Source organism: Pantherophis guttatus, chromosome 7 (genome assembly GCF_059756535.1).
Source record: "Pantherophis guttatus breed Tessera chromosome 7, ASM5975653v1, whole genome shotgun sequence".
NCBI lineage: Eukaryota > Metazoa > Chordata > Lepidosauria > Squamata > Colubridae > Pantherophis > Pantherophis guttatus.
The window spans coordinates 87,314,343-87,458,521 of NC_142069.1; the positions used below are offsets into that span (position 1 = coordinate 87,314,343).

At 43.8% G+C, this 144,179-nt stretch overlaps 2 protein-coding genes across 4 annotated transcripts in view; both read right to left on the reverse strand.

Moving 5' to 3' along the window:
* Positions 1-3,219: 3,219 nt before the first annotated feature.
* Positions 3,220-90,959, reverse strand: LAMB1 (laminin subunit beta 1). The gene is made up of 33 exons (XM_087873370.1): positions 90,615-90,959; positions 84,028-84,200; positions 76,672-76,807; positions 75,020-75,093; positions 72,298-72,486; positions 70,380-70,443; positions 66,917-67,119; positions 66,197-66,317; positions 63,591-63,779; positions 62,101-62,280; positions 59,372-59,484; positions 56,591-56,670; positions 51,098-51,233; positions 49,289-49,447; positions 47,371-47,498; positions 46,222-46,342; positions 44,432-44,636; positions 42,663-42,806; positions 40,786-41,017; positions 38,780-38,943; positions 37,277-37,501; positions 34,004-34,221; positions 33,162-33,258; positions 23,073-23,442; positions 19,418-19,602; positions 17,346-17,587; positions 14,090-14,293; positions 12,414-12,558; positions 10,810-11,017; positions 8,730-8,871; positions 6,041-6,217; positions 4,747-4,906; positions 3,220-3,627 (listed from the first exon to the last, which is right to left on the reverse strand). The coding sequence occupies exons 1-33, from the start codon at positions 90,652-90,654 to the stop codon at positions 3,494-3,496; spliced, it is 5,358 nt and encodes a 1,785-aa protein (XP_087729496.1). The 5' UTR covers positions 90,655-90,959; the 3' UTR covers positions 3,220-3,493.
* A 16,600-nt stretch (positions 90,960-107,559) lies between these two features.
* LAMB4 (laminin subunit beta 4) overlaps positions 107,560-144,179 on the reverse strand; it is a 66,111-nt gene continuing 29,491 nt past the window's right edge. For 2 of the 3 annotated variants that reach the window (XM_087873374.1, XM_087873376.1), the window contains 22 exons: positions 143,424-143,574; positions 141,285-141,416; positions 139,312-139,497; positions 136,708-136,829; positions 135,643-135,763; positions 134,356-134,533; positions 132,059-132,202; positions 130,884-131,115; positions 128,753-128,910; positions 127,285-127,509; positions 126,678-126,898; positions 125,906-125,993; positions 123,777-124,152; positions 122,871-123,031; positions 120,531-120,736; positions 119,701-119,904; positions 117,152-117,296; positions 115,280-115,487; positions 112,987-113,125; positions 111,532-111,708; positions 110,445-110,598; positions 107,560-109,742 (listed from right to left, as the gene is read on the reverse strand). In XM_087873374.1, coding sequence (XP_087729500.1) covers positions 109,603-109,742; positions 110,445-110,598; positions 111,532-111,708; positions 112,987-113,125; positions 115,280-115,487; positions 117,152-117,296; positions 119,701-119,904; positions 120,531-120,736; positions 122,871-123,031; positions 123,777-124,152; positions 125,906-125,993; positions 126,678-126,898; positions 127,285-127,509; positions 128,753-128,910; positions 130,884-131,115; positions 132,059-132,202; positions 134,356-134,533; positions 135,643-135,763; positions 136,708-136,829; positions 139,312-139,497; positions 141,285-141,416; positions 143,424-143,574 — 3,868 coding nt within the window. In that variant the 3' untranslated portion in view covers positions 107,560-109,602. The remainder of the gene's footprint in view (positions 109,743-110,444; positions 110,599-111,531; positions 111,709-112,986; positions 113,126-115,279; positions 115,488-117,151; positions 117,297-119,700; positions 119,905-120,530; positions 120,737-122,870; positions 123,032-123,776; positions 124,153-125,905; positions 125,994-126,677; positions 126,899-127,284; positions 127,510-128,752; positions 128,911-130,883; positions 131,116-132,058; positions 132,203-134,355; positions 134,534-135,642; positions 135,764-136,707; positions 136,830-139,311; positions 139,498-141,284; positions 141,417-143,423; positions 143,575-144,179) is intronic. The other variant, XM_087873375.1, reaches the window with a different exon arrangement.

Genomic DNA, 144,179 nt, shown 5'->3' on the forward strand with positions numbered 1-144,179 from the left:
CAGCTGGTGTTACTTAACAGCACTTTAGTCTGCTGTGCCACCAAGGCTCTTGGGAAAAGTGTACTTTTGAGGTTTGATGGCTAATAACACCACTTTTTTTTAAAGTAGTATCATCAAAATATATATCAATGGAAAGGTAATTTAATCAAGAACGTAATGCAACAAAGTTTGTTCAATTATCTGTATTCTATGAAAGGTTATAGCCAAATAACCAGAAAAAGGAAGCACAATTTGCTTAGGTTGATAACGGGTAGCTTTCCTTCATCTGATTGTAGCCAATGAGCCTGAGTGTTTAGAGAGCCAATCAGGTGTCACCTTGTTTTGGCAATGAGCCAAACAGATCCCAGTAGGATCCCAGTTATTGATGTCATGTATTGAAGCTGAGAGGAGGACATTTGTCAATGCGTTATGCGATTGCTATCAAGTGGGTTGAGGGTTTTTTGGTGTTCTTTCATTGAGTGAGCTTGTAAAACATAATAAAATTAAAAGTAATGGGTGCAAAGAGTTGACTGGTCGCCCAAAAAGCGATGTAAAATAGTATTATTAAGTGAACAAGGCTACGGTTAGGAAGAAATTAGAAGAAAAACTGGTGGAAACTTAACCAAATGTGGCATTTCTTAAGTTTTTGAAGAGGTGTAAGTAGTGTAGTAGATTCAGTCACTACAAAACCACAGTGGTAAAAGGCAGGAAAAGGGGCACAACAGCAAGTGATGATAGAAGAATTAAGAGACTGTGCCTGCGTGATAGAAGAAAATCATCCAGGTGTATACAAGATGAAATGGCACAATGCAGTGTGAAATTGAGCGCAAGGACTGTTCGGCGCAGACTGCAGGAATATGGCCTAAAATCTAGAATTCCACGAAAAAAAGCCACTCTTATCTCTCAAACAAAGGTTGAAAAAGCATTGCATTCTTGATTAAATTATCTTTCCATTGATATGTAATTTTATGGCACTACTCACCCCCCCAAAAAAGTGGTGTTACTAGCCATCAAACCCCAAAAATACACTTTCCCCCAATTTTGGTTTCCACAATTGTGGCCACTACTGTAGTAAGATGGGTAGAGATCTTGTGTTACTCATCACTGCCCCTGCCTCGTTTTTAACAAAAGATTTAACTTTGAAATAGAAAGGCACAAGAATTAGATATTTTTGTTTGATTCTTGTATAAACAAGGAACTGTTCAAAACTCTGGGTTCATCTTGGCCATGGGGGGGGGGGGAAAGGAATCTTTTCAGTATTCGAAAAACAATAAAGATAAAATATGGACAATATACCCTTTTTTTGAATGTAAAGTATAAGCATTCTTTAGAGAACTGGAGATTAAAACATACGAAGAATGGGTATGTCTAGTCTGATGAAAAGGAGGACTAGGGAGAGACATGATAGCTGTCTTTCAATATTTGAGGGGCTCCTGCAAAGTTGAGGGTGTGTTTGTGTCAAAACTATTTTCCAAAGCACCAAAAGGCAAGACGAGAAACGATGGATGGAAACTAACCAAGGAGAGAAGCAACTTAGAACTAAGGAGAAACTTCCTAACAGTGAGGACAATTATCCAGTGGAACAGCTGGCCTCCAGAAGTTGTGGGTGCTTCATCACCGGATGTTTATAAGAAGAGACTGGACAACCATTTATCTGAAAGTATAGTCCTTATTCTTAAATATTTTGGTTTAAAACACAGAATGATAAGAGTTGGAAGGGACCTTGGAGGTCTTCTAGTCCAACCCCCATTTATCTGAAATGGTATAGAGCAAGGGTGGGCAAATGTGGCTCTTTTACAACCTGTGGACTTCAACTCCCAGAATTCCTGAAACAGCTGGCTCAGGAATTCTGGGAGTTGAAGTCCACAGGTTGTAAAAGAGCCACATTTGCCCACCCCTGGTATAGTCTCCTGCTCAAGCAGGGGGTTAGACTAGAAGACCTCCAAGGTCCCTTCCAACTCATTATTCTATGTTCTAAACCAATATATTTAAGAATGACTGTTTTAAGAATCAACAGTTTAAAATCAATCAAGGTTGGATACAGCTGATCTAAAGTTTTAGACTGGAATTTGTTCACAAACCTACTAAATTTACCTTGACACATTCCCCTTGCGATATTGTCTCCCAAAACTTGCTCCCTCTTCACTTTTCTCCTCGCTCATGTTCATCACAAATCCTGAACTTTTTCTAGCGCTGGCTGGGACTAGGCTGAAGATCGAAGTCCCTCTTGCTAATTTAATCAGTTGTAGCTTTAAAATCTTTCCCGGCAGGTTGTGTGGTTAGCAATCTCCCAGACTTAAACCCAATCTCTCTATATATATAAGCGAAATACCACTTATGCATCATCACGAAATCTCCAGAACCGTAAAGCCTACAAACTTGAAATTTGGCACGTATGTTCCTCTAGGTGCTCGCTAAGAAAGGATTTTTCAAAATGACCATCAGATCATTAGTATTTCTTATATTATTAACATGCTCTGATGCTAAGGAGTTAAATGTTCTACTCCCTCTTCCCCACCTGAAAAGAACTCTGTTCCAACTGCCAGTGTGGGCAAGGCCAGCTCGTGACTCATCTGGCCTGTGGGGGTTGGAACAGAGTTTAGCCATTTTACTCCCCACTTGACAAGGAGGGAAGGGGATAAGATAGGAGAGGCCTCTGTGGGGCAAGCCTGAGGGAGAAAAAGGGATAGGATAGGAGATGTTTCTGTGGGGCAAGGGTGAGGGAGAGAAGGGGATAGGAGAGGATCAATGCAGCCAGCTGAGGGAGAGAAGGGGATAAGATAGGAGAGGCTCTGTGGGGCCAGCTTGAGGGAGAGAAGGGGGATAGGAGAGGAGAGGCTTTGGTGGGGCAAGCCTGAGGGACAGAAGGGGATAAAATGGGGAAGGATTTTTTGAGGCAAGACTGAGGAAGAGAAGGGGATAAGATAGGGGAGGCTTCTGTGGGGCAAGGCTGAGGGAGAGAAGAGGAGAGGAGAGGCTGATTGTAACTACTCATTAATTTTCAAGCTGTGTCGATTTATCAAGCCCGATCACATACTTTCGTAGCGATCTTGAAGCAGTTAATTACCGCCACAAAGTTAAAACCGCTCCTTGTTAAAATGTGTGTTTCCCATTTCTCCTGATCGGAGAGTCTCAGCTTCCCTCTTCAGAAAGAAATGGTTTGATTGATGGCGCTGGGTGATTCTATTATCGAAAGATTGGGCATCCTCGAGTCAAAATTAAGTGGTTAAAACCCCCGTGTTTGATGCTCGGATTTTTATTAGCAGAATCAAAAGGGTTTAATTGCTCTTTCGGATAATAAAAGTAACATTGGGATGAGGCTAACTAGGGTTAAAGGAGGCATATAGTTGGTTACAAAGTAGTGTTTTATTTTACAAAAGGAGAAAAAAAACGCTGGTATCTCGTCAGATTATGACAGGTTCCGTTATCCGTTGAAGCCCTATCTTCAAAGGAAATATATTTTGTTTGGTTTTTTTCCCCCTCCCCCTTCTTTCGTTTTTCGTTTTCCTGATTTCTAGCAGGTGCTATAAATCGCAACTTTTTGACTAATGGCTTGCAAGAGGCCTCTGACGGTTTCCTCCAGTTCCATTACTTGTTTAGCTTTGTCTTCCAGGATTCTTTGATTTTTTTCGTACCTGTCTTCCAGTTCTGCAAGATGAAGAGAACAGGGAACATTTTAGCAGCGACACACGTGGGATAGTTTGAGAACCCCCCCCCCCGCTCAATTCTGGAGCTGACCGGAAGTCCTGTTTCCCCACCGTAGAGTTTCCTCCTAGCGTGGCGTCCTTTTTCCTCTGCCAACTGGAAGTCCAATTCCCCCACCATAGAGTCTCCTCCTAGCGTGGTCGTCCTTTTTCCTCTACCTGTCCTAACCAAAAGCCCTATCAATTATGGAGCCGACTGGTCACAGGGAGCCGCAGCAGAGGGATGAAAGAGCCACATGCGGCTCCAGAGCTAACGGGGTGGCTAACCCCCGATTTAGACTTATATACTGCTTCATAGTGCTTTACAACCCTCTCTAAGCGGTTTACAGAGTCAACATATTGCCCTCAACAACCTGGGTCCTCGTTTTACCGACCTCCGAAGGATGGAAGGCTGAGTCAACCTTGAGCCAGTCAGGATCGAACTTCTGGCAGAATAAGCCTGCAATACTGCATTCTAACCACTGCGCCACCATGGCTTAGATAGCAATAGCACTTAGACTTATATACTGCTAGAGAGTCAGCATCTTGTCCCTAACAATCTGGGTCCTCATTTTACTGACCTCGGAAGGATGGAAGTCTGAGTCAACCTTGAGTCGGTCGGGATCGAACTCCTGGCAGTCAGCAGAGTCAGCCTGCAATACTGCCTTCTAACTACTATGCCACCACGGCTTAGATAGCAATAGCACTTAGACTTATAATATTGCTTCATAATGCTTCACAGCACCCTCCGGGCGATTTACAGAGCATATTGTCCCCAACAATTTGAAAACTGAGTCGAACTTGAGCCCCATCAGGATCGAACTCCAGACTGTGGGCAGAGTCAGCCTGCAGTACTGCATTCTAAGCACAGTACCACCAAAGCTCTTTCAAGTATGCAAATCAAATTTTTCTCCCAGTGATTTGGCTTCGTTAGAGAGAGGGGAAAAAAATCCAGCTCCTTTTGATCATGGATGTTTTACATGGCTAAAAACACCAGAGGGCAGAAAAAGAGGACTCTCCTATAATTAAAAACAGTCTTTATTTTTAAAAAGAAAATGGCAACACCTTCCCACCCAAGGCATACCTTTGAGAAGCTGAAGTTTGCTGGTTGCTTGCTCTAACAAAATCTTCGCTTCGTTTTGCAGCTGTTCTGCTTTCTTCCTGGCGTTCGCAGACTCGCCTGTTTTCTTGGCAATTAAGTTTTCTACTGTTTTGTATTTCTCACTCACGCTGTCGTCTAGTATCTATAAGGCGAGAGAGAGAAAAAGAAAGAATAAAGAAAGGGAGAGAAAGAAAGAAGGAGAAAAAGTGAGGGGGAGAGAGGAAAGAAAGAAAGAGGAAAGAAAAAAGAAAGAAAAAGAAAGAGGAGAGAGAAAGAAAGAAAAGGAGAGAGAGGAAAGAAAGAGAAAGGAAAGAAAAAAAAAGGGAGAGAGAAAGAAAAGAAAGAAAAGGAGAGAGATAGAAAAAGAAAAAAAGAGAAAAAGAGGAAAAAAAGAGAAAAAGAGAAAGAGAAAGAAAGAGGAAAGAAAGAACAGAAAGGGAGAGAGAAAGAAAAAGAAGAATGAAAAAGGGAGAGACAGAGAAAAAGAGAAAAAAAGACAGAAAAAAGAAAAAGAAAAGAAAAAAAGAAAAAGGAAAGAGAACAGAGAAAGGGAGAGAGAGAGAAAGAAAGAAGAATGAAAAAGGGAGAGAGAGAAAAAGAAAAAGGAAAGAAAAGAAAAGAAAGAAAGAGAAAGGGAGAGAGAAAGAGAAAGAAAGAAGAAAAAAAAGGAGAGAGACAGAGAAAAAAGAGACAGAAAGAAAAAGAGACAGAAAGAAAAAGAGGAAAGAAAAGAGAAAAAGAGAGAGAGATGAAAAGTGATTATATTCCCCCAAACGACAGAAATTTTGGCCTTTTGATTAACATCCTTGCCTTTAATACAGGTATTAAAGACTTACAACAGGTCGTTTAAGGACTAACTATTCACAGTTACAACAGACTTAAAAAACGACTTACAACCTGTCCTCAAACTTGCTACTACCACCTTCTCCCTGTGGCATCATGCCACAGGGAGAAGGTGGTAGTTCTGATGCTTTTTGGCAACCAAGTTGCCTTTACAACCAGTTGCAGCATCCCATGTTCACACGAGTACACTTCATGACCCTCCTAAAAACAGTCGTCAAATTTGAGCCCGGTCGTATGGTGCCTCGTGATTGACAAGTACAACTTAAATAGCCACTGAAATTCCAAGCTCCACTGTGGTCCTAAATCGAGGACTATCTATTAGAGCTGTGATGTAGTTTGTGTTTCCCGAACGCAGAACCCCTAAACATCCAAAACGGGGTTTAGAATACAATTTTATCTTGTTACTTGTTACACAAGAGATTTCAATGCTTACTTTTTGAACGTCGGCAGTCGTTTGATTAACCACTGCAATATTTTCTTCTGCGGCTTTGATATCTTCTGCGTTGGTCGCAGCCTTCAGTCTCAGCGTTTCCACGTTCTTCTCTAATTCTGCAATGCGCAGGGTCGCATTTCCCAAACGATCTTCCACTGAGCCGGTCTCCGATGCAATCTAGCACCGAAAGGGATGAAGGGAGAGGAAAAAAAAAAAAAAATACACGAATTCCTCCTCAAAATGTTGCGTTTTCAAGATTATTGCAGTTAGTTTTCCAGAATGCAACTTCGGCCTATATTTCGATACACCCTTTTCTCCTTTGGCTTATATGTGCTACTGACAGAGGTGGGTTTCAGCAGGTTCTGACCAGTTCTGGAGAACCGGTAGCGGAAATTTTGAGTCGTTCGGAGAACCGGTAAATACCACCTCTGACGGGCCTCGCCCCCCCTCTATTCTCTGCTTCCTGAGTCCCAGTTGATCGGGAAGGAATGGAGATTTTACAGTATCCTTTCCCTGCCACACCCACAGAACCGGTAGTAAAAAATTTTGATACCCACCACTGGCCACTGAGACAGTAAGTAAACACACCAGGGACTAAAGGCTCACACACTCTATTTTAGAAGTTGAGGAGCTGAAGGTCCCTCAGAGATCAAGAGAATAGCGCAGGAAGTTTGATTCTGGTTCACCTTCAGAGTTTTGGGGTTGATCCATTCCAGATTTTTGACTAGATTTGCTCCAATATCTCAGGGGCTGCCACCAAGACGAGAGGAGTCAACCTATTCTCCAAAGCAGCGGTCACCAACTGGTGGTCCACGAGAAAATTTTGGTGGTCCGCAGAAAAATTATTTGCATTTTTTATATTGCACTAAATCAGAGGTCCTCAAATTACGGCCCCTGGGCCGGATGTGTGCAATGAACGTTTCTGTTGCTGCAGAGAGTCTCTCCCCTTCGGGGTCTTTTTGTGCGGGTTGGAGGGGGAGATAAATTCTGACTTGGGGTCTACTTCAGCCTCCTGGTGTGGGGCTTTGGGCGAAGGCTGGAGGGAAGCACCGTTGGTGGCAAAGAGAAGAGGGCCTTGTTCCAGTGGGACTGCATCATGGCCTGGAACTGGCTGACCATCTCAGCCTGCTGAGCCTCCAGGCGCCGGTACCTGGTCTTGCACCCCTGCAAGTCTTCCCTCTGCTTGGAAAGCCTATGCTCCTAGTCCTCAGTGAGGTGCTTCTGCTGAGCCTCCTTCTCGGCCAGATCCAATTTGAACTGAGCCAGCTGTTTTGCCAACTCTTTCTCATGGTGGCTCCTTAGCTCCAGCAACTGCTTCCCGTTGGGGCTCTAAGGAGCCTGGGCGGGCAGGCGAGGAGTAGCGAGTAGAGGCTGGCAAGGCGCCCCTTGACGTGAGTGACATCGAGTTGGGCACGCCCACCCAGTCACATGACCGCCTTGCCACGCCCACCCAGGTGATCATTAGGCAGATCATATTAGTGGTCCACGGGATTTAAAATTATGAATTTAGTGGTCCCTGAGGTCTGAAAGGTTGGTGACCCCCTGCTCCAAAGCACTTGAAGGCAGAACAAGAAACAATGGATGGAAACTAATCAAGGAAAGAAGCAACCTAGAATTAAGGAGAAAGGTTGAGGACAATCAACCAGTGGAATAGCTTGCCACCAGAAGTTGTGGGTGCTTCATCATTGGAGGCCTTTAAGAAGAGACTGGACATGGTCTGAAATGGCATTCTGCTTGAGCAGGGGGTTGGACTAGAAGACCTCCAAGATCCCTTCCAATTCTGTTAACTATTCTGTTATTCCTCATTCCTACCATCCAGTCAGAATCATCAACCCCCTCTTTTCTGAATTTTCCCCCACCCCCCTCAAGTTTCCACACTTTAATCTGAACTGGGATTTTCCTTGATGAACCGTAATGTTGAGATTAGCTCGTCAAAATGTTCAGCGCGCACCACAAACCGTTTTGCAAAGGGGAAACGTTAACCTCCAATATTTGAAATCCACGATGACATTTATTTATTTATTTTTGCTATAATGAGAATGCCCAACCTGTTCTACCTACAGAAATCACCTGTCTTATTTAGATCTCATAGCACGTGAAGAGTAGAGTTTGTGCACAAGACGGAAGCCGGCAAAAGGAAATACATGAACTCAGGGGTGGGCTTCAAAAATTTTAGCAAGGGGTTATCTGCCCGGTTGCTGGGTGGGCGTGGGCGTGGTGGGTGTGGCCTAGTCGGCCTCCTGCACTACAGCGGAGAGGGGGAAAGTTTTTGCCCTCCCCGGGCTCCGGAGGCTTTCCTTAAGCCTCTGGGAGGGCGAAAACGCCCTCCTCAGGCTCCAGACGCCCTCTGGAGGCCAGAAACGGGCCTGTTTCTTCCTGAACTTCCGGTAGGCCCGTTTTTCGCCTTCCCCGAGCCTCCGCATGCACCCTGCACTTACCTGCATCCAAAACAGGCCGTGTGGGGACTCCTGGGAGGGGCAGGGCAGGGTGGGCGGGGCCAGTCAGGAATGGGATTTGGGGGTTCTCCGAACTGCACAGAATCTTAGCTAGAGGTTCTCCCGAACCCCTACGAACCCCCAGCAGCCCATCCCCGCATGAACTGTGCATTTTCCCCTCCCTGGCAACTCGGGAATACCAATGACCTTAGTTCCCCGTTTCCAAATAATTTAGAAAAAAAATCTCAACTTACAGAGGCAAGCAAGCCTTGTGTTCCTTCAATATCTTTCTCTGCTAGTTTGATGGCGTCTTCAGCCGTGGTCTGGGCTCTTCCAGCTTCTTCTAGAGCCTGTCTGACCATATCCGCCGTGACTTTCACGTCCGTGGCGCTTTTACTGACCAAGGGACATCGACAACGTTAAGATTCTTTTAAAACAAGGGATCGGTTCCTATTTCGGAGAACCTGTCTCTCTGTTCCAATCTGTTCTGTGTTTTTATTTTCTAGCAATACTTCATGGTCAGCTTAGATGCTGCAAGTCGGTGAGGACATCTGCCCTTGGAATAGGTACAGATTAAAACATCCCAATCCACATTCTTACTTAGTCTTTCAAGGGGTTCCCTGCTACCCTTTAACAGCAGGAGTAAGGACAAAAATATACAGGTAGTTTGTAGAGATTCTCAGTCATCCAGGTCAGGTCATTGGACTTTCTTGTTTTTCTTTGAAGACATTTCACTTCTCATCCCAGAAGCTTCTTCAGCTGTAACCGGATGGTGGGGGAATGGAAGGATTTATATTCCTTGCAGACAGCTGGTCCTTTGCATCCTTTTAGAGAGCACCCCAATTTTCCTGGTTCCTGCAGTCTGCAATTTTTTTTCAGCTGTCTGCAAGGAGTATGAATCCTTCCATTCCCCCATCATCCAGTCAGAGCTGAAGAAGCTTCTTCGATGAGAAGCGAAACGTCTTCAAAAGAAAAAACCAGACTTTTAGCTATACAATTTGGGATGAAGATCCTCTGAATGGTGTGGGAGGAGGAATGGATTTCCAGAGGGAAAAATTGGAGACTGCAGGAACCAGGAGCACCACTCAGGTGACCCTGAGGACACAGAGAAATCTCCAAGTGGCCTCAACGACCCTCTAAAAGGATGCAAATGACCAGCTGTCTGCAAGGAGTATCAATCCTTCCATTCCCCACCATCCTGTCAGAGCTGAAGAAGCTTCCTGGATGAGAAGCGAAACGTCTTCAAAAGAAAAAACAAGGAAGTCCAGTTGCCTCCTAAAAAAAACACCTTTGGGACAAACATACAGATACTTCAGTTTGTTTAGTGTCCGTTCGAAGTTACAACGGCACTGAAAAAAAGGGATTTGTGACTCACATTTATGACGGTTGCGGTATCTCAGGGTCATGTGATCCACCTTTTGCCACCTCCTGACAAGCACATTCAATGGAGGAGCCAGATTCACTTAACAATGGTGTTAGTAACTTCGCAACTGCAGTGAGTCACTCAACAACCGTGGTAAGAGGTGTTGTAAAATAGGGGAAAACTCACTTAACTCACAGAAATGTTGGGCTCAATCACGGTCGTAAATCAAGAACTACAAAAACTCTATTTTTTGGACTATAAGACAAACCTAAATTTAGAAGAGGAAAACAACAACAAAAAGTTTTTGGCCTCTAGGTGCCCCATTTATGGCCCTTTTTTGGCCCTTTTTTCTGCCCTTTTCCAGCCTGTTTTTGGGGCTTTTTTCAGCTCATTTTTAAGGCTTTTTTCAGACAGCTTTCAAGGCTTTTTTTGGCTGGTTTTTGAGGCTTTTTCCATCCTGTTTTTGATGCTTGTTCCATCCCATTTTCGAGGCTTTTTCCGGCCTGTTTTTGAGGATTTTCCCAGCCCATTTTTGAGGATTTTTTTGGCCCGTTTTTGAGGATTTTTCCAGAAAAAACAAGCCGAACAAAGCCCTGAACAAGGCCGAAAAAAGGCCTGAAAACGGGGCATGCGGAGGCCAAAAACAGCCAGCGGATGGGTGGGGCTTCAGCCATATTTCGTTTATAAGAGGCACAGACATTTTCACCCGTTTTTGAGAGACATAAAAGTGTGTCGTAAAGTCCGTAAAATACGGTAGTTAGGTCTCTAAGAATTTCAGTCAGACATATTGGGTGAATAGATGTGTCTTTCTTCTTGGAGAAGCTCCGAAAATTGATCCATCTGTCTCCACCAGGAAGATCAACCTCTTCCAAGTTTAATTCCATCCATGAAAGAACTATTTTAGATTTCTGCCAAAAAAAAAAAAAAAAAAGTCTACTACAGAAAAAAAAAAGGTGTTTTTTTTTTCATACCTGGCTTTCTTAGCTTCATCTAACAAGGCCTTCGCCCTTGCGATATCTCCGGCGCTTTGCTGAAGGACACTTTCCACATCTGACAGACTTTCGACGCGGTCTCGGATGTTATCTGCCAAGGTTTGCAGCTGCTCAGGCGTGCTGGGCATCTCCAGGTTGAGAACTTCGTTAGCAACGGCTTCGATGCTATCCAGATCGGCCCCGTCTTCTGTTAGGACGATGAACAGAAACCGCTGAGTGACACGACGGAAGATGGAGCCTAGTCCTTAACTTTTCAGACTGAAATGTCAAATTGTTGAAGGAACCTCCTGCGCTAGAAACTTAACAGCACTGGTTTCTTGATGTTGAGATGCGAGAAAGAGTGCAGAGAAGAGCAACAAAGAAGATTAGGGGACTGGAGGCGAAAACATACGAAGAACAGTTGCTGGAATTGGGTATGTCTAGTTTGATGAAAAGGAGGACTAGGGGAGACATGACAGCAGTCTTCCAATATCTCAGGGGCTGCCACAAAGAAGAGGGAGTCAAGCTATTCTCCAAAGCACCTGAAGGCAGGACAAGAAGCAATGGATGGAAACTAATCAAGGAGAGAAGCAACCTAGAACTAAGAAGAAATTTCCTGACAGTTAGAACAATTAACCAGCGGAACAACTTGCCTCCAGAAGTTGTGAATGCTCCAACACTGGAAGTTTTTAAGAAGATGTTGGATAGCCATTTGTCTAAAGTGGTGTAGTGTTTCCTGCCTGAGCAGGGGGTTGGACTAGAAGACCTCCAAGGTCCCTTCCAACTCTGCTATTCTATTCTATTCTATTCTATTCTATTCTATTCTATTCTATTCTATTCTATTCTATTCTATTCTATTCTATTCTATTCTATTCTATTCTTACTCTACTCTACTCTACTCTACTCTACTCTACTCTACTCTACTCTACTCTACTCTTCTATTCCATTCCATTCCATTCCATTCCATTCCATTCCATTCCATTCTCCTCCCAAGAGCATGAAGCAGACTCCTCGTCCCGATAAAACTTCTTTTATTTAGGTTAAAGGGAAATTCCTCTCCAGCAAAGTCCCAGCAAACAGTCTTTCATGAGATTTCACATCTACAGATCTTCATCAGGCTTGGAGAGCTGCCAGGCCGATATCTTCCAAACCGCCACGCTGTAGCAGTAGCAATTACTTGACAAGAAGTCAGGAACAGGTCTCCACCCTCATGAATTGAACTAATTATCTCCTGCAAACTCCCCTCCCCTTTTGCTCCTCTTTATTCCCTATGGGAGGGGGTCATTCACCATCATCCACCTGTGGCTTTACTCCTGAGTCGACCCTTGTTCTTTAGCTGTTCCTTTTGTCTGGCAACTCTGTGCATGCGCACATCGGGAACAGGCTCCAGCTGTTCTTCTGCCCCACTGATATCCGACTGCGAAGGCAGCGGATAACTCATCAGAGCCTTCCCCAGACTCCAGGACTGGCCCATGTTCCTCCCCAACCTCCTCACTGTCTGAGTCTGCCACCAGCTCTGCTGGCCGCTGGCTGGCCACAATAGAAAGCCCTTCTGCAGAGAGATGCATACCAGTCGCCTTAAGCCACTTTAAAATAATACTTACTCATTAAAAAATCTCGGATCTGGTGAATCAGATTTCTGAGGTCCTTGTTGCTCCGGTCTACCTGCTCCTTGGTGGCGTTAGTCTTCAGCAAAACGTCTTGCGCGTTCTGCTTGGCCTCGTCAGCTCTTTGCTTGGCTTCCGAAACCTAAGTGAGGTAAGCAGGCATGTGTTTACGACGGCTAGCAAATTCCGTCTCTGGTTGAAAATAAATACCGACAGAGACCTTAACGGATTCTGAAGCTCCGAGAGCGATTTTTAAGAATTCTCTTGACAATTCTCAACCAAACGATGTTGAGACTCTACAAAGAGTGCAGAGAAGAGCCACAAAGATAATTAGGGGACTGGAGGCTAAAACATACGATGAACGGTTGCAGGAACTGGGTATGTCTAGTTTAATGAAAAGAAGGACTAGGGGAGACATGATAACAGTCTTCCAATATTTGGGGGCTGCCACAGAGAAGAGAGGGTCAACCTATTTTCCAAGGCACCTGAAGGCCAGACAAGGAACAATGGATGGAAACTGATCAAGGAAAGATTCAACCTGGCAATAGGGAGAATTTTTCTGACAGTGAGAGCAATCAACCGATGGAACAGAAGTTGCCTTTAGAAGTTGTGGGAGCTTCATCACTGGAAGCTTTCAAGAAGAGACTGGACTGCCATCTATCAGAAATGGTGTAGGGCCGTGATGGCGAACCTATGGGAGAGTCTTCTCGGTGGGCACGCCAGCTGTCGCCCCAGCCAGCTCCACCATGCACATGTGCGCACCACCCGCCGGCCAGCTAGTCTTCAAGTCTCTGTCGCGGATGCATAGGGGGCAGGAGGCATGCGCGGGGGGCACTTGCATTGCATTTTGGAGGGGTGTCAGGTTTTCAGATTGTCTTCAAATAAATTGCATCGCAAACAAAATCTTTTATAAAACAAACTTCCATTTTATTAAGCCCAGCACTTTTTACACCGACTCGTTGCAGCCGGCACTGACGTGCCGACCCAAAACCCCTCCTCTTCCTTCCCCCACTCCTCTGCATTCATTGGCCATCTTCCCAATCATTCACCCCTAATCTACTGCTCCAATTCAAAGAATTTCCCCCCTCCCATCCATCTCCTAGGGGACATTATCTCCAGAGGAAATAAGTAGGTGAAAGGCAACCGTCCCATTGCAGATGTCTGCGTTCTCCTTCTTATGTCAGCACTAGGATAAATGCATCTTGACATGTTAACAGGGTGCCTGCCAGGGGCGGGTTCTATTTACCTTTATTACCGGTTTGCAATGGGATCGCTCGCGTGCAAAGCAAAGCAGATTGCCGATCACATCCGGGGCAGTGGGTGGGGCCTCCCGCCAATTTTACTACCGGTTCTTGCGAACCGGTCCGAACCGGGGGCAACCCACCACTGGTGCCTGCCCCCTCCACCCAGTTTTGGGACTGGAAGACCTCATGTACCAACCTGGAAGCCAAAAATGGGTGGGGGGGCAGGGTGCATCCGTGGGGGACACACACGCATGCGCTGGGGGGGCGGGGCGCATGCACGGGGGACGTTCGCATTGCATTTTGGCCACTCGGCACCAAAAAGGTTCACCCATCACTGGTGTAGGGTCTCCTGCTTGGACGGACGGCTGGACTAGATGACCTCCAAGGTGCCTTCCAACTCTGTTATCCTCTTATACCTTCAATAATTACCATTTTGGAAAGCTGTTCCACCTCCGCCAGAGCGCTCAAGATGTCTCGGTCAAAATCGATGGCTTTCTGCCAGGCGGTGTTGGCCACCGTCACTAGACCTTCGCACCCGGGCCCTCCACATTTCTTCACCCCATCTTCAGTTTGGCAGCTCAACCCACCACAGGGGGAATCCGCACAGGAAGACCCCGGTGGAGTCCCGCACATCTGTAGTGGAAAGGAAGTAAAAATGAAAGGTTATCACTTTCCAAACATCGAAGAGCCAAGTCCTTAAAAGCTGTTCTGCCCCAGCTACGGATCCCCAAAGAACACAGCACGCACAGAGTTTGTACAAAACTTAATTTACTAAAATAACTCCGTCTTTTTCAAAACAAAGGCTGTTAATAAGCTTTCTTAACAGCCTACAAGAAACCAAAGATAAAAGTAATCACAATCTTACGAAGGTTGGCAGAAAGCCCAGAAGCAATTTGCAGAGAATCCAGACGCGAAGGAGAGTGAACTAAAGTTGTTCCCTACAAATTGCTTCAGTCAGTGTTCCTCCTTAAATAGGCTAAGGGAATGGCCAATTAGCCCCAAGCCTTACTCTCAAGGAGACCTCCTCCTGAGGAGCCACTCCTGCCTTTTGGTCGCTCTGGGCGCCTGTGCATCGAGAAGAGGCTCCTCCTCTTCGTCCTCTTCACTTAAAGGAGCTTCTGGAGGTTCTGAAGGCCTTGGCTGAATCCCCTCGCTGTCAGAATCGGCTACAATCCGCACAGGCCGCTGACGGGCCACAACAAAAGCGTTACAATACTCAACTTATAACAGTTCATTTCGTAAGGACACGGCCCTGAAAAAAAGTGATTGGTGACCATTTTTTTCACACTTAACGGGCCGTGGCAGCACCTCCGTAGTCACGTGGTCAAAACACCTCTGTAGTCACGTGGTCAAAACACCTCTGTAGTCACGTGGTCAAAATTCAGAGGGTTGGCAACTGGCATGTCTTTATGACGGTTGCAGTGTCCCCCCAGAGTCACGGGAGCAAATTTTGCGACCTTCGGACGAGCAAAGTCAAAGGGGAGTTTCGCTTAGCAACCATGTAACAGCTTTACAGCTGCAATGATCCACTTAACAACCGCGGCAGGAAAGATTGTAAAATGGAACGAACGGTCTCCCTTAGCGACAGAACCGTCTCGCTTAACAAGTGTCTCCCTCTTAAGGTTGTAGAAAAAAAAATGCTTTTAAAAATAAAATTAAAAAAAAAGTTGGCCACGCCCACCCAGCCACATTACTCCCCACCAAACCACGCCCACAAAATAAGCCACGCCCACAGAACCGGCAGTAAAAAAAATTAGAACCCACCCGATTATCTTGAAACTCAAAAAAAATAAAAAATTGGTGCTATTAGCCATCAGACCTCAAAAATACACTTTTCCCAAAAGCTTTCCACAAGTTTGGCCACTGCTATAATCCATCCATTTTTCAAAACCGTGTTTACCTCTTGACACGACGTTTAAATTTACACTGATTTTTTATTATTATTATTCTGTGGCTCACTTTCTGCTTCTTCACATTTTTGCTTTGTTTTAAACTTGGGTGGTTGGAAGCCCGATCTAAGATCTCCCTCCTGGAAATGTTCAGTGATAAAGACTAAAAAAATGCAGATATAAATAAATATTCCTGGGTGGGCCCTTCTACTACTTTTTTCTATTTTCTGCCACGAGGTGGGTGGTAATTGGGGATATGGTCTTCCCTGCTGAAACGCTGCATCTCTGGAATGTATTTTGGCACCAGGAGGAGATAATCTTTGTCTGATCAGGTTTCTAGGTATAATCCTAAAATTTTATGTACTCTGCTGGTTCAGTTCCCAGCTTTGCTTTTCAGTACATACTCTTTTATCTTTCTTAAAATAATTCTTGCTGTTAAAATTCGGGGAGATTCCGAAAACTCTCAGATCAATACAGGTAGCCTTCAATTTACGACCACCATTGAGCCCAATATTTCTGCTGCTAAGAGAGACATTCCTTAAGGGAGTTTTGCCCTGCTTTGTGACCTCTCTTGACACAGTTGTTAAAGTTGTGAAATTAGTAACACAGTTGTTAAAGCGAAGCCGGCTTCCCCTTTGGCTGCGTTTGTCAGAAGGTCGCAAAATTTGATCATACGACGGTGGGACATAGCCGCCGTCATAAAGAGGAGTCAGTTGCCAAGCGTCTGTATTTTGATCACGGGGCTGTGGCAATGGTCGTAAGTGTGAAAAACAACGTCCAAAAGTCTTAGTTGCCTTTTGAAAAAGCACCTTTGAGACGACCGTGATCTGAGAATCTCCATAGACATTGAGCAACCTATTAGTGTAATTGGTGGGGAAACAAAACAGCCACTTCACAAACGCATGGCACGACATAGGAGAACAAACCCATCAGGACTAGATTCAGCAGTCCATCTGCATTTGAAAGACAAAGGCCACTCTTTCGAAGAGAGCAAAGGCCACATTTTGGACAGAGAGGACCACTGATTTGAAAGAAGAGTCGAAGAGGCCATCTACGTCAAAACTGAACAGCCCTCTCTCAACAGAGGGGGAGGGATACGACGTCATCTATCTCCAGTCTACAACACAGTCCTTTCAGCAGTTCCAAGGAGGCTCCACACCCATTTGCACTACTCAGGTGACCCTGAGGACACAGACAAACCTCCAAATGGCCTCAACGACCCTCTAAAAAAAGACTGAAATTGTATAGCTAAAGGACTGTAGAGATTCTCAGTCATCCAGGTCACGGTTGACCCAAAGGTACTTTTTCCAGGAGGCAACCGGACTTTCTGGTTTTTTTTCTTTAAAGACATTTCACTTCTCATCGAAGAAGCTTCTTCAGCTCTGACTGGATGGTGGGGGAATGGAAGGATTTATATTCCTTGCAGACAGCTGAAAAAATGGCAGATTACAGGACCAGGAGAACTGGGGTGCTCTCTAAAAAGAACGCAAATGACCAGCTGTCTGCAAGGAGTATAAATCCTTCCCTTCCCCACCATCCAGTCAGAGCTGAAGAAGCTTCTTGGATGAGAAGCGAAACGTCTTCAAAGAAAAACCAGAAAAGTCCAGTTGCCTCTTGGGGGAAAAAAAAGCGTTTTTGGGACAACTATGATCTGGATGACTAAGAATCTCCAAAAACATCTCATCTATATACAACATTTTTTTTCTTCCTTCCTGACACTGATTCCCTGTTCGTTTAACCCTTCCCACTCGTCGCCCGCATCTGAGCTCAGCTACGGCCTTCGCGGGGGTGCCTACCTTCTCCGACACTTCAGCCAAATCCAGACTTTGCAGCTTGCCCCCCAGTTCGTCCAAGAGACGGGACTGCTCTTCCTGGGTAGCCTGGAAGGTGGCCGCCGTCTCGTTGATCAAACTCTCCACTTCTAGGCGCATTTCGGCGGACTGTTCAACGAGGCTGCCGGGAAGCAAAACCGAGGCGTTGGCTCTTTTTTCCGCCTCCAGCGACATCTGGAAATATTTGGTGATACTGTCCAAGGCGCCTGAAAGCAATCAGAAGGGAAACCGGTTGAGCATCTGTGTCCAGACTGGCTTTACGGCGTTAATACAGGTAATCCTTGACTTACGACCCCAAAGGAGCCGCAAATTTCTGTCACTAAGTGAGACACAGAGATGGGTTCTACTTACCTTTAGTACCGGTTTGCAATGGGATCGCATGCGCGCGAAGCAAACAGAGATTCTTCTGCACATGCGCAGATCGCCTATGATGATATCCAGGGTGGTGAGGGGAGCCTCCCGCTGGTTTTACTACCGGTTCTTGCGAACCGGTCCAAACCGGGGGCAATCCATCACCGATGATGAGACAACTATTAAAGTGAGTTTTGTCCCATTTTACGATCTTTCTTGCCCATGTTGTAAAGTGAATCGCTGCCGTTTTAAGCAATTAACACGGTTATTAAGGGAATCAATGGCTTCCCCATCAACTTGGCTTGACGGAAGGTCGCAAAACGGGGATCACGTGACCCCCGAGACACGGCGAACCGTCATAAATACAGCTAGTCCTCAACCTATGAACACAACGGAGCCCAAAATTAATGTCACTAAGTGTGACGTTTGTTAAGAGAGTTTTGCCCCATTTCATGACCATTTCTTGCCATCGTTGTAAAGTGAGTCGCTGCAGTTGTTAGTCACATGGTTGTTAAGTGAATCTGGCTTTGCTCATCAGAAGGACACAAAAGAGACTGTCATAAATATGAACCGGTTGTGAAACATCCGAATTTTGATCACATGACCACGGGGATGCCGCAACGGTCACAAGTGTGAAAAACAGTCCTAAGTCACTTTTTTCAGTGCCGTTGTAACTTCGAACAGGTCACTAAACGAATGGTTGTAAGTTGAGGATTACTTATTGTTTGGAATAGCGGTCTATGAAATTAAATGCACAACGCGGCCATAATTAAGCAAGGCCAATGGCCGCCTTCTTTTCCTTCTTGTGCCATATCCGTCATCGGACATTGGCGATCATGTTGGCGATCCTATTTTAATCGAGAGCAGCACAAAAAAGTGCTGCTGTCAGGTTTCGAGGTCGTCTCAAATAAATTGCATTCCAAACAAAGTCTTTGATGAAAAACTCCCCTTTATTAAGCACGACATTCTAACTCCGACTCCATCGCAGCCAACACTGACTTCCAGACCCAAAACCCTCCCTTTCCCAACCTTTGATTGCCAACCTTTGTCAGACTTTGATAACTTAATAACTTTGATAAGGGCCCTTTGCACGGGAAGCCTGCATTCTTGAAAGGGGGTGGTTTGGAATTAAACAGTGTTTGCGAAGCTTGGTGTGTGTCACATTCTCTGAGAATCCGAAGCTGGGGCAGAACAGTGCGCATGCGTATGCCGGCCACCTGGTCTTCATGTGTGTCGGAGCCCCAGAAGCTCGAAGACCAGCTGGCCAGAAACTGTAAGAGCAGCTGGCGATGGCGCGCTTGCCCACAGAGAGGGCACTGCGTTCGCCATTATGGTTTCTTCAAGTGGCTTTCTGTCAGAGACCAACTCTCCACTCCGTAGATCAGGATAGAAAAGATGTAGCATCTGACAACTCTGATTTTTAATCTCAGCCTTATGTCGTGACTGCAGAAGACGCAAAGGCCAATGAAGCTTGTTCCACCGAAATCCACGTGATTTTCATGATTTAAAATATTTTCACCGCTTCTCAAGCCAGATCCTCCCTAAAACCTTCCTAAAGTTTGGGTTCGATTCTGTTCAATGTTTGCGCAATGTAGCTGCTTGAGGTTCCCTCCCACAGTTTCCTTTCTTATGAAAAGCCAGATTTTACCCCCCCACGGAAATCCCTTGAGGTCTAAAGTACAAACCTCGAATATCCGAGATTTTTATGAACTCCAGCTGCTCAGCAAGTTCTTTCACAGCGTTGTGTAAGCTCTTGGCATCGGCCTCCAAAGCCGTCAGTCCAGCCTCCGCGATGCTGCTTTCGTTCGCCACAGTAGAAATCTTTTCCTCCACTTCAATTACCTTTTGGGCCACATCTGCTTTCAGCTTCCTGCGAACCCGAGAAAACTTCCATTAATAGGAATAGGAATAGGAATAGGAATAGAATAGAACAGAAAATACGGAATGGAATGGAATAGAATAGAATATAGAATGGAGTAGAGAATAGAGTAGAGTAGAGTAGAGTAGAGTAGAATAGAATAGAATAGAATAGAATAGAATAGAATAGAATAGAATAGAATAGAATAGAATAGAATAGAAAATATGGAATGGAGTAGAGTAGAGTAGAGTAGAGTAGAGTAGAATAGGATAGGATAGGATAGGATAGGATAGGATAGGATAGGATAGGATAGGATAGGATAGGATAGGATAGGATAGAATAGAAAATATAGAATAGAATAGAATAGAATAGAATAGAATAGAAAATATGGAATGGAATGGAATAGAATATGGAATGGAATAGAGAATAGAGAATAGAGAATAGAGAATAGAATAAGAATAGAATAGAATAGAATAGAATAGAATAGAATAGAATAGAATAGAATAGAATAGAATAGAATAACAGAGTGGGAAGGGACCTTGGAGGTCTTCTAGTCCAACCCCGTCCTTAGGCAGGAAACCCTACACCACTTCAGACAAATGGTTATCCAACATCTTCTTAAAAACTTCCAGTGTTGGAATAGCCACAACTTCTGGAGGCAAGTTGTTCCACTGGTTAATTGTTCCAACTGTCAGGAAATTCCTCCTTAGTTCTAAATTGCTTCTCTCCTTGATTAGTTTTCACCCGTTGCTTCTTGTCCTGCCCTCAGGGGCTTTGGAGAATAGTTTGACTCCCTCTTCTTTGTGGCAGCCCCTGAGATATTGGAACACTGCTATCATGTCTCCCCTAGTCCTTCTTTTCATCAAACTAGACATACCCAGTTCCTGCAACCGTTCTTCATATGTTTTAGCCTCCAATCATCCCCTAATCTTCTTTGTTGCTCTTCTCTGCACTCTGCCCAGAACTGTGTTGGCTTTTTTGGCAGCTGCTGCACACGGCTGGCTCCTATTTAACTGGCTCATATTTAAATTACTGCAAAAGCTGATGGGAGTTAGCAGAGATGGCTAAATGGACTGTGTTAATCCAAGAAAACAACAACAACAACAAAAAACAACAACCCACAATTACAGTTGTCGTCCTTGACATACAACAGTTCATTTCGGGACCGTTTCGAAGTTAAAACGGCGCTGAAAAATGTGACTTACGACCATTTTTCACACTTAGGGACATTTTCTACACTTTTCTCTTCTCTTTTCCCTCCCCTATTTTTCCTATTATTTGCTTTTGTATTTTTTTAAATTATATATTAATAACTAATAAAAAGGATCATATAGATATATATAAGAAAGAAAACTTCCATTACTGCAATGGAACGCAAACGCGGTTAGCCGTGAATCTAAACACATATTTCGAAAGATTTCCCATCTTCCCTAATCAGTTAGATTACGGGTAGTTCTCGACCTACGACAATGGAGTTCAAAATTTCCATTGCTAAGCGAGACGGTTGGTAAGTGAAACTCGCTCCATTTTACGACCACTGTTTTAGTGACTCTCTGCAGCTGTTAAGTGAGTTACACGCTTGTTAAGCGAATCCGGCTTCCCCCGTTGATTTTGCTTGCCAGAAGGTCGCAAAAGGAGACAACGCGACCGTCATAAATATGAGTCGGAAGTTGCCAAACTTCCGAATTTTGATCATGTGACGCTAGGGATGCTGTAGGTGTGGAAAAACGGTCTTAAGTCACTTTTTTCAGTCCCCTTGTAACTTTGGTCACTAAACGAACTGTTGTAAGTTGAGGACTATCCCTATTTTGTTACGGCGTTTTTCCTCATAGATGGGGTTTATTTCAGGGTTGGGGTTTTTTTTGTTAACACAAAGCGGGAAAAAAAGCTTGGGAAAACAGCACACTTCTGTAAGATTTAACCATCTGCATTCCAAACAGCTGCCGTAATGGACTTGAATATTGCCAATTACGTATGTTATATTGGCTCGTGGGCCCGTCCCTAATTTGTTTCATGCCCCGTATAATAAACCGTCTGTGTTAAGAATATTTTTCACAGGCTGCAAGACAAACGTATTCTGTGAAGGGGAATGTTGCACAATTCCCCTTCACAGAAAGTCTTTTTAAAGTCTCCAGAAAGTCTGAAAAAGACGCCATCGCAGAAATATTAGAGAAATGGCTGGGAAGCAGATTTACTCCAAGTGGGAGTTGGGGCAGATTGGACACCACCAAGTCTCTTAACTCCACTTCCCAAGCTCTGCCTGCCTGTCTCCTGCATAGACAGATTTACCAATCTTGCCATTTTGCTCTCCCAGTTAAAAAGAGGAACAAGAACAAAAACAAGAAGAACAAGTAGGGAGCAGAACAGAATAAAAGAATAGAATAGAAATGAATAGAAATGAAATGAAATGAAATGAAATGAAATGAAATGAAATGAAATGAAATGAAATGAATAGAATAGAATAGAATAGAATAGAATAGAATAGAATAGAATAGAACAGAACATAGAAGAGAAGAGAAGAGAAAAGAAGAGAAACAGGATAGAACAGAAACAGAACAGAATAGAGCAGAGGAGAGCAGAGCAGAACAGAGTAGAGTAGAGTAAGGTAGAACAGGATAGAAACAGAACAGAAACAGAAACAGAACAGAACAGAATAGAAACAGACAGAACAGAATAGAAACTAGGAATAGAATAGAATAGAATAGAATAGAATAGAATAGAATAGAATAGAATAGAATAGAGGAGAGGAGAGGAGAGGAGAGGAGAGGAGAGGAGAGGAGAGGAGAGAAGAGAAGAGAAGAGAAGAGAAGAGAAGAGAAGAGAAGAGAAGAGAAGAGAAGAGAAACAGGACAGGGCAAAGCAGAGCAGAGCAGAGTAGAACAGGATAGAAACAGAATAGAAACAGATCAGAAACTGAAAAGAACAGAATAGAAACAGAATAGAACAGAAACAGAACAGAACAGAAACAGACAGAACAGAATAGAGAATAGGAAGAGAAGAGAAGAGAAGAGAAGAGAAGAGAAGAGAAGAGAAGAGAAGAGAAGAGAAACAGAAACAGAAACAGAGCAGAGCAGAGTAGAACAGGACAGAAACAGAACAGGATAGAGTAGAATAGAAATGGAACAGAATAGAAACAGAATAGAAAATAGGAATAGAATAGAACAGAAACAGAACAGAATAGGAACAGAATGGAACAGAACGGAACGGAACAGAACAGAATACTTTATTCAGCCAAGTGTGATTAGTCACACAAGGAATTATACGAAATCCATAAGACCATCTCTGTGCTATCTCTCAGGTACCCTTATCATTTCCATTCAAGTTCACGATAAACATTCTCGGCCGCCACGTTTCCACCCTTTCTCCCTCCTTTCTCCCCAAGTTCTCCTTAAAACCATTCAACGACCGCAACGCACTCCCTTCTCCGTGGTCGAACTAACAGCAGTCAACGTGTCCCTGATGGCATGGTGGGCCCTACTTACTCTGCTTCTTCGAAGAGGTCACCGATGTTCTTAAGGGGCTCGGTCGCCGGATTTTGAGCAATGATGCTTTTGATCTCGTTCAGCTTCTCCTCCACCGAGTTGAGGGTCTCTCGGTAGGGGCCGCTCACCCCCGTGATCTTCAGGACTTTGGCTCTTTCCAGGAATCTGTGTGTCTTGTTGGTCAACTCGGTGACGATGACGTCCCAGAGGGCAAAGCACTGATGGCAAGGAGCACAGTCTGGAAAGGTTCCGGAGTAGCCTCGGGTGCATTTATCGCAACGGAGACCTTCCATGCCTTCCTTGCAGATGCACTGCCCGGTTGACCGGTTACATTGGAGAGTCTCGATGCCTCGTGAATCACACTCACAAGCTGAACGAGAGAGAAATAAAAAATTTTTAGCCCTGCAAACCTGGAGTGTGGAAGCCACTATTATCAACCCGGAATGAATATAAGAAGTACAATTTTCTTAAATTGGACTATCTCAGAACGAATCTTAGAATAACAGAGTTGGAAGGGATCTTGGAGGTCTTCTAGTCCAACCCCCTGCTTAGGCAGGAAGCCCTACACCACTTCAGACAAATGGTTATCCAACATCTTCTTAAAAACTTCCAGTGTTGGAGCATTCACAAGTTCTAGAGGCAAGTTGTTCCACTGGTTAATTGTTCTGACTGTCAGGAAATTTCTCCTTCGTTCTAAGTTGCTTCTCTCCTTGATTAGTTTCCACCCATTGCTTCTTGTCCTACCCTCAGGTGCTTTGGAGAATACCTTGAGCCCCTCCTCTTTGTGGCAGCCCCTCAAATATTGGAACACTGCTTTCTTCTTTTTTTAAAGTTTTTTATTAATAGTACAAAATTAAAAAAAAAAACATTGGACATAGATATGACATCACTGGATCCAAACATCTTCCGTCACTTTGCAATAATATTAGTACTCATAACAACATATAGTTCTTAAACTTTGTTCATTATTCAAACATAATATAATATTAATAATTTTTCCCTTATTTCTATATATTTATTCATCTCTAAACATACATTTATCTATAATAACATCTATACTTTTATTCTAACACTGTACATTTGTCTTGGCTACCCCTCTTGTTATCTATCCAATCATAAAATATTGGAAGACTGCTATCATGTCTCCTCTGGTCCTTCTGTTCATCAAACTAGACATACCCAATTCCTGCAACCGTTCTTCCTATGTTTTAGCCTCCAATCATCCCCTAATCCTCTTGGTTGCTCTTCTCTGCACTCTTTCTAGAGTCTCCACATCTTTTTTACATCGTGGCAAACAAAACTGGATGCAGTATTCGAAATGTGGCCTTCCCAAGGCATTGTAAAGCAGTATTAACATTGCACGTGATCTTGATTCTATCCCATATCCCATATCTAGGTCACCTGGATATTCCTTCATAACCCTACAGCCAGTCCTCAACTTACAATCATTTATTTAGTGACCGTCCACTCAACGAATGGTTTGTGAAGAGCCGTAGACACAGGAACTACGAGGAATGAACTCAGAGCATCTCAAGCCAGCATCTATTCACATTGACGTAAATTCCCATTCAGGTATCTCTTACTGCAGGTTTTCCAGAAGAGATTGGATAACCATTTGTCTGAAGTGGTGTAGGGTTTTCCTGCCTGAGCAGGGGGTTGGACTAGAAGACCTCCGAGGTCCCTTCAAGCTGTATTTTCCTTCATTCCCCTCTCCGACTTGAGAATGTGAAAGACAGACTTTAGATACAAGCGGTGGTCGCCTCATTTGGTAGACTTTCATGTTTCCAATCCTCAAGTGAAGACTTTAAAATGTTGGACTTAAAAATTGGTACCGAGGAGTATTTTCTCTCTCCAATATTTTCGACATGGAAAATCAGAACTTATCATAATGTTAATAGCAATAGCACGTAGACTTATATACTATTCACGGTGCGTTACAGCCCTCTCTAAGCTGTTTACAGAGACAGCCTAGTGCCCCCAACATTCTGGGTCCTCATTTTACCGACCTCGGAAGGATGGAAATCTGAGTCAACTTTGAGCCGGTCAGGCTCGAACTCCTGGCAGTTAGCAAAATTTGCCTGCAATACTGCACTCTAAACACTGTATGGCAGAGATACCAATAGCACTTAGACTTATATACCACTTCATAGTGTTTTACGACCCTCTCTAAGCGGTTTACAGAGTCAGCCTCTTGCCCCCAACAATCTGGGTCCTCATTTTACCCACCTCGGAAGGATGGAAGGCCAAGTCAATCTTGAGCCGGTCAGGATCAAACTCCTGGCAATGGGCAGAGTTAGCCTGCAATACGGCATTCTAATCACTGCGCCACCAGGGTTTACATTGGTTTCATTCCGATTTCTTTTTTCTTACACAATTTTTTAATCTAAGTCTCAGTTGTGAGCGCAGTTTACGGTCCACTCAGATCGATGGCAAAATTTCCACCCATGGAAATGCTTTTAGGTCACATTCATCGGAGTGAATTGCAAAAGAGAAATTTGCAAGCCACAGGAATTTTCTTGTTTAGTCTACCCGCGAACAGCCAGATCGGATTAAAACAAAGCTGCAAAAATGCTACCGCCTAAAAACTTTGTTTGTTAAACAAAGACCAAAACAAATGTGATTCTGGCTTCCCACCCTTGTGTGAGAAATACCAGTTGTTGTGCGGACGTACTCCCGAATGAGATCATAAGATATTAACATCTGCTGCTTGCATTTACTGCAAGTTCAAATCCCACCAGGCTCAAGGTTGACTCAGCCTTCCATCTTTTCAAAGGCAGGTAAAATGAGGACCCAGATTGTGGGGGCAATAAGCTGACTTTGTATAAATATACAAAAGTATGAAGGCTATTGCTTAACGCATTGTAAGCCGCCCTGAGTCTCCGGAGAAGGGCGGCATATAAATTAAAGCCAAAAAAAAAACCACCGTCTGGTTCGGTTCTGTAACCCAACAAGACAGACACCGACTTCAGAGGATTGTTAGAACTGCAGAAAAAACAATGGCTACCAACCTGCCTTCCACTGAGGACCTGTATACTGCATGAGTCAAAAAGAGGGCTGGGAAAACATTTAAAGACCCCTCGCATCCTGGACATAAATTGTTTCAACTCCTACACCCTCAAAACGACGCTATAGAGCACTGCACACCAGAACAACTAGACCCAAGGACAGTTTTTTCCCAAATGCCATCACTCTGCTAAACAAATAATTCCCTCAAAACTGTCAAACTATTCACTAAGTCTGCATTACTATTACTATTAGTCTTCTCATCATTCCTATCACCCATCTCCTCCCACTTATGACTGTATGACTGTAACCTTGTTGCTTGTATCCTTACGATTTATATTGATATTGTTTCCTGATTGCTTATTTGTACCCTATGACTATCATTAAGTGTTGTACCTTATGATTCTTGATGAATGTATCTTGTCTTTTTATGTACACTGAGAGCCTACGCACCAAAGACAAATTCCTCGTGTGCCCAATCACACTTGGCCAATAAAAAAATTCTATTTTATTCTAAAGCATATATGCCAACAATTCAGATTTTCTTTGACATCCGGCAAATTAAAGCTATTAGAAATGCAGTGCCATCGGAGCAGCAAATAATTCAAAAAATTTACACCCGTGCAGAAATGGATAGACTAACGTTGAAATTGAAAGATAAGGAAGACTCAAAGTACTTTAAGATATGGGACAGTTGGTATGAGTGGATAAACCAATGGAAAAGAAAGTAAAGTCAAAATTTAGTTTGGAATTAAAAGTAATAATTATACACAGTCATTAAGGGAAAAATAAGGGAAAATTAGGTTTGTATATACGTGTACTTATATACGTTATATATACTTTGTTTGTTGTTTGTTGATATTGTTGATTGTATTTTAAGGTTGTGAATGTTTTATATAATTTTATTCTTTTTTAAAATTTAATTAAGTTTGTTTTTAAAACAAAAAAAAGAAAAAGAAATGCAGTGCCTTCTTCATAAAGGCACTGCATATAAATTTATCGTATGAGGGATAAAATTTATCGTATGAGGGAGTTCATAAATCCTTCAGGGAGTCCTTCTGAAATTTTATTTTCAAGTTTCCGGTTTGCAAGTCCTGGATTGTGGAAGCCAAATCTCCAAATGGTCGAAGTTCTCATAAGAAACGTGACATGACCAAGGGAGGGGGAAAAAAAACCCACCATTTATTTAAATCTTTATTCTTTAGCCCGGTTTGTAAAAGGCCATTTAAAGGAGCAAATTACCTCAAACAAAACTCGGTTCCCTTGTGGAGAAGTTGATCAATTGTGAGGGGGAAGAATGCAAAACAGAGAGGAAAAAAAGCAGTTGTGCAATTTTAACAAAGTGGCTTTTTTGTTCTCCGAAATAAAAGTGCTTTATTTTCTTCAAAGCCCCTTCAGCATCCCCACTGTGAATGGTTGGCTATGGAATGTATCTCCCCTCTGGCAATTCATTTGGCTTTGAACATTAGGTCTGGGGGGTGGGTGGGGGTGGACATTGGGGGTGGGTGGGGAGGTCCCACTTAACCCTTAAATGTTTGGTTTTTGGAAACACCGATCCATCAAATTCCCAAGCTGGGTCTAACAAACATTGGAGCCATCAGCTGAAGATATCTTGGAGATCCCCAAGTCCATCAGGTTATGCGTCCTTCTGGCTGTTTTATTTATTTATTTATTTGCATCTCGCTTTTATTGTTTTTATAAGTAACTCAAGGGGGCAAGACGTATCCAACATACCTCCCTTTTCCTATTTTCCCCACAACAACAACCTTGTGAGGTGGATTGGGTTGAGAGAGAGAGAGAGAGAGAGCGCGCGAGAGAGCGCGCGACTGGTTCAAGATCACCCAGCCAGCTTTCGTGGCTAAGGTGGGACTAGAACTCTCGGTCTCCTGGTGATTGGCCCAAAGTCACCCAGCTGGCTTTCATGGCTAAGGTGGGACTAGAATTCACAATCTCCTGGTGATTGGCCCAACGTCACCCAGCCAGCTTTCATGGCTAAAGCAGGACTAGAACTCTCAGTCTCCTGGTGATTGGCCCAAAGTCACCCAGTCAGCTTTCATGGTTAAAGTGGGACTAGAACTCCCCATCTCCTGGTAACTGGCCCAAAGTCACCCAGCCCGCTTTCATGGCTAAGGTAGGACTGGAACTCTCAGTCTCCTGGTGATTGGCCCAAAGTCACCCAGCCAGCTTTCATGGCTAAGGCGGGACTAGAACTTTCAGTCTCCTGGTGATTGGCCCAAAGTCACCTAGCTGGCTTTCATGGCTAAGGCAGGACTAGAACTTTCGGTCTCCTGGTAACTGGCTCAAAGTCACCCAGCCAGCTTTCATGGCTAAGGTAGGACTGGAACTCCCCATCTCCTGGTGATTGGCCCAAAGTCACCCAGTTAGCTTTCAATGGTTAAAGTGAAACTAGAACTCACGATCTCCTGGCGATTGACTCAAAATTACCCAACCAGCTTTCGTGACTAAGGCGAGTAAAACGTATCACTCATCTCCTGATGACTGAGCTAAAGTCAACACTGCCATCTTTCAGGGCTAAGCTGGATCTAGAATTCACCACCTCCCGGTTTCTAGCTGGGACCTTAACCACTGGACCAAATTGCTTTTTTAAAGCATATTTTATATTTAGCATATCAAGCAGGGGTGAAATCCAGCAGGTTCTGACAGGTTCTGGAGAACCGGTAGTGGAAATTTTGAGTAGTTCGGAGAACCGGCAAATACCACCTCTGGCTGGCCCCAGAGTAGGGTGGGAATGAAGATTTTGCAATATCCTTCCCCCAGGAGTGGGGAAGGAATGGAGATTTTGCAATATCCTTCCCCCAGGAGTGGGGAGGGAATGGGGATTTTGCAGTAACCTTCCCCTGGAATGGGGTGGGAATGGAGATTTTGCAGTATCTTTCCCCTGCCATGCCCACCAAGCCACGCCCACCAAGCCACACCACCCACCACACCACGGCCACCAAGCCACGCCCACCGAACTGGTAGTAAATAAATTTGAATTTCACCACTGATATCTAGTTACTGGTTGTTTGAGTGCCCCCAATCCTACCAAGGGCGACATTTGAGGTCCCTCCCAACTCTGTATTCTGATGAACTACTCTGTGGATTTCTTGATCCAAAAACTGGGAGCACCCAGATCTGTTTTTAGGATTGGCCAGGCCCACCAATGACAGCCATTTGAAGGACAGACAACCACCAGTGTAGCTTTTTGACGAAACTATCCAGATCTGTATATCCTTCACATGCCAAACATACTTAACCCTCCACCGATATTAGAAAAAGAACAAAACACACAGGGAGAAATGTAAACTTAGCTTAGCATCCCTATGGACCAGAAATCAACGCTCAGATACTTCATCGTGATATCATCCTAGATTTAAAACAAGGATTTGGCAACCCTGGGCATCATAAGATTTAAGGAGGGTTCAGGAAAACCTGGAATATGTTTTTAAGAAGAGAGCGGAGAGTGGGGAAGAATTCAAAACTGCATCCTACAAAGGATGAACAAACTGGAACGTTTAACCTTGAGAAGCCCCAAAAGGGGATATGATAACATTCCTCAAATACCTAAGAGGACATCTGGCAGAATAAGGCCGATGCCCTGCAAATTACCATTCCGGAATGCAGGACAGGGAATAAAAGGTTTCAGTTACAGGAAAGGCAGATTCTGAAGGTTAAGGACAAAGTCAGATCGAGGTTGTTGATCTTTGAGACTAATTATCCAGAGATACGGTAGTTCTCCTGCATTGAATAGGTTCAAGTAGAGGCTGGAGTAGATGGTCAGGGATTCCTGCAAAATAGATATCTGCGCAGAACGGATGTCTCATTCGAGGGTTCCTTCAACTCTACAATTCTGTATTTAAAATTCATATAGAAATTGATAGATGATAGAAATGATAGATAGATAGATGATAGACAGACAGACAGATATAGACGATAGATAGATAGATAGATAGATAGATAGATAGATAGATAGATAGATAGATAGATAGATAGGGATGGATGGAGGGATGGATGGATGGAGATAGGTAGGTAGATAGACACAGAGTAGGTGGATGGATAGAGAGAGATAGAAAGAGAGAGAGAGAGAGGGTGGATGGATGGATGGATTAGATAAATACAGTGGGTAGGTGGATGGATGGATGGATGGATGGATGGATGAATAGAGATAGATAGATAGATAGATAGATAGATAGATAGATAGATAGAGTGGATGGATGAATGGATGGACACAATAGATAGATAGATAGATAGATAGATAGATAGATAGATAGATAGATAGATGATAGGGATGGATGGAGGGATGGATGGAGATAGGTAGGTAGATAGACAGACAGAGTAGGTGGATGGATAGAGAGAGATAGAAAGAGAGAGAGAGAGAGGGTGGATGGATGGATGGATTAGATAAATACAGTGGGTAGATGGATGGATGGATGGATGAATAGAGATAGATAGATAGATAGATAGATAGATAGATAGATAGATAGACAGATAGATAGAGTGGATGGATGAATGGATGGACACAATAGATAGATAGATAGATAGATAGATAGATAGATAGATAGATAGATAGATAGATAGGGATGGAGATAGATAGGTAGGTAGGTAGACAGACAGAGTGGGCGGATGGATAGAGATAGATAGATAGATAGATAGATAGATAGATAGATAGATAGATAGAGTGGATGGATGGATAGATTAGATAAATACAGTGGGTGGGTGGGTGGGTGGGTGGATGGATGGGTGGATGGATAGATCTTCTCATGTTTCTCATCGTCTATCTTTCCTACTACCTCCTCCTATTGGTAGCTTATGATTTATCGTTGTTTGTGTCTTACGATTTATGATTGTATCTTATGATTTCTGAATCTATGACTTACCACTTTGTTGTTTGTATGTACGCTGGGAGCTTCTCGTCTTTCCTATCTCCTCATCTTTCCTACTACCTTTTCCTCTTGGCATCTTATAATTTATCACTTGTTGTTTGTGTCTAACGATTTATGGTCTCTATGACATCTCTTTGTTGTTTGTATGTACACCGAGAGCTTCTGCACCAGAGACAAATATCCCTTGTGTCTCCAATCGCACTTGGCCAATAAAGAATTCTGTTCTAGTCTATAGATAGATTATAATCTCTCTCTCTCTCCCTCCTCCCTCCCTATCTCCCCCTCCCCCTCCCTCTCTTCCCCTCCCCTAGAGTGGGGTGGGAATGGAGATTTTACAGTACCCTTCCCCTGCCACGCCCACCATGCCATGCCACTCCCACCATGCCATGCCACGCCCACCATGCCATGCCACGCCCACCAAGCCACACCCACAGAACCGGTAGTAAAAAAAATTGAAACCCACCACCGATTAAGAGTGAGTGGAAAGAAAAGAGTTGTGTGTAATTGGTAGAGAAGTTGGATGTCGGAGGCCAAATAATACAAACTGAATGAATGATTGAATGAATGAATGATAAATAAAGACAAAAGTTGGCATTTACCCTCTTATCTCACCCAGATTTGAAAGAAAGATATAGCACTTCCTTCCACAAACAGAAGATAACACCAGGACCATAAATGCCCAAACAAACAAAAGACGAAGCTTCTCACAGGAGGGGAAATCTAATCTGTTATCTCAGATTAGATTACCTCAGATTATTCTCCCATGACTCAGGAGAACCATGTTTATTTAAGAACAGGCCAATTTATATCAACTCTAAAATAGTCAAGTACAGGTAGGTATTGTGCGGTCTCAATTTTCACTCCCATTTTTTAAAACATTTATTTATTTATTTAAAAAAAGAAAGTTTGGGCTGGTTTGCCTTCTAGAGGCCACTCATTTCCTTAGTTTGTTAAAAAAAAAAAAAAACCCACACACATTCCACTGAAATACCGACATTTTGCATCAATTAAAACAAATCCCACTGAAATGCTGAGCTTTTGTGGCAGAATAAACAGAATAACAGAGCTGAAAGGGACTTTAGAGGTCTTCTAGTCCAACCCCCTGCTCAAGCACGAGACCCTATATACAGACAAATGGTTGTCCACTCTCTTCTTAAAAACCTCCAGTGATGAAGCACCCACAACTTCTGGAGGCCAGCTGTTCCACTGGATAATTGTCCTCACTCTCCTAAATTCTAGGTTGCTTCTCTCGATTAATTTCCACCCATTGCTTCTTATCTTGCCTTCTGAGATATTGGAAAATATATGACTGGATTTTACCATCTGTACCTTTTCGGCATTTTCATTTATTTCTATAGTTTTCACGCATTCTGTTTCCTTCTTTTGCAGACGTTTACATTTGTTACAGTTTTAATTAAACAGTCAAAAAGCATGCAAATCTAAATCAAGGCTGCACTTTCCATGCAACCCTGCAAAATCTTATTTTAATTTTTTATACGTAACTGTGCTATTCACAAGCTGCTATTTAAATCCAACGCTGTTAAATTTAACTCCACTAAAATAGAACACCAGATAAGTCCGCCGGAGAATCTTTTTAAAGTCCTTTGCAGAAACATACATTGCAACGTAAGAGATAAGGCTTTGTTAACTATATTGCAACATTAAGAGACTAAGGATGGTACCAGTGGTGAAATGTAAAATTTGTTACTACCGGTTTTGTGGGCATGGCTTGGTGGGGGTGGGGGTAATATGACTGAGTGGACGTGGTCAACTTTTTTTTTTTTTTAACTTTTAAAACCATTTTTTCTACAACCTCTTCTACAAACCTCTTAAAAGCCTCTGATGATCCCAGCTGAGTTGCTCATCACAAAACAAACCATCTTCAACTATCTCGGATTGTCCCAAAATATCAGAACCGTACCAATGCTGGTTACAGGTTGTCCTCGGCTCATTTAATGACCGAAGTTTTGCCACCTTAACAGCCACTTCACTAACTTAACCGTTGCAGCGATTCACTTAACAGCTGCGGCAAGACAAGGGCGTAAGATGGGCAAAACTCACTGAACAACTTGTCTCCCTTAGCGACGGAAAGGTTGGGGCTCAATTGTGGTAAGTCGAGGACTACCTGTATCGGAATAATAGAATATATGCCCCCCCCCAAAAAAAGGAAGGAAGGGTGAATAAGGAATAATAACACACTTACCTTGGCAGCTCACGGTAGGATCACCCCAGAAATATTCCTGACATTCTGTACAGGTGCGTCCCCCGAATCCTGGCATACATTGGCACTGCCCGGTGAACTGTTAATTTAAGAGGGGAGTGGGAGACAAACAATTTTAGACCACTGACAGGTCAGTACTAAAGCCTGGTCATAATATGGATCCATAATTAGGAACTTCATCATTTTTTTAAAAAATTGATCAATTCAACCAGCCTGTCTTCTCCTCTTAATTGCATTCTTTCTAAATCATGGCAGATGCTATGAGAGAAGTACATAGAAAAACCAACTAGCTTTCATGACTAAGGCAGGACTAGAACTCATGTCTCCCGGTGATTGGCCCAAAGTCACCTAGCTGGCTTTCTTGCCTCAGACAGGACTAGAACTCACTGTCTCCTGGTGATTGGCCTAAAGACACCTAACAGCTTTTCATGCCTAAGGCGGGACTAGAACTCACTGTCTCCTGGTGATTTACCCAGCCGGCTTTCATGCCTAAGGCAGAACTAGAATTCACTGTTTCCTGCTGATTTGCCAAAAGTCACCTAGTCGGCTTTCTTACCTAAGGCAGAACTAGAACTCACTATCTCCTAGTGATTGGCCCAAAGTTACTCAGCTGACTTTTTTGCCTAAGGCAGGACTAGAATTCTCAGTCTCCTGGTTTCTACTCCAATCTTCTAACCACATCCCCAAAAGGCGTCTCTTCTGGAGAGAAGAATTCCTCCATTATTTCCTGGTGAGTGAGTTTCGCTCTTAAGATATCTGAAAATCCCAAAAGAACCAGAGCTAGTATCCCTCTGCCATCCTCAGCTCCGATGAAGCTTCCTCACCTCGTTGCAAGACGGGCCAAAGGAGTGCTCCGGATTACAGGCGCAGGTTTCGCATCCGGTCCCGCTGCTCAGTTTCCATGTGTTCGGGGCGCAATGATCGCAATTCTGCCCAACCACATTGGGGAGACACTGACACTGGCCCGTTTCTTTCTCGCAATCACAGTTTTCGGAGCTGTTGCAGCGGTGACGCACCGTTCCGAGGTAGTTGCAGACACATTCTGGAAGGAAGGAGTAGCAAAAACTAACGTATGTCTTACGGCAGGGGTGTCAAACTCGATTTCATTGAGGGCCGCATCAGGGTTGTGTTTAACTTCGGGGACCCGGGATGGACGTGGCCAGGGTGGGCGTGGCCAGCTCGACGTCACTTGTGTCGGGGGCGCCTGTGGCGGCCCAAGCGCTCTTCCATTGATATATAATTTTATGGTACTACTCCCAAAAAAAAGTGGTGTTATTAGCTAGTTTTAGAAAATACAGTTTTCCTGAAACGTTTCCACAATTTTGGCCACTACTGTATTAGTTCAGATAGGTTATCTTTCTATAAGAAACATAAAATTCGATGCCATATTAAAGGTATTGGTGATTTTCCTATTAACACGTCTTCTTTCTACTGAATATTTTTGTTTTTTAAAAAATCTATTTTTCTTCTACAGAACACATTTCCCCTCTGGTGCCTGAAAGTTGGATGTCTTCCCTTCAAAAAGGGGAACAATGAGATAAGAAAAGGATGTAAATTAAGGAGAGGGAAGAGTCGGAATATTATAGAGTGTGGAGTAAACTATATGATTGGTTAGAAAAAAGAAACCAAAATAACAATTCGGAATGTTAATTTAACCGGCTTAAAACCAGGGAGTGTAAATTGCTGAACAGTGTCAACCGGTTAATGATGGTTTTGTAAATCGATACTAATGTAAATATAAGTACGTAGATGAAAGATTGAATAAGAATAGAGAATACATAATTTTAAATTGATTTTAAATTGGGTTGTTTTAATTTACGGCCAATAATATTTAATTATTTTAAATTGCTTTTAAATTTTGTATGTATTGTTTTTTACTCTGGCTGTTCACCGCCCTGAGTCCTATTCTGGAGAAGGGCGGTATAGAAATTTAAATAATAAATAATAAATAAATAAATACATATCCATGTCGATACAGTAAGCTGTAAAATAATATATGATGTAAAGTTATGTTTGTTTCGTGTCTTGAATATCTTTTTTGTTGTATTTTTCTTTACTTTGTTTTTAAAACTTAAAAACTCAATAAAAATTGTTTTTTAATAAAAAAAAAAGGAGAGATAAGAAAAATATGTATTTAATATTACATGTCGTCACAGCGGCGAGGATTATATTCGCACAATATTGGAAAAAAATGAAGAAACACCGCGAGACAAAGAGATAATGAAGAAGATACCCGACTGTGCAGACATGGATAGATTGAACATTGAAAATTCAGCAGAAAGAAGACACAGAATACTATCAAACAAGGAATCTATTTTACTGGTGGTTTGAAAAAAGGGTTTGGAGATTAAGAATGTAATCAGTATTGTCGGGGCTGGGATTCAGCCGGTTCGGACCGGTTCAAGTGAACCGGTAGCTCCGACGATCAGCTGAGTGCGAACTGGACGATCAGCTGGGCCCGCACTCTAAACCGACCTATATTTCCTTTGTTTGAAGCCCAGCTGATAGGCGCAGTAGTGAGGATTGCCACGCCTCAGCTGTTTTACTCACTGGGGCTGCAGTAGAAGGTAAATTTTAAAGCGGTTTTCAAACACGAAGCGCGTGCTCAGCGAACCGGTTGAATCCCACTGCTGAGTATTGTTAAGCAAATTAAATACCGAGACAACACCATATTTATTAAGCACTAAGCAATGTAATTAATAAAAAGTCAATGAAATTTTACATATATATAAAAAAGGAAAACAATGAATTTTAATTTAAAAAAGACTTCCCACTCCTCAAAGCTTCTTTTCAGGGTGTACAACAGTTTTTGGCGTTCTCAAGATAGCCCCTGTCTAACTGGATGTTGGGGGTTAAAATCTGAGAGTGGTTGTAATCCACAAAAGCCTATTCATGCTAGAGCAGACTCATCCCTTGACCTTTTAAGAGTTTTATCTTCCCCACGGAGGAATTTCCAGTATTTGCTCCACTAAATTACACCCTGGAGTTGAAGAGAGGCTAGGATGCAACCTAGGAGGTAGATTCCCAGTAGATTAAAATAGGGTTTCTGATTTCCAAATGAGGAAATGACTTTATCCCCTAATCCTTCCCAAATTCCATTATTTGGATTTTTTAAAAAAAGTTTATTTGTACATTTTCATTTAACATACATAAGTGCTTTGTGAACAGTATATTGTCTGGGTCACTTAATAATGTTTTTCCAGCTCCTAATTTCTACCTCTATTATCCAACCATTTATAGAACAAATCCCATATTTGAAAGTACTCTGTATCTTCCTTTTCTTTTAACTTTAATGTCAGTCTATCCATTTCTGCGCAATCTAATATATTCTTTTTAATTACATCTCCTTCTCTCAGTGTTTCCTCATTTTTCCATATTGTGCAAATACAATTCTTGCTGCTGTCGAAACATGCAATATTAAATACAAATTCCCCTTATTATATTTTTCTGGAACTGTGCCTAACAGAAATACTTCTGGCTTATAATCTATATGCAGCTGTAACGTTTTTTTCTAACCGCGTATGCATTTTTTTATCCAATATTTCTTTGCTTTCACACATGTACACCACATGTGATAGTAGGTGCCCAGTGACTGATTACATTTCTAACATTTGGTGGAATTTGGATTTTTAAAGGGGAATGAAGCCAAAAAGAAACTTTTGGCAGAGGGTTGCAGGAGGCCGTCGCAGCCACCTGAGCTCCATTTTTGCTGGTAGAGGCACCATCGGCCAATATTTCACTCTTTCCAGAGGGTGGCCCCACAGGCCAGATGTAAGCACAAGGGTGGGCTTCAAAATTTTTAGCAAGGGGTTCTCTGCCCGGTTGCTGGGTGGGTGTGGCCATGGTGGGTGTGGCCTATTCGGCTTCCTGCACTACGAGGGGGGGCATTTTTGCCCTCCCTGGGCTCTGGAGGCTTTCCTCGAGCCTCCAGGAGGGCGAAAATGGCCTCCCCAGGCTCCGGAGGCCCTCTTTCCGAACTTCCGGTAGGCCCGTTTTTTGCCCTCCCTGAGCCTCCGCGGGCCATGAGTTTGATACCCCGATTTAAGGCCCAAGGCTACCCACAAAAATCAAAAGCAGAGAGTCCCTTTTAAACTCACTTCTACAATCCTGTTGAAGAGCCCATCCGTAGTAGCCAGGTTTACACTCTTGGCAGTGTTCGCCTTGGGTGTGAAACAAACACCTGAGACACAACCCGGTTTTTTTGTCACAAGCCTCCGGATCAGAGGAATCGATGTTGTTGTTACACTGGCAGGGATGGCATCTCCCGCCAACCTCTTCAGGGTTTCCAAAGAAGCCGGAGGCACATTCGTCGCATCTGCTTCCTGTTCAACCAGCAATCAAAGGAAAAGGGAAATCTTCAGCAAATTATCATTTGTTTATATCCCGCCTTTATGATTTCTACCCAAGGTGACAAACACATACAATATACCTTCTTCCTCCTATCTTCCACACAACAACAACAATCCTGTGAGGTGGGTTGGGCTGAGAGAGAGAGAGTGACTGGACCAAATTCTTCCAATCGGCTTTCATGGCTAAGGCGGGACTAGAACTCCCTGTCTGAAGGTGATTGGCCCAAAGCCGCCCAACTTGCTTTCATGGGTAAGGTGGGACTAGAACTCCCAGTCTCCTGGTGACTGGACTAAAGTCACCCAACCAGCTTTCATGGCTAAGGTGGAACTAGAACTCCCAGTCTCCTAGTGATTGGTCCGAAGTCACCCAGCCATCTTTCATGGCTAAAGCGGGACTAAAACTCACAGTCTCCTAGTGATTGGTTCAAAGTCACCCAGCTGGCTTTCATGGCTAAGGTGGGACTAGAACTCACAATCTCACAGTTTCTAACCTGGTGCCTTAACCAATATATCGAACTGGCTTAAATTCAGCCAGAAACTAAAATTATGAGAGAAATAATCCACCGTGTGTATGTTAAGAAACAGGACTCATCTTTAATTCTTTGTAAAGCATCAACATCCCTCCACTTACGGCCATTCGTTTAGTGACTGTTCAAAGTTACAACATCCCTGAAAAAAATTTGACTTATAACTGTTTTTCACAATTATCTTTGTAGCTTCCCTACGCTCATGTAATCAAAACTTGGCTGTTTAGCAACTGATTGCAGTGTCCCGGGGTCATGTGATTCTGTTTTGAGACCTTCTGACAAGCAAAGTCAAGGGGGAAGCCAGATCCACTTAAATGTGATTAACTTAACAAATGTAGTGATTCGCTTAACAACCGTGGGAAGAAAGGTCGTAAAACGGGGCAAAACTCACTTAACAACTCTCTTGCGGAAGTTTGGAGCTCAATTGCTGTCGTAAATCGAGGACTACCTGTAGTTACAGTATGTCACAAAACCATTTACTTTTATATGAGTGGTGTGGTGGCCTAGAGGTGGAGCTCTCACCTCACAATCAGAAGGCTGCGAGTTCGATCCTAGGTAGAGGCAGATATTTCTCTCGCTGGGCACAATGAGAATATCTCTGCTGCGAACTCCGCATTGGCAACAGGAAGGGCATCCGGCCAGTAAATACTCAGCTTCATTCAGTTGCTCCGGCTCCACCCCGCAAGGGATTACGGGATCATTAAACAACCAAAAAAAAAATTACCTTTATATCCTCTCTCACAAACGCACACCACTTGTAACGTAATCCGGTCTTGATAACATCCGTTGGCAAACTGGCGCCCACTTTCCGGTCCATCTGGGCAAGGACAAGGACGGCAGTGATCGCCTGATCCCAAGACTGGATCTCCATAAAAACCAGCGAAGCACCTAAATTTTATAGAACAAGGTTTCTTACAAGCCATATGATACAGTATATTGATCGACTGAATATACACCTAAACTACTGAAGTATTTTTTTTCTCTATGTAATCCTCGACTTACAACAATTCATTTAGGGACCGTTCAAAGATACAAAGGCACTGAACAAAAGTGACTTACGACCGTATTTCACAATTATGACGGTTGCAGCATCCCCTTGGTCACATGATTTATATTTGGATGCTTGACAACTGGTTCATACTTATGACGGTTGTAGTGGCCGGGGTCACGTAATCCTCTTTGGCGATGAGCAAAATCAAGGGGGAAGCCAGATTCACTTAACAACCGGGTTACTAACTTATCAACTGCAGTGATTCACTTAACAAACCGTGGCAAGAAAGAGGCAAAACTCGCTGAACAAATGTCTCACTTAACAACAGAAATTTGGGGCTCGACGGTGGTCGTAAGCCGAGGACTACCTGTACGATATAAAGAACACAGCCTAAAGCTGTTTTCACTAGACCTTTAAAATATCGGCCTTTCGTTTATTTGTTTATTCAATAGCAATAGCACTTAGACTTCAGTGGTGGGTTGCTCCCGGTTCGCACCGGTTCGCAAGATCCGGTAGTAAAAATTTTTAGTAGTTCGGAGAACCGGTAATAACATTGGCTGGCCACGCCCCCGAACCGGTCCCCCGCCCGGTCGCCGCTCACTTACCCCGCCCACCTCATCACAGGCTTTTTTTTTTTACTTTTAAAAGCATTTTTTCTACAACCTCTTCAGCCGAAGAGGTTGTAGGAAAAAAAAAATGCCTTTAAAAGCCTCTGGCAATCCCAGCAGATTTGCCTGATCGTCAGAAGTTTCTAAAAGCATTTTTTTCTGCAACCTCTTAAGGTTGTAGAAAAAATGCTTTTAAAAGTTAAAAAAAAAAAAGTTGGCCACGTCATTACCCCCAAGCCATGCCCACAAAATAAGCCACGCCCACAAAATAAGCCACGCCCACAGAACCCACCCGTTAGACTGATATACCGCTTCACAGTGCTTTACAGCCCTCTCCAAGCGGTTTACAGAGTCAGCCTATTGCCCCCAACAATCTGGGTCCTCATTTGACCCACCTCAGAAGGATGGAAGGTTGAGTCAACCTTGAGCCTGGTGAGATTTGAACTGCCAAACTGCAGGCAGCCGGCAGTCAGCAGAAGTACCCTGCAGTACTGCACTCTAACCACTGCGTCACCGAGGTTCGTTCAAATTACCCCACTTCAATCTCACAAAACTTGGTGGTTATGGTGTCCCAGTAAAAGGAGGAACTGAAAGTGTTCCTGAAGGATGCTTTAAAAAAAACAAAACTCTGTTTTTAATCCCTTCCTAAATAAGCTACCAGGGGAATTCTGGGAGTTGAAGTCCACAAGTCTTAAAAGCAGTGTTGAAATCCAATTTTTTTTTTTACTACCGGTTCTGTGGGCGTGGCTTGGTGGGTGTAGTGTGGCTTGGTGGGTATGGCAGGGGAAGGATACTGCAAAAATCTCCATTCCCTCCCCACTCCTGGGGGGAAGGATGTTGCAAAATCTCCATTCCCACCCCACTCCTGGGGGAAGGATATTGCAAAATCTCCATTCCCACCCCACTCTGGGGCCAGCCAGAGGTGGTATTTGCCGGTTCTCCGAACTACTCAAAATTTCCGCTTCCGGTTCTCCGAACTGCTCAAAATTTCCGCTACCAGTTCTACAGAACCTGCTGGATTTCACCCGTTTAAAAGGTCGCCAAGGTTGGACATTAAAACCTGACGTTAAAACTTGCACGCACGCCACTTTGGAAAATCCACATTTTCTCTGTAGCCAAAAGAAGACATACCTCTCACAATTGGGGCCCGAGGTGTGATCACGACAATTCAAGCACTGTCCGCTGTACGGATCGCACTCATCTGCGTGACCGTTGCATTGGCAGGGTTGACAGCTCGGGAACCCCCAATATCCTGGCAAACATCTGTCACACGGACGGCCATAAATTCCATGGAAACAGTGGCACTGCCCGGTCTCCGGATGGCAGAAGGCATTTACAGAAGCTTGGGCGTGACACTCGCAAGCTAAAAAAAAAACACCAAATCCATACAGATATCTGGATGAAATGGAAACCCGTAATCAACGTACTTGTGGATTTTTAAAACTCCAGCTGGTTAATGACCAGCGATAGAAAAATTAGTCTCGTCAATAGAAGAGAATATTTGTAGCTCGGGGTTGAATTATGGGGTCCCTGGTGCTCTGAATTTTGTGGTTTTCTTGGTGTTTTGTTATCCAACTAGGTAAATTGGGTTTTAATATTGGGTTTTTAAAATTTGGCCAAACCTTTTTTTTTTTTTTTTTGCTTTAATTTATATGCCGCCCTTCTCCGGAGACTCAGGGCGGCTTACAATGCGTTAAGCAATAGCCTTCATACTTTTGTGTATTTATACAAAGTCAGTTTATTGCCCCCACAATCTGGGTCCTCATTTCACCTACCTTAGAAAGGATGGAAGGCTGAGTCAACCTTGAGCCTGGTGAGATTCGAACTTGCAGTAATTGCAAGCAGCAGTTCTTAATAACAGTGCTTAGTCCACTGTACATTTAATGATTTTAATTAATTTTAACTATGATATTGTATATTTATGTTTTTTAATCTTGGCTGTACACCGCTCCGAGTCCTTCGGGAGAAGGGCGGTATATAAATATTATTATTATTATTATTATTATTATTATTATTATTATTATTATTATTATTATTATTATTATTATTATACATCAGCAGTACTACAAGGAGGGGGGTTTGCGGAGTAGAGAAGAAGGAGGGAGGGAGACGAGGGAGGAGGACTGTGGGGTCCTTGGTGCTCTCTGAGCTTGGTGGTTTTCTTGTAGACATTTCATTGCCCAACTAGGTAACATGATCAGTGCTACAAGGGAGGGAGATTTGCGGAGAGAAAGAGGAGGAGGAGGAGGAGGAGGAGAAGGAGAATTGTAGAGTCGTTAGTGCTCTCTGAACTTGGTGATTTCTTGTAAACATTTCATTACCCAACTAGAGAACTTGATCAGTGCTACAAGGGAGGGAGGAAGGTTTGTGGGGAGGAGGAGGAGGAAGAGGAGAAGGTGGAGGAAGACAATTGTAGGGTTCTTGGTGCTCTCTGAGGTTGATGGTTTTCTCGTAGACATTTCATTACCCAACTAGGCAACTTGATCAGTGCTACAAGGGAGGGAGGGAGGTTTGTGGGGAGGAGGAGGAGGAGGAGGAGAAGGAGGAAGAGGAGAAGGTGGAGGAAGACAATTGTAGGGTTCTTGGTGCTCTCTGAGGTTGATGGTTTTCTCGTAGACATTTTATTACCCAACTAGGTAACATGATCAGTGCTACAAGGGAGGAAGGTTTGTGGAGAGGAGGAAGAGGAGAAGGAAGAGGAGGAGGAGGAGGAGGAAGACAATTGTAGGGTCCTTGGTGCTCTCTGAGCTTGGTGGTTTTCTTGCAGACATTTCATTACCCAACTAGGTAACATAATCAGTGCTAGTTTAGTAATGAAACATCTGCATGAAAGCTCAGAGAGCACCAAGGACCCCACAAATTTATCTTTTTATTTAAGCTCGGCTCATGAGGATTTTTACAGATGTGGTAGAAGAGAGGAACGAAAATATATATATATTTTTAAAAATGTCTTACCAAATAACATTTTAGAGCAGTAACAGAGTCTTCGGAACGAAGACAGAACTTACGTTTACATCCAGTAGGTCCAAAGCCAAAAGTGCCCGGGGCACATTTATCGCATCTTCGGCCAACAACATTTGGGCGACATTGACAATGGCCTCCGTTGGGATCACATACCGAACTCAATGACCCTTGCGGGTCACACTGGCAAGCTAAAAAAAAAAGAAGAAAGATTTGGAACAAGTCATTCATTCATTCTTTCCTTCCCTCATTCATTCCATTTGCGTAGTGACTTTCCAATATCACGTAAAACTAAAACAATTGCATCACACATGGACATTAAAATGCACAAAAGCCAAGGAAATGGCAAATAACTTGCTAAAATGACTGATATATGTAAGTATCAGGGGTACAGAGAGATTCATTAGGCGGTTTTAGCTCCAGATTTCATTTTTTAAAAGGGCAAATACAGGGGTGAAATACTCCCGGTTCGGACCGGATCGCCCGATCCGGTAGCAATGGAGGCGGGTGGTTCAGAGAACCAGTAGCAAAAATCCCTGCCCCCCCCCCGCCCAGCTGAGCCGCACAATCATCAGAAACTTTTTTTTTTACTTTTAAAAGCATTTTTTCTACAACCTCTTCGGCCGAAAAAATGCTTTTAAAAGTAAAAAACAAAAAACAAAAAACCACCATATCTGTGGGCACACAAGTGTTGCCCTAGCTCAGGTCCAGCGCACATGCGTGCACCGGCCAGCTGATTTTCGGGCATTCCGGGCCCACCAGAACTCGGGAAATGGGCTATTTCCGGCCTCCGGGGAGGTTGGGAAGGCTGTTTTTGCCCTCCCCAGGCTCCTAGAAAGCTTCTGGAGCCTAGGGAGAACAAAAAACGGGCCTTCTAGTCCCACCGGAAGTTGGGAAACGGGCCATTTCCGGCTTCTGGAGGGCCTCCGGGAGGATAGGGAAGGCCATTTTCGCCCTCCCCAGGCTCCTAGAAAGCCTCTGGACCCTGGGGAGAACAAAAAACGGGCCTTCCCGTCCCACCAGAAGTTGGGAAACGGGCCATTTCCAGCCTCTGGAGGGCCTCAGGGAAAGTAGGGAAGGCCATTTTTGCCTTCCCCAGGCTCCTAGAAAGCCTCTGGAGCCTGGGGAGGGCGAAAAATGGGCCTACTGGGCCCACTGTGCCACTGCGTGCCAAAAGCATGGGGATCGTGGGGGGGGGGCACATGCACATGCACGGGAGGGCAGGGGGCATTGAATTATGGGTGCGGGCACGTGTGCGTGTGACCCTCCCGCGCTCCCCCCGCTTTTGACACACGACGGCAAAATGGTTAGCCATCACTGATCTAGTCCAAGCAGACTGTACACCATTTCTGACAGAGGGCAGTCCAGTCTCTTCTTGAAAGCTTCCAGGGATGAAGCTCCCACCACTTCTGAAGGCAACTTCTGTTCCATGGGTTGATTGTTCCCACTGTCAGAAAAATTCTCCTTATTTCTAGGTTGAATCTCTCCTTGGTCAGTTTCCATCCATTGTTCCTTGTCTGGCCTTCAGGTGCCTTGGAAAATAGCTTGACACCCTCCTCTCTGTGGCAGCCCCTCAAATATTGGAAGATGCTATCATGTCTCCCCTGGTCCTTCTCTTCACTAGACTAGCCACCCCCAGTTCCTGCAACTGTTCCTCGTATGTTTTATCCTCCAGTCCCCTAATCATCAAACTTGGTAACTTGAAGCCTTGTGGGCTTCAACTCCCAGAATTCCCCAGCCAGCACGGGGGGAATTCTGGGAGTTGAAGTCCACAAGGCTTTAAAATGGCCCAGTTTGGAGACCTCAACCTACTTACCCAATGCGGTTTCGTGTAGCACGGCCGAGATGCTAAAAATTATGTTCCTGCAAACATCCGTCATGGGAGTTTTCACCACGCTCCGGCTGTTTTCCAAGCAGCGGTATCTCTGAAAGGTTTCCCAGGCGCTGTTGGTTGTCACATCATCACCTCTGCCTCCAACCGTGAAGAGGTCCAGGGACTTGCAATATGGCATGAGAACCAGCTGCAAAATGACGTTAACCAAGACGTGTTACTATATTTTAAAAGGTGGACAATCTTTGTTATCATTCAAAGATACAATCCAGAGAGTGTGTCCAAGAAACACTCCCTAGGCCAGTGAGGGCTAACCTTTTTGCCATCGCGTGCCAGGAGGCGGTGGGGTGGGGGAGGTTGGCGCGTGCGTGTGCCCACACCCATAATTCTATGCGCCCCGCCCTACGCACGCAGCCCTCCCTCCCCCCTGCTCCTGGCACGTGATGGCCCGGTAGGCCCGTTTTTCTTTCCTGCCTGGCTCCAGATCCTCTCTATGCATCTGGGGAGGGCAAAAACAGCCTTCCCCATCCACTCAGAGGCCCTCCGGAGGCCTGAAACGGCCTATTTCCCAACTCCTGGTTGGACAGGAAGTGACCTTTTCTGCTGTCCCTAGCCTCCAGAGCCTCTCTTTTTGCCCTCCCCAGATGCATAGAGGCGCTCTGGAGCCAGGTGAGAAAGAAAAATGGGCCTTCTCCACCCCCACCCAGACCCTCCAGAGGCAGGAAACAGCCTGTTTCACTACTTCTGGTGGGCCCAGAAGGCCCGAAAATCAGCTGGCCGGTGTGTGCATGCGCACCAGAGCTGAGCTGGTGTGCCCACTGATATGGCTACACATGCCACCTATGGCACGCGTGCCACAGGTTCGTCATCACAGCCCTAGGCGGTTGGGCTACATGCCCGTTTCTTCTATTTCATCTCAGGTGGTCCCAGAAGCCATTCCCATGTTCTCCCTGATATGGGCAACTTTCTGAGAATTTCAGCAAGGATTCCATAAATGAATGAATGAATGAATGAATGAATGAATGAATGAATGAATAAATAAATAAATAAAGGGAGAACACGTGTTCCCTCTGCAGCTCTGTAATTAAAATGTGAGGCAGCTTATTCTGTGGGGTCCTCGCTGCTCCCTGGGTTTTCTTGTGGACATTTTGTTACCCAACTAGGAAACACCATCAGTGCTAAAAGGGTGTGAGGCAGGGGTGGGTTCTAAAATGTTTTACTACCGGTTCTGTGGGTGTGGCTTATTTTGTGGGCGTGGCTTGATGGTCATGTGACAATTCTTTAGGATTTAGCACGGATACTGGTCTACCAGGCTTTTAACTGCTTGCAGAGCTGTACCGGTCTACCCATTTATTTTTTGCAGGCACTGGTCATATCGTCACCGCTACCGACTCGGGAGAACCGGGCCGAACCGGGAGGAACCCACCACTGGTGTGAGGTTTGCGCTCGTTTGAGCACCCCGCTCCCTTGTAGCACTGATGATGTTACCTAGCTGGGTAATGACACGTCTGCAAGAAAATCATGAAGCTCGAAGAGCGCCAAGGATTCCACAGTCATCGTCTTCCTCCTCCTCCTCCCCCGCTCTCCACACACCTGACTCCCTTCTACAACTGATGATGTTACCTAGTTGGGTAACAAAACGTCTGCAAGAAAACCACGAAGCCCAGAGAGCACCAAGGACTCCATAGTAGTAGTCCTCCTCCTCCTCCTCTTCCTCCTCCTCCTCCTCCTGTGGCTGTGTTACAACTAAAGGGCAGATATTAGCATCCACTTACTGAATCAATGAGGGTGTATGGGTTTTCCACCTCTGAGTCTGAGGAGTACTGCGGCAGCTCCAACCGAACGGTGTAATTCAGACCCTTTTCAAAGCATATGGGGCGTGGAAGGACTGCGTACCTGTGTTAGCAATAGGACATCCATGAAGAAAAAACAATGTGGCAGGTTCCACAGCATACATTGGACATACAAGCACTGGGTTTCCTTGTGACTGTTGGTTAGATGACACTGAGTTTATATAAATACATCAGTCCTTCCGTGTGTCATCTCGGTGTTCCTTTGCTGACTTCTCCTTCTTTTTGTTACTCCTCCTCTTCTTATTTCTTCCTTAATAAATCCCATTTCTCTATCCAATATTTTCCCCAAAATACATATATTTAATATAACTTTCTCCTGTTTGCTTATCAAATTCTTTATATCTCTTTTCTATCCAATCATAAAATTTCCCCCATATCTTAAAATATTCCGTATCCTCTTTCTCTTTAATCATTAAAGTTAATCTATTCATCTCTGCGCAGTCCAATTTTTTTTCTAATTATTTCCCCTTCTAAAGGGATTTTTCTCTGTTTTCCATCTTTGTGCAAATATTATTCTTGCTGCAGTTATTATATGTATAATCAAGTATACATTTTCTTTACTAATTTTCTCTGGTAGGATACCCAGTAGGAACAACTCAGGTTTTTAAATCAATATGTTGTTGATGTCGGAGCGTAAATCAGCCCCGTTCCCCCTGGGGTAATTGCACTTAATTAGAGACGGATGGATCTTGTTTTCCATGCTGTATACTTTAAAGAAAGAAACCCCGAAATATATTCTAAGAAACATTTTATTATAAAGAAATAAAACAAACTTACTAACTACATTGTTACCGGCAGTTTTATCACACAGACGGACAAAAGAAAAAGATCAGGAAGTTTCTTCCTTAAACATAGACATGCGCAGTAGCTCAGAAATCACAAGACAGTCTTATCTCTGTTGCTATAGAGACGTGATACAGTTCTCTGGCAGGCTACCGTAAGTCTTAGGATGGAGGCTCGGCTGACAAACACATAACGCAGTGATAGTTGAGTCATTTCTTCTATCCATATCTTAATTCTGCTCCGATAAGCTTTAGCTTTTGGACATGCGTTTCTCCTTTTGTGACTCACCTGGAACCGGGAGATAAGGATACTTCTTGATTGTCATCGTCAGGAACGGTATTGCCGCATCTACTACTAGGAGGAATTTGGCCAGGGCGATATACACTGATGGTAGCTTTCTCCCAGTGATCTGGTAACTAGGAAAAAAGACCCAAGTTAATTTTAAAACTCCAAATACACCCTGTGGATCAGAGGTGGTATTCAGCTGGTTCGTGTTTCTGACACCGCACGCATGCACGGATGGGGGGCGTGAGCGAATTGCCGTGTTTTGTGACACCGGATGTGCACACTCACATTTCCGGTGCTGGGCAAACCAATTGCTACAGTATGTGAAGATCACTTATGCCAGTGATGGCTAACCTTTTTGCTGTCGTGTGCCAAAAATGGGGGGAGCGTGGGAGGGTTGCACACATGTGCCCACACCCATAATTCAATGCGCCCCACCCCCCTGCTCATGCGCGTATGACCCCCCCACGCTCCCCCCACTTTTGGCACGTGATGGCACGGTGGGCCCGGTAGGCCCATTTTTTGCCCTCCCCAGGCTCCAGAGGCTTTCTAGGAGCCTGGGGAGGGCGAAAATGGCCTTCCCCTCCCCCCGGAGGCCAGAAACAGCCCGTTTTCCAATGTTAAGTGGGCCTGGAAGGCCGGAAAATCAGGTGGCCGGCACGCAGATGCGTGCTGGAGCTGAGCTCGCGTGCCCACAGATATGGCTCCGCGTGCCACATGTGGCACGCGTGCCATAGGTTCGCCATCACGGACCTATGCTGTGGATATCCATCAGTGTTGTATAATGGAGGAATTAGGACTAGATGAACAATACAGAATTTCTATGCAATCTTGTTTTGGAGAAAGAGCAATTGAAGGCAGGGGGATGACTGTGAGAATCGTCACACACATTATCAAAATGCCATTGGTGCAAAAGACACATATAGCCAGTTTGGTGTAGTGGTGAAGGCACGAGCCAGGAAAGCCTGTTGGGAGACCTTGAACCAATCACCAGGAGACGGTGAGTTCTAGTCCCGCCTTATCCATGAAAGCCAACTCGGTGACCTTGAACCAATCACCAAGAGACGGTGAGTTCTAGTCCCGCTTTAGCCAGGAAAGCCAAATGGGTGACCTTGAACCAATCACCAGGAGACAATGAGTTCTAGTCCCACCTCAGACATAAAAGCTGGTTGGGCAACTTTACACCAATCACCAGGAGACCGTGAGTTCTAGTCCTGCCTTCACCATGAAAATCTGGCTGGGTGACCTTGAGCCAATCACCAGGAGACAGTGAGTTCTAGTCCCGCCTTATCCATGAAAGCCAGCTGGGTGATCTTGGGTCAGTCACTCTTTCTCAGCCCAACAAACCTCACAGTGTTGTTATTGTGGGGAAAATAGGAGGAGGAAGGTAATGTTCATTATGTTCCCTACCTTGAGTTATTCATAAAAATAACAAAGGCAGGATAATAAACAAACAAACAAAAAGGAAATAAGTTAATAAAAAATAAACATTCAGACCACCAAGTGCATAAATGTTTAACTCAGCAGGTTTTAAACATCTTCTAAAACATCCGTATTCCAAGATACTTGGTGGCGCAGCAGACTAAAGCGCTGTTAAGTAACACCAGCTGCCTGCAATTACTGCGAGTTCAAATCTCACCAGGCTCAAGGTTGACTCAGCCTTCCATCCTTCCGAGGTAGGTAAAATGAGGACCCGGATTGTGGGGGCAATAAGCTGACTTTGTATAAAAAAGAACACCGCTGGGGGGGGGGGGCGAAAGCCCTACTAAGCAGGTATATACAAAAGTATGAAGGCTATTGCTTAATGCATTGTAAGCCGCCCTGAGTCTCCGGAGGAAGGGCGGCATATAAATCGAACCAATAAATAAATAAAATAAATTCCTCCTTCAGGGACAGCTGGATTCCATACGCAGCCATTTACCTGTGGCTCGTATCGAATCAGAACATCGTATTCCATAGAAAACGGAATATTGTCAATGTAGAATTCCAAATATGCTCCTTCGGGGACTCTCACGAATCCGATTCCAGTCCAGGAAGGTACGCGGTCTTGAGAATAGAGGCGTTCCACTAAACTCACGCCCTACAAAAGAGAAGCAAATTATTAGTAGCGAGACTTGGGTACACACAAGAGTGGGAAGGATTTACACATTCCTTCAATGGAAAAAATGGATGGGGAAGCTAATGGAATGGGCTGAGGTTGTGAAGCTGAATATCCTGATTAAAGGAGAGATTTTGTCTAACCGTGTCTACTTGGAAATCACTGTTGGACATTGTGCTAGAACAGGAGTCAGCAACCTGCAGCTCCGGAGCCACATGCGGCTCTTTGGGCCCTCTGCTGCGGCTCCCTGTCAGGTGATCCCACCATTGGCTGGCCCCACTCCTCGCCCTCCCCTCCCAGTCACTGGCCTGAGAAGGTAAGAGCGACGGCGGGGGATGGAGAAGCGGCCAGGGCAGAGACAGAGAGATACAGAGAGAGAGAGAGACATAGAGAGATACAGAGAGAGAGGGAGGGGGGGAAGAGGGAGGGAGGGGAGAGAGAGATATGTCAAAAGGATTGTGTGGTTGCCGGTGTTTTTTAACAACTGGTTCTCTGCCCTAATGACCGGCTGGATAGGCATGGCTGGGGGGGGGAAATCATGTGACTGGTGGAAGTGAGTGACATTGAGTTGGCCACGCCCACCCTTTTGTGGCTCCCGGTGTTTTCTTTTCTGTGGGAAACGGGTCCAAATGGCTGAGTATTTAAGGTAGCTAGAAACTGGGGAAAAAAAGAAACATTTAATTTTGGGATTTGACAGTTAGGACAGTTGTGGTTATAGAAAAGGCGGGATAAAATAATAAAATAAAATAAAATAAAATAAAATAAAATAAAATAAAATAAAATAATAAAATAGTAAAGTAATAACATAATGTAATAAAATAATAAAATAAAAATTATATACATAACATAAAATATAAAATAAAATAAAAATTGTGTATTATTGTTGATTTTAGAATAAGAGATTCATGTATTTTATATCAGTATCTCTACCAAAGAAAGTTGGAACTTATTCTTTTTTTCCTCTTTTTCATTCTTTCTGCATTCCTGAGTTTGCTTTTTCTTTAACTTTTGTTTTCCCTAACCGCCTTTCTTTTGCTTTTTTATTATTTTATCCTGAGACTTAATAATTTTTTTTTAAAAAAAGAACAGAAACAAATTATATTTAGCTATTTTAAGATAACGCACATGTGTTCCGTGGAAAATGTAGATTAAAAAAAAAAATACTACAAGGAGAATATTCCAGCAGTTTTCTCCAGATGTGTTGGGACTTTTAATCCCAGATGTCACATTCATCCTCTTACTGATGCTTGCAAAAGATGACTACGAACAGATTCCGTTCACACGCATGTATTGTTTGTTTCTATTAGTTGACAATGGTCTTTGTATGTTTTCCTAGACTTAGGAAATCTCTGACTATTTATTGAGAGTTGAGAGTTCAATCCCAGGTAGTAGCAGATGTTTCTCTCCCAGGGCAGACAGAGAAAATATCTGCTGTGAACTCCATATAGGTGTCAGGAAGGGCATCTGGTCAGTAAATTCTCAGCTCTACCCAGTTGCCCCAACTCTACCCTGAATCAGGCACTACGGAAGGAGGAAAGAAAATGTGTGTTTAAAAGATTTGAGGAGCAGACTAAAAGGACTCAGAGCAAGGATTCTGATGTGTTTTGATTGCTAGCTAAAGTTGGTACTCACCGGGCCAAATTTGGCATCCTCTGCTTCATAGACATAATGATCTAAAGATATGAAAAAATAACCAGGTTCCACTTCCTGACACTGGCGACCAATCAGATGCGGCCTGCACTGGCATTGGCCAGATTCACTTGAGCAGCTGAAAAACAAAATGAATTTCTATTGGGCGTCTTCAGGACATTTTATATGCCTCTTTTCATTGCATACTGATAGATAGATAGATAGATAGATAGATAGATAGATAGATAGATAGACAGATAGACAGACAGACAGATAGATGACAAATGATAAATAAAATCAAAATATCTAAGAGTAGACCACATAAATACCTATAACCAAATAATTGATATTTCTGCTTAATTAAAGAAAAGTTTACAAGTTTCACTGATCTATCAATCAACCAAAATCTTGAGGACATTTTATATGCGTCTTTTCATTGCATACAGATAGATAGATAGATAGATAGATAGATAGATAGATAGATAGATAGACAGATAGATAGATAGACAGACAGATGACAGGTGATAGATAAAATCAAAATATCTAAGAGTAGACCACATAAATACCTATAACCAAATAATTGATATTTCTGCTTAATTAAAGAAAAGTTTACAAGTTTCACTGATCTATCAATCAACCAAAATCTTGAGGACATTTTATATGCCTCTTTCCATTGTACACCAGAAAGAAAGAAAGAAAGAAAGAAAGAAAGAAAGAAAGAAAGAAAGAAAGAAAGAAAGAAAGAAAGAAGGAAGGAAGGAAGGAAGGAAGGAAGGAAGGAAGGAAGGAAGGAAGGAAGGAAGGAAGGAAAGAAATTCAAGATATCTAAGAGTAGACAACTACAAGTGCCTATAACTCAGAGATATTTCTGCATAATTAAAGAAAAGTTTGCAACAAGTTTCACTGATCCATCAATCAACCAAAATGAGTTTCTATCAAACATCTTTAAGACATTTTATATGCCTCTTTCCATTGTACATAAAAAAAAGAAAAGAAATTCAAGATATCTAAGAGTAGGCAACCACAAGTGTCTACAACTCAAAAATAGATCTTTCTGCATAATTAAAGAAAAATGTAGAACATGTTTCACTGATCTGTCAATCAACACAGCCACCCATCCATCATGAATTGTGGATTTAATTATTGCTTCATAGACAGACCCCAACACAGATACTTAGGTTGAGATCAAATAAGCAACCGGTAAACCATCCGATTCAAAAACCAATAATAATGATGATGATGATGACGATGATGATGATGATGTTGACATCGCAGTACCAGGAGATGCCAGAGTTGAAGAAAAAGAATGGGAAAAAAATCACAAAATATCGCGACCTGGTCATCGAAACTACACGGCTATGGATGAAACATATTAACAGTGATACCCATTGTCATCGGGGCACTTGGTACCATGTCCAAGAATTTTACAAAACACATCAAGAAATTTCAGCTTCCTGCAATAACACCAGCAGAACTGCAAAAAACTGCGCTACTTGGAACATCGTACATCTTAAGAAGGTACTTGGTTGATACCTAGGACGCTGGCAGCAACCCGTATCAACCATTAGCACCAGTCAATGGTATTTGTGATGCATTTTTGAATGTTCAGTTGACTTGAGTTTTATGTTTAATGAATAAAAGAGATAATAATAATAATAATAATAATAATAATAACAACAACAACAACAACAACAACAACAACAACAACAACAACAATAATTGTACATCTTAAGAAGATACTTGGTTGATACCTAGGATGCTGGCAGCAACAGGAAATGGAAAACCGAAGCTTTGCATGGACAGCACTTGAAAAACATTGAAGGAAAATGTGATGACAACTTGACATGGGCATGGCTTAAGATGGGAACCATCAAGAAAGAAACTGAAGGTTTAATACTCGCTGCTCAAGAACAAGCACTACAAACTAATGTCACGAAAGCAAAGATACAAAAATCCACCAACAATCCAAACTGCCGACTTTGCAACAACAAAGTCGAAACTGTTTCACCTTTAATATGTGAATGCAGCAAAATCGCACAAACTGATTACAAAGCTAGACCCGACCGAGTTGCTAAATTAATCCACTGGTCATTATGTAAAAAATACAACTTTCCTGTATCCAAAAAGTCATGGGAACATAAAGTGGATAAAGTTATAGAAAATGAGAAGGTGAAGATCTTGTGGGACTTTCGAATACGGACAGATCGTCACTTGGAACACAACACGCCAGATATCACAGTTGTCGAAAACCGAAACGTACAATTTATTGACATCGCGGTACCAGGAGATGCCAGTCTCAAAGAAAAAGAACTGGAAAAAAATCATGAAATATCGCGACCTGGCCATCGAAACTAGACGACTATGGATGAAACATGTAACAGTGATACCCATTGTCATTGGGGCACTTGGTACCACGTCCAAGAATTTTATAAGATACATCAACAAATTGCAGCTTCCTGCAATAACACCAGCGGAACTGCAAAAAACTGCGCTACTTGGAACATCGTACAACTTAAGAAGGTACTTGGTTGATACCTAGGATGCTGGCAGCAACCCGTATCAACCATTAGCACCAGTCAATGGTATTTGTGATGCATTTTTGAATGTTCAGTTGACTTGAGTTTCATGTTTAATGAATAAAGTATATAATAATATCCGAGGAAGCAGGGAGAAACTTTCTCCTATCTGGTGGAATTATTACAATCCCAGACAGATTTTGTCAAACTTCAGATGCTTCCTTTACTTGGCACCACAACTCCATCTTTTGTTATCGTTCCCTGGCTGTTTTCCTTTCCTTCGAAACCGTAACTTAGATTTTCGGTGCAGCTGTGCGCTCAGATGCTGTGGGATGGCCCTACGGTTTATCTGGGAAGGAATTTTTTTGCTGAAGGACATTCATCCCTTCAGACAATGGTTGCCTCAGCAGACATTACGGCTGTAAAAATAGGGATCTGGACTGCTGAAGGTTTTAATCTGAAACGTCCGGATGAATGAGGTCATTTTCTTGGGAGAGGAAATGGGAACGCTGGTTAGGTCAAAAGAACGACACCCATTTACAGATGGTTTTGCAATCAAGACATCTGGATGTCCAAAGGTTAGGCCGCTTCGTGGCCCCGCTGTGTAATTTTAATGGGACTATTGGGAATAGCTACTGCCTGTGTGAGAAACGACTTAGGAAAAATGATCAGCATAAAAAAAAAAAATAAGAGTTTGGGTCAAGTGGGCCCCATCTTAATTTCCTTAGAGAGCTGGGACAGTAAAGTCTAAAAGGCAGCAATGAGTTTTTAGCTGAAGCAATCGGATTGCGGAATTGTTATATCGACTGCCCAGAATTGCTAGGAATTGGGCAGCATGTAAATTTCATAAATTAGAATAGAATAGAATAGAATAGAATAGAATAGAATAGAATAGAATAGAATAGAATAGAATAGAGGAGAAGAGAGAAGAGAAGAGAAGAGAAGAGAAGAGAAGAGAAGAGAATCAGGAATAGAATAGAGAATGGAATGAATAGAAGGGAAGGGAAGGGAATCAGGAATAGAATCGAATGAGGAACAGAATAGAGAATGGAATGAAGAGAAGAGAAGAGAATCAGGAATAGAATAGAGAATGGAATGAATAGAATAGAAAGGAAGGGAAGGGAAGGGAAGGGAAGGGAAGGGAAGAGAAGAGAAGAGAAGAGAAGAGAAGAGAAGAGAAGAGAAGAGAAGAGAAGAGAAGAGAAGAGAAGAGAAGAGAAGGGACGTTCTAGTCCAACCCCTTGGTCAGGCAGGAAACCCTATACCCGTGACGGCGAACCTATGGCACATGTGCTGGAAGTGGCACACAGAGCCATCTCTCTGGGCACACAAACTGTCACCGGTGGCTCTTCTGGGTTCTGGCGTGCCGGCCAGCTGGTCTTCACGTGCGCGAGAGCACCAGAAACTGGAAGCGCAGCCACCCGGTGCACATGCACCGGGTCTTCCGGCTTCTGGCGAGCATGCGCGTGTGAAGACCAGCTGGCTGGTGCACATGCGCATGCCAGAAACCGGAAGATCATCTTCCCGATGCGCATGGCGTGTGGCCGAAAAGGTTCGCCATCACGGCCCTCTACCATTTCAGACAAATGGTTGTCCAAACCTCCGTTGTTGGAGCCTTTTGCAATTGACTGAAGGTGACTTTGTCAATGCCGACGGGGATCACACAATCCCCTTTGATGACCTTCGGGCAAGCAAAGTCAATGGGCAAACCAGATTCACCTGACAACAGTGTTACTAATTTAATAACTGCAATAATTCACTTAACAACGGTGTCAAAAAAAAAATGGGGATAAAATTCACTTAACAGTTGTCTTGCTCAGCAGCAAAAATGTTGGGGTCGTAAGCCGAGAACTACCTGTATTTTATTAAGTACCAACAAGTAAAGGTAAAGGTTCCTCTCGCACATATGTGCTAGTCGTTCCTGACTCTAGGGGGCGGTGCTCATCTCCGTTTCAAAGCCGAAGAGCCAGCGCTGTCCGAAGACGTCTCCGTGGTCATGTGGCCGGCATGATTCAACGCCAAAGGCGCACGGAACGCTGCTACCTTCCCACCAAAGATAATCCCTATTTTTTCTACTTGCATTTTTTACGTGCTTTCGAACTGCTAGGTTGGCGGAAGCTGGGACAAGTCACGGGAGCTCACCCCGTTACGCGGCACTAGGGATTCGAACCGCTGAACTGCCAACTTTTAGATCAACAAACTCAACGTCTTAGCCACTGAGCCACCGCATCCCTTACAAACAAGTAGCTGAGCCTATTAAGAAAAGAACTAGATACACCTAGATTGTAAAAGGGAAGACTGCTGCTGCTTTCTTGTCTTCCCCCAGTTGGCAATTCTTTGAAGCAAAATCCAGCGAGATAAATTTCTAGTCTACTCAAGCACAAAAAGCTAAGAGTGATCTGGCAAAGGAGACGGAAATTCAAATTCAAATGCATTTAGGAAGGAAGAGTGACTGGATCAAGAGGAAAGGCCAGGAAAGTCAAGGTTGGATGGAGTTGAGATTCTCAAAAACGGAAAGAACAGAACAAAATAACAAGAGTTTGGAGGGGGCCTCGGAGGTCTTCTCGTCTGACCCCCTGCTCAGGAAGAAAATCCTATATGCATTTCAGACAAATGGTTGTCCAAACTCTTCTTAAAAACTTCCAGTGTTGGAGCATTCACAACTTCTGGAGGCAAGCTGTTCCACTGCTTAATTGTTCTAAATGAATAACACATTTAAATTATAAAAGGCAAGGAATGAATCAACGAACGAAAGAACATAACGAAGCAGAGATAATTAACAAGCTTTGGAGAAGTACAGGAATGTGTTGATTTACTTAAGATCCACACCCCCCCATCTTTATAGTTTGCAACATTGAGCACCCCGGGAATAGAATATTCTAGAAAACTCTAGAAGGTGGTTTGCTCCTGAAACATAGCCACATTAAAAAAAAAATGCATTTAGAAAGTTTGTAGGTATGGGAGTAGGAATTGAACTTACTTATTGTTGAGCGAGCCTCCTTGATCACAATCACAGGGGCGACACCCGTCCATATCGTTGCTCAACCCCCAGTTTTCAGGCTGCAGAGAAAGAATTCAGACATTACAGGTAGAAGAATCTCCAATAAAGGAGAATATTTCTAGCTCAGGGTTGACATGAGGGGTCCTTAGTGCTCTCTGAGCTTGCTTGTTTTCTTGAAGATGTTTCATTACCATACTAGGTAACATCATCAGTGCTGGATAGTAGATAGTAGAGATAGATAGGTGATGGATAGATGATACATGGATAGATAGGAAGGTAAGAAGAAGATAGATAGATAGATAGATAGATAGATAGATAGATAGATAGATAGATAGACAGACAGACAGACAGACAGAGTAGATGATAGATACATACATACATAGACAGATACTGTAGATGATAGATATAGATAGATAGATAGAAGATAGAGTAGATGATAGATAGATAGATGATAGATGATACATAGATGATACATAGATAGATACTGTAGATGATAGAGATAGATAGATAGAAGATAGATAGAGTAGATGATAGATAGATAGATAGACACAGTAGATGATAGATACATATAGATAGATAGATAGATAAAGTAGATGATAGATAGAAAGATAGATAGAAGATAGATACAGTAGATGATAGATAGATATAGATGATATAGAGAGATAGATGATAGATAGATAGATACTGTAGATGATAGATAGATAGATACTGTAGATGATAGATAGATAGATAGATACTGTAGATGATAGATAGATAGATAAAGTAGATGATAGATAGAAGATAGATACAGTAGATGATATAGATATAGATGATATAGATAGATAGATGATAGATAGATAGAAGATAGATACAGTAGATGATAGATAGATATAGATGATATAGAGAGATAGATGATAGATAGATAGATACTGTAGATGATAGATAGATAGATAAAGTAGATGATAGATAGAAGATAGATACAGTAGATGATATAGATATAGATGATATAGATAGATAGATGATAGATAGATAGAAGATAGATACAGTAGATGATAGATAGATATAGATGATATAGATACATAGATAGATACATAGATAGATACTGTAGATGATAGATAGATAGATAGTAGATAGAGTAGATGATAGATAGATGATAGAGTAGATGATAGATACATAGATAGATAGACAGACAAAGTAGATGATAGATAGAAGATAGATACACTAGATGATAGATATAGATGATATAGATAGATAGATAATAGATAGATAGATAGATAGATAGATAGATAGATAGATAGATAGATAGACAGACAGACAGACAGACAGACAGACAGACAGACAGATAGATAGATACCCTGTTTCCCCCAAAACAAGACATCCCCTGATAAGAAGCCCAATCGGGCTTTTAAGCGCATGTGCTAAAATAAGCCTCCCCCCGAAAATAAGCCCTCCCCAAAAATATTTAAACGCAGAGCTGGAAATCAGGTAAGACAGCAAGAGAAGCCCCATCTTGCTCCACACGCCCCAAAATAATAAGACCTCTCCAAAAATAAAGCCAAGCGCTTATTTTGTGGTTCAAAAAAATATAAGACAGGGTCTTATTTTCGGGGAAACACAGTAGATATAGATAGAGGGAGGGAGAGAGAGAGAGAGAGAGAGGCAATAAAGGAGAATATTTGTAGCTAAGGGTTGACATGAGGGTCCTTGGTGCTCTCTGAGCTTGCTGATTTTCTTGCAGACGTTTCATTACCCCACTAGGTAACATCATCAGTGCTAGTCAGAAGAACACCCACTGAGTTACAACCAGGCATCCCAGCCAGGACAAAAGGCAACCTTGGCCAGAGATAACTTCTCTCTCTCTCTCTCTCTTTTTTTTTTTTTTTTGGGGTGCCCCATTGTAACTTCGAACGGTCACTCAATGAATCGTTGTAAGTCGACAACTACCTGTACTTGAAAGAAAGCCAACCTAAAAGATTTCTGTCTTTCCCTTCTTTCCATCTATTCGGAGACTACAGTTGGTCCAGAACGCAGCCGCGCGAGTTATAGCGGGTGCACCTAGATACACCCACATTACACCAATTCTCCGCGAGCTGCACTGGCTCCCTATCGGTCTCCGGGCGCAATTCAAGGTGTTGGTTATTACCTTTAAAGCCCTACATGGCTCAGGGCCAGGCTATCTTCGAGACCGCCTCCTACCACATAGCTCCCAGCGACCGGTAAGATCCCACAGAGTCGGTCTCCTCCGGGTCCTGTCAGCTAAACAATGTCGGCTGGTGGGCCCGCAGGGGAGGGCCTTCTCTGTGGCTGCCCCGGCTCTCTGGAACCAATTACCTTCTGAAGTCCGGACCGCCCCCACCCTATTGGCCTTCCGCAAAGCGGTGAAGACTCTGGCTCTTCCGGCAGGCCTGGGGCCATTGATCTCGTTATAGTGATCTTGCGAGACCCGGCCACAAATTGGAGTGTATATGTTTTAACATTTTAATGTTTTAATGTTTTCTTTTAACTTTTGTATAGGATATTGTTGCATTGTTTTATTCTCTGTTGTAAGCCGCCCAGAGTCCCTTGGGAGTGGGGCGGCATAGAAATGCGAATGAATGAATGAATGAATGAATGAATGAATGAATGAATGAATAAATAAATAAATAAATAAATAAATAAATATTATTTATAAATGGGAGAACGTACCAGACAATGATAAATAAATAAATAAATAAATAAATAAATAAATAAATAAATAAATAAATAAATAAATAAATATTATTTATAAATGGGAGAACGTACCAGACAATGATCACAATGCTTTCCTGTCACCAGACGTTTACAGTAACAGTTTCCTGTCTCGGAGTCGCAAGGGTTCCCTCCCGGATGAGTGCCCAACGGACTGCAAGCACAAGCTATATTAGGAAGAGCAAGTAAATAAATCGGGATGAGCGTGTTTTGATTAATATCGCGTGTTACAAGACTTGCAATAAATGTTTATCTCAGCACCATCCCTCATTTTCTTTTCCCCTCTGGAGGACTACTGACAAATGACTTCCCTCTTTTTCCCTCCGCGGTTTCAGTTTCTCGCTATGGCTTATTTGTGCTTATTTTTAAAAAAAATTAATTTATGATATAAAATAGAAAACTACCGTGTTTCTCCGAAATTAAGACCCTGTCTTATTTATTTATTTTTTTGAACCCTGGAATAAGCGCTTGTCCTTATTGCCATGCGTTCAAAAGCCCGATTGGGCTTATTATCAGGGGAATGTCTTGTTTTGGGGGAAACAGGGTACGAAAGCAAATAGTAGGAAAAATAAGGGAAGGGAAAAGTGGGGAAAAGAAGGGAAAAAAAGAACAAAAGGAGGCATTGACTTCTGACTCCCTTTGGTGCAGTAGAATAAGACAGCAGCAATAGCAAGAGCATTTAAGACTTATATACCGCTTCACAGAGCTTTTACAGCTCTCTCTAACAGGAGTGGGTTCTACTTACCTTTACTACTGGTTCACAACAGGGCCGCTCGCGCGCGCTCGATTCACTCACGCATACACTCTTCTGCACAAGTGCAGAAACTTCTGCGCATGTGCAGAAGCGTTTTGATGACATCAGTGGGCGGAGTCAGTGGGTGGAGCCTCCCGCCGGTTTTACTACCGGTTCTATAGAACCGGTGCAAATCGGGGGCAACCCACCACTGCTCTCTAAGCTGTTTACAGAGTCAGCCTATTGCCCCCAACAATTTGGGTCCTCATTTTACCAACCTCGGAAGGACAGAAGGCTGAGTCAACCTTGAGCCGGTCAGGATCGAACTCCTGGCAGTCGGCAGAATTAGCCTGCAATACTGCATTCTAACCACTGCGCCACCAGTAAGGAGAATGAGAAAGGGAATGAGAGAGAAGGGAGGGAGGGAGGGAGGGAAGGAGAAAGGAATAGCAATAGCACTTAACTTATATACCGTTTTATGGTGCTTCACAGCCTTCTCTAAGGGGTTTACAGAGTTAGCCTATTGCCCCCAACAATCTGGGTCCTCAATTTACCCACCTCGGAAGCATGAAAGGTTAACTCAACCTTGAACCGGTCAGAATCGAACTGCTGGCAGTCAGCAGAATTAGCCTGCAATACTGCATTCTAACCACTGTGCCACCAGGGCTTAGATAACAATAGCCCTTAGACTTATATACTATTTCACAGTGCTTTACATCTCTCTCTAAGCGGTTTACAGAGTCAGCCTATTTCCTCCAACAATCTGGGTCCTCATTTTACCAATCTCGGAAGGATGGAAGGCTGAGTCAACCTTGAGCCTGGTGGGAATCGAACTGATGAACTGCTGGCATCAAACCTCAACTTTTTACTTTTACATAATAGTATAAATTAGCTATTACATAATAGTATGAAATAGCCATTTCTATAACCATGTATCAATCTAATCGGTAAAACCCAAAATCAAGGTTTCATTTTTTTTTTCTTCCTCAAGCATAAAGTCCAGAAGTGGTTTCCAAGTAGAAACAAACGTACTTGTGTTTTTTTCTTTGATCAAAGAAAGCAGTGGCTGATTTGTATTTAACTGCAGGCCAAAGTTGCAATGAACGGTACGACAAAAATTACAATCAGTAAGTAGTGGGCCGTCAGAGCATTCTGTACAAGCTGACATAAAAGCATCAAAAACAGAAGTACATCCGATGCTCACCCAAACTATATTGGTTCGATAACATGTAATTTGCAGCTCAATAATACACTAGAAAGTTCATCACATCTAAATATAGACATTCACATAGGTGTCAGGAAGGGCAGCCGGCCAGCAAATTCTCAGCTCCATCCAGTCGCCAAAACTCTATCCCAAATTAAGGGAGTTACACAGGAATATTTTCATTGTATTTCCACAAGGAATAGAATTAGAGATAACTACTGCTTCAGAAACAAGTTAAACCATTACACTCCGAAATTTCACGCACACAAGGGTGTCCCGCAATTGGGATGGGCGATATAGAAATTTGATAAAGAAATAAAAATAAATTAAATAGGCCCAACTGCCTAGTCAGGAAAGAAACACACGCTCTCTTAAGTATCTCTCAAACGGCACCAAATTTCAAATGAATCGATCTTAATATCAATAAAATGAAATAGCATCATGGCAGGGACTCCAGGCTTGTAAAAAGAAACGATATATCGGCTCCAGAGCTGGTATTCAGCCGGTTCGCACCGGTTCGGGTGAACTGGTAGCAGAGATCGCTCAGCCCGGCTCTATGACGTCCTATTTAGGCACATTTTTAAGGCCGGGCGTATACGTGGAAGGCGCGCATGAGCAAAGCACGTACACAGAAGGCTGGGCGCATGTGCGGAAGGCGTGCATGCATGCGGCAAACCACAAAGTGCATACACAGAAGACGTATACATGCACGAAGCGAGTCTGCGCGCGGGGGGGGGTCGAACCGGTGGTGACAAAATGTGAAACCCACCGCGGATCGGCTCCTCATCTACCAAATTTCATTTTTCAAACGTTTGCTCCACCTCAACGCAGCAAGGTGACACTTACCCTGACAGCCATGAGGATTGTCTACGCTTATTCCGTAAAATCCTTCTTTGCAGGTGTCACAACGTTCCCCTTCCACGAAGAATTTGCAGCGACACTGTCCCGCGATGAGGCCGGCCGAGTAGTCGGTGTATCGGTCGCAGATTCCGCCGTTCTCGGAGCCAACCGGGTCACAGTTGCATGCTAAACCAAGAACCACATTTTGTAATGCACCCACGCCGCTGTTTGAACCCAAACAGGTAATCCTCAATAAATAAAACCCAGTTAGTACAAGCAATCATTCAATCTTGGTTTCACACGAGAACAGTTGCAGAACTCAAAGACTTGGTTCACTCCATGGGAAGACGTTGTAAGGCCGTAATTCATGCTAAAGGTTACCCAACTAAGTATTAACTGATGTGGTGATCATTTTTGTCTATCTCGTTTTTTCTATGGTGATAATTTTTTGTCTATCTCATTTTTCCTACATGTTTCACTTTTCTTCTTTATACTGTAACTGCTATTCTAGTAGCAAATCCTCCATAAAAGTTATTGCATTACATTCTTGATTCAATTATCTTTCCTTCGATATAAAATTTTATGGTACTACTCCCCCCCCCAAAAAAGTGGTGTTATTAGCTAGTTTTAGAAAATACACTTTTCCCAAAAGGTTTCCACAATTTGGGCCACTACTGTATAATGTTTACACAGATTTGGTAGAAGGAGGTTTTCCTGATCTGAGATACTGTTAATTAGCTGTCACTGATTAAGAGTTAGAAGACTACAGACAATCTTTGACTTATTGCAACCACAACGGCGCCCAAAAATTGCTGTTGCTAAGTGAGACAGCGGTTAAGTGAGTTCTGCCCCCTTTTACGACCTTCCTTGCCACCGTTGTTTAAGTGAATGGCTGCGATTGTTAAGTTATTGTTCAGTGCATCTGGCTTCCCTATGGAAGACTTTGCCTGACAGAAGTTCGCAAAAGGAGATCACATGACCCCGGGACACTGCAACCGTCATAAATATGAGTCAGTTGCCAAGCATCTGAATTTTGATCACGTGACAATGGGGATGCTGCAACAGTTGTAAGTGTGAAAAACGATCCTAAGCAGAGGTGGTATTCAGCCAGTTCGGACCAAATCGGGCGAACTGGTAGCTCCAACAATCAGTTGGCCCCGCCCACCTGCCCTTGCTCTATCCTGTCCTTTATTTCCTGTTTTGTAGCTCATCTCAATTGCGCAGCACAGCTGATTCCCTCTCCCCTCGCTGTTCTACTTACTGTTACTGACTTGGAAGGTCAGGAGCTGAGCTTCTAAATGCTCCATTTTCAGCGTTGTGCGCAAGCGCCTTAGGAACAAAGCACACGCTCACTGAACCGATTGTTAAACCGGCAGCATTCCACCACTGAACCCAAGTCATTTTTTAGTACCGTCGTAACTTCGAACGAACACTAAACGAATCGGTTGCAAATCGAGGAGTACCCGTATCTCCCGAGAAAAAGACGAAGGACTTACGTTCACAAATATGGGGATCGCGGATATCCCTCTCCGGATGTTGAAAGTAGAAGGGCTTGCACTGCTCACAATTGTGTCCCGCTGTGTTGTGTTGGCAATCGTCACACACCCCGCCGCTGGTGTTTCCCGTGGCTACGTAAACAGCCATATCAAAATGGCACTGCGCGGAATGCTCGTTGCAGTTGCACTCTTAAGAGAAGAAGGAAACACAATGTAAGCGAGTCTCGAGATGGGCGGCGAATACATTTGATAAGTAAATTAAACAAACAAGTAAAAAAACGATAGCCTAGCCTGACAGTTGATCGACAGTCTCTTAGGTCACGAATGAAGGTGAATATATGTGTCCCGGGATAATGTTGCAGGATCCATTCTGGGTCAGTCAACGGGACCAGAGATTTTGTCTTCCGAGTTTTCGGATGTGTGCTGGAGCTCATCTTCAGCAAACTTTGTTGTATGTTTTGGGCAGTTCTGTGTGTGGTATTTATAATGGTGTCTGTTGTGTGTGTAGCTTTTTAAATGTTGATTGGGGTGTGTTGATGTCTAGCTTTTAAGGAGTTGGCTATGGTTCCTTGTGCTGCCAAGCCTTCACCTCCTAAGTACTTTGTAAGCTGATGGTAAATCAGCACTCCTGTTGATCACGAGCAGCCCATTTCACTTCCCCGGCTGTTTTTGTGCCTGCTCGTCCAACAATCTTAGTAGCGGCAAAATTGAATGTATGTGCTTGTTCATTGCAATGTGAAGCTACCGATGAACCCCTAATCTCTTTACGGATAATATAAACCTGTTTTAAAAAGCACCTTGTAAGGGTGCTCCAGGGCAGGGGGAAAAGATAGGATCCTGTTCTCAAATATTACGGGAAAAATCCAGCCGTCTAGTAATTTTGATTTTTAATTCTTCCCAAGGTTTGGCAATTCTATTTTGTATTTTCTGCTCTTCAGAAACAGAGCGCTTGTGATAGAATACTTTTAGCTGAATTCATTCGCATCCCTTGGACCAGTGGTGGGTTTCAACATTTTTTGCTACCGGTTCTGTGGGTGTGGCTTGGTGGGCGTGGCAGGGAAAGGATACTATAAAATCTCCATTCCCTCACCACTCCAAGGGAAGGTTACTGCAAAATCCCCATTTCCTCCCGATCAGCTGGGACTCGGGAGGCAGAGAATAGATGGGGGCGGGGCCAGTCAGAATTTTTACTACCGGTTCTCCGAACTACTCAAAATTTCCGCTACCGGTTCTCTAGAACTGGTCAGAACCTGCTGAAACCCACCTCTGCCTTGGACCAAGAGTGTGAAACTCAAGGCCCAGGGGCCAGATCCAGTCTGCGGGGTGCTTAGATCTGGCCTGCAGGACCGCCCTGGAAATAGTGAAGGACCAGCCCGTTGTGCCTCTGCCAGCAAAAACGGAGCTTAAGAGCAGGGTCCTGAGTGGCGCAGCAGACTAATGCTACTGTTAAAGGTAGTATTTAGCTTCCAGCTGCCTGCAATTACTGCGAGTTCAATTCTCACCAGGCTCAAGGTTGACTCAGCCTTCCATCCTTTCTAAGGTAGGTAAAATGAGGACCCGGTTTGTGGGGGCAATAAGCTGACTTTGTATAAAATATACAAAAGGATGAAGGCTATTGCTTAATGCCTTGTAAGCCGCCCTGAGTCTCCGGAGAAGGGCGGCATATAAATAAATAGAGTTCATATAAATGAACTCTATAAATGAACATATAAATACATAGAATTCAAGAGCCTTGGTAGTACAGTGGTCTAAGGCACCCTGTTATTAAGCTGGTTATTAAGACCAGCTGCCTGCAATTACTGCAGGTTCGAATCTCGCCAAGGCTCAAGGTTGACTCAGCCTTCCATCCTTTCTAAGGTAGGTAAATTGAGGACCCAGATTGTGGGGACAATAAGCTGACTTTGTATAAATATACAAAAAAGGATGAAGGCTATTGCTGAGCACATTGTAAGCTGCCCTGAGTCTCCGGAGAAGGGCGGCATATAAATCGAATTTAAATAAATAAATAAATAAATAAATGGGGTCGTCTTAACAGCATTATGGGCCCCGGGCAAATCAGTGTACTGGGCCCCTACAACAACTACTCACAGGAATAAAAATGTAAATGGTCAATAAAATTCAACGTATATTTATTTTATTGGCCCTTCCAACAAAATCGGTGTTGAAAAACACAATAATACTCAGTAAGCCGTAGAGTTGCTGTATTTATATGACACAAGGTGCATTGATACACAGATTAGTATGGGGCCCCTATGCTCGTGGGGCCCATCAGGCCCATGCGTTAAGACAGCCCTGCTTAAGAGGGCTGCGTGGAGCCCTCCCGAGCTCCGTTTTCACTGGCAGAGGGTTGCAGGAGGCCATCGTAGCTGAAAACGGAGCTCGGGCTGCCACAGGTGCCCCCGACACGACTGTATATCAAGCTGGCCACACCCACCCTGGCTACGCCCCACCCCGGCCCCCCAAGGTCAAATACAACCATGATGCGCCCTCAGTGAAATCAAGTTTGACATCTCTGCCTTGGACAATCCATCAAAGGACAGATTCTCAGCCAAGATCAAACTTCAGTGCCGTAGATTTTACAAAGAGTGATTAACATAGTTACTTACTTTTGCAGGCATTGCTGTTCCGGCCTTCTGCGGGACGCCACGGCAAATCGTGGTAAAAATCCAAGCACAGCTCGCAGTTTAAACCTTTGGTGTTGTGCCGACACATGCAATGGCCATGGACCTGTCAGAAAACGAGACGAACAAGCTCAGAGAGCACCAAGGACGCCTCCGATTTCATTTTAGATGGAAGTTGTTTTGTGTCATCAATCAACGCCGATCAGGGGTGGGTTCTAATTTTTTTTACTACCGGTTCTGTGGGCGTGGCTTATTTTGTGGGTGTGGCTTGGAGGTCATGTGACTAGGTGGGCGTGGCTAGCTGGTCAGAGTCATTTCTGGAAGGTCCTCGCACTTACGACCAGTCCTTGCACTTACGACCCGACTCATTTGTTTGCTTTTAACACTGATCAGCTGTCGGGCGGCCCTTTGAAGCCCCGCGGCAAGAGTTTAAACAGTTTTTATCCCTCTAGTCATCAGCTGGGACTCAGGAGGCAGCAATAGATTGGGGGTGGGACCAAATAAAAGGTAAGAATAACATGGGTGGATGGGGGGGGTGGGAGGGCAGGGGGGAGAGAACCGGTTCAGTGACATCATATCGTCACTGCTACCGGCTCGGCCGAACCGGACCAAACCGGGAGGAACCCACCACTGACGCTGATGCTTTTCAACGCCAGTGGCAGAATTACAAGGAAATAACATCAGAAAAGCAGTGTTGACATTTACCATTCCTTCCACCTCTTTGTCGTAGCCATGCACCGGGGCGCATTCGCTGGCGTGTCCGTAACAGAAGCAGTTCCCCCGCACCACCATGTCATAAATGGCGTAATAATACTTTTCTTTGATCTCCATTCTTGAATCCAGAAGGTTGTCTCCCAGGGTGTGAAGCTTGGCAAAGTTGACTCTTAAATTTGTAATCTTTAACATATCTAAAAAAAAAAAATCAGAAAAGAAAAGAAAACTCGTCTACATTAATCTTTCTAAGAACATTACAGATAGTAACACTACATTATATTAGTCCTCGATGTACGACCACAATTGAGTCCCAAATTTTATTATTATTATTATTATTATTATTATTATTATTATTATTATTATTATTATTATTATTATTATTATTTATTGAATTTGTATACCGCCCTACTCCCGAAGGACTCAGGGCGGTGAACAGCCAAATAAAATACATATAATACAAATGTTAAAAAAACATTAAAATACAATTAAATAATTTGGCCCAGAAACAAAATTTAAAACACCCCAAATTTATAAGACAAATTTAAAATTTAAAAAATTTAAAAACAGTTTAGAAGAGAGGTTAGGCCAGGCCGGCCTGCTGGAATAGGAATGTTTTGAGGGCACGGCGGAAAGCGCGCAGATCCGGGATCCTCCGTATCTCCAGGGGGAGCTCGTTCCAGATGGCGGGAGCCATTATGTTAAGTGAAAAATTTGTTAAGCGAGTTCTGCCCCAATTTGCGACTTTCCTCACCATATTTTACGAATATACATTTTATGCCATATTTTACATCACCGAACCGGTTCAATTTGTTTGGGAGCTGAGCCCTCCCGCCCACTCCCGTGTTATTCCTACCTTTATTTCTTCTTCTTTAGCCCAGCTGATAGGCACGGCAGAGTAGATTGCCATACCTCAGCTGGGCAGAAACCTAATGCGCTTGCATGGAGAGTAAGTTCGGCGCGTGTGCGAGAGTAGCGAACAGGCGTGTGACGATCGCAAGCAAAGTGCATGCATGAAGAGAACCGGTGGTAACGCTGGTTGGAACCCACCACTGGTCCTCATGTCCTGTTTTTGACACTCTGCGCATGCGCGGAGGTGACGCGTGTGCTCACATTTGCGAACCGGTAGCGAAGGTAAGTGAATACTACCCCTGGATGGAAGGCCAAAGGAGAAGGGGAACGGCAGAGGATGATGGGTAGATAGGGTCATTGACGCGATGAACATGAATTTAGGCAAACTCCGGGTGACAGCAGAGGACAGGAGGATATCTGGCATGCAGCGGTCCATGGGCTCATGACACAACTTAGTGACCGAACAACAGCAATAATTCGAATCGAATGATTTCCAGCCAAACTAACATTATATCACATATCAAACCACTTTGATTCCTTTATTGAGTTAAAAAAAAAAAAAGAGTGTTTTGGTGGCCTAGTGGTGAAGACGTTCGGCTCCTAGTCAGAAGGTGGAGAGTTCAATCCAGGGGTGGGTTCTACTTACTTTAAGTACCGGTTCGTAACGGGGGTGCGCGTGCGCAGATCACCCATGATGACGTTGCGGCGGGTAAGCGGAGCCTCCCGCCGGTTTTACTACCGGTTCTATAGAACCGGACCGAACCAGGAGCAACCTACCACTGGTTCAATCTTAAATCACGGCAGATATTTCTCTCTCTTAGGGAGCAAAGAAAAAATATATGCTGTGAACCCCGTATAGGCGTCAGGAAGGGCATCCGGCCAGTAAATTCTCAGCTCCATCCAGTCACACGCACTCTACCTCAATTAAGGGGTTACAGGGTCATAAATAGGGATATTGAGCTAAACTTTCATACTTTGAAAATCATACCAGATATTGGTTACATTTTTTAAAATCAGATAAAGTCTGTTCTTATATCAAGAGTGCATACAAATGCAACTTGTTCTGTTGTTTTTGAACGTCAGCAAAATACTAATCCGAAAACACACAAATCACACGGACTCATACTTGTAATCGTTTTACGACTTTAAAAGCTTTTATTTACAATTCGTTTTTCTTTCATCCTAGACTTCAAACAGCCATAAATACTGTACATGTCTCACCCAGACTCCTACTTCAGTACATTTGACCGTATTGAAATTTGCAAAGTTTTCCCATAATACAGCTGGAACTATTTCTCGGGGTCTGCCCTCGTTTCACTAATCCTAGGGATCTGAGATTGGGGGGAAGGGAAATAATCTCCAAACCTTTGCACGAGTAAATAAGTTGAAAGAAGGAAGATAATTCACCCTAAGTGCTTCTTAAACATTGCTAACAGTCACTAACACTAAAGGCTACGATGAAACAGGCCCAGAGTTTTGCAAGGTTGCCGTTACCAAGACTTTGAAAACTTAATTATGCTCCCATTAATCTTTCTGGATGATGGGTACCCCCAAAAGATTTTAGCTCCCTTTAATGAATTAATAAGCATCCTTATTTCTCTGCTTCTTTGATCTCTGCGGGAATGCAGGTTGGTGTTAATGAAAAATTCTTCGGCAAGGAGATACTACTGTAGAGTTGACATGAAGTTCATCCGAGGCCTACTGAGCTCTGGTCACCATCGATGAACAGAATGTATTGTTCGCCCCACGGATGTCTTCAGATGTTTGGGGTTCTTTTTTTTAATTACAGCCATATGTTCTTCTCTTCAGAAAGCAAATTGTGCAATTGTGCAGAGAATTAAACTGGAGAGAAGGATGCTAGCCGTCTCTGAACCAGGAGTGAAATCCAGCAGGTTCTGGAGAACCGGTAGCGGAAATTTTGAGTAGTTCAGAGAACCGGCAAATACCACCTCTGGCTGGTCCCAGAGTGGGGTGGGAATGGAGATTTTGTAATATCCTCCCCCCTGGAGTGGGAAGGGAATGGAGATTTTGCAATATCCTTCCCCTGGAGTGGGGTGAGAATGGAGATTTTGCAATATCCTTCCCCCAGGAGTGGGGAGGGAATGGAGATTTTGCAATATCCTTCCTCCTGGAATGGGGAGGGAATGGAGATTTTGCAATATCCTTCCTCCAGGAGTGGGGAGGGAATGGGGATTTTGAAATATCCTTCCCCCTGGAGTGGGGAGGGAATGGAGATTTTGCAATATCCTTCCCCCTGGAATGGGGTGAGAATGGAGATTTTGCAATGTCCTTCCCCTGGAGCGGGGTGAGAATGGAGATTTTGCAATATCCTTCCCCCTGGAGTGGGGAGGGAATGGAGATTTTGCAATATCCTTCCTCCTGGAGTGGGGTGGGAATGGGGATTTTGCAGTATCCTTCCCCTGCCATGCCCACCAAGCCACGTCCACCAAGCCACACGATGCCCAAACCACGCCCACAGAACCGGTAGTAAAAAAAAATTGAATTTCACCGGTGCTCTAAACGTTGAGTAAACCTAAACCTACCAGGCAAAGTTTGAATGCATTGGACGTAAAACAAAGAAGAGGATAAAGGAGTGTGAACATACTTTGAATTCTAGGACTGTAGGGATCTTCTATTCGAAAAGCCGGATCCAAAACACGATAAATGACCTGAAAGTGAAACAGGAACACGTCAATATGAGAACGATTTCTAGTTTGCACATACAAGGTAGTCCCCGACTTACAACGGTTCATTTAGTGACTGTTCAAAGTTACAACGGCGCTGAAAAAATGTGACTGAGGACAGTTTTTCACACTTATGGCCTTTGCGGCATCCATCGAAATTCAGACCCTTGGACGCCGGTTCCTATTTATGACGGCTACGGTGTCCCCAAGTCACGTGATTTCCTTTCGCGACCTTCTGACCAGCTAAGTCAACAAGGAAGCCAGATTCACTTACTGCACTTTTCGGAGTATAAGACGCACTCCCCCTCCCCTCACGCGAAAAGAGGGTGGAAATGTTGGTGTGTCTCATATACCAAATACAGCCATTTTTGGCCTCCTGAAATCCCGCCCTGCGTGTCCCGTTTTCACCAAAAACAAGCCATAAGGGATGCCAGAAGGTTTAGGAGGCCTGCAGAGTGCTCCTGGGGACTGGGGAGGGCAAAAGCATGATGCGTGGAGGGGGGGGGTTGGGAGGCCAAAAACAGGCCCATTTTTCACAAAAGAGGGGACATTTCTGTCCTCCCCAGTCCCCAGGAGCACTTTGCGCACCCCATTTTTGCGAAAAACGGGCCCGTTTTTGCGTGACACGCAGAGGGTTTGGGAGGCCCGCAGAGTGCTCCTGGTGGCCGGGGAGGGCAAAAACTTTTTTTCCTTCTTTACCTCTTCAAAGTCTTGGTGCGTCTTATACTCCAGTGCGTCTTATAGTCCGAAAAATATGGTAACAACTGGGTTACTAACGTCTCCACTGCAGTGATTCACTTAGCAAGAAAGGTCATACGATCCCCCAACCTTTCTGGCTTTGCGATATTCTGCCCCAGCTATGGACTCAAAGAAAGCAGCACACACAAAGTCTGTACAAACCTTAGTTTACTAAATAAACCAGTATTTTACAACAATGGCTGTTAATTAACTGCATTAACAGCTGCCAAGAATTCAAAGAATAATAACTGAAAGCTTACTGTGGTTGGCAGAATGCCCAGAAGCAATTTGCAGGAAGCTGATAAGATAAGCAAGACAAGACACAAAGGTATGTGAACGAAGTTGTTCCCTGCAAATTGCTTCAGTCGGTGTTCCTCCTTAAATAGGCTAAGGGAGTGGCCAATTAGCCCCAAGCCTTACTCTCGAGGAGACCTCCTCCTGAGGAGCCACTCCTGCCTTTTGGCAGCTCTGCGCACCCGTGCATAGAGAAGAGGCTCCTCTTCTTCGTCCTCTTTACTTAAGGGAGCTTCTGGAGGTTCTGAAGGCCTTGGCTGAATCCCCACCTCTGGCACCACATCTTCTCCAGCCTCCTCATTGTCTGACTCGAGTGCCAGCTGCACAGGCTTCTGGCGCAGCACCACACCAGCCTCCTCGCTGTCTGAATCAGCTACTAGCTGCACAGGCCGCTGACGGGCTACAACATGCGAATGGGATGGCAGAAGAGAGGAAATGCTTGTGTGTGAGCAAAAGGCACACGTGCTTGTGTACACAGCTCCATTTGCACAAGCGGAGGGCACTCGCGTGCAAAACTCCAGCTGTGTGAGCGGCGGGTTAGAGTGCCGCTCGCACTCATGGATCTTCACACACGTGTGAGTGCCTGCTGCTTGTGCAAGAGCTGCACACGCAAGCGTGCAAATCTGCCACTCTCACAGCCCGGTTGCAAACGGGCCACGGCCCAGGGGTTGGGGACGCCTGTTGTAAAACGGGGCAAACCTCACTTAACAAATGTCTCACTTAACAACAGAAGTCTTGTGCTCCGTGATGGTCATAAGTCAAGGACTATCTGTAAGGTTCGTCAATTATTATATAGAGAGGACCAACCTCTCCCTCGGTGGAAGGTTCAATGTCAGAATAGCGGGAATCACAAATAATGTCGTCCACTTTCTTCATCGGTCCGGCGGACACGCCGGGGAACGAATTCTCACAGTCGTAGGCGAAGTATCGGTAGACTTGCCAAGTTTTGCCAAAGTCTGAGGATCTTTCAATCAACATGGCAGAAGGGCGGAAGGTCTAAAAAAAAAAGAGCAACAAAAGGACTTTAGATCAATTGGAGCTACAAAATTGTTTCCCTTTCTGTTGATATTGAAAGTTAAATTTCCCTTTTTTCCCCTCCCTCTCCTTTCTGATTCTTTTTTTTAAATACATGTCCTCACACATTTGTTTGTATTTTATATCATTCTTCATTTTTATCCCAAGGGAGAGGGACCGGTCCAAAGAGCTGGCTTTCATGACTATGGCGGCGCTAGAACTTATCAACTCCTGGTGATTGGAGCAAAGTTACCCGTCCAACTTTCACGTCTAAGGTAAAACTAGAATTCACATATTCCTAGTGATTGGACCAAAGTTGCCCAGTCGGCTTTCATGCCTAAGGTGGAACTAGAACTCACTGACTCCAAGTGATTGGCTCAAAGTCATCCATCCAGCTTTCATGCCTAAGGTGGGACTAGAACTCACAGGCACCTAGTGATTGGACCAAAGTCACCCAGCTGGCTTTTATACCCAGGGTGGGAGTAGAACTCACAGACTACTAGTGATTGTCTCAAAGTCACCCATCCAGCTTTCATGCCTAAGGTGGAACTAGAACTCACAGACTCCTAGTGATTGGCCCAGTCACCCAGCCGGCTTTCACACCTAAGGTGGGACTAGAACTCACAGACTCCTAGTAATTGGCCCAAAGTCACCCAGCCGGCTTTCATACCTAGGTGGGACTAGAACTCACAGACTCCTAGTGAGTGGCCCAAAGTCACCCAGCCGGCTTTCATACCTAAGGTGGGACTAGAACTCACAGACTCCTAGTAATTGGCCCAAAGTCACCCAGCTGGCTTTCATACCTAGGTGGGACTAGAACTCACAGACTCCTAGTGAGTGGCCCAAAGTCGCTCACTCAGTTTTCCTGCCTAAGGTGGGACTAGAACTCACAGACTCCTAGTGATTGACCCAAAGTCACCCAGCAGGCTTTCATACCTAAGGTGGGACTAGAACTCACAGACTCCTAGTAATTGGCCCAAAGTCACCCAGCCAGCTTTCATACCTAGGTGGGACTAGAACTCACAGACTCCTAGTGATTGGCCCAAAGTTGCCCACTCAGTTTTCCTGCCTAAGGTGGGACTAGAACTCACAGACTCCTAGTGATTGACCCAAAGTCACCCAGCCGGCTTTTATACCTAAGGTGGGACTAGAACTCACAGACTCCTAGTAATTGGCCCAAAGTCACCCAGCCGGCTTTCATACCTAGGTGGGACTAGAACTCACAGACTCCTAGTGAGTGGCCCAAAGTCGCCCACTCAGTTTTCCTGCCTAAGGTGGGACTAGAACTCACAGACTCCTAATGATTGACCCAAAGTCACCCAGCCGGCTTTCATACCTAAGGTGGGACTAGAACTCACAGACTCCTAGTAATTGGCCCAAAGTCACCCAGCCAGCTTTCATACCTAAGGTGGGACTAGAACTCACAGACTCCTAGTAATTGACCCAAAGTCACCCAGCCGGCTTTCATACCTAAGGTGGGACTAGAACTCACAGACTCCTAGTAATTGGCCCAAAGTCACCCAGCCAGCTTTCATACCTAGGTGGGACTAGAACTCACAGACTCCTAGTGATTGGCCCAAAGTCGCCCACTCAGTTTTCCTGCCTAAGGTGGGACTAGAACTCACAGACTCCTAGTGATTGGCCCAAAGTCACCCAGCCGGCTTTCATGCCTAAGGTGGGACTAGAACTCACAGACACCTGGTGATTGGCCCAAAATCACCCAGCCACCTTTCATCCCTAAAATGAGACTAGAACAATCCTATCATGAACGGTAAAAAAAATCTTATATTTCTTAATGTTCCTGTAAGTTGTGCTTCAGCAATTGCAATTAGTATTATGTATTTTCTGAGTGAAAATCTCAAGAGGATGAAATGTTTGCAAATCTTTTTTTTTTTTTAAAATATATTTTACGGTACATCTGTCCTGCCAGGACATCTGTTGAAAAGCAAAACAACAACATTTTGTATACAGATGTTTTCTTCTCCGCCTCCCCAAAAATTATTTCCCAGCTGCCAAAAGCCAGGAATTTGAAGAGTCCGTTCCTTTTTGTTGTCTTAAATAACTGCATTGTGGAAGTTTGGCACCAGTATTCACAATTAATTCAGAGCAAATGTGGTACCCACGTAATTCTCACCTCTGCGGCAACAAAAAAACCATCAGTGATCAGAACTTCCTCCCCCAAAAGACTGCAGCTGCGGGAACATAGATATGAAGAAGAAACACTAAATCCTCTTCTAGTTTATGAGCGTTTGGGGATTCATTCAAAGGAGTTCTTATCTAAAAAGGCAGAACGCGGCCAATTAAATTGCACCATAAAACGCTGGAATTCGTTGTTTGCCTTCGCTCGTGCATTCCAGAATGAATCGTTTTTAAAAAAAACCTTTAATGCCACTTATCTTAAGAGTCGAAAATGCTTAGTTCGGCCTCTAACTGGCATTTGGGGGGCCAGGAGGATCGTGGGTCTCTTTGCAATTGGAGGGGAAATGTTATGGATTTATTTTTATTTTTTTTTTACCTTGAAGGTCATAATGAGATGAGTGAAATGGAATTCCGCCTCTAGATCCAATTGGATAGTCACGTTTTCTACTCCTACAGGACCGAAAGAGGAAGGTTCATGGTAAACAAGAATATTTGTTAAAAGTTGAATTCTATCTCTTGAATTCCCCAGAAGGAAACAGGCAGGGCTTCAAACCAAACCCTCTCTTCTCTTTCTCTCTCTCTTTCTTTCTCTCTCTTTCTTTCTCTCTTTCTTTCCTTCCTTCCTTCCTTCCCACTCCCTGTCTTTCCTTTCCTTTCTCCTTCCTTCCTTCATTTCATTTCTCCTCCTTCTCCTCCTCCCTCCCTCCTTCCTACTTCCCTTCCCTTCTCTTTTTTCTTTCTTTCCTTCCTTCCTCCCCCTTCCCCCTTCCCCCTCCCACCCTGTCCCTTTCCTTTCTCCTTCCTTCCTTTCATTTCTCCTCCTTCCCTCCCTTCCCCTCTCTTCTCCTCCCTCCCTCCTTCTCTTTCTTTCTTTCCTTCTTTCATTTTCTTCCTTCCTTCCTTTCCCTTCTTTCCTTCCATTTCATTTCTCCTCCTTCCCTCCCTTCCCCTCTTCTCCTCCCTCCCTCCTTCTCTCTTTCTTTCTTTCTTTCCTTCTTTCCTTTTCTTCCTTCCTTCCTTTCCCTTCTTTCCTTCCATTTCATTTCTCCTCCTTCCCTCCCTTCCCCTCTCTTCTCCTGCTTCCTTCCTTCCTTCCTTCCTTCCTTCCCCTTCCCTTGTTCTTTCTTTCCTTCCTTCCTTCCTTTCCCTTCTTTCCTTCCATTTCATTTCTCCTCCTTCCCTCCCTTCCCCTCTCTTCTCCTCCCTCCCTCCTTGTCTCTTTCTTTCTTTCTTTCTTTCTTTCTCTTTCTTTCCTTCTTTCATTTTCTTCCTTCCTTCCTTTCCCTTCTTTCCTTCCATTTCATTTCTCCTCCTTCCCTCCCTTCCCCTCTTTTCCTCCCTCCCTCCTTGTCTCTTTCTTTCTTTCTTTCTTTCTTTCTCTTTCTTTCCTTCTTTCATTTTCTTCCTTCCTTCCTTTCCCTTCTTTCCTTCCATTTCATTTCTCCTCCTTCCCTCCCTTCCCCTCTTTTCCTCCCTCCCTCCTTGTCTCTTTCTTTCTTTCTTTCCTTCTTTCATTTTCTTCCTTTCTTCCTTTCCCTTCTTTCCTTCCATTTCATTTCTCCTCCTTCCCTCCCTTCCCCTCTCTTCTCCTGCTTCCTTCCTTCCTTCCTTCCTTCCTTCCTTCCTTTCCCTTCCCTTGTTCCTTCCTTCCTTCCTTCCTTCCTTCCTTCCTTCCTTCCTTCCTTCCTTCCTTCTTTCTCTTCTCAATCTTCCCTCCCTCCCTCCCTCCATCTTTCCCATCTCATGAACAAAAATCAAACGGATGAAAATCATTACTAGGAAAAAAAACCCCACGATTTGCTATAAAAATACCCAACACAGATTATTTGCCGGCTGAAGGAAAATATTCATAATTTAATGATGAGGTCCGACTCGTGGGTCGATCACAGTACGCTTTAAAAAGTGAAAATTCTTGCCATTCTTCTGCAATTTCACAACACATTTCTACACCAGTTGTAATTCCATACGTACAGCCTTCCCAAGCCTGTTTCAAGATACTTCAAAAATCCCATCCTAGGGCAGCCCTACCGTTCTCTGACTGCCACCAGAGCTTCAGGCGATTCGGAGCGAAAGTCGTGACCACGTTTTCAATACGATGGCTGTCAGGATTCAGGGTCTCGTGGAACGGATCCCGCGAATCGCACGTGAAACATTTCTTGTCCTCCTGAAATAAGAAAAGGCAAAAATCAATTTTCCAACAGCGATTATTTCCAAAGACTGGGACTCAAACTTCGTTAAAGTCCCACTTCACTGGAACCGTTCAAGTCCAGGCTAATGTCCAACTTACTGGGGTCCCAACGATGGGCAGCCCATCTAACTTGCTTCTTAGAATCTAGACCAGAGGCGTCAAACGCGATTTCATTGAGGGCCGCATTTGCGTTGTATATGACCTCAGGGGGGCGGAGTGTGTGTGGCCAGGGTGGGCGTGGCCAGCTCGCCATCACTCGTGTCGGGGGGCACCTGTCATGGCCAAGTGCTAAGGCAGGAGTTCCCTCAGACCCTCAGTTCCCTCTCACTATAACCTCCTTCCTTCCTTCCTTCCTTCCTTCCTTCCTTCCTTCCTTCCTTCCTTCCTTCCTTCCCTTCCCTTCCCTTCCCTTCCCTTCCCTTCCTTCTTCTTTTTCCTTCCTCTTCATTCTCCTTTCTTCTTCCTTCTCCTCTTTCCTTCTTTTTCCTTCCTTGCTCTCTTCCCATCTTTTTCTTTTTGTCTTTCCTCTTTCCCTTTCTCCTTTTTCTGTCCCTTCTTGCATGCTCAAATGCAAAAGGGGAAACATTTCTCCTTTTGTTTTGTTTTGCTTGCCCACTGCCAGGGAAAACGGAGTGCGGGGTGGGTGGGGGCTCGTGCACGCCCCTCCCAGGCCCTGTTTTCAGCCACCACAGCCTCCTGCAACCCGGGCTGGTCCTTCGCTGTTTCCAGGGTGGCCCCGCGGCCAGATCTAAGCACCCTGCGGACTGAATTCGGCCCGTGGGCCTTGAGTTTGACACCCCTGATCTAAGCACTAACAGGGATGTGATCTGTTTGCAGGAAATAGCCTCAAAATTAACCACGCTGCCACGCAAGTTAATACAGGCTCCTGGATCTTGACATATTTCCTGGGATATTTTTAATGCAACGGTTGTTCATTGCTCCGCTCTTCCTATGTTTTGCTTGGAGATTTTGATCCAGGATACAAAAGTCACCTTGCATGATTTTCTCCTAAACCCGCAGGCAGTAGTGAAATCTGAACCGGTTTGCTATCGGTTCGTTGGCCAGAATCAGCTGTGGCACATGATCTTGGGAACCTTTTTTAAAAGCTTTTTTAAAAAGTTTCCACAGTGCTGGAAATGTGGGCATAGCAATGGAACTTACTTCCACCAATGGTGGACATGTCTGCTGGCAACCAAATATTGGATGAAAATATGAAGATGGTTGCTTGAAATTACACACTGTAGAGTGGAACTGAAACCTGAAACTTTTCTGTTGGGGGTTAGACCTGCAAATATTGGATTGACTAAATGGTACCTGATACTGCACATAATCACTGCAGGGAGACTGGCATTCGCACAAGAATGGAAGAATGAGGACTTACCAACGGACTCCAAAATAATTTATAAAATCATGGAATGTGCGGAGTCCGACCGACTTACAAAACTGATCAAAGGTAAAAGAGATTCAGATTTTTATAGTAGTTGGAACATGTGGTATGATTGGATCCAGAAACGATGGGAGAGAGACAAAGGATAATGTTGGATTATAATTATAGATGATGGTATAATTATGGTAATCAGTAAGTATTGGAAATGTAAATTTGTATATAAGAATATGTAAATAATTTCTATTTTTACTTTCTGATTATTAGTGTATATATACATGGATATTTTGCTGATGCTACACCATGATAGAAAAACTATTATATATTTGTTTTTGTTTTTTTTGAACTATAATAAAAATTTAATTTTTTTTTTAAAAAAAATGTTTTTAAAGCATTTTTTACTACCGGTTCGGGTGAATAGGTAGTTAAAAAATGCTTTTAAAAAGTAAAAAAAAAAGGCTCGGACAATCACAGCTGTGTCGCGTGATCATCCAAGCCTTTTTTTAAAAAACTTTTTTAAAGCATTTTTTACTACCTATTCGCCTGAACTGGTAGTAAAAAAAATGCTTAAAAAGTTTTTTAAAAAGAAAATGTTCCGACAATCCCACGTCACTCAGCTGATTGTCGGAACTTTTTATATATATATTTTTTATTACCGGTTCGGCAAACCAGTAGCATTTTTTACTACCGGTTCGGGCGAACCTGCCCGAACCAGTAGCATTTCACCCCTGCCTGCAGCATTAAAAACAACCAGACGCCTTCCCTCACTTTCCTTCCTTTTCTTCACAGCGCTCTCCATGCGCTAAATTTTAAGATTGCAAACCCTCGAGAATATCTATGGAGATACTCAAGTCAAGTGCTTTTTTTCACTTGGACTTTCTTTGGGTTTTTTTTGAAGATGTTTCGCTTGTCATCCAAGAAGCTTCTTCCGCTCTGACTGGATGGAAGGATTGATATTCCTTGCAGAGACCTGGTCTATTGCATCTTTTCAGAGAGTCGTTGAGGCCACTTGGAGCTTTATCTGTGTCTTGAGGGTCACCTGAGGAGTGCAAATGGGTGTGGAGTCTTCTTGGAACCGCTGAAAAGACTGCATGGTGGAGCTGTGCTTTTTGCAGGATGTTTGCGCCTTGTGTTAATAACTGAACACAGATCTGTTGGGGAGGAAATTTGTGTTGTCTCCATCTCAACGATTCCAAGAACAATTCCACACCCATTTGTGTTCCTCAGGTGACCCTGAGGATACAGACAAGCCTCCAAAAGTGGCCTCAGCGACTTTCTAAAAGGATGCAAATGACCAGCTGTCTGCAAGGAGTATCAATCCTTCCGTTCCCCACCATCCAGTCAGAGCTGAAGAAGCTTCTTGGATGAGAAGAGAAACGTTCTTCAAAGAAGAACAAGGAAGTCCAGTTGCCTCCTGAAAAAGCACCTTTGGGATTTAGGGAAGCAGTAATGATTCGAAAGAGGGGGGGCGGTCAAAGAGGCCATCTCCGTCAAAATTGAACAGCCCTCCCTCAACAGAAGGGATATGACATTATCTATCTCCATTCTACAACACAGTCCTTTCAGCAGTTCCAAAAAGGCTCCACACCCATTTGTATTCCTCAGGTGACCCTTAAGATAAACCTCCAAGTGGCCTCAGCGACTCTCTAAAACGATGCAAATGACCAGCTGACTGCAAGGAATATAATTCCCTCCGTTCCCCACCATTCAGTCCGAGCTGAAGAAGCTTCTTGGATGAGAAGCGAAACGTCTTCAGAGAAAAACCAGAAAGTCCAGTGGCCTCTTGAAAAAAGCACCTTTGCGAAAAACACTAGAGAAAGATATATATATATATATATATATATATATATATATATATATATATATATATATATTTAATTCGATTTATATGCCGCCCTTCTCCGAAGACTCAGGGCGGCTTACAATGCGTTAAGCAATAGCCTTCATCCTTTTGTATATTTTATACAAAGTCAGCTTATTGCCCCCACAAACTGGGTCCTCAATTTACCTACCTTAGAAAGGATGGAAGGCTGAGTCGACCTTGAGCCTGGCAAGATTCGAACTTACTAATTGCAGACAGCTGGAGTTAAATTACAATGCATTAGTCTGCTGAGCTATCCAGGCTCCTCTTATATATCCTCTTCTAATTCTGCAAAGCAGCTCAGTCCCGACGAGAAGCCAACATTATTATCTTTACTGGCACAAAGTCTTCGACACTTTTCTCTCCGACGGCCTTCCAACAAGCGAAGACTTCCATTTTTGGAAATTGGGCTTCTTAAATGTCATGTTGTCAGACGGGCTGGTATTTTTTTTTTTCCTAACCCTCTGACCACCTAAAAGCTTTCTGAGCCGTGCTGGCTTTCTCCCGAAACATTTATTAATCTCTCACACTTTTTTTTTTTTAAAAGAGATAAACAGTTCTACCTTTGAAGTAAAACAAGGGGTGACAGGAGACCTTCTCCCTTGAAAAATTGGAGAGCAGCTACAGTTCAGCGTGTTATATAACATCGCATGCAACTTGTGCCAGAACTATTACAAGGATAAACACTGGGTTATTTCTAAGACGGAGCAGAGAGGTTCATAATGCAGACCAATTTGCACAAAACAAGGAGAGAAGCAACCTAGAACTAAGGAGAAATTTCCTGACAGCGAGGACAATTAACCAGTGGAACTTCTTGCCTCCAGAAGATGTGGATGCTTCAGCACTGGACGTTTTTAAGAGACTGGACAGCCATTTGTCTGAAATGGTATAGGTAAGGTTGGGATTCAGCCAGTTCGGACTAGATGAATATTCGGGTGAACCGGATATTAATTTTAATCTGGTTCGGCAAACCCGTTGTTTGCCCACCCCTCCCTGCCCCTCCCAGGAGTCTCTATGCAACCTGTTTTGGATACCAGGTAAGTGCAGGGCCTGCACAGAGACTCTGGGAGGGCGAAAAATGGGCCTACCGGAAGTTCTTGATGTCCGGAAATTGGCCCATTTCCGGCCTCCAGAGGGCCTCCAGAGCATGGGGGAGGCTGTTTTAGCCCTCCCAGAGGCTTGAGGAAACCCTCCAGAGCCTGAGGAGGGCGAAAAACGGGTCTATCGGAAGTACCGGAAATCCGGAAATGGGCCTGTTTCCGGCCTTCAGAGGGCCTCTGGAGCCCATGGGAGGCCGTTTTTGCCCTCCTGGAGGCTCAAAGAAAGCCTCCAGAGTCTGGGGAGGATGAAAACGCCCCCTCCCGTGGTGCAGAAGGCCGAGTAGGCTACGCCCACCATGGCCACGCCCACCCAGCAACTGGGCAGAGAACCGGTTGCCAAAATTTCTGAATCCCACCCCTGGCTTGAGCAAGAGGTGGGACTAGAAGACTTGTCGGAGTGCTTTGGAGACCCCCCCTCCGAATCGGATTCGAATCAGTTGGTTCTCAACCTGCCTCGACGAAGCGCAAAAGGAAAAGCTTGGAGTGCCAATTCAGGTGAAAATCCTATATGGTCCCACATTTCATTGTCTGAATTGTCCCACAGGTGCTTTTTTCAAGAGGCAACTGAACTTTCCCTGTTTTTCCTTGAAGACATTTCGCTTCTCATCCAAGAAGCTTCTTCAGTTCTGATTGCATGCAAATTCCCCCAAGCCCTTCCCCACCATTCAGTTAGAAACAAAGAAGCTTCTTAGATGAGAAGCAAAAACGTCTTCAAGGAAAAACGAAGAAAGTCCAGTTGCCTCCTGAAAAAACAGCTTTGGGGTAACCATGACCTGGATGGCATACAAATTAATTAGATAATGACAATAACACGCAAATGAGGCTTCTCCAAACTCATAAGGACCAATCGCATTATGGTGCACCATCACTTAGTTCACAGATTATTTATTTATTTAGCGTACGGCAAATCCATGGACTTTACGGTACCTCAAACGATAACCTCGCAGATGGAAAAACAGCTACAAATGATCGTTGTAATTTTTTACTTTCTAGAAAATATCGGAAGGTGACATGTCTTCATTTCAACATTTACCCTCTAACCAGTGGTGAAATGTAAAATTTGTTACTACTGGTTCTGTGGGCGTGGCTTGGTGGGGGGGGTGTTTAATGTGCGTGGGTTGTAGAAAAAAAATGCTTTTAAAAGCCTCTGAAGATCAGGCAACTCAGCTGGGATCGTCAGAGGCTTTTAAAAGCATTTTTTTCTACTACCTCTTTGGCTGAAGAGGTTGTAGAAAAAATGCTTTTAAAAGCCTCTGACGATCCCAGCTGAGTGGCGCGATCATCAGAGGCTTTTTTTAATTATTATTTTTAAAAGCATTTTTTCGGCCGAAGAGGTTGTAGAAAAGAATGCTTTTAAAAGTTAAAAAAAAAAAGCCTCCGATGATCGCACAGCTTAGCTGGGCATGGGGTAGGAGGCAGGGATTTTTGCTACCGGTTCTCCAAACCGCTATCGGATTGGGCGCTCCGGTCCGAACCGGGAACATTTCACCCCTGCCTCTAACTAAATGCTGTTTAGAGGCAGAAATCAAGAGTTCTTGCTTGTATCACAGCCAGGACTTAAAAAAAAAAAAAATCCTTGGAGATTTTATGTTCATCGCATTCAGGAAGTTAAAAAAAAAACAAAAAACCCACAACAAATAAGGATAGGAAACAGCGGGACACAGGCAACTGCATAGATTTATCTGCGTCTGAAGGATGAAGTCTGTTTCCTCTCAACTTTTAGACACCAGCAGATGTTTCTGGTTATCTGGAGGGGAGGTGGTGCTGCTTAGTCAGCTTAAAGGAACAAAGAAAAAAGAGGAAAAAGCAAAATACAAGCGGAACTCGGCTTAAGACTGCAACAGAGCCCAACCTTTCTGTCGCTAACTGAGTTCAGAAGCGCTTCGCCTACAATTGAAGTATGTTTGAAGGAGCTACCTGATTTCGACCCGAGTGCTTTAAGAATCTTAAAAAGGAAGATTTGAGGTGGAAAAAAAGATGCAATTTTTTGACCTTGGGTTTTACCGATGAGATACAGTCGTGGCCAAAATTGTGGAAACCTTTCGGGAAAAGTGTATTTTCTAAAACTGGCTAATAACACCACTTTTTTTTTTTTTGGAGTAGTACTATGAAATTATATATCAATGGAAAGATAATTTAATCAAGAGTGTAATGCAATAACTTTTATGAAGGATTTGCTATTAGAATAGCAGTTACAGCATAAAGAAGAAAAGCGAAACAGGTAGAAAAAATGAGATATACAAAAATGATCACCATAGAAAAAATGAGATAGACAAAAATGATCACCATGTCAGTTAATACTTAGTTGGGTCACTTTTAGCATGAATGACGGCCTTACAACATCCTCCCATGGAGTGAACCAAATCTTTTAGTTCTGCAGCTGTTCTAATGTGAAACCAAGATTGAATGATGGCTTCGATTAACTGGGTTTGATTGCTGGGTCGCTTCTAACTAACAAGTTTCTTTAGTCGGCTCCATAGATTTTCAATTGGGCTATTCCCAGGCCATTCCAGCAGTGGAATAGGATTCTCTTAGAACTCCAAAAAAAGAAAGAAAGAAAGAAAAGAAAAAAGTGGTGTTACTAGCCATCAAACCCCAAAAATACACTTTCCTCCTGATCAGCTGGGACTCGGGAGGCAGAGAATAGATGGGGGCGGGGGCAGTCAGAATTTTTACTACCGGTTCTCCGAACTACTCAAAATTTCCGCTACCGGTTCTCCAGAACTGGTCAGAACCTGCTGAAACCCACCTCTGCTTCAAACGGTCACTAAATCAATTATTGTAAGTCGAGGACTCCCTGCGTTTCCCAGGAAACGTTCTTCTACAGCTGCCTCTTTCAGTCATGGCTTACCTGGAGGTGGCTGACAATGCAGAATGGGTCAGGTTTGTGAAGGCCGCAGGTGGAGGTGACCGTCAACTTGTTGGCTCGGCCAATCAGCAAGTCGCCTGTAGCCGGATAGCAACTGCCTTCCGCGCAGCCGTAGCTGTATTCTGGTCCTTGACCCACTACGAAGGCCCAGAAACCTGAAACAAAGAAATGTCAAAAGAAGAAAGCGTTTATTTCATTGGGGGGGAATTAAATACCGCTCAATATTTGGAAAAACTAAGAAAAGACAGCAGAGTAACGTTCTTCTGTTCAGGGAGACATTTTCCATATTGTTTAGATCAGGGGTCTCCAACCTTGGCAACTTTAAGCCTGGCGGACTTCAACTCCCAGAATTCCCCAGCCAGCTTTGCTTAGATGGTTTAGATCAGGGGTCTCCAACCTTGGCAACTTTAAGACTTGTGGACTTCAACTCCCAGAGTTCCTCAGCCAGCCAGCTGGCTGAGGAACTCTGGGAGTTGAAGTCCACAAGTCTTAAAGTTGCCAAGGTTGGAGACCCCTGGTTTAGATGGTATCCTAGGATAAAATCGAATTATTCTCAATTCTATAGTCTATGGAGCTATCCGTTTGGTCTAGTGATTAAGGCACCAGGCTTATTGGAGACTGTGAGTTCTAGTTCTGCCATATCCATGAAAGCCAGCTGGGTGAGTTTGGACCAGTCATAAGGAGACTGTGAGTTCTAGTCCCACTTTAGGCATAAAAGCTAGCTGGATGACTTTGGGCCATTCGCCAGGAGTGGGTGAGTTCTAGTGTCTTGGGTATGACTTTGGCCAATCACTAGGTGACTATGAATTCTAGTCCCACCTTAGGCATGAAAGCTGGCTGGGTGAGTTTGAGCCAATCACCAGGAGTCGGTGAGTTCTAGTTCTACCTTAGGCATGAAAGCTGGCTGGGTGAGTTTGAGCCAACCACCAGGAGTCTGTGAGTTCTAGTTCTACCTTAGGCATGAAAGCTGGCTGGGTGAGTTTGAGCCAACCACCAGGTGTCTGTGAGTTCTAGTCCCACCTTAGGCATGAAAGCTGGCTGGGTGAGTTTGAGCCAACCACCAGGAGTCTGTGAGTTCTAGTTCTACCTTAGGCATGAAAGCTGGCTGGGTGAGTTTGAGCCAATCACCAGGTGTCTGTGAGTTCTAGTCCCACCTTAGGCATGAAAGCTGGCTGGGTGAGTTTGAGCCAATCACCAGGTGTCTGTGAGTTCTAGTCCCACCTTAGGCATGAAAGCTGGCTGGGTGAGTTTGAGTCAATCACCAGGAGACTGTGAGTTCTAGTTCTACCTTAGGCATGAAAGCTGGCTGGGTGAGTTTGAGCCAATCACCAGGAGTCTGTGAGTTCTAGTTCTACCTTAGGCATGAAAGCTGGCTGGGTGAGTTTGAGCCAATCACCAGGTGTCTGTGAGTTCTAGTTCTACCTTAGGCATGAAAGCTGGCTGGGTGAGTTTGAGCCAATCACCAGGTGTCTGTGAGTTCTAGTTCTACCTTAGGCATGAAAGCTGGCTGGGTGAGTTTGAGCCAATCACCAGGAGTCGGTGAGTTCTAGTTCTACCTTAGGCATGAAAGCTAGCTAGGTGACTTTGGGCCAATCACCAGGAGTGGGTGAGTTCTAGTCTGCCTTTGGCATGAAAGCCCACTGGGTGACTTTGAGCCAATCACTAGGAGACGGTGAGTTCTAGTCCCATCTTAGCCATGAAAGTCAACTGAACTGCTATCAGTCACTGTTTCTCAGCCCAAGCCATCTCACAGGGTTGTTATTGTGGGGGGAAACAGGAGGAGGGAGGTATGTTTGGATAAGTTGACCTTGAGTTATTTGTAAAAATAAGAAAGGCAGGATGCAAAAAATAAAACAAATAATAAAATAAAATAAATAATAAGGTAAGGTAAGGTAAGGTGGCATGACTTATATAAGGTAAGGTAAGGTGGCTTGGCTTGGTGGGCGTGGCAGGGGAAGGATACTGTAAAATCTCCATTCCCACTCCACTCTAGGGAAAGGTTACTGCAAAATCCCCATTTCCTCCCAATCAGCTGGGACTCTAAAGTAAAGTAACGTAAAGAAAAGTAAGTGAAGAAGTGAAGTTAAATGAATTAAAATAACAAAAGGAAAGGAAAGGAAAGGAAAAAAAAGAAAAAGTAAAAGTAAAGTAAAGAAAAGTAAGTGAAGTTGTCAATCCTTTGCAACCCGATCCTACAGTTAACTCTGAAGTTGTTACTGTTAGTTGCAAAGTCCGACTCATCGCAACCCCATGGACAACGTTCCTCCAGGCCTTCCTGTCCTCTACCATCCTCTGGAGACCATTGAAGCTCACGCCGACTGCTTCAGTGACTCCATCCAGCCACCTCGTTCTCTGCCGTCCCTTTCATCTTTTGCCCTCCATCGTTCCCAGCATTAGGCTCTTCTCCAGCGAGTCCTTCCTTCTCATTAGGTGGCCAAAGGATTTGAGTTGCATCTTCAGGATCTGGCCTTCTAAAGAGCAGTCAGGGTTGATCTCCTCTAGGACTAACCGATTGGATCATCTTCAGTGCTGGGTTTCAAAATTTTTTACTACTGGTTCTGTGGGTGTGGCTTGGTGGGTGTGGCATGGCTTGGTGGGCGTGGCAGGGGAAGGATACTGTAAAATCTCCATTCCCACCACACTCCAGGGGAAGCTTACTGCAAAATCCCCATTTCCTCCCAATCAGCTGGTACTGCAGAGGCAGAGAACAGATGGGGGCGGGGCCAGTCAGAATTTTTACTACCAGTTCTCCGAACTACTCAGAATTTCTGCTACCAGTTCTCCAGAATTGGTCAGAACCTGCTGATACCCACCTCTGGTTAGAAGTTACAACAGACTGAAAGAAGTGATTTATGGCCATTTCTCACTTCCAACCATTAGATCACATTAGTGGAAGGTTTCCTGCCTAAGCAGGAGGTTGGACTAGAAGACCTCCAAGGTCCCTTCCAACTCTGTTATTCTAACCTTTTGCCCCCAATCTTTCCCAGCATTAGGCTCTTCTGCAGCGAGTCCTTCCTTCTTATTAAGTGGCCAAAGTATTTCATTTTCAACTCCGAAAGTAAATTTGCTATATTCATAAACGGATTCGCGCACAGAGCATCTTTCCACGCCTTCGTCGGCGCTGCAACCTCAGAGCTGGAGACTTAATAGCTGGAATGATTCTCTATAAAGATTTTAATAAATCTTTTAAAAATCACTTTAAAAAACCCGGAGAGCCACTGATCCGAGCTTGCTTCCAAAAGCCCCCAGAAGGTGAAAAACGATCAGACCTGGGCTGCAAAACTCCAGATGACCACTAGGGGGGGCGGGACGCCATAGAACCACTTGCTGCCATCTAGCGGCCGTCCAGATGTTCACATGCTCGATCTTAGAATAACTTTATTGTCACTTTGAATGTACACTAATCGGCATACGTTAAAATGAAATTGCGTTGCATACAGCTGTCCAAGGGTCTCCCCCTCTACTATACAGTACATAAACACACGAGAGAGAGAGAGAGAGAGAGAGAGAGAGAGAGAGAGAGAGACTGTAGATAGATAGATAAATAGATAGATAGATAGATAGATAGATAGATAGATAGATATACTGTAGATGATATATAGATACAGAGAGAGAAAGATGGATGGATGGACGGAAAGGAAGGAAGGAAGGAAGGAAGGAAGGCAGGCAGGCAGGCAGGCAGGCAGGCAGGCAGGCAGGAAGGAAGGAAGGAAGGAAGGAAGGAAGGAAGGAAGGAAGGAAGATGGTTGGTTGGTTGGGTAGATAGGTAGGTAGATAGATGCATGCATGCATGCATAGCTACATAGGTAGATAGATGATGGATGATAGATGGATGATAGAAATGAAGGAAGGAAGGTAGACATATTATAGATAGATAGAAAGTAGATAGATAGACAGATAGATAGATAGATAGATAGATAGATGTAGATACTGTAGATGATAGATAGATATAGACTGTAGATAGGTAGGTAGGTAGGTAGGTAGGTAGGTAGATATAGACTTAGATAGATAGATGGATGGACGGATGGATGGATGGATGGATGGATGAATAGATATAGATGATAGATAGATAGATAGATAGATAGATAGATAGATAGATCTACACTCTATATCTAGATATACTGTAGATAGATAGATAGATAGATAGATAGATAGATAGATAGATAGATAGAAAGTTAGATAGATAGACAGTTAGATAGATAGAAAGATAGATATAGACTTAGATAGATGGATGGATGGATGGATGGATGGATGAATGAATAGATATAGATGATAGATAGATATAGATAGATAGATAGATAGATAGATAGATACATAGATAGATAGATACATAGATCTATCTACACTCTATATCTAGATGTACTGTAGATGATAGAAAGATAGAAAGATAGGTAGATAGATAGATACAGACAAATAAATAAATAGACACAGAATTCTGCATACACCCACATGTATTATATGATACGGTGAAACAACACAGTTTAGTTTAGAGACCTAGGCATGCATCTGAGACCTCCAACAGATCCCAAGACTTCTGGCCGGTGCTGGATCCCTTCGGATCTTTCCCTGCCTCCAACGACCTTCACTTCCACGGGGTCGCTCTGATTCAGAGCGATGCTGTTGCGAAACCTTGGCAAAAGTTTCGCAACTACCCTTTCGGAAGCCCCTTTGATAAGGCCTGGTAGGGGTTTGTGTGTGTGTGTGTGTGTGTGTGTGTGTGTGTGTGTGTGTGTGTCTGTCTGTCTGTCTGTCTGTCTGTCTGTCTGTCCGTCCAGAGGCGGAAACAATCCGATTTTGCAAGGCCACCCAGATCCCAACTTCGCACTGAATGAAAGGGTTGGCATTAACAAGCCAGGAATGGATCCTCTTCGATCCCAAAGGCATTTACCATTTCAAGAAAGCCCCCTCCTCATGCGACCCAAAGCTGGGAAGAGGCGCAGGGACTGAACGGGGTCTGCGCCCCAAAGAGCGTGCGAAATCTCCATACAAGGGCCGAAACCGCTGCAAAAATCCGGGGCAGCATCGTTGCCTCGAAGCCCCGTGGACCCCCTCCCCTCCCCCAAATCCCCTCTCTCGCTTTGCAACTCTTCCTGCCCGCCCCCCCTTCTAAAAACCCCTCCTTTCCCCCAACTCCCCCAAAGTTTTGACGGGTCGAAAGAGAGATGGGGGGTGGGGGTGGGAGAGAAAGAGAGAGGTGGGAGAGAGAAAAAAAGAGAGAAAGAGAAAGGGGAAGAGAGGAGAGAAAGAGAGGGAGGGGGAGAGAGAAAAAAGAGAGAGGAAGAGGGAGGGAGAGGGAGGAGAGAGAGAGGGTGTGGGGAAAGAGAAAAGAGAAAGAGAGGGGGAGGGAGGAGAGAGGGGGAGAGAGAGAGAAGGAGAAGGAGGGGAGAGAGAAGAGAGAAAAAGATAAAGGGGAGGAATGAGAGGGTGGGGAGAGAGAAAGAGAGGGAGGGAGAGAGAGAGAAAAGAGAGAAAAAGATAAAGGGGGAGGAGAGAGAGGGCGGGGGAGAGAGAAAAAGAGAGAGAAAGAGGAAGGGAGAGGGAGGAGAGAGAGAGGGTGTGGGGAAAGAAAAAAGAGAAAGAGAAAAAGAGAGGGGGAGAGAGAGAAAGAGAAGGAGGGGAGAGAGAAAAGAGAGAGAAAGATAAAGGAGGAGAAAAGAGAGAGAGGGGGAGAGAGAGAAAGAGGAGGGGAGAAAGAAAAGAGAGAAAAAGATAAAGGGGGACGAAAGAGAGGGTGGGGAGAGAGAAAGAGAGGGAGGGGGAGAGAGAAAAAGAGAGAAAGAGGGAGGGAGAGGGAGGAGAGAGAGTGGGTGTGGGGAAAGAAAAAAGAGAAAGAGAGAAAGAGAGGGGGGAGGGAGGAGAGAGGGGGAGAGAGAAAGAGAAGGAGGGGAGAGAGAAAAGAGAGAAAGATAAAGGGGGGAGAAGAGAGAGAGGGTGGGGGAGAGAAAGAGAGGGAGGGGAGAAAGAGAGGGAGAGGGAGAGAGAAAAAAGAGAAAGAAAAAAGGGAGAGGGAGAGGGAGGAGAGAGAGAGGGTGTGGGGAAAGGGGAAAGAGAAAAGAGAAAGAGCGAGGGGAGGCAAGAGAGAGGGGGAGAGAGAGAAAGAGAAGGAGGGAGAGAGAAGAGAGAGAGAAAGATAAAGGAGGAGAAAAGAGAGAGAGGCTGGGGGAGAGAAAGAAAGGGAGGGAGAGAGAGAGAGAAAGAGAGGGAGTGGGAGAGAGAGAAAAGAGAGAAAAAGAGAAAGAGGGAGGGGAGAAAGAGGGAGGGAGAGAGAAAAGAGAGAAAAAGAAAGGGGGGAGAAGAGAGAGAGGGCGGGGGGGGGGAGAGAAAGAGAAGGAGAGGGAGAGAGAGAAAAGAGGAAGAAAGAGAAAAAGAAAGAGAAAGAGAGAGAGAGAGAAAGAGAAGATTCCATGATTCCCAAATTCTTTTCAAGCCAGGGGAAATATATATATATATATATATATATATATATTTCAACCGAGAATCGCCCCCCACCGCTCCCCCCTCCAATACAACCACAAGGCAAAGAAATCACTTTTTTAATAATTTTTTTTAAAAAACCGTGCTTCATTTACCTAGGAAGCAGCAAAGCAGAAACACCTGGAAAACTCCCATCTCGTGGCTTCGGCGGGACAGGCAGGGGGAGAAGAAACCCCCCCAAAATAAAAATAAAAATAAAAATAAAAATAAAAATAAAAATAAAAATAAGCTCCGCTTTGCACTGCTGGCTTCTTTTTTCTTAGGCGAGGGGATGGGGTGGTCGTGGCATGCCTTTTTTCCCCCCCTCCTCAACAACCACCCTCAGCTCGTTTTGAGCGACCCGCGGGCTCCGACTTCAACTCCTCTTCTCGCGGCCGCCGCTGGAGATACAGAGAGAGCGAGAAGATCCCTCCCCTCACGTCAGGAGTGGGTGGGTGGGTGGGTTTTTTTTGGGGGGTGGGTGGGGGGAAGGCTCTACCTACCACGCAAGCGCTAAGACTGGGCAGGGGGAAGTGGAGCAGCGAGGCCCCTGCCATCTGGAGGGAACATAGAGTAGAATAACTCAACTGGAAGGGACCTTAGAGGTCATCTAGTCCAACCCCCGCTCTGTTCAAGCAAAGAGAGTGGGAGATGCGCCCTTGGGGGTGGGGGGGGGCTGGGAGTTTAGTTTAGTTTAGTTTATTTGATTTGTATACCGCCCTACTCCCGAAGGACTCAGGGCGGTGAACAGCCAACAATAAAATACATAAACACACAAAATTTAAAAAACCCGATAAAATCAAATTAAATTATTTGGCCCAGACAAATTAAAACACCCCAATCATTTAAAAACAGATTAAAATTTACGTATTTAAAAAGGGAAGAGATCGGGCCAAGCCCGCTTGATGGAATAAAAAGGTCTTCGCAGCACGGCGGAAGGAGCGCAGATCCGGGATCCTCCGTATCTCCGGGGGGAGCTCATTCCAGATAGTGGTGCCCCCACAGAGAAGGCTCTCCCCCTAGGGGCCGCCAGTCGACACTGTTTGGCTAACAGCACCCGGAGGAGTCCCTCTCTATGAGAGCGTACTGGCCGGTGGGAGGCTATTGGTGGTAGTAGGCGGTCCCGTAAATAACCAGGCCCTAAACCTGGTTAGTGGTCCTTTATCTCACGTGGGGGGGCTGTGGGGACAGGGATATTCCTCCCCCTCCCCCCCAAGGGCAGCATCCATCGCTGGAGGCTTTCAAGCAAAGATGGGAGAGCCCAGGGAATGGCTTTAGACACGGGGTTGGACTAGATGACCTCTAAGATCCCTTCCAGCAGTGGTGGGTTTCAATTTTTTTTTTTTTTTAACTACCGGTTCTGTGGGTGGTGGCAGCTTGGTGGGCGTGGTATGGCTTGGTGGGCGTGGCAAGGGAAGGATACTGTAAAATCTCCATTTCCACCCCACTCCAGGGGAAGGATACCGTAAAATCTCCATTCCCCTCCCCAATCCAGGGGAAGGTTACTACAAAATCCCCATTTCCTCCCGATCAGCTGGGACGACTCGGGAGGCAGAGAATAGATGGGGGGGGAGGGGCCAGTCAGAATTTTTACGACGGGTTCGCCGAACTACTTAAAATTTCCACTCTACCGGTTCTCCTGAACCGGTCAGAACCTGCTGAAACCCACCTCTGCCTTCCAGCTCTAGGATTCGGTGTTCCTTAATCCCCTCCATCAATTCCATCATCGATATTCTTTCTTCTAGCCACTTTTTAAATTCTTCAGGGATTTTAGCTTTTTTCTACAGTATTGTTCTATCTTTCCTTCTGCTACCATCTCTTATAATATTTCTCAATTATTTTTTTTTCCTTTCCTCCTTTTAATAGCATATCCTTCCATCTTGATCTAATAATTGATTGATCGTTTTTTTTTTTTCTTTTTCCTTTTTCATCTTATAGGCCAACCATCATCCTGGCTTGTTCGCATTTTAAAAAAAAAATAATTAAAAAATTGCTTTGTTAATTTTATTTGATTTGCCAGTTCTTCGTTTTCTATTAAGCTTCATTTATGTTTTTGCAAATCCATCAAAAAATTTTTTTTTATTATTATTATTCTGTGGCTGCTTCTGTAGTTCTTCCTTTAGATTCTTATATTCCTTTTCCATCTCTTTTTTGTTTTTGTCTGTTCTGGTTATTCCGTTTTCCTAAATATGCCATTCTTAATCCTCTAATATATGCCTTACTAGTACCCCGTACATTTTGCAGTGATGTATCCTCTTTTCTATTTTCTTTAAAGAAGAAAGTCAACTCTTTTTCCATTTATTTATTTATTTATTTATTTATTTATTTATTTATTTATTTATTTATTTATTTATTTATTTTGTATACCACCCTTCTCCCAAAAGGGACTCAGGGCGGTGAACAGCCAAAATTAAAATACATACAATACAAAAGTTAAGATAATTTAAAAAGATTAAATCAATCGGCCTCCCAATTTAAAACCCCAAGTCTATAAAATTTTAAAATCCCATTAAAAATCGTATTGTAGGAAGTCCTTTTCATTTAATAAGCTTTGGTTTAATGCAGGGGTGGGTTCTACTTACCTTTATTACTGGTTCGCATCGCGCCTGCGCAACCAGAATTCTGTTGCTGAGTAAGGCTGTTGTTAAGTGAATCACACCTGATTTTACAACTTTCCTTGGCACAGTCGTTAAGGGAATCATGAGGTTATTATGCAGATCCATTTCCCCCATATACTTTTTTGGGGGAAGCTGCCTGGGGAGATCACAAATGGTAATCCCATGTGCTGCAAACATCATAAATACATGCTCAATAGTAGTAACTGTGAGAGGGATCTTGGAATCCTAGTGGACAATCACTTAAATATGAGCCAGCCATGTGCTGAAGCTGCCAAAAAAGCCAATACGATCCTAGGCTGCATTAATAGAAGGATAGAATCAAGATCACGAGAAGCGATACTACTGCCTTGGTAAGGCCACACTTGGAGTAATGCATCCAGTATTGGTCGCCACGATGTAAAAAAGATGTGGAGACTCTAGAAAGAGTGCAGAGAAGAGCAACAAAGAGGATTAGGGGACTGGAGGCTAAAACATATGAAGAACGGTTGCAGGAACTGGGTATGTCTAGTTTAATGGAAAAAAGGACTAAGGGAGACATGATAGCAGTGTCCCAATATCTCAGGGGTCACCACAAAGAAGAGGGGGGGATCAACTTATTCTCCAAAGCACCTGAAGGCTGGACAAGAAGCAACGGATGGAAACTAATCAAGGAGAAGAGCAACTTAGAACTAAGGAGAAATTTCCTGACAGGTAGAACAATTAATCAGTGGAACGACTTGCCTCCAGAAGTTGTGAATACTCCAACACTGGAAATTTTTAAGAAGAGGTTGGACAACCATTTGTCTAAAATTGTACGGGGTTTTCTACCTGAGCAGGGAGTTGAAGTAGAAGACCTCCAAAGTCCCTTCCAACTCTGTTATTCTAATTCTAATAAAACCTACATGTTTCCCTATCATCTTTTCTAACCACCTGTGTATCTTTGCCCAATTTTATTTTATATTTTTTTGCTTTGGCCCAAGTCCACCACAACTGATAAAACGTGCTCGTTATATTCTCCTTTATTTTGATTTTCCCCTGCGAATTACCCCTGGATTGATGCAAGACCCCCTTATCTTCAGCATCTTTTCTGCAAAGAGGTACGGTAAGACAGCAGTTAAGTAAGAACTTAAAGCAGCCATGGTTGAGAAAAAAAGTATTGTAAGATGACTCCTTCAAACATACTCAAGCTAGTAAGGTTACACTGACTCCAGGAGTTGTTAGTTGTTAATAGTCTGGGGGATGGGGGATCCTCCATTGTCCTGGCCACAACATTTGTAAGGGGTGAGTCATGAGAGAAAACTCCAAAGACTCTTAAACCACTCGAGGATAGAGCAAAACACAGCAAAAACTAATCAATTGCATTCTTAAGGATTTCCTAGAAACTAAGATGGCCCTCTCTCAGCCTGAAATGTCTATTTTTTTTAAGAAAAATATTTTTATTGTTTACGTATAAATACAGTGTGATTGTCCTGGCATTTTGCTTGCCGTAAAACCCAAAATGAAAACACATAACATATATACTATTTAAACAGTGCTAGTGTTGTGCAGTTATTTTTGACCATCATATTCGTTCTAATATGGTTTTCCCAGTTGCAATGGATGGCTGTGAAAGTTGGACCATAAGGAAGGCTGAGCGCCAAAGAATGGAGGCCTTTGAACTCTGGTGCTGGAGGAGACTCCTGCGGGTCCCTTGGACTGCAAGGCCATCCAACCGGTCAGTCCTAGAGGAGATCAACCCCAACTGCTCTTTAGAAGGCCAGATCCTGAAGAGAAAACTCAAATCCTTTGGCCACCTAATGAGGAGGAAGGACTCACTGGAGAAGAACCTAATGCTGGGAACGATGGAGGGCAAAAGAAGAAGGGGACGGCAGAGAACGAGGTGGCTGGATGGAGTCACTGAATGAGCTTAAACGGACTCCAGAAGATGGTAGAGGACAGGAAGGCCTGGATGAATGTTGTCCATGGGGTCACGATGGGTCGGACACGACTTCACAACTAACAACAACAACTTTCATTCTTACAGGAAACTCTACATTGTCTGAAATTGGAGGTACCAATAGAAAGGAATATTTGTGGCTCTGGATTGAACCCCAAGGAGTCATCCCTATCAATATTTGAGGGACTGCCACAAGGGTGAAATCTACTTACCTTCCCAAACAATTTGGAAGCGCGCGCATCCTGTGCACATGCTGGCTTCGATTACGCGTGTGTGTCACATGCATGCTTGGACCCTCTGTGCATGCGCAGAGGGTAAAAAACAGGTTACTTCCTGGTTAAAACCAGGAAGTAACGACAACCGGGCGAGAGGGCAGAGTGGGCAGAGCCTCGCACCACCATCGCTACCGGTTCTCCGAACCACCAGCCGCCATCGCTACCTGTTCGGGCGAACCAGTCCGAACCAGGAGGATTTCACCCCTGGGCTGCCCCAAAGAAGAGGGAGTCAAGCTATTCTCCAAAGCACCTGAAGGCAGGACAAGAAGCAATGGATGGAAACTAATCAAGGAGAGAAGCAACCTAGAACTAAGGAGAAATTTCCTGACAGTGAGAACAATTAACCAGTGGAACGACTTGCCTCCAGAAGTTTTGGGTGCTCCACCACTGGATGTTTCCAAGAAGAGATTGGACAGTTATCTGTCTGGAATGGCATAGGGCCGTAATGGCGAACCTATGGCACGCATGCCACAGGTGGCACGCGTAGCCATATCAGTGGGCACGCGAGCTCATGTCTGGTGCAGCCTTCTGGGCCCACCAGAAGTAGGGAAACAGGCTGTTTCCTGCCTCCGGAGGGCCTTGGTGGGTGGTGGGGAAGGCCTGTTTTTTGCTGTCCCCAGCCTCCAGAGCCTTTCTAGGAGTCTGGGGAGGGCGAAAATGGCCTTCCTCATCCCCCGGAGGCCAGAAATGGCCCATTTGCCAACTTCTGGTAGGACAGGAAGTTGGCAAACGGGCCGTTTTCGGCCTCCAGAGGGCCTCTGGGGGGTGGCGAAGGCTGTTTTCACCCTCCCCAGACTCCTAGAAAGGCTCTGGAGCCAGGTGAGAGAGAAAAATGGGCCTACTGGGCCATTGCGTGCCAGGAGTGGGGCGGTGTCACACACGCATGCACAGGGCGCATAGAATTATGGGTGTGGGCAGGCGCACACGTGACACCCCCCCGCCCCCCCTCCTGGCACGCGATGGCAAAAAGGTTAGCCATCACTGGCATAGGGTCTCCTGCTTAAGCAGAGGGTTGGACTAGAAGACCTCCAAGGTCCCTTCCAACTCTTGTTATTCTGTGTTTGTGGTTATGGGCTTCCGAAAGAGGAGATGTTCATGGTCTTTGGATGGAGAAGAGACCCTTTGAACATTATTTCAGAAAGCTTCTCATTCCCTCGATCCCTTTCCCCGGACTTTGGGGGAAGGGAGAAACGGTGGTGGAAAGTCAATTTATTACCTCAGGGTGAAACAGTGTCCGGTTTCTCCATCAATCAGTTAGGGAATGTAGGCCTAGGTTGGGCGGGGGAAGGGAGGAAGGGTCTCTCCGGCTGCTACTTCTCAACTTTTCTGGGAGTTTCTCTAGCTTTTCTGACCTAATGATTAAACCCTCTTGGGCTCCCGAAACAGGCCCAGCAGTTTAATCATTAGGCCGCCCAGGTTAAAAATATTTGCAAGGGGGAAACGGCACACCGGTAAATAAATGTTGGTGAGTACGGCCGAAATGCAAGATGAAAGCAGTTTGCCTGCCTCCCGCTGGGATTATTGATGCTTTCTGGGAATTAACCGGGAGAGAAAGATTTGTAATTAGAGAGAGAGAGAGAGAGAGAGAAAGTTGTGGATCCTTTGAGGGAAAGAAGACTTAACACCAGGTGTTCAGAAAATCTTTAACGGGGAGGTTTCAAAAACTTTGGGGCACCTGGAAGGTCATGAGAATAGATTTCTGGAAAACAATGCAGTCTTTCCTTAAAATATCACAGGCAGGAACATACCCACACACATACACACAAGGTTTTTGCCGATTTGGAACCGGTGGTCCTTTCCAGAAAAGGACTCAATAAACAAAGGTGGGCTCAGGGATGAAATGCTCCCGGTTCGGACCGGATCGCCCGATCCGGTAGCGATGGCGGCGGGTGGTTCGGAGAACCGGTAGCAAAAATCCCTGCACACACCCCCCCCCATGCCCAGCTGAGCCGCGCGATCATCAGAGGCTGGTTTTTTTTTACTTTTAAAAGCATTTTTTCTACAACCTCTTTGGCCAAAAAAATGCTTTTAAAAGTAAAAAAACAAAAGCCTCTGACGATCACGCGGCTCAGCTGGGATCGTCAGTGGCTTTTCAAAGCATTTTTTTCTGCAACCCCTTCAGCCGAAGAGGTTGTAGGAAAAAAAAATGCCTTTAAAAGCCTCTGGCGATCCCAGCTGACTTGCCTGATCGTCAGAGGCTTCTAAAAGCATTTTTTTCTGCAACCCCTTCAGCCGAAGAGGTTGTAGGAAAAAAAAAACGCCTTTAAAAGCCTCTGGCGATCCCAGCTGACTTGCCTGATCGCCAGAGGCTTCTAAAAGCATTTTTTTCCTGCAACCTCTTCAGCCGAAGAGGTTGTAGGAAAAAAAAATGCCTTTAAAAGCCTCTGGCGATCCCAGCTGACTTGCCTGATCGCCAGAGGCTTCTAAAAGCATTTTTTTCCTGCAACCTCTTCAGCCGAAGAGGTTGTAGGAAAAAAAAATGCCTTTAAAAGCCTCTGGCGATCCCAGCTGACTTGCCTGATCGCCAGAGGCTTCTAAAAGCATTTTTTTCCTGCAACCTCTTCAGCCGAAGAGGTTGTAGGAAAAAAAATGCCTTTAAAAGCCTCTGGCGATCCCAGCTGACTTGCCTGATCGTCAGAGGCTTCTAAAAGCATTTTTTTCTGCAACCCCTTCAGCCGAAGAGGTTGTAGGAAAAAAAAAACGCCTTTAAAAGCCTCTGGCGATCCCAGCTGACTTGCCTGATCGTCAGAGGCTTCTAAAAGCATTTTTTTCCTGCAACCTCTTAAGGTTGTAGAAAAAATGCTTTTAAAAGTTTAAAAAAAAAAAAGTTGGCCACGCCCACCCAGTCACATTAACCCACCCCCACCCCCCACCAAGCCATGCCCACAGAACTGGTAGTAACAAATTTTAGATTTCACCCCTGGGTTCGGGAGCATAATTGCCGGTTTTGTAAATAGGGCCACCAATCAATTTGAATTCCTTCTTCCAATAATGTTTGTCTAGATTTCAAATTCCCGTTGCTGTTCCGGGTTCTGACGCACCGGCCAGCTGCTCTTCACGCACACGCGAGCGCTGGAAACCAGAAGAGCAGCTGCCGGAGGCGCATGCGCGCGCCGGGAAGATGATCTTCTGTTTTCCGGTGAGTACATGTACACTGGCCAGCAAGTCTTCACTAGCGCATGCGCGCCAGAAACCGGAAAACTAGGTGGCTGGTGCACATGCACACGCCGGAAACCAGAAAATAATCTTCCCAGTGTGCCATGTCCACTGTGCGGCTGCTCTTCTGGTTTCCAGCACGCCCCATTTCTGAACTCGGTATAAAATACTGCTCTATACCATTGTCTGAAATCGTATAGAATTCCCTGATTCAGCAGGAGGTTGGACTAGAAGACCTCTAAGGCCCCTTTCAACACTGTTGTTTTGTTCTGTTCTATATTACAGTTGCGTCCCTTTCTGGATCGGGACTCCTTACGCACAGTCACTCAGGCACTCGTCACTTCCCGCCTGGACTACTGCAATGCTCTCTATATGGGGCTCCCCTTGAGGAGCACCCGGAGGTTCCAACTGGTGCAGAATGCGGCCGCGCGGGGGATTATGGGAGCGAGGGGGCGCTCCCATGTGACACCTCTCCTGCGTGAGCTGCATTGGCTTCCAGTGGTCTTCCAGGTGCGCTTCAAGGTGTTGGTCACCACCTTTAAAGCGCTCCATGGCATGGGACCTGGGTATTTGCGAGACCGCCTTCTGCCGCCGATAGCCTCCCACCGACCAGTACGCTCCCACAGAGAGAGACTCCTCAGGGTGCCGTCCGCCAGGCAATGTCGGCTGGCGACCCCCAGGGGGAGGGCCTTCTCTGTGGCAGCTCCTGCCCTCTGGAACGATTTGCCCCTGGAGATAAGAAGGATATCGGATCTCCGGGTTTTTTGCCGTGCCCTAAAAACTTTTCTTTTCCATCAAGCAGGGCTGGCGTGAACCCCCCCCCTTTTTAGTCTTTTTTTAGCTTTTTAAATTGTCAAATGGGTTTTAGTTTTCAATGTTTTAAATTTTTGGGCCACCGTTATTTAATTCTTTTAATAATATTAAATTTTGTATTGATATGTGTTTTAGTTCTGGCTGTGCACCGCCCTGAGTCCACTAGGAGAAGGGCGGGATATAAATCGAATAAATAATAATAAAATAATAATATTACTTCATGCTCATTTTTCGAGAAGGCCTTCAAGATTTTCATAAAGGCATACTCTACGTCAGTGTTTCTCAACCTTGGCAACTTAACTTTTAACAAGATGTGTGGACATTAACTCCCAGAATTTTCCGACCAGCTGAGAATTGAATCCATGCATCTTTAAAATTGTCAAACTTGAGAAACAGTTCTCTACGTTATTCCTTTAAACACCTGGACATTTTCAATTCTGGTTTGTTTAAAAAAAAAAAAACAACATTAGTGATCTATGTACATCTGCTTCCAAGTGAAACATGCAATTCCTCTTCTCCGGCATGGAATTTTCCGGTTAACCTTTTGTGGCCTGGAATTTTCCAAACAAAGCTCTCTGTGTTTTCCCACCTTCTTTTTTCTGTTCAAAAAATAAATAAATAATGAAATTAAATAATAGTGTATCCTTTGGACAAAATATCAATTTTAGAAAAAGAAACAAATTAATTAAGCTAATATGAAGTAATGGTAACATGTACGGATGTTTGAGAATTGAAACAAGATTCAGAAATATAAATAAGCTTAATATACAAGATTGTAATAGTTGGAACATCTGAGTTAAGATTTATGCGCAATTGGTTTGGTGACCAGAATAAGGGAATTGAAGGAAATAATTGTATTATGTATTATGTTGTGAGAATTTAAATTTAGAGGTTCAAACTTAGGGAGGAAAAAGAAAAATTGAATTATACCAAGATTAGAGGTTAGGTTGAAGGGTAATAATATTGGTTTATTAAAATTAGAAAGAACAAATACTATGGTAAAAGAACGAATACATAAAATTGTGTTAGAGGTGAACAAAAATTTGTATAAATTTATGACCAGACCAATATTCTGTTCAGAAAAGATGTATTGTATGTTTGTTTGTGTATTTTAAAAATAATAATAATTTTTTTTATTAAATAAATAAATAAATAAATAAATAAAGAAAGAAAGAAAGAAAGAAAGAAAGAAAGAAAGAAAGAAAGAATGAAATAATGAAATAATGAAATAATGAAATAAAATAATAGCGTATCCCTTGGACAGAATATCAATTTTAGAAAAAAAATTATTTTTGCATGCATTAAAAAAATTACTTTATTAAATTATATTTTATTAGTCCAGTATAACAAGCCATCGCAAATAACACAGCAGTGGCTGTACAATTAAGAAAACATGCACATATTACAAGGATTAAAGAAAACTAAACATGGGGAGGAAACCAAGGGTGGGCTCCTGGGGGTTTGGCCGGGTTTGGGCGATCCTCTAGCCAAGGATCTCCGGGGTTCGGCGAACCCCCAAATGCCACCCCTGGCTGGCCACGCCCACCCCACCCTGTCCCTCCCAGGAGTCTTCACACAGCCTGTTCATCATTCCAGGTAAGTGCAGGGGCCACATGGTGGGCCTGGGAAGGCAAAAAATGGGCCTACCAAAGGTTCCGGAAGTCCGGAAACAGGCTTGTTTCCGGCCTCCGGAGGGCCTCCAGATCCCGGGAGAAGCAATTTTCACCCTTCTGGAGGCTCGAGGAAAGCCTCCGGAGCCTGGGGAGGGCGAAAAAAATGGTGCAGGCGGCCGACTAGGCCACGCCCACCATGGCCATGCCCACCTAGCAACGAGGCAGCAAACCCGTTGCTAAAGGATCTGAAGCCCACCCCTGGAAAAAACACCACTAAGTGTTGTGCCCTGTCAGTGGCCTGTGTAGCTAGTAGCTGATTCCAACAGCGAGGAGGCTGGTGTGGTGCTGCGCCAGCAGCCTGTGCAGCTGGCACTCGAGTCAGACAATGAGGAGGCTGCAGAAGATGTGGTGCCAGAGATGGGGATTCAGCCAGGGCCTTTAGAACCTCCAGAACCTACCTTAAGTGACGAGGACGACGAGGAGGAGCCTCTTCTCAATGCACGGGCGTGCAGAGCTGCCAAAAGGCAGGAGTGGCTCCTCAGGAGGAGGTCTCCTCGAGAGTAAGGCTTGGGGCTAATTGGCCACTCCCTTAGCCTATTTAAGGATGTACGCTGACTGAAGCAATTTGCAGGGAACAACTTTCTTCACATACCTTTGTGTCTTGCCTTGCTTATCTTATCAGCTTCCTGCAAATTGTTTCTGGGCATTCTGCCAACCACAGTAAGCTTTCAGTATTATTCTTTGAATTCTTGGCAGCTGTTAATGCAGTTAATTAACAACCATTGTAAAAAACTGGTTTATTTAGTAAACTAAGATTTGAACGGACTTTGTGTGTGCTGCGTTCTTTGGGGTCCGTAGCTGGGGCAGAACACTAAGAGTCATTATGAGGAAACATTCAGAGGACTGCAGCTTAAAACTGTAGGAGTGCTCCATTTTTCTTTAAAATAGAAATGAAATAAAAATTTCCCAAGTGGCCATTCACACTTCTTCAAAGTTAAGCAAATTAAAATGCAGTTTTATACATTCTCTATTGCATTCTGCATAACACACATACATACACTTTCCTGGAAATGGAACTTAGTAAGCTCACTAATAAGTAATGTTATACTTACAGGTAGTCCTTGTTTAGCGACCAAAATTGGAACCGGCAATGGTCGCTGAGTGAAATAATGACCGTGCTGATGGTTTTAAATTTTCTTTTTCTTTCACAGACCCACAAAGGTTATAAACCGGAGGATTGTTACTTTTTGCTCACCATGGTAACGGCAAACCGTCACTAAACAGGACCATCGCACAACGAGGTCAAGGACGACCTGTACAGAATGCGGGAAATACCTGGATGGCATTGTGTTTTGCAATATATTCCGTATTCTTGTCATTTATTCCAGTCTCCTCCGTTTTGTTTCCGTATGCAGTGCAGTGAAGTTGTAAGCGTATCTGCTTATCTTCTAATTTCCGTTACTCCTTTAAGAAAGCTATGCGTAATTTCCCTGCGGCGTCAAATCACTCCGTGTGTAAACTTAACATTTTCTCCAAATAATGGGAACTGGCACCGTAATTTCAAAACAAAAAAGTCTAAATCTTAACCTCACTCTTAATTTAATGCTCTGTAGATCAAACTTCACCGTAACTGGTTAATCAAAGATATTTTAAATCTATTAAAATCCCGATGAAGACGGCAATCTTGATCTGCATTGCTTGTAATTTTTATGTGAAATTCTGTCAGAACAGAAATATGTAAGGGTGTCATTTCTGCCTTCATTTTTTTTTTAAATGGGAAAAACTGTAGTACAATTTGTCCTTGACTTACAACAGTTCATTTTGTGACCATTCGAAGTTACATTGAAAAAAGCGACTTATGATCATTTTTCACACTTACGACCGTTGAAGCATTTCCTTGGTCTCGTGATCAAAGTTCAGAAGCTTGGCAACTATCTCATATTTATGACGTCACCAAAACGTCGGTGGGTGGGGCTTCCCGCCAGTTTTACTACCGGTTCTATAGCAAGCGTGCCCGCCTGCCCCCGCTGCGAACCGGTAGTAAAGAACCCACCCCTGGTCCCGGGATCACGGGATCTCCTTTTGTGACCGTCTGACAAGCAAAATTGATGGGGAAAGCCCAATTCATTTAACAACCATGTTTCTAACTTAACAACTGCAGTGATTCACTTAACGGCGGGGGCAAGAAAGGTCTACAGTGGGCCAAAACTCACTTAACAACTGTCTCACTTAGCAACAGAAATTTTGGACTCAGTTTTGGTCATAAATCGAGGATTACCTGAGGTAAAACTTCGATCCTCCCACCTTGCATTCTTGTAAGAGTGTTGGTGCCAATGTGTTTGTATGTATCATGCATTGTTTTCACTATGGGACACTTTTTAAAATCTATTTTAACTTTTGCATTTACAAAATCCTGCTATAAATCTTTCTACTAAACAATGATAAATCTCCTGTCTGAGAGTGTTTTGTCTTCACTGGATAAAAATCTTGGCTGCCTGGCTATTGAGAAATACTCTTTTAAACAACTTTTCCAGTGTTACAACTTGTAGAAGGAAGGAAACCCTTACAACAATTTTTCCCCCGACTTCTGGCGATGGGGATAATCTAAGAATAAAATCTGTTTGTTCACAAGGATTACTGCCAATGGGAAAGTCGTTACTGACAAAGTCTGAAACGACAATCCTGATGTTGTGTTATCAGCCAAGTCACAACAAGAGTCGGGGTAGAAGACATATTTCCCATCTGAAAGGAAATTCCAACTTCTCAGTGTCGTAAATTACTGTGAGTTGAGACATAAACAAACAGGACTTGTGTAATTTTATTAAAATTCTGGAATTTGACTTTTGAGATTCCTGGCAGGGCTAACTGCTTCGTTTTTTGTCCGTCCAAATTTTAAAGGATGCCTATTTAATTTTAGTTTAATTTCATTTAGATTATTTTTTTTAATCTCACCTTTATTATTTTGATAAATAAGCTTCCTTTATATTATCCTTTCATTGATGGAGGGCTCTCAACAAGAATTTATAGCAGCTAAGAGTTCTTTTTCCTCAGCATCGAAAGAGAAGATTTGAAGATGATGCAGACTGCCAACAGTTTTTCAGGAACTGGGGAGTGACAATTTTATTATTGGGGAATAATTCTTATGTTTCTGGTAGTTTTTTTTAAATAATCAGATGGTGTTTGTTTTTTACTGGAAGATGACTGTTGATCAGAATGGGCTACGATCAGACGTGGGCTTCACATACTGTAACAAACCGGTTCGGCCAGAACGGGAAATGTGTTACCGGTTCTGTGGGTGTGGCTTGGTGGGCGTGGCATGGCTTTGGGGGTGTGGCTTGGTGGGCATGGCAGGGGAAGGATACTGTAAAATCTCAATTTCGTCCCCAATCCAGGGGAAGGTTACTGCAAAATCCCCATTTTCTCCTGATCAGCTGGGACTTCGGAGGCAGAGAATAGATGTGGGCGAGGCCAGTCAGAATTTTTACTACCGGTTCTCCAAACTATTCAAAATTTCTGCTACTGGTTCTCCAGTACTGGTCAGAACCTGTTGAAACCCACATGCATGCGGCATCACAGAACACGGCAATTCGCTCATGCATACCGTCCACGCATATGTACGACATCAAACAACACGGCAACTCGCACACTTGCGCCATCCATGCATGTGTGCGATGTCAAAAACACAGCGATATAGGACGGAATTGCGCCTGGGCAGGTGGGTGGGCCAACCTGCAGGTCACTACTACAGGTTCGCCTGAACCAGTCCGAACCGGCTGAATCCCACCACTGGCTATAATGGGCTATCTGGACAAATAGATTAACTTCCTATCCTAAAGTAACTGACTGAGAGGTATGTGTGTGTGTGTCAGTGGTGAAATCCAAATTTTTTTACTGCCGGTTCTGTGGGCGTGGCTTGGTAGGCGTGGTGCGTCTTTGTGGGCGTGGCAGGGAAAGGATATTGCAAAATCCCCATTCCCTCCCCACTCCTGGGGAAGGATATTGCAAAATCCCCATTCCCACCCCACACCTGGGGAAGGATATTGCAAAATCCCCATTCTCTCCCCACTCCTGGGGATGGATATTGCAAAATCCCCATTCCCACCCCACTCCTGGGGAAGGATTTTGCAAAATCCCCATTCCCTCCCACTCTGGGGCCATCCAGAGGTGGTATTTGCCGATTCTCCGAACTGTTCAAAATTTCCGCTACCGGTTCTCCCGAACCTGTCAGAACCTTCTGGATTTCATCCCTGATGTGTGTGTTTTGCTATGCTTGAACTGGTCTTTGAATAATAAATAATAAAAAAAATAATAAACTTAATCTATCCCTGAGCTACTCATTGAATCAATGAAAAAAGGTCTCTTCCCATCATTGATTTGAACCCGCCATGTTTTCCTAGGAAATAGAAACCTAACTTTCTGGAATTATTTACAAATTTTGCCCAGCCTTCTGTAACACGATTGAATAATTGCGCATATAATTTTAATAGCTGCTCAGTAGCCATCTCCTTGGTTTCAGCCCACTGATATTCCCTCAATTCATACCAAGAGTCACCAGTCCCACGTTGCAAAATATTTCATGTCATTCGTTTTTTTAAAAAAAATTTGGAACAATTCGTAAAATACGAAAGAAGATATAAATACAAAGGAAGCATTTATATTATAAACATACTACTGCCATCTAGCGTTTTAAATACTGCTATAGCCACCATGGATCTTCTTACCTGCAAATTGAACATATTGTAGAATATAGAATAACAGAATTCGGAAGGGACCTTGGAGGTCATCTAGTCCGATCCCCAGCTTGCGCAGGAGATCCTATACCATTTCAGACAAATGCTGCCCACTCTCTTCTTAAAAGCCTTCAATGATGGAGCAGGAGCACCCACAACTTCTGAAGGCAAGTCGTTCCATTGGTTAATTGTTCTCGCTGTTAGGAAGTTACTCCTTAGTTCTAGGTTGCTTCTCCCCTTCGTTAGTTTTATTCAACGCCTAATAATAACTGTGAGGCCAATGCTATTTATTCCCATCAGGCACTTTATGTCCCAAGGTAATGCAACTGATTTCGCGGAGTCATGCAAGCGATAAGATGTGCTGCGTGAATGGCATTACTTTGAGTGGGTGTCAAACTATTCTAAAGGTCTATCGAAGTAAATCACCTTTGGATCTGGTTTAGATCCAAACTAATTGATGCTAGACACCAAAATGGATGCAGACTTGATCTGCTGGATACTTAGCTGACCCGCATTCCTGTTCTGTTTGCTGTTAAAATTGAGCAGGTATGAACACCAGAGTTTGTGATAGGTTTTCATTATTTGTGGCTCTATCTATCAGATAGATAGATAGATAGATAGATAGATAGATAGATAGATAGATAGATAAATAGATAGATAGATAGATATCTACCTACCCACCCACCCAACCTTCCCACGCATACATCCTCCTTCCTTCCTTCCTTCCTTCCTTCCTTCCTTCCTTCCTTCCTGTCCGTCCGTCCATCCATCCATCCATCCATCCATCCATCCATCTTCCTTCCCTCCCTCCCTCCCTCCCTCCCTCCCTCCCCTTCCTTCCTTGCTTGCTTCCTGTCCATCCATCCATCCATCCATCCATCCACCTACAGTACCTACCTACCTACCTATCATCTGTCTATCTTCCTTCCTTCCTTCATTTCTATTATCCATCTATCATCCATCTATTATCCATCTATCATCTATCTATCTATGTAGCTATGTATGTATGTATGTAAATATGTCTGTCTGTCTGTCTGTCTGTCTGTCTGTCTGTCTGTCTGTCTGTCTATCTATCTATCTATCTATCTATCTATCTATCTATCTATCTATTTATCTATCTTTTTTTTTTTTTTGGTTTAATTTATATGCCGCCCTTCTCCGGAGACTCAGGGTGGCTTACAATGTGTTAAGCAATAGCCTTCATACTTTTGTATATTTATACAAAGTCAGCTTATTGCCCCCACAATCTGGGTCCTCATTTCACCTACCTTTGAAAGGATGGAAGGCTGAGTCGACCTTGAGCCTGGTGAGATTTGAACTTGCAGTAATTGCAAGCAGCAGATGTTAATCTGTTAATAACAGTGCTTTAGTCCACTATACTACAGGCTCTATCTATCTATCTATCTATCTATCTATCTATCTATCTATCTATCTATCATCTATCTATCTATCATCTATCTATCTATCTTCTCTATCATCTCTCTTTCTATCTATCTATCTATCTATCTATCTATCTATCTATCTATCCATCCATCCATCCATCCATCCATCCATCCATCCATCCATCCATCTATCTATCTATCTATCTATCTATCTATCTATCTATCTACTATCTTCTCTATCATCTCTCTATCTATCTATCCATCCATCCATCCATCCATCCATCCATCTATCTATCTATCTATCTATCTATCTATCTATCTACTATCTATCTTCTCTATCATCTCTCTTTCTATCTATCTATTTATCTTTCTATCTATCTATCTATCTATCTATCTATCTATCTATCTATCTATCTATCATCTATTTGACGTATGCCACCCATCTTGCTGAGAAGCGAGTCTGCTCAGCTTACAAACCTTTAAATCCAGTAAGACTTTAAAACAATAAAAGCTTGTAAAACATTAAAACAATGAATAATAATAATAATGTTAACAAGCATAAGCTTATAAAACATTTTTATTCTAAATTTATTAGCTAATCAACTCCAGTAGACTCTGAAAACTGGAGCATAAAACTGGGGGAAAAAACATTCAAAAAAGCTAAAAACATTAAATCAGACAAGCAGCCCAGACTAAAATGATCCAATGAACAACAGAATCAACACAAACACAACGATCAAATTTTGTTCAGGCAAGTGTGTGTGTACGTTCGCACACTGAGAATTTGTATCATTGTAATATGTGGAATAGGTAGTGTTGCTATAACTTCCAAGCCAATTAAAAATTGAACTGTGGTTTATGACCAAAACAACTTCTATCCAGCTGCTGAAGATGTTTGAGTATATTACAGCAGCACACCATTTTAATCTTATTTAGCTTTAAATTAATATGTGCAAAAAAGGATTTTCCTAAGCAAGTTTGGGAGGAATGTTAAACAATTCTTTGTGTATACACACCTGGAACCTTACAGAGAAGAAAAATTGTACGTCTGTACGTGCACAGGTTTGAGCTTAATTCAAAATGGTTTAGAAGTGCTTTGCCTACTATTGAAGTATGTTTGAAGTAGCTCTTGTGAACCAGGAAAGTAGCTACCTGATTTGACCCAACTGCTTTAAGAATCTTAAAATAAACTTCTGAGGAGGGGCAAGTTGCGAGGTGTCTCTTTCAAATCAATTTGCACCCTTTAATACTGTTCCTTATAATTTCCTGCTTGGCGGAACAAAACCGTGACTTGAAACATAGACTCATAAAATTGGCTTGAGCAAGACAGTTGGTAAGTGAATTTTGTCCCATTTTATGACCTTTCTTGCCATGCCACTGTGGTTAAGTGAAACCTCACAGTTGTTCAGTGAGTAACACGGTTGTTAAGTGAATCTAGCTTCCCCATTGATTTGGGTTGTCAAGAAAGTCACAAAAGGGGATGACGTCACTGCAACCGTCATAAATATGAACTAGTTGCCAAGCATCCAAATTTTGATCACGGGCACATGGGGATACTGCAATGGTCATAAGCAGAGCCGGTTCAGACCGGTTTGAGCGAATCGGTAGTGGAAACTGCGGATGGGCCTATCTCATAGTGAAAACAATGCATGATACATACGAGCACATAGGCACCAACAATCTTGCAGTGATTCACTTAACGGTGGGGGCAAGAAAGGTCGTACAGTGAGCCAAAACTCACTTAACAACTCTCTCACTTAGCAACAGAAATTTTGGACTCAGTTGTGGTCATAAATCGAGGATTACCTGAGGTAAAACTTAGATCCTCACAACCTGCATTCTTGTAAGATAGTTGGTGCCGATGTGCTCGTTATTGTTAAGTTATAAACACGGTTGTTAAGTGAATCAGGCTTTCCCCATCAACTTTACTTGTCAGAAGATCACAAAAGGGTATCACTTGATCCCGGGACCATGGAACCATCATAAATATGAGTCGCTTGCCAAGGACTAACTGTATATTCTTAGAATGAGGCTCTGAATTTAAAGAGACGTGCTTTGGAATAAATGGGAGTAAGATTTACCTCAGAACACCGTCTACTAAGTACAGCTAGTCCTCCACATACAACAATTCATTTAGTGACCGTTCGAAGTTACAATGGCACTGGAAAAAAGTGACTCATGACCGTTTTTCCACACTTACGATCATTGCAGCATCCCCATGGTCACGTGATCAAACTCCAGCTGTTTGACAACTGACTCGTATTTATGATGTGATCCCCTTTTGCGGCCTTCTGACAAGCAAAATCAATGGGGAAGCCGGATTCACTTAACAACCGTGTGACTAACTTAAGAACTGCAGTGATTCACTTAACAACGGTGGCAGGAAAGGTCATGAAAATTCACTCAACAAATGTCTTGCTTAGCAACAGAACCGTTGGGCTCCTTTGTGGTCGTACATCGAGGACTACCTGTATACAGTATATACTGTACCACCTTTGCGTTATAATAACTACGTAGCTTATCTAATGCTCATCATTATTACAAACCATTTACAGACTGAACAAATTCAGCGATTTCCCGCAAGATGTCGTCTTCTTGGAATCTAACTTTTACAAATAGCATATCTGTTGGATTCCTCAGCGATCTCATTTTTAATAGCTATAACTTGGTCCTCCAGTTGCTTCAGCTGATCAGCTTTCTCCTGTTTAATCTGGTTCAGATCTTGTATCTTCTTTTCCAGATCTAAAAATAACCAAAGCAATGCATGTAAACAGCGGTAAACTGGTTGTCAGAGTTGGAAGGGACCTCGTAGGTCATCTAGTCCAACCCCCACGCCCAAATAGGAGACCTTACACCATTTCTGACAGATGGCAGTCCAGTGTCTTCTTGAAAGCTTCCAGTGATGAAGCTCCCACAACTTCTGTTCCATGGGTTGATTGTTTTTATTGTCAGAAAATTCCTCCTTATTTCCAGGTTGAATCTCTCCTTGATCAGTTTCCATCCACTATTCCTTGTCTGGCCTTCAGGTGCTTTGGAAAATAGCTTGACCCCCCCTCCTCTCTGTGGCAGCTCCTCAAATATTGGAAGACTGCTCTCATGTCTCCCCTTGTCCTTCTCTTCACTAGACTAGCTAGGCCCAGTTCCTGCAACCGTTCATTGTATGTTTTAGCCTCCAGTCCCCTAATTATCTTGGTTGCTCTTCTCTGCATTCTTTCTAGAGTCTCAACATCTTTTTTATACTGGAGATGGATGATGTCGTATCCAGAGGTGGGTTTCAGCAGGTTCTGACCAATTCTGGAGAACCGGTAGCGGAAATTTTGAGTAGTTCGGAGAACCGGTAGTAAAAATTCTGACTGGCCCCGCCCCCATCTATTCTCTGACTAGCATGCGTGTGTGGGGAAAACCTTTACCTTTATCTATGTGCCTACAAGGTGTCTAAATTACCTGTGATTCTTTTCGCTTTCTCTGCAGTCTCATTAGCTAATTCTTCTGCCTCTTTTTTCAACCAGTTGAGTTTCTCCAAGATTTCTAATGAAAATCCGCTGGTCAGGAGTTTGCCTTGCAAGTTGCTGTATTCATGTTCAAGATTAGCAAGTTCCTAAAAACACAAGGAACGCAATATATATAAATGCATCCAAATTTTGATCATGTGACCGTGTTGTGGCCCGCCAGTGGCCAGTGGAGCTGGCAGCAGATTCGGACAGTGAGGAGGTTGGGGAAGAACATGGGCCAGTCCTGGAGTCTGGGGAGGGCTCTGATGAGGGCTCTGCGTCAGAGGCAGAGAGAGAACCAGAGCCGTATGCCAATTATGAGCTGCCTTCGGAGTCAGACATCAGTGAGGCAGACAAACAGCTGGAGCCTGTTCCCAGTGTGCCCATGCACAGAGTTGCCAGATGAAAGGAACAGCTAAAGAACAAGGGTCGACTTGGGAGTAAGGCCACAGTTGGACGATGAATGGCCCCTCCCAGAGGGAATAAAAGAGGAGCGAAAGGGGAGTGGAGTTTGCAGGAGACAATTATTTATTTATTTATTTATTTATTTATTTATTTATTTATTTATTTATTTATTTATTTATTTTTAAATTTATATACCGCCCTTCTCCCTGAGGACTCAGGGCGGTGTACAGCCAGAATTAAAAAACATGAAATACAAATATTAAAAAACAATTAAAATATATATAAATTTGGCCCAAAATTAAAAATACAAACCAATTAAAACATTTAAAATTAGTTCATTAGTGCATTCTTGCCAAGTATTGTGGAGTCTGAAAGATATCGGCCTGGACGCTCTCCAAGCCTGATAAAGGTCGGTAATTGTGAACTATCTTGAAAGACTGCGGGAGAGGAAAGACTTTGCTGGAGAGGAATTCACTGTAAATTAAATAAAAGGGGTTATTCGGTTCCGTGCTGCTGGGGAAGCTTAGGTCAGAACAGACCGTAGGGAATTCGACAGTGGTTGGAAGTGTGAAAAATGGTCATAACTCCCATTTTTCAGGGGGGGATAAACAAGGGCATTTAAAATGGCATTTTACCTTATTACTAGCTGTTGCTTGAGTTTGGGCTTCTTCTGCCTTTGATCTTGCATCTGTGGCTTGGATTCTGTTCCTCTCCATTTTGGTCTTCAAGGAACTTATTTCATCTGCCAGCTTGGACTGTTTTCCTGGAAAAGCTTGCAACTCCGTGTCAGCCTTCTTCATTTGGTTCTCAGCCTGCGCCCCGAGAAACATAACTAGTAAAAAGGGTTGCCACTGATTATTAGAAGACAATGAATGAAAAAGACAAGAGAATATTAAAAAATTACCATATTTTTCAGAATATAGGACTCACCGGAGTATAAGATGCACCTTAGTTTTGGGGGAGGAAAATAGGGGAAAAAAATTCTGCCTACCAGATATTCATCTGGCTAGTCTCCTTAGCCTGGTTAACTTCAGCACATTAGTTCACTCGCTGGTTTTGAGGTTGGGGCTGGTTGGGGCTAAAAAACAGCTTCTAAAGCACAGCTGATCATCAGAGGGAGCAGCAATTAGAAAAGCAGGCAAAGTATGGAAGATGCGTTGGGGCTGAAAAATGGCTTCTAAAGCACAGCTGATCGTCGGAGGGAGCAGCAATTAGAAAAGCAGGCAAAGCACGGAAGATGCGTTGGGGCTGAAAAACAGCTTCTAAAGCACAGCTGATCGTCGGAGGGAGCAGCAATTAGAAAAGCAGGCAAAGTACGGAAGATGCGTTGGGGCTGAAAAACAGCTTCTAAAGCACAGCTGATCGTCGGAGGGAGCAGCAATTAGAAAAGCAGGCAAAGCACGGAAGCTGCATTGGGGCTGAAAAACAGCTTCAAAAGCACAGCTGATCGTCAGAGGGAGCTCCAGTGCTTAAAGCAGGTAAAGCACGGAAGGGGTAAGAGAAGGCAGCAGCTGTTCCGGGTAGCCATTTTGGACACCGTGCGTTGCGTTTTCAGTCTCCAAACACCTTGTGTTTTCTGGCAGCAATCGGTGGCGATGTGCTTTGCCAATCCCTGCAGCCTTGAAGGGCTCTCAAATGGAGCGTTTGGAGGCTGAAAACACAATGCGCGGAGCCTAAAAACACAAGCCATTGTCAATGGCAATCTCTGCAGCCAGGAAGAGGACACGTGGAGGCTGAAGGGTGGGGGTCAGCAGGTGGGCAGGGTTACATTCAGAGTATAAGACACACCCAAATTTTCAGCCTCTTTTTGGAGGGAAAAAAGTGCATCCTATACTCCAAAACATATGGTAAATATCACATGTTCCCATGGTGTGAACTGATGGGGAATAGTGGGGAATGGAAGGATTCAGTCAGAACTGAAGAAGCTTCTTGGATGAGAAGCGAAACGTCTTCAAAAGAAAAACCAGAAAGTCCAATTGCCTCTTGAAAAAAAGCACCTTTGGGACAACTATGACCTGGATGACTGAGAATCTCCATAGCTAAATATCACATGCTTTCATTTACAATCTTTGAGTGGGCTATGAGGATACCTCTGAAATATTGGTTATGGTTTCTTCTATTTTCTCTTTGAAAGTTGCCAAGGCATCTTGGGCTTTTCTCTGAGTATTTTCTACTTCTTTCAGGTGGGTTATAATTTCATCAGGTGCGGTGAGAGCTTTCGTTTTACCCCTGAGTTTAAAAAAAAAAAGAGAGAGACCTTGAAAGTCGCATGCTAGGACTATTGATTGGAAGCAGAATACAATAATTGGAGAAATTAAGAGAACCCAACGAAACAAACCAAATGAATCTTTATTGCAAATAATTTTTTTAAAAAATTGATTTATATGCCGCCCTTCTCCGGAGACTCAGGGCGGCTTACAATGCGTTAAGCAATAGCCTTCATACTTTTGTATATTTATACAAAGTCAGCTTATTGCCCCCACAATATGGGTCCTCATTTTACTTACCTTAGAAAGGATGGAAGGCTGAGTCAACCTTGAGCCTGGTGAGATTTGAACTTGCAGTAATTGCAGGCAGCTGATGTTAATAACTGTTAATAACAGTGCTTTAGTCTGCCGCACCACCATCCTCATCCAAATTGGATGAGGATGGAACAGAACCGGGGGTGAAATGCTGCCGGTTCGGACCGGTTCTCCTGAACCGGTAATAAAAAAATGCTATAGGTTCAGGCAAATCGGTATTTCTGACGATCAGCTGGGCAACGATCAGCTGTGACCCGCGATTTATATTAGCTAGAATCGTCAGATTTCCTGCTTTCTAGCTAATCTAAATCACGTGGCACAGCGGATTCCCCTCCATCTTGCTGTTCTACTACCTTTGCAGACTCAAAATGTTCCTTTTTTAACACTGCGCGGGCGTACTAAAAAAGTGCCTCGGTAGCAGACTCACAGAACCGGTAGCAGACTTCAGAGGATTTCACCACTGAACAGAACATTAGAATTACAAAAGACTTACTCATCATTGCATTGCATTGCTCAGTTGACGTTGGTTTTCTCACTGAATGATTGAAAAGTGATTAGATTGGGATAAGATTGGCCAAATCAGAAAATCCATTTTCAGGGCTTTGCGTTGGATGATCACAAATACAAATAAGAAATTGTTGAGGTCCTTGATTTTCTCTGAGCATGGCGGTTTTCTTGCAGATGTCTCATTACCCAACTGAGTAACATCACCAGCGCTAGAAGGGAGTGGGGTTTGGGGAGTGGAGGAGGAGAATTGTGGGGTCCTTGGTGTTCTCTGAAGTTGGGGTTTTTCTGCAGACATTTCATAACTCAACTAGGGAACATCATCAATGCTTGAAGGGACTGTGATGTGTTCTCATTGGCCACTCCCTTTACCACTGATGATGTTACCTACCTGGGTAATGAAATGTCTGCAAGAAAACAGCCAAGCTCAGAGGGCACCAAGGCAGGGGTGAGTTCTAAATTTTTTTACTACCGGTTCTGTGGGCGTGGCTTATTTTGTGGGTGTGGCTTGGAGGTCATGTGACTAGGTGGGCGTGGCTAGCTGGTCAGAGTCATTTCTGGAAGGTCCTTGCACTTACGACCAGTCCTCGCACTTACAACCCGACTCATTTGTTTGCTTTTAACACTGATCAGCTGTAGGACGGCCCTTTGAAGCCCCGCGGCAAGAGTTTAAACAGTTTTTTCCCCTCTAGTCATCAGCTGGGACTCAGGAGGCAGCAATAGATTGGGGGTGGGACCAAATAAAAGGTAAGAATAACGTGGGGGGGTGGGGGGGGAGAACCGGTTCGGTGACGTCATATCGTCACCCCTACCGGCTCAGCCGAACCGGACCGAACCGGGAGGAACCCACCACTGCACCAAGGACTCCACAGTTCAATCCTGAATTACAAATACAGTTAGTCCTCAACTTATGACCACAACTGAGCGCAAGTGAGAAATTTGTTAAGTGTGTTTTGCCCCATTCTACGACTTTCCTTGCAACAGTCCTTAAGTGAATCACTGCGGTTGTTAAAGTAATAACATTGTTGTTAAGTGAATCAGGCTTCCTCATTGGCTTTGCTTGTCGGATGGTCGCAAAAGAGGATTACGTGATCCTGGGACACTGCAATCATCATAAATTTGAGTCAATCGTCAAACATCCGAATAGAAATAATTTATCGTCATAAATGTGAATCAATTGTCAAGCATCCGAATGTAAATCATCTGACTATGGGGATGATTCATTGGTCATAATTGTGAAAAATGGCCGTAAGTCACTTTTTCAGTGCCGTCGTAACTTTGAATGGTCACTAAGCGAACTGTTGTAAGTCAAGGACTACCTGTAGTCTCAGTACAAATAAGAAAACACAGTACTTACTCAGCTTCTTCGGCTTTCTTCAAAAGCTTCTCTGCCTCTTCCTTTCGTTTCTTTAAGTTTTTGGTATATTCTGTGTGGTCCTCACAATGTGTCATGAGACTCTTGAGGTTGTTGAGCAGGTCTGGCAGCTCCCGAGGTCCCTCGTCCATCTTGATGGCCAGAACATAATTTGCAACTTTTTCTATATCCTCCGGTGGGGCACTTTCCTCTTAGAAAAGTGAGGAGAAAAGCATGTAGGATCACTGTTTGGCATCCTAGACTTATATACCGCTTCACAGTGCTTCACAGCCCTCTCTAAGCAGTTTACAGAGTCAGCTTATTGCCCCCAACAATCTGGGTCCTCATTTTACCCGCCTCGGAAGGATGGAAGGTTGACTGAACCTTGAGCCAGTCAGGATCGAACTGCTGGCAGTTGGCAGAATTAGCCCACAATACTGCATTCTAACCACTGCGCCACCACAGCTTAAATAACAATAGCCCTTAGACTTGTATACCGTTTCACAGTGCTTTACAGCTCTCTCTAAGGGGTTTACAGAGTCAGCACATTGCCCCCAACAATCTGGGTCCTCATTTGACCGACTGTTGAAGGATGGAAGGATCCTTGAGCTGGTCAGGATCGAACTCCAGGCTGTGGGCAGAGTCTGCCTGCAATACTGCATTCTCACCACTGTGCCACCACAGCTTAAATAACAATAGCACTAGCACTTAGACTTATATACCGCTTCATACTCTTTACAGGCCTAAGTTGTTTACAGAGTCAGCATATGGCCCCCAATTATCTGGGTCCTCATTTGACCGACCTCAGAAGGATGGAAGGCTGAGTCAATCTTGAGCCGGCCAGGATCGAACCTCTGGCAGTCGGCAGAGTTAGCCTGCAATATTGCATTCTCACCACTGTGCCACCACAGCTTAATTAACAATAGCATTAGCACTTAGATTTATATACCACTTCATACTCTTTGCATCCTTCTCTTAACAGTTTACAGAGTCAGCCTCTTGCCCCCAACAATCTGGGTCCTCATTTTACCAACCTCGGAAGGACGGAAGGCTGAGTCAACCTTGAACCAGTCAAGATCAAACTCTTAGCAGTGGGCAGAGTTTGCCTGCAATACTGCATGCTAACCACCGCGCCACCTAATAATAATAATAATAATAATAATAATAATAATAATAATAATAATAATAATAATAATAATGTTTTATTATCTAATTGTTCTTTTTTGTGCATTGTTTTAGATCAATATTTCTCAACCTCAGACCTTAAGATGTGTGGAACTCAATTGCCAGAATTCCCCTGCCAGCATTATGGATTAAAATTGGGCACCTAATTATTTATTGGTATTCTTGTTTGTGTTTATACACATTAGTGTATTATTTATTAGTATTCTGTGTGTGTATATACACAGACCACCCCCCCACACACACACTTTTATAGTGTTAAAATATACCTCAATTACTCTGAATAGTCAGTTCTTGATATGAAGAACAACCAGTAGTGGGATTCACCGGTTTTAACAACTGGTTCGTTTCACGCACCCTCCGGTAGGCCTGTTTTTTGTCCTCCCCAGTCTCCGGAGGCTTTCCTGGAGTCGCCCAGGGAGGGGAGGGGCGGGGTGGGTGAGGTCAGCCAGTCCTTGGAACAACCGGTTCGCCGAACCAGATTAAAATTAATATCCGGGATTCAGGCCGAACCGGCTGAATCCCCCCTGAGAACAACTGTTCAAATATGAGCTAAATCATCTTATTTTTAATTGAAAGGGGGCCACAATTGATCTAAATAACATCATTTTTATTTTGTTAACGTGCCTGCTATGCTGAATTTATTTTGCATGACATATACTGAAAACGGGAGAGGAAGAATAGCCCATTTACCTAGCAAAAAGTTCCTCAGTCTCTTGATCAGCTTTTTCATGCTTTCTCTTTCGTTTTCGATTTGATATTTACTTTTCTCCAGTTTTCCATGAATCTCTAATGTTTTCTCCTTAGTGTCTTCAGCCATTTTCCTTATAGTTTTGATCTGTGAGGGGACATTTCGATAACAATCTGTTTTTTTTTTCTCCTTATTAACAGTTTTATTGGTGGAAAAAAACCCCTCAAAATTAATGATAACATTTCCCCCCGTAACTTCTGGATTCATTTTTCAGTTCTAACTCTAAAATGGATTAAAGGAAAAGTAGCTTTTAGGATTCGGTTATTTTAAGTGATTGACTGAACTCATCCAGCAGCCAGAGCAGAGGTGGGTTCTACTTAACTTTACTACCGGTTCACAATGGGGGCGTGTGCTTCACTTGAGCGCAACGGGGCCGCTCACTTCACTTGTGCATGCGCAGAAGCATTTTGATGATGTTGGGGTGGGTGGGCGGAGCCTCCCTCCGGTTTTACTACTGGTTCTATAGAACCGGTCCGAACTGGGGGCAACCCACCACTGGGCCAGACGTATAAAAAAATGTGGGCGGGGGGAAAGAGATGTCAAAAAGTTAAAATTGTCAAGTGAGCCTATGCATCTTCTCAACTAAGTGTTGGCACCTGATCAGGGTCAATGGAATTCAAGGGAGTTCATTTGTGACTACGTAAGGATTCTAGGCTGCTACCTCTTTTCACTCCACCCCCAGGTTCTGCCAACTCCTTCTCCTACAAAACGGTGGCGACGACTGCACAAGTGAATCTACCGATTTTGACTTTTTCAACCTGCCCCCTTCAGATGATTTTGCCCCCGGGGGAAAATAATAATAATAATAATAATAATAATAATAATAATAATAATAATAATAATAATAATAATTTTATTTCTATACCGCCCTTCTCCCGAAGGACTCAGGGCGGTGTACAGCCAATTTAAAAACACAAGACAGAACAATGATTAAAAATTAAAATAATTAAATAGATTTGGCCGGTTTAAAACCCCAAAAATTTAAAATACCCCAATTTAAAATCATTATGTTGATAGCCCGGCCCGGCGGAACAACAGGGTCTTCAATGCGCAACGAAACACCCGGAGGTCGGAGATCTTACGTATTTCCGGGGGCAGTTCATTCCACAGGGCTGGGGCTCCCACAGAGAAGGCCCTCCCCCTGGGTGTTGCCAGCCGACATAACTTGGCCGATGGTACCCTGAGGAGACCCTCTCTGTGGGAGCGGACTGGCCAGTGGGAGGCTACTGGTGGCAGAAGTCGGTCTCGAAATAGTTTTTGATACCCACACGTTAGACGTATATAGAATCCGAATCATAATACGCCTAGTGTCTATTTTTACAATTCTAAGCACAACTAGTCCACTGTGAATGGTTGGTTGTTAGCTTTTCATTACTGGAGGAAAAATACGGAACTGGAGAAAACCACAAATGGAGCTAACCAGGGAAAGATGGATGGGTACAAACAAAACCAGCATAGTTCTGTTCCCACACGGTCCCTAAATTTCTTGATTTGTGGGTGTAGCATAGTTTCCATGTCGTTTCTGTAATTTAAAAAAAATAGATTCTTTGTGCTGGACCTGGAATTATTTCAGTTCTGAGAACATTTAACACTGTAATATAAAGGATCTGCATTCTCCAGAGACAAAGCCGGAAGCTCATGTAGACACATTTTTCATCCAGCAGGCCAACTATACTGGGACTCATTCATAAACACCGTACGAGTCGGATAACTTATCCTGTTCCCCCCAAAATAAGACATCCCCTGATAATAAGCCCAATCGGGCTTTTGAGCGCATGGCAATAAGGCCAAGCGCTTATTTCAGGGTTCAAAAATATATAAGACAGGGTCTTATTTTCGGGGAAACATGGTATTAACTAGGTCATTGTTCTTTGAGAACAGTAGTGCAGGAGCCACTAAATTATGCTAAATAATGCTAAATGATGCTATATTATGCTAAATAATGCAAAAGAGCTCCTTCAACAACATCAACAGTGAAAGATTGCACAAATTGTGAAATTCCCTCAAACATTTCTTTGCTACCTGCCTCCAGAAGTTGTGCTCCAACACTGGAGGTTTTTAAAGAAAAAGTTGGACAACCATTTGTCTGAAATGGTATAGAGTTTCCTGCTTGAGCAGGAAGTTGGACTAGAAGACCTTCAAGGTCCCTTCCAACTCTGTTACTCTATGTTCCAAAACAAGAGGAAGCAGGAAACATAAGTGTTTGTATAAGAAATTCTGTTTATATAAAGCACAGCAAACAAAGAGCACAGTCACCATGTGCTTTACTGCTCAATTATTTTACTGTAACAGGAAACACGAAACTCTACTTAGGACAAAAGAGCATATTCTGTTATTGTGGTTTCTTCCACAGCCTTCTAACATTCTTTCACAATTATCTCCCCGTCTATTAACTGGGATTAATGCGATCTGTCTCTTGTACACTTCGAAGACCATGAAACATTTTGGAGCTCAGAAGCTTGCAACACACATGACTATTAACATATAATACCTTATTCTGAGATCCTTGCATCTGATTGGTTAGGTTACTTAACAGCAGGCCCGTGCGATCAGCTTTTCTAAAGGTGTTGGTAGAAAGGGGGTATGCCCCATCACAGTTTGGACCGCCACAGTGTTTATTGCCCTGACTGTCACGACATAAAGCCCCGCCACACTCTGCCACGGCACACGAGACGTTTCCTGGCATCCCACATACCTGCAGGAAAACACAAGTCAGTCATTCATACTGAAGTGATCAGCGAAAACATCACTTGGTGTGTTTTCATTCTTCAACCCAAATCTACTGGGGGATTATCATGATTAGCTCGCATTTAATTACAACCATTTGTCTGAAATGGTGTAGGATTTCTTGCCTGAGCAGGGGGTTGGACTAGAAGACCTCCAAGGTCCCTTCCAACTCTGTTATTCTGTTCTGTTCTGTTCTCTCTCCTCTCCTCTCCTCTCCTCTCCTCTCCTCTCCTCCCCTCCCCTCCCCTCCCCTATTCTAACTCTATTCTACTCTACTCTACTCTACTCTACTCTACTCTACTCTACTCTACTCTACTCTACTCTACTCTACTCTATTCTATCTCTCCTCGCCTCTCCTCTCCTACCCTACTCTACCCTACCCTATCCTACCCTACTCTATTCTAACTCTACTCTATTCTAACTCTACCCTACCCTATTCTAATTCTATTCTAACTCTACTCTACTCTACTCTACTCTACTCTACTCTACTCTACTCTACTGTAAAGTAAAGTAAAGTAAAGTAAAGTAAAGTAAAGTAAAGTAAAGTAAAGTAAACGAAAAAACACACAAATAAATAAAATTAATCATCCTTACTTTTTCATTGATATTTTCAATTTCTGAAATTGTGAACGTCTTCAGATGGTTCAGCGTAACGTTTTCCTGGGTGTCCAGATCATCGAGCAGGGCAACCGCATTGCTCCTTATTTTTCCTCCATGAACTAGCATAGTTCTTGTTTCGTTGATTCTCTTCTCAGCAGCCAACATGATTTGATGATAATTCTTTATTTTGCTGAAAAAATCTGAATCAAATGACCATATCATTTCGACATAGCACTTCACACAACATCGATAAATCGAGCAAATGCAAAACTAGGTAATACGATAATAGTCAACTGTTTGTTATCACATGCAGTTTTTATTATTCGCATTTTTATTTTTGCTGCCATAAGATGTTGTGGCCCGTCATTGGCCTGTGCAGCTAGTAGCTGATTCTGACAGTGAGGAGGCTGGTGTGGTGCTGCGCCAGCAGCCTGTGCAGCTGGCACCCGAGTCGGACAATGAGGAGGCTGGAGAAGATGTGGTGCCAGAGGCGGGGATTCAACCAGGGCCTTCAGAACCTCCAGAAGCTCCTTTAAGTGAAGAGGATGAAGAGGAGGAGCCTCTTCTCAATGCACGGGCGCGCAGAGCTGCCAAAAGGCAGGAGTGGATCCTCAGGAGGAAGTCTCCTCGAGAGTAAGGCTTGGGGCTAATTGGCCACTCCCTTAGCCTATTTAAGGAAGGACGATGACTGGGGCAATTTGCAGGGAACAACTTCGTTCACTCTCCTTCACGTCTGGATCTTAATTCCTTTATCAGTTTCCTGCAAATTGCTTCTGGGCTTTCTGCCAACCATAGTAAGATTATGATTATTTATTCTTTGGATTCTTGTAGGCTGTTAAGAAAGTTAATGAACAGCCTTTGTTTGAAAAAAGACTGATTTAATTTAGTAAAATAAGGTTTGTACAGACTTTGTGTGTGCTGCGTTCTTTGGGGTCCGTAGCTGGGGCAGAACATAAGGACTCTCAGCAGCTGACAGTAAAAATTAAAAAAATTGGTAGGGAAGATAGTATAACAACAAAAATAACAGTACAGGTACTCCTTGACTTAACGACCACAAGTGAGCCCAAATTTCCACTGCTAAGTGAGACGGTTGTTAAGTGAGTTTTGCCCCATTTTACAACCTTTCCTGCCACAGTTGTTAAGGGAATCACTGCAGTTGTTAAGTTAGTGGCAGGATTGTGAGGAGACTCTGGCTTCCCCATTGTCAGAAAATCTCAAAAAGTGATCCCGGGATACAGCAATCGTCATAAATATGAGTCAGTTGCCAAGTGTCTGAAGTTTGATCACATGACCATGGAGATGCTGCAGCCATTGTAAGTGTGAGAAATGGTCATAAGAAGATTCGTGGTGGCATAGTGGTTAGAATGCAGTATTGCAGGCTAATTCTGTCGACTGCCAGCAGTTTGATCCTGACCGGCTCAAGGTTGACTCAGCCTTCCATTCTTCCGAGGTTGGTAAAATGAGGACCCAGATTGTTGGGGGCAAGAGGCTGACTCTGTAAACCGTTTAGAGAGGGCTGTAAAAGCACCGTAAAGCGGTATATAAGTGCTATTGCTATAAGTCCCTTTTTCAACTGCCATTGTAACTTCGAATAGTCACGAATGGCCATAAGTCCAAGACACCCTGTAAAAAGCTTCGACGTGGTCCTATGAACGAGTTCTTTTTTGAGCTGTTAGGGAAGATGGTTTGACATGTTTTCGATCAGTAAAAACTTTATATTCTTTGTTAGGATATGGTGTAAATCTAACAAGTTGTCCAGGCAATATATGTGTGCTATAACTTTAAATGAGTTCTGTAACTTTAAGATGTAATGCTGAGTAATTGTACTGATGAGTCATTGTAATGACTAATGACTGCTGACTGACTGCTGACTGCAATTATCCTAATTGTACTGTTGAGTCATTGCACTGCTGACTTCACTTATCTTAAGTGGATAATTACTAATGCAAACTGTATATAAGGAGAGAGCAGAGCTATAGTCATTCTTGCTTGACTTACTGCTTGACTTGTTGGTTGGAACTGTTACTGTCGTGTGTGAAGAAGTGGATGGATCTGCTACCATCGTGATTTGTTACCAGCGTTGAATTGCTGTTTATTACCAACTGCTGTTTGTCTGGTAAGAAGATATCTGTAACTTCGGACTGATTTGAATGGCTAAAGACTTGGATTGACTAAAAGACTATGCAATTGTTTTTCACTACAAAGTAAAAGCTTTGTTAAACCAGTTTGTATGTATTGTATTCATTGCTCTCAATACCATTTCTCTGTGCACTTGCTCTGCTGGTTGGTTAACACAACAATATCCTTAACATTCTTAATTTCCGGCCTGCTTACCCTTGAATTGCAAATAATTCATCCTGCGATGCACTTCTGTTCTCTTCTGCAGGCTTTCAGTGAGATTGTCAATGTCCTTCTGCAAGTTTTCAATTATGCTGTGGAAATCCGGAATCTGATCCAGTGGGCCAGGTTGCAGAAGCATGTGAGAAAGTATCTGCCTGAAAAAGAACAATAGGTCAGCTATTACATTAGATTGAATGTTAAGATTAGCACTTGATCTCACATTAGTACTTCTCTCAACCCTGGATCCATCTTTTTTTTACTACCGTGGCTTGGTGGGCGTGGTGTGGCTTGGTGGGCGTGCCTTGGTGCTTGTGGTAGGGGAAGGATACTGCAAAATCCCCATTCCCTCCCCACTCCTGGGGGAAGGATATTGCAAAATCTCCATTCCCACCCCACTCTGGGGCCAGCCAGAGGTGGTATTTGCCGGTTCTCCAAACTACTCAAAATTTCTGCTACCGATTCTCGAGAACCTGTCAGAACCTGCTGGATTTCAACCCTGAGTAGTGGCCAAAATTGTGGGGAAAGTGTATTATTGAGGTTTGATGGCTAATAACATTACGTTTTTTTGGGGGGGGGAGTTTCAAGAGAATCCTATTCCACTGCTGGAATGGCCTGGGAATAGCCCAGACCTTAACCCAATTGAAAATCTAGGGAGCCGACTAAAGAAACTTGTTAGTCAGAAACGACCCAGCAGTGAAACTCAGTTAATAGAAGCCATCATTCAATCTTGGAAACAAGTTACGTGGTAGCTTGCCAAGCATGATAAGGTCTGTGTTGATAAGTATTCCTTTGAAAACCTGTTTGGACAAACCTTGCTGACTGTGAATGAACGTAATTCACAGTCGTGTCAATAAGGACCAATTCCTGCCTCCTGCTTGTTAAGGGAGTCAGAACACTTACTTAACATTGTCGTGGACTCTTTTAATATCCAAGAGTGCCTCGGGTAACAGGGATGGGCTGTTCAAGATCTTTTCCAAGTCAGAAATTTTATTTTCATAGCCTCTAAAGTTGAAATCACAGCCCGGTGTGGTTTTCCTCTTATCCGTTAGCATTACAGCAAATTTCAACAATTTTTGAATTCTCCGAGACAACAAATTCATGATATTATCCCACTGATCAAAACAAACATGGCAACGAGCACAAGATGGAAATTCCTGATTGTGATTGCGTGCACACTGATCACAGTGCTTTCCAGTAACCCCAGTCCGGCAGTGACACACTCCAGTGTCTTTATCACAAGCAGGAGTCAGAGTTCCGTCCTTGTCACACTTACATTCTGATAAGGAGAGAAACAATCGTGTTAAATTTGTGAAAGGGAAAAGATGAAAAAAATAAGTAAATAAAGCAATACAGGTAGTCCTCAATTTACGACCACAACTGAGCCCAAAAGCGAGATTTTGCTAAGTGAGATTACTAAAAAAGTAATTTGTTCAGTGAGTTTGGTCCCATTTTACGACTTTTCTTGCCGCCGTTGTTAAGTGAATCACTGCGATTGTTAAGTTAGCAACATGATTGTTAAGTGAATCTGGCTTCCCCATAGATTTTGCTTGTCAGAAGGGGATCACGTAACATTGCAACCATCATAAATGTGAGTCACTTATCAAGCATCCCAATGTAAAACATTTGACCATGGAGAGGCCACAACGGTCGTAAGTGTGAAGAATGGTCCTAAATCACTCTTTTCAGTGCCTTTCTAACTTTGAACGGTCACTGTTGTAAGTCAACCTGTAATTTAAGGTTGTTAGTTATAGGATGTATTTATTTTATTGTTCATATTTCTATGCTGCCCACTCTCCGAGGACTCTGGGCAGCATACAACAATCAACAGTATACTAAATAGCATATTGCCCCCGACAATCTGGGTCCTCATTTTATCCACCTTGGAAGGATGGAAGGCTGAGTCAACCTTGAGCCGGTGAGATTTGATCCGCTGATCTGCTGAACTAGCAGTCAGCTGAAGTAGCTGCAGTACAGCACTCTAACCACTGCGCCACTGCTCCACCTCGGCTCTGTATACCTATGTACCATACTTGGGCCTCTCTTCTTTGGTACTTTCCAGCTGTGTTGGACTACAATGCCCATCTTTTCTTGGCATAAATAATTATCTGGCTATGGGATGATGGCAGGGGTGGAATTCACAGAAGTTTGCCACTGGTTTGCAAATGTGAGTGTGCACGCGGGCATGCTCGCCTTGTGTGCGCCCCTTCTGTGCCTCGCACGCGCCCCTTCTGGGCATGTGTGCAGCCTTCCATGTATGCGCTTTGCTCATGCGTGGCATCAAAAACAAGGCTACATAGGACGTCATGGAGCCCACCCACAGGTTGCCGCTACAGGTTTGCTCGAACTGGTCTGAACTGGCTGAATACCCTCTCTGGATGATGGGTGTTACAATCCCACATAACTAGAGGGCTTTAGCAACAGGCTGCTTTACATTATGGCGTAATTACAGGTAGTCCTCAAGTTCTGAACAAAATTGAGCCCCAAATTTCTGTGGCTAAATGAGACATTTGTTAAGTGAGTTTTGCCCGCATTTTACAACCTCTCTTGCCGTAGTTATTAAGTGAATCATTGCAGATGTTAAGTTGGTAACAGGATTGTGAAGTGAATCTGGCTTCCCCTTTGACTTTGACTTTCAGAAGGTCATAAAAAGGGATCACATGACCCTGGGACACTGTAACCGTCGTAAATATGAATCAGTTGCCAAGCGTCTGACTTTGGATCACGTGACCATGTGAAAGAAACAAAATGTTAAAAAGTTACAATATAAAATATCTTTACAATCCCCAAGGCATGCCACAATGTTTGAACACCCCTAATGTTTGGGAATTGAAACATTTTTGACACGCCCAAAATGGGGACGCTGCAAAGGTCATAAGTGTGAAAAACGGTTGTAAGCCCCTTTTTTCAGGGCCCTTGTAACTTTGAACAGTCACTAACCGAACTGTTGTAAGTCGAGGATCAGCTGTAATGCCAAAGTTCTAGGACTTTTGTTAAGTCCACGCAAGTCTACCAACAGTCGGTCCACTTACCGATACAATCGATGCCGTAATGATTTTCAGCACAGACGTCGCAACGTCTTCCAGCATAGCCTACTTTACACGGACACTGGCCTGTTAACTATAAAAAGGGTCTCTCATTAAAACATGGCCAGGGGGAAGCAAGAGACATCAGCGTGTTTCACTCAGATCCTGATATCCCAAATATGGTTTGGCAAGAGGCAATTGGACTCTTGACAAGTCCAGTTGTCTCTTGAAAAAAGGCACCTTTGGGAAACCATGATCTGGATGCTGGGGTGGGCTTTTGGGGGTTCGCAGGGGTTCGGGAGAACTTCTAGCTAAGATTCTGTGCAATTTGGAAATTCCCCCAAATCCCACTCCTGGCTGGCCCCGCCCACCGCACCCCACCCCTCCTAGGAGTCCCCAAGTGGCCCAATTTGGATGCAGGTAAGTGCAGTGTGTGCGCAGAGGCTCAGGGAGGGTGAAAAACGGGCCTGCCAGAAGTTTGGGAAGGCCAGAAACAGGCCCATTTCTGACCTCCAGAGGGCCTCTGGAGTCTGGGGAGGCCATGTCCAACTCCCATGGACCACAGCACACCAGGTTCCCTTGTGCTCCCTTGTCTCCCGGAGTTTTCCCAAATTCATGTTCCTTGTCTCAATGACCCTATCTAACCATCTTCTCCTCTGCTGTCCTCTTCTACTTCTCCTTTAATTTAATTTTGATTCAGTTTAATACATTTTGGGCCCTGGCGCTACCACGATATCCTTTCATTTTAAAAATAATGCATTAAGGTCAAGAATCTTGCCTGATCACAAAGGTTGTTTATGGAACGTTTGGGATGGCAGCTACAGGGACAGCATCCTCTTCTCTGGGCCATGTTCCAGAAGCCAGGAGCACATTGGTCACACTTCTCACCTATCACATGAGGTGAGCAAGGACACTTGCCAGTGGTCTGGTCACACGCGCAAAAGTCCCTTCCGGGCGGGCATTTTGTTGGGTTCACACCCAAAAGGTTGCAGCTACATTCTGAAAAGATATCAGACATTGTGATAGGAGGAGGAGCCAAGATTTAATATCAGACCATCAATCAAGAAGGAAATAATATCCCAATCAAGAAACTGCCAAACAAATTACCGTATTTTTCGCAGTATAAGACGCACCTTTGTCCCCCCCCCAAAAAGGAGGTAGTTTAATATTCTGACGATGTCAGCAGATAGCTGACAAAAGCTTAGTTAAATTTTTAAAAAATTATTAAAAAATTTTAAAATTTCAAGATCCGGAGCTATTAGGGAGGATCTGTCTTCACCCTCTTTCTCCCACACAAACTATATTTTGCTGTCTCTTGCTCCTCTGGAATGCAGCCCCTCCCTCCCTCCTGGGAATCCAGACTACATTCCATCACACTTACTTACTTCTACAATCCCTCAGAAGTGCTGATCCAAAGTAACCAGGTTTACAAAATTGGCAGTTTGGCCCATGAGTGTTGTGTAAGCATTTTAAACACTCTCCAGTGTCCTTGTTGCAAGATTCCGGGTCTGCCACATCCGTGTTGTTATTGCAAGAACAAGGAAGACATTGACCTGCTGGTACACTTGGATTTCCATGGAACCCACTGGAGCACTCATCACAGCGGTCACCTTCGAATGTGAAAGTCATACACAATTACAATCAATTAAATGTACTGATACATAGGTTGGTTATTACAAGACTAATGTTTCCAAAACCAACCAACCAACCTGTTAACTGGCCTGACCCGGCCACAGCCTCCATGCCTATCCGCTGGTCTCACAGCGCCTTGCGCAGCACAGTTAAATTTAGTGCGCTTCACAATGGGGGAGATGGCACCCCTCCTCCTCCTGGATGCTCCATTACAACGTGGAGCATCAGCCGCAGCCGGATTGGGCGAGTGTCTCAGGACGGAGAGCAAGCGACCGAGGTACATCCAGCACCAACAAAAGCCGAAGAAGCGCCCACGAGACCCAGAAAGAGCCGGAGAATCAGAATGAGAGAGAGAGAGACAGACAGACAGACAGACAGAGAGCACAGACAGAAAGAGAGAAAAACAGACAGACAGACAGAAAGAGAGAGAGAGAGAGAGAAAGGGACAGAGAGGGAAAGAGAGATGTGTGTGTGAGAGAGAAAGGGAGCGAGATACAGAGAGAGAGAAAGAGAGAGACAGAGAGAGAGATGAGACAGAGAGATGAGAGAGAAGGAGAGAGAGAGTCAGAGACAGAGACAGAGAGAGATAGAGAGACAGACAGACAGAAAGACAGACAGACAGAGAGAGGAGAGAGAGAGGAGAGAGAGAGGAGAGAGAGAGGAGAGAGAGAAAGGGACAGAGAGGGAGAGATGTGTGTGTGAGAGAGAAAGGGAGCGAGATACAGAGAGAGAGAAAGAGAGAGACAGAGATGAGACAGAGAGATGAGAGAGGAGAGAGAGAAAGGGACAGAGAGGGAGAGATGTGTGTGTGAGAGAGAAAGGGAGCGAGATACAGAGAGAGAGAAAGAGAGAGACAGAGATGAGACAGAGAGATGAGAGAGGAGAGAGTCAGAGACAGAGACAGATAGAGGGAAAGACAGACAGACAGAAAGATAGAGAGAGAGAGGAGAGAGAAGAGAGAGAAAGGGACAGAGAGGGAAAGAGAGATGTGTGAGTGTGTGAGAGAGAGAGAGATACAGAGCAAGAGAGAGAGAGAAAGAGAGAGAGAGACAGACAGACAGACAGACAGACAGCACCTTTGGGACAACTGTGACCTGGAGGACGGAGAATCTCCACAGACCATTTGTGGCATAGCTTCCTAGACTAGACATCAAATGGTATGATTTTTTGGGGTGAATCTTTAGCCACAAAGAATGACCTAACGATGCGCAGGTTTCCTACCTGAATAGCCCACAAAGCATTTGCAGATTAATCGTTTGGTCTGGGGTTCTTGGAAACAGGAATGTGCAAAATATCTCTCGCCGGTTGGGGAATCCGGGCACATGCACGGACGACAAGGTTCTCTCCCCAGGGGATTTCCATAATACCCATCCAAGCACCTGCACAAACATAGTTAATGTTTTTTTTTTTAAAAAAAAACCATTACATCCCATAAAAATAGCTAAAACAGCATCTTAGAGAAGTAATCCATTTAAACAAGCCCTACAAAAACGGGAACCCATAAACATATGATGATGGAATGCGCACCTAGAGAAGGAGCTGGGTGGAGAAACTGGCGTACGCATGAGATTCCCCAGGCAAGATGCAGATTAAGAGATTGTGCAATGAGGTCCTTGATACTCTTTGAGATTGGTGGTTTTCTTGCAGACGTTCCATTGTCCCAACTGGGGGGAGGGGGGTAACAACATCAGTGCTACAGCACATTGTGTAGCCCTGATGAAGTTACCTAGTTTGGTAATGAAACGTCTGTAAGAAAGTCACTGTTGTGACCTAGGCTCTAGTAGTTATTACCAGACGCAATCAGTCCTAAACAAACATATTTTATTAGAACAGCTGAGAATTACTTCGTTCTCAGCTTAGTCCAAATTAAGTCCAAAACAAATCCTTCATAAACAGTCCTTCGGCCTTATCGTCAACCTTTGTCTTCTTTGGCACCCTGCCAAAGGCTTTTCTTGGCAAAAGTTCAGAAGCAAGAGACGCTGACAAGAAACAAATGTAGCAATGTTGCTTTCCTACCAAGAGCCCAAGAGCCCTTGCTACTCTTTTAAGCCTTTTGGGAGGGGCCAATCATCTCCTGGCCTTACTCCTGAGTCGTCCTTTTTGCTTTAGCTGCTCTTGCCTTCTGGCAGCTCTTCGCATGTGTGCACTAGGAACAGGCTCCTCCTGTTCCTCTGCCTCTCTGCCCAGATGGCCGTGGCCCCATCTCTGTCTCCGACGTAGAGCCCTCGCATCACTCCCAGATGGCCTTGGCCCCATCTCTGCCTCCAACGCAGAGCCCTCGTCTGGGCCTTCCCCTGACACCAGGACTGGCCCACTGTCCTCCCCAGCCTCCTCACTGTCCGACTCCTCTGCCAGCTCCGCAGGCTGCTGGCGGACCACAACAGTCACCAAGCTCAGAGCACACCAAGGATTCCATGCAGAGGTGGGTTTCATACAGGAGTGAAATCTACTTATCTTCCCTACCAGTTCGGAAGTGTGCATGCCGCATAATTTCACATAATTTTACAATCGTTCATGCGCCCGGCCTTCTGTGCATGTGCTTTGCTCACGCGTGTGGCTTGCACGCATGTGCGTGGCTTAGAAAATGTGTCTCAAGAGAACGGCATAACACCAGCCACCTGCAGGTCGCCACTACCGGCTCGCCCGAACCGGTCCAAACCGGCTGAATACCACCACTGATTCCATAGTTGTCCTCCTCCTCCTCCTTTCGTCGTCCTCCTCCTCCACCTCCGCCTCCTCTCCTCCTCTCCATCTTCCCTCTCTCCACAAACTCCACTCCCTTCTAGCACTGATGAAGTTACTTAGTTTGGTAATGAAATGTCTGCAAGAAAATCACCAATGTCAAAGCGCACCAAAGACTCCATAGTTGTCCTCCTCCACCATGTCCACCACTTCCACCACCACCTCCCCCTCCTCCCCCTCCTCCTCCTCTCCTCCTCCCCATCTCCACAAACTCCACTCCCTTCCAGCACTGATGAAGTTACTTAGTTTGGTAATGAAACATCTGCAAGAAAATCACCAAGCTCAGAGCGCACCAAGGATCCCTTACATGCAGTGGTGGGATGCTGCTGGTTTAACAACTGGTTTGGTGATCGCGCGCGAATACTAACCTTCCGTTGGGAGTAACACAGCTGGGTGCGGCAATCCACTGTGCCGCGCCAATCAGCTGAGAAAGGTAAGTAAAACGCAGACGCGGGTGGGCGGGCCAATCTGATTGTCGGAGCGAACCTGTTCACTCCCAGCTGATCGTCGGAGCTACCGGTTCTCCCAAACCGGTCCAAACCGGTAGAATCCCACCCCTGCTTACATGTGCATAAATTTTGCACTCGCTTAAACATTCATCTGTCTTTACCTTTCACAGTTAGATCCGGTGGTGAACCTCGTGCAGTTCAAACACGCTCCAGTCTGTGGATCGCAAAGTTCCGAGAAGCCGTTGCAAGCACAAGGACGACAGTGAGGAAACCCAAAATATCCAACTAGGCATTGATTGCACCGCTGGCCGGCTATTTCCGATCGACAAGAACACTGTCCAGTCACCTGATCACACAGGGTACCTACTGATCCTTGAGGATGACATTCACATGCTATATTGAAAAAAAGAAAAGACAATAGTGTTAGATGGCCTGTTATTTAATTAATGTGGGCTCTTTGGTGCTCTCTGAGCCTGATTGTTTTCTTGCAGACGTTTCATTACCAAACTAGGTAACATCATCAGTCCTTTAGTTAATTTATTGAGATTCCTCAGCATGAAATTATCCGAGAAGCAGTTATGCTTCTTCCTTCTTAATTGTACAAAGATGGATGAACCACAGACTATAAATGAACACAGCCACCGGATCATGACTCGATGTGGACAAGACTGACCTTTTGCCCCCCAATCCCTCCCTTTCCGATCCCCAAATCTCTGCTTCTCATTGGCTATCTTCCAAGTCATTCTTCAGACTTCTTGTCACGTCATTTCCCAGGAATGTCTCCCCCCTTCATTTCCACGACAACCAGACATCAAAGGGATTTAGCAGGCAGAATTTCAGAGCTTATCTCTCTCTCTCTCTCTGCTCTCTATGCCAGCGTCGAAACGCTGACATCAAGACTTGCTTGAGGCACCTCATACAGGTAGTCCTCGACTTATAACAGTTCATTTAGTGACTGTTTGATGTTATGACCATTTTTCACACTTTTAGACACCGAGTGCTCAAACTGTGCCTGCGCAAACGTACGCATGCGCTGACCTGCGCGAACGTGTACGCGAACCCCATCACGGACCTACACTATACCTGTTACATTTGGTTTGTTGTTGTTAGTTGCGAAGTCGTGTCCGACCCATCGCGACCCCCATGGACAACGTTCCTCCAGGTCTTCCTACCATCCCCCGGAGTCCATTGAAGCTCACGCCTATATCCGGTTACTCTTGCCTAAATGTAGAACTTTATTTTTCTCATCATTTTGTTCGATAGGTTTACGTCTCTGTGTATTCACTAAAAAGAGGTCATAATTGGCGGACCATACTGGATATAGATTGTTACTTACCAAGGCAACCTTGGGGTCCAAAGCTGTGACTTCCAGCTGCACATTTATCGCAACAGCGTCCTATAACGTTGGGTTTGCATTGGCACTGGCCTCCAAGTTTTGTGCAGTGGGAATTCAGAGAACCTTGTGGGTGGCACCTGCAGGCTGTCAGGAGGAATATATTTGATGCCAAAGTAGGAAAAAAGGAAGAAGAATTAAATTCCAGATATAGCGGTAGTCCTCTACTTAGAACCATTCATTTAGTGACTGTTTCAAGCTACAATGGTACTGAAAAAAGTGACTTATGACCAGTTTTCATTACCACGACCAGGGGTGAAATCTACTTACCTTCCCTACGGAAGTGCATGTGCGCGTGGACCCTCTGTGCATGCACAAATCCTTCTGCTCATACGCAAAGGGTAAAAAATAGGTTACTTCCTGTTTAAAGCCAGGAAGTAACAATGACCAGGTGGGGGGGGCGGAGCCTCACGCTGCTGTCGCTACTGGTTCTCCGAACCACCCACCGCTATCGCTACCAATTCAGTCGAACCGGTCCGAACCAGTAGCATTTCACCTCTGCTTACGACCATTGCAGTTTCCCCATGGTCATATAATCGCTGATATGCAATACAGTTAGTCCTCGATTTACAACAGTTCAGGTTGTGACCATTCAAAGTTACAACGGCACTGAAAAAGGTGATTTAGGACCATTTTTCACACTTACAACCTTTCCGGCATCCCCATGCTCATGTGGTCAAAATTCAGATGCTTGGCAACCGGTTCATATTTATGACCGTTGCTGTGTCCCAAGATCATGGGAATGATTATAAGCAAATTGTCTGATTCTGTTTTGGGAGTTTTAATTAATTGTGGGATTTTAATTGAATCTTTTAATCTTATTATTATTGCTGTTTTATTGTGATTTTATTGTTGTGAGCCACCCCGAGTCCTTCGGGAGAAGGGCGGCATATAAATTTTAATAAAATAAAATAAAATAAATAAATAAATGTGATCCCCTTTTGACAAGTAAAATAAATGGGGAAGACAGATTCACTTAACAACCACGTTGCTTACTTATCAACTGCAGGGATTCGCTTACCAACGGTGGCAAGAAACAAATGTCTCTCTTAACCACAGAAAGTTAGGGTTCAATCGTGGTCGTAAGTTGATGAAAAACATTGTTGTGGCCCGCCAGCCACCTGCAGAGCTGGCGGCAGACTGAGACGATGAGGAGGTTGGAGAGGAACCTGGGCCAGTGCTGGAGTCTGGAGAAGGCTCTGATGGATACTCTACATTGGAATGCAGAGATAGAGCCGGGGCCGTCCGATATTTCCCAGCCACCGGAGAGGCAGCTGCCTTTGGAGGCTGAGATGAGTGAGGAGGAAGAACAGCTGGGGCCTGTTCCAGAGGCACGTATGCACAGAGCAGTTAGGAGAGGTGAACAACGGAGGACAAGGAGTCGACTCGGGAAGCAAAGCACACATGGACGCTGAATGGCCCCTCACTGGCTGGGGAATCAATAGAAGGAAAGGGGAGTGTTGCCATATATATATGTATGTATGTATGTATGTATGTATGTATGTATGTATTTGTTTTCTTTCCTTTTCGTAGGCCTTTATGTGTATTTCTCTTTAGCCAGGTTCTTCCTACGTAAACCAAGATTTTTATGCAGCCCTAGTTCAGTGAAATCACAATCCACTAGTTTCTAGGCTTTTTTTTTTCTGGCAGCCAGCAAACACTCTGCTGCCCATTGGGAGACTAAGGGACAGCAGAGTGTTTGCTGGCTGCCAGGAAAAAAAGCCTAGAAACTAGTGGATTGTGATTTCACTGAACTAGGGCTGCATAAAAATCTTGGTTTACATAGGAAGAACCTGTTCCAAAAATCCTTACAGGGCACTCTGCAAGGTCCTTTAAAACCTTAGCTAAAATCCTACCAGTACCTTAAAAGTTAAAAGCAACTAAAATTCTAAACTAAGCTTCTAAACTAAACAAGAGCCTGAAGATGACAGGGTTGTGAGCCTGTCAAAACGTTGCTAGAAAGAAAAACTTTTAAGGTACTGGTAGCATTTTAGCTAAGGTTTTAAAGGACCTTGCAGAGTGCTCTGTAAAGATTTTTGGAAGATTTTAAGCTAGGATTTAAACCAGAATTTTAAACATTTTAACTAACTTATTTAATATGACGCGGGAAAACATCCGAGATTTTAATTTTTTGCATATACACACCCGCGAAAACTTAAGATGACAGATATATATATATATATATGGATAATACAATAGAGGAGATACAATATTTCAACAGGTAGAAGACAAAGACTTACGGACGGCACCATTGTGAATCCGGGCAGACAAACTCGCAATAAGTTTTGTGCAGGTTTCTGGTAAGATGTGAGGTCCAATTTCTGAGGCACTTTCCACGCAATGATACTGTTGAAACTCCTCTAAATCGTTTTGATCGCAAAGGTTTTCCACAGAAGCGATGGCAGGAAGGAGTCCGATCTACAATTTTTTTTAAAAAAATAAAGTTTTATTCATTTTCTACTATTACATTTATTTAGTGCTTAAAGATAAAGGTAAAGGTTCCCCGTGCACATCTGTCCTAGTTGTTCCAGGTTCTAGGGGGCGATGCTCATCTCTGTTTCAAAGCCGAAGAGCCAGCGTTGTCCGAAGACGTCTCCGTGGCCATGTGACCAGCATGACTCAACGCCAAAGGCGCATGGAACACTGTTACCTTCCCACCAAAAGTGGTCCCTATTTTTCCACTTGCATTTTTTACCTGCTTTCGAACTGCTAGGTTGGCAGAAGCTGGGACAAGTCACGGGAGCTCACCCCGTTACGCGGCACTCGGGATTCGAACCGCTGAACTGCCGACCTTTCGATCGACAAGCTCAGCATCTTAGCCACTGAGCCACCGTGTCCCAATTATTAGATATAGTATCAGAAAAATTTGATACACAAAGTGTACATTTAACATTGCATGTATTAACAGCAGCGAGGATTATATTTGCTCAGCATTGGAAAAACGAAGAAATGCCACTAGATGAAGAGATAATTAAGAAGATACTGAACTATGCAGAAATGGACAGACTTACATATAAATGCATCATTTTTGCAAATAATCAACATAGCTAGTCCTCAACTTACAACCGTTTGCTTAGTGACCATTCAAAGTTCCAACGGCACTGAAAAAAGTGAATTATGACCGTTTTTCACAGTTACGACCTTTGCAGTATCCCATCAGACGCTTGGCAACTGACTCATATTTATGATGATTGCTGTGTCCCGGGATCAAGGATCCTTTTTTTACGACCTTCTGATAAGCAAAATCAATGGGGAAGCTGGATTCACTTAACAACCAACTTACTAATTTATCAACTGCATTGATTCACTTAACAACGGTGGCAAGAAAGGTCGTGAAATGGGGCAAAACTCATTTAACAAATGTCATAACGTAACCACGGAAATTTTGGGCTCCATTGCGGTCTTAACTCGAGGACTGCCTGTATAACTATCGGGATAAATCGATAGATAATATAAAGCAATCGATTCCCCCAAATCCATTCGCTCAAACGGAAAACGGAAATTAAGATCAAATCATTGCCACTTACTGAATCAACCAGTATGGAGGATTGAGACTTCGGTTCAGGATCTGAAGTCTTGGAAAAATAGACGTCTACCAAATATTCTTTCTTGGGTTGTAAGCATATCGGAGTAGATAGCAACTGAATTCTGTTGAAAAGAATCAACGCATCGTTTAGGGATTTAAAAATGTCATTATTCTGGTTTTAGGATTAATTAAAGCAGTGTGAAATGTGCATCTTCATGTATTGCAAGTATTAGCCACCGTGGCACAGTGGTTAGAGTGCATTATAAACACTCCTGCCTTGGACAGGAGGTTGGACTAGAAGACCCATACTGTTCTGTTGTTCTGTTCTGTTCTGTTCTGTTCTGTTCTGTTCTGTTCTGTTCTGTTCTGTTCTATTCTGCTCATTCTCCTATTCTATTCTATTCTATTCTATTCTATTCTATTCTATTCTATTCTATTCTCTATATTCTAGATTCCATTCGATTCTTCTGTTCCATTCTTCTCTTCTCTTCTCTTCTCTTCTCTTCTCTTCTCTTCTCTTCTCTTCTCTTCTCTTCTCTTCTCTTCTCTTCTCTTCTCTTCTCCTCTCCTCTCCTCTCCTCTCCTCTCCTCTCCTCTCCTCTCCTCTCCTCCCTTCTCTTCTGTATTCCGTATTCCATATTCTGTATTCCGTATTCCGTATTCCGTTCTATTTCATTCTATTCTACTCTATATTCTATATTCCATTCCATTCCATTCTTCTCTTCTCTTCTCTTCTCCTCTCCTCTCCTCTCCTCTCCTCTCCTCTCCTCTCCTCTCCTCTCCTCTCCTCTCCTCTCCTCTCCTTCTCTTCTCTTCTCTTCTCTTCTCTTCTCTTCTCTTCTCTTCTCTTCTCTTCTCTTCTCTTCTCTTCTCCTCTCCTCTCCTCTCCTCTCCTCCCTTCCCTTCCGTATTCCGTATTCCGTATTCCGTATTCCATTCCATTCCATTCCATTCCATTCCATTCCATTCCATTCCATTCCATTCCATTCCTATTCCTATTCCTATTCCTATTCCTATTCCTATTCCTATTCCATTCATTTTAATTTTTAAAAAGTGAATACCAGACCTCCTTGTGGATGGCAGATCAAGGAACTGTGGTTCTTCCAGAGCAACTCGGTTCTTGCAGTGTTTGCTTCCTACAGGACCAGAAGTCTTAACAACAATGGTTGCTCTCCAATCAGCTGAAGCCTGGATGTTTGGGTGAAAAACAACAATAACCAAGATTCAAACAACATCTAAACATTTCCAACTTTATGAGAGATGTCAACAAGAGCATACTGAGTTATTGGACCAGGAAATGAAACGAAAGAGCTGTTCAACATAGTAGAATATTCAAAATAGTAAAAAAATTTGAAACCCACCACTGGTTACACACACCCCTGGCCACACCCACAATGGCCACGCCCACCCAGCCGGTCATTAGGGCAGAGAACCGGTTGTTAAATTATTTGAATCCCACCACTGGTGAGCATATCTAATACACTTTATCTAACACATTATTTATAATGCACTTTCCTCCTCCTATTGTCCTCACAATTACCACCATGTGAGGTGGATTGGGCTGTGGGACCGTGTCTGGCTCAAAGTCACCCAGCTGGCTTTGATGACTAAGGTGGGACTAGAACTCACCAGCTCCTGGTCTCTAGCCTGGTGCCTTAGCTACTTGTTGTGGCTCCGTTGCCTCAGCTTGGGCTATCGACAGATGAAGACTCTGAGAGTGAGGGAGAGGAGTTGGCAAGGCCTCCCTCTCCAGGACCCTCCTCTCTGGCAATGCCTCCGGAGGACACCGAAGGCCAAAAGATAGCCTCAGAGCCAAGCACGTCCCCGCAGCCACAGGTGGACAGCGATGAAGAAGATAAGTGCTGGCTGGACCCTCGGCAGAGGCGCAGGGAGAAGCGTGCGCAGCAGAGGGGAAGGCGTGTCAGAGATTAGCTGAGTCACTGGACCACACCCCACAGGGTATATATGTGGGTTGCGTGGCCGGTTCAGTTTGTGACGAGCAAAAACTGGAAATAATCCATGATCTCTGCGTTACTGGATTTTGCCTGCTTTATCGGACTGCATTTGGATTAATCCTTGTATTGTTGAAACTCTGCCTGTTTTATCGGAATGCTTGCAGTCTAATTTTGTTTTGTGTGAGTAAAGTCTGAATTGGCAGCTAGCCACTGGGTTGCTGCCAGCTTTATCTTCAAAGGGTTTTGTTGTGTGGCTTATTAACTCCGGGCCGTCTGTGGGGGTGCATGTGTGGTACAGGGACAGAACACTACTACACCAAATTGGCTCTCTCAATATACTATTGCTATGCTGCTCGAATTCTCATTCCATTCAGATGTTCACACTCTAATCAACGGTGACACAAAATCACACAACTTATGTAGGCATCACATCTGAAGGCCTTTTGTTTAGACAGGGATCATTCTTGGATTGTAGCCTATGAGAAAACCTTTGGATCAGAGGTGGGTTTCAGCAGGTTCTGAACCAGTTCTGGAAAACCGGTAGTGGTAATTTTGAGTAGTTCGGAGAACCAGTAGTAAAAATTCTGACTGGCCCCGCCCCCATCTATTCTCTGCCTCCCAAATCCCAGCTGATTGGGAGGAAATTGGGATTTTGCAGTATCCTTCCCCTGGATTGGGGAGGGAATGGAGATTTTACAGTATCCTTCCCCTGGAGTGGGGTGGGAATGGAGATTTTACAGTATCCTTCCCCTGCCATGCCCACCAGCCACGCCCACCAAGCCATACCCACAGAACTGGTAGTAAAAAATTTTGAAACCCACCACTGCTTTGGATCCATAATACTGAGGGTTGAAAATGGAATAAACATGTCAGTCAGAGTAAATGACTCTCTACATGGGGCTCTTCTTGAGGAGCACCCAGAGGCTCCAGCTGGTCCAGAATGCGGCCGTGCGGGTGGTTATGGGAGCAATGGGGAGCTCCCATGTGATCCCCCCTTCCTGCGCGAGCTGCACTGGCTCCCAGTGGTCTTCCGGGTGCGCTTCAAGGTTTTGGTTACCACCTTTAGCACGCTCCATGGCTTAGGAACGGGGTATTTACGAGACCGCCTTCTGCCACCAGTAGCCTCTCACCGACCAGTACGCTCCCATAGAGAGGGCACTTCAGGGTGCCGTCGGCCAAACAATGTCAACTGGCGGCCCCCAGTGGGAGAGCCTTCTCTGTGGGGGCACCCGCCATCTGGAACGAGCTCCCCCCAGAGATACGGAGGATCCTGGACCTGCGTGCTTTCCGCCGTGCCATCAAAACATTTCTTTTCCAGCAGGCCGGCCTGGCCTAACCTCTCTTTTAAACTTTTTAAAATTTTTAAAATTCTTCAATTTTAAATTTGTCTTATGAATTTGGGGTGTTTTAAATTTCATTTTCTGGGCCAATTATTTAATTGTATTTTAATGTTCTTTTAACATTTGTATTATATGTATTTTATTTGGCTGTTCACCGCCCTGAGTCCTTTGGGAGTAGGGCGGTATACAAATTCAATTAATAATAATAATAATAATAATAATAATAATAATAATAGTAATAATAAATCTGACAGGTTTCAGTTTAGTGTTTTAAAAACATTTTATAAGTCCAAGTACTTTGCTTATTCCAGAGCTCTTGCTTTTGGTTTGGGTCTCCCTTAAAATATTGAAATAATTAGGCGTATAAATCATTACCTCTGGCTCATAACGGACGATGATATTAAAGTCCATCGGAAATGGAATGTTGTTGATCAAAAACCGTAAGCCAGCTTCGCTTCGCACACGCACGAAACCCAGTCCTGACCACGTCACAGGTTTTCCAGGCACAATCTCTTTAATCACAATATTAAAAGCTGGGTTACTGCTGAAAGGAACCGGATTCTGAAAGAGGGTTTTAAAAAACATTATTCTACCCTTTCCCCCCCAAAATAAGACATCTCCTGATAATAAACTCAATCAGCCTTTTGAGTGCATGTGCTAAAATAAGCCCCCCCTGAAAATAAGCCCTCCTCAAAAATATTTAAATGCGTGCACAGCCAGTCCCCGACATTTCCTCTGGTTAGGGTTAGGAAGACTGTTGTGGCTCCGTTACCTGAGCCTGTGTCATCAGCAGGAGAGGACTCTGAGAGTGAAGGAGAGGAGTTGGCAAGGCCTCCCTCTCCAGGACCCTCCTCTCTGGCAATGCCTTCGGTGTCTGCCAAAGGCAAGAGATAGGGCTGGGGCCAAACACGTCCACGCAGCCACAGATGGACAGTGATGAGGGTAATGAGTCTTGGCTGGATCTACGCCAGCGTTGCAGAGATAAGCACATGCAACAGAAGAAAAGGCGTGCCCGAGGTTAGGCTGAGTCACAGGACCACACCCCACAAGGTATAAAAGGGAGCGTGGGGGCCAGTCAAACCTTGTGACAAACAAGGTTCTGCATTGCCAGACTTTTGCTATAGACTTTGCTGGATTATCTCTGGACTTGATTGACTCTGTAATTATTGAGCTGTTTCTTTTGATGTACCAGAAGTGAGGAGAAGTTATCTCTCCACTTCGTAAGTAATAAACTCTTGGCAAGCAGCCACTAGGTTGTTGCCAAGTTCCGTTATCATAAGGAAAAGGATTTTGCCGACTGGTTTGGTCTTTAACTCTTGAACGTCTGTTGGTGTGTGTGCGTGTGGGACGGGGACAGAACAGAGACAGAGCTGGAAATCAAGTAAGACAGAAAGAGGAGCCCCATCTTGCTCCATGCACCCTAAAATAATAAGAACTCCCTGAAAATAAGGCCAAGCGCTTATTTCACGGTTCAAAAAAATATAAGACAGGGGTCTTATTTTCGGGGAAACATGGTAGTAGCCAAGTGCATCCCAATATGCTGACAGAATAAGCACCATGCCTTTTAGTCTCTCGTCTACCACCTTCCAAAGATATCACTTTGAAATAAAAAGTCTCATAAATAATAATACCATGTTTCCCCGAAAATAAGACCCCGTCTTATATTAGTTTTTGCTCCAAAAGATGCATTAGGGCTTATTTTCTGGTTAGGTCATCTTTTGGGGGAAATATGATACTAATTGCGTCCGTCTGGCTGATGATTTATTTATTTTATTATTTATTTTATAAAATTTTTCTACCGCCCTTCTCCTGAAGGACTCAGGGCGGTGTACAGCCAAAAATAAAACCCACAATTATATGAAAGTTAAAAGACAATTTAAAAATATTAAATAATTTGGCCAAAAGAGCTAAAATAGAAACCACCCATTAAAATAGCATTTAGGCCAGCCCTGCTTGGTGAAACAATAGCGTTTTGAGGGCGCGGTGAAAGGTGCGAAGGTCAGGGATCCTACGAATCTCCGGGGGAAGCTCATTCCAGAGGGCAGGTGCCCCCACAGAGAAGGCTCTCCCCCTGGGGGTCACCAGTCGACACTGCTTGACCGACAGCACCCTGAGGAGTCCCTCTCTGTGGGAGCGTACTGGTCGATGGGAGGCTATCGGTGGCAGAAGGCAGTCTCGTAACTACCCGGGTCCTAAGCCATGGAGCACTTTAAAGATCTTAACTGGGGCCTATTTTGGGGGTTGGGCTTATAATTATGAGCATCCTGAAAAACCATGCTAGGGCTTATTTTCTGGTTAGGTCTTATTTTCGGGGAAACAGGATAATAAAATAAAAATATTAGATTTACTTGTCCAGCTGTCGGTTTTCTGTTGCCCCTTTTCTTCATCTTCTTCAAGACAATTTTTCCATTTTCAATTGTGAAATCGTAGCCTTGTTGCTTATAATAGACATCACAGCGTGGCATGGTTGTTGGCTGAACCTTATAAATATATTGAAATGATAAACAGTATCGCAATCTGAGAGCTGGTGTTAGAAATACCATATTTTTCGGAGTATAAGACGCACCTTTTTCCCTCCAAAAAGAGGGTGAAAATCTGGATGCGTTTTATACTCCAAATGTAGCCCCACCCAGCCTTTCAAACAGAGATTTCAGAGGCTGAAAGAAGCCTCTGAAAGAAACTTCAGAAAAAAAAAGCCTCAGAAAGGCTTATATCTAAAATAATATGGCAAGCAACAAAAGATGAATCAGTAAAGGTTCTAACCAAACTATGCTAAAAAAACTGGAGAATGACACAATAACCAACAGATTAGGAAGAGGTTAATCTACATACCAATACCAAAGAAAGGAGATTGAACAGAATACAGATAGTCCTTCAGAATAAAAGCCTCTGAAAGAAGCTTCACAAAAAAAGCCTCTGAAAGAAGCTTCACAAAAAAAGCCTCCAAACAGAGCTTCAGAAAAAAAGCCTTTTTTTCTGAAGCTCTGTTTTGGAGGCTTTCTGAGGCAGAAAAAAAAACAAGGCACAGAGCTCACAACCAATGAACCTGTTGCTAAAATTCACCACTGGGAACAGCTGATTGGGAGTATTCTGGGAGGCCGATCCACCCACCAATCAGCTTTTTTCTTATTTTCCTCCCCCAAAACTAAGGTGCGTCTTATACTCTGAAAAATACGGTATTCTGTGCAATCGTACTATGAATAATTAGGCAACCATGGAAGTGACAGAATTTAAACTGTGTCTCAATTTCCCCGTAGAAATGAAACTTTCCGCTATTTTGAACAGCAAATTTAAATGGAAGAAAGTTAACCCTCCGTTTTCAGAAGTTATTATGCTAATGAAAGGAAGTAAAAATCACAAAGGAGAAAGAAAAGGAAGATAAACTACTTTCTGTAGGCCAGATTGGGAAAAGCTACAATAAATATGGCAGCCACAAATATGTTATTTCTTTTGATGACCCTTTAATCGAGGTACAGTCGGAACGATTGGATGGAGCTGAGCATTTACTGGCCGGATGCCCTTCCTGATGCCGACACCGAGTTCACAGCAGATATTTTCTTTTTGCGCTCTAATAGAGAAACATCTGTTGCTGCCTAGGATTGAACTCTCAACCTTCCAAGTGTTGTGGCCCGTCAGTGGCCTGTGCAGTTAGTAGCTGATTCCGAGAGCGAGGAGGCTGGTGTGGGTGCTGCGCCAGTAGCCTGTGCAGCTGGTGCTCGAGTCAGACAATGAGGAGGCTGGAGAAGATGTGGTGCCAGAGGCCTTCAGAACCTCCAGAAGTTCCCATAAGTGAAGAGGAAGAAGAGGAGGAGCCTCTTCTCGATGCATGAGCGCGCAGAGCTGTTAAAAGGCAGGAGTGGCTCCTCAGGAGGAGGTCTCCTTGAGAGTAAGGCTTGGGGCTAATTGGCTACTCCCCTAGCCTATTTAAGGAAGGACGACGACTGATGCAATTTGCAGGAAACAACTTTGTTCATATTCCTTCGCATCTTGATTCCAGAAACGTTTGATTCGGCTCTTGTTTCTCTCTTGTCAGTTTTCCTGCAAATTGCTTCTGGGCATTCTGCCAACCACAGTAAGATTACGGTTATCTGAAAGAGTGTGCCTCAGAATTGAGTTATTATTCTTTGGATACTTGTCGGTTGTTAATGAAGTTAAATTAACAGCCCTTGTTCAGAAAAGACTGATTTAAACTGTACTTATGTTTGAACAACTACTAAAAAAGCTCATTAGTAGTCCTTAATTAGTAAACTAAGGTTTGTACGGACTTTGTGTGTGCTGCGTTCGTTGGGGTTCGTGGGAGGCAAATGTCTTAACCTCTAGACTAGTCGCTTCTGGCAGTCAAAGATAAAAAAATAAAATGCATTAATTTCTTTTTCCTGTAATTATAGTTTTCCATGTTGTCCTCTGCTTCCCGCTGGTCCAGAAAAGACTATCCTACATGTTTAATCTGTACTATTAGTAACCCGGTAAAAAATTAATTAAAATACCAAGGGCAGAGGTCCAAGGAGAGGTGTTGAATCTTCAGCTTCGTATATATAATAATCCAAAGGTAAGAAAAAGTAGCCTAAACTTGGTTCGCTACATTGTCGGCCTACTATATTAGATCGGCAGTCACACTGTCCGTCGGTAGATGAGCACCTAGGAAGAAAAAACAGTGGAAAATAAAATGTGAAAAGAAGCTAAAGAAGACTAAGCGATGACTTCGAAATAGTTTTCTGACCAATTACAGGTAGTCCTCGACTTACGACAAAAAATTGAGCCCCGAATTTCTGTTGTTAAGTGAGACATTTGTTGGGTTTTCATTTTTTTCATTTCATTTTATTTGATTTATATACCGCCCTACTCCCAAAGGACTCAGGGCGGTGAACAAGCGCAAGATAAAACACATAGAATACAAAAATTTAAGAGCAGAAGTAAAATCGAATTAAATCAATTTAGCCCAAGACAAATTTAAAACCCCAGGTTAAGAACAAATTAAAATTTACATTAAAAAGAAAATGGGAGAGGTTAGGCCAGACCAGCCTGGTAAAATATAAAGGTCTTGAGAGAGTTTTGCCCCCCCCTTTTTGCGATCTTTCTTGCCGTAGTTGTTAAGCGAATCGTCACAGTTAGTCCACTGTGTTTTGTGACGATCTAAGCACCATGTTGGTCCGGATTTGGCCCCCGGGGCTTTGAGTTTGACATTCCTGATTCAGATGGTCTGATATTTCAATTTAATGCATACGTGCATAGGTATGGTTACC

Bases quoted from the DNA above. Each gene is read 5' to 3' on its own strand.
- LAMB1 (XM_087873370.1), bottom strand. From the start codon at position 90,654: ATGGGAGTTTTCCAGGTGTTTCTGCTTTGCTGCTTCCTAG. The intron at 67,120-70,379 runs GTATGTTCACAC...TTTTTTTTTTAG, and splicing joins CTACAGTCCTAGAATTCAAA to ATATGTTAAAGATTACAAAT. The intron at 12,559-14,089 runs GTAATTATTGAA...TACCTCACTTAG, and splicing joins TGGAACAGCTTTCCAAAATG to GTTTCGGAAGCCAAGCAAAG.